The 144,179-nt window shown below is 38.7% G+C and overlaps 7 protein-coding genes across 8 annotated transcripts; all 7 read left to right on the top strand.

The window, feature by feature from the left end:
* Positions 1-31,554: 31,554 nt before the first annotated feature.
* On the top strand, positions 31,555-46,435 carry LOC111608416 (adhesion G-protein coupled receptor G2-like). Its single transcript, XM_023332394.1, has 16 exons — positions 31,555-31,627; positions 33,863-33,957; positions 34,716-34,787; positions 38,413-38,517; positions 39,999-40,086; positions 40,204-40,345; positions 40,466-40,579; positions 41,495-41,620; positions 42,432-42,477; positions 42,808-42,902; positions 43,424-43,572; positions 43,878-44,146; positions 44,220-44,316; positions 44,525-44,654; positions 45,910-46,066; positions 46,189-46,435. Exons 1-16 carry the CDS (start codon positions 31,620-31,622, stop codon positions 46,269-46,271), a joined length of 1,776 nt encoding a protein of 591 aa, XP_023188162.1. The 5' UTR covers positions 31,555-31,619; the 3' UTR covers positions 46,272-46,435.
* A 3,843-nt stretch (positions 46,436-50,278) lies between these two features.
* LOC111608415 (adhesion G-protein coupled receptor G5-like) lies at positions 50,279-57,614 on the top strand. The gene is made up of 14 exons (XM_023332393.1): positions 50,279-50,322; positions 51,396-51,547; positions 51,635-51,719; positions 51,825-51,966; positions 52,317-52,430; positions 53,165-53,290; positions 53,403-53,448; positions 53,631-53,719; positions 54,595-54,710; positions 54,918-55,186; positions 55,261-55,357; positions 55,850-55,979; positions 56,498-56,654; positions 56,827-57,614. Exons 1-14 carry the CDS (start codon positions 50,279-50,281, stop codon positions 56,919-56,921), a joined length of 1,662 nt encoding a protein of 553 aa, XP_023188161.1. The 3' UTR covers positions 56,922-57,614.
* A 2,001-nt stretch (positions 57,615-59,615) lies between these two features.
* LOC111608331 (adhesion G-protein coupled receptor G2-like) lies at positions 59,616-83,874 on the top strand. Its single transcript, XM_023331716.1, has 15 exons — positions 59,616-59,634; positions 59,797-59,888; positions 75,843-75,958; positions 76,083-76,146; positions 76,254-76,395; positions 76,517-76,630; positions 78,185-78,307; positions 78,418-78,463; positions 78,533-78,624; positions 79,829-79,944; positions 80,165-80,433; positions 80,507-80,597; positions 80,853-80,982; positions 81,868-82,024; positions 82,490-83,874. The coding sequence occupies exons 3-15, from the start codon at positions 75,883-75,885 to the stop codon at positions 82,588-82,590; spliced, it is 1,521 nt and encodes a 506-aa protein (XP_023187484.1). The 5' UTR covers positions 59,616-59,634; positions 59,797-59,888; positions 75,843-75,882; the 3' UTR covers positions 82,591-83,874.
* Positions 63,703-72,073, top strand: LOC111608332 (adhesion G-protein coupled receptor G2-like). The gene is made up of 12 exons (XM_023331717.1): positions 63,703-63,741; positions 63,836-63,980; positions 65,381-65,494; positions 67,240-67,365; positions 67,499-67,544; positions 67,654-67,745; positions 68,604-68,719; positions 68,985-69,253; positions 69,327-69,423; positions 69,617-69,746; positions 70,737-70,893; positions 71,108-72,073. The coding sequence occupies exons 2-12, from the start codon at positions 63,912-63,914 to the stop codon at positions 71,200-71,202; spliced, it is 1,311 nt and encodes a 436-aa protein (XP_023187485.1). The 5' UTR covers positions 63,703-63,741; positions 63,836-63,911; the 3' UTR covers positions 71,203-72,073.
* A 935-nt stretch (positions 83,875-84,809) lies between the features above and the next one.
* On the top strand, positions 84,810-98,635 carry LOC111608361 (adhesion G protein-coupled receptor G3-like). Of its 2 annotated transcripts, none has more exons than XM_023332046.1 (14): positions 84,810-84,935; positions 85,639-85,700; positions 85,863-86,084; positions 86,348-86,525; positions 87,687-87,846; positions 90,787-90,909; positions 91,024-91,140; positions 91,218-91,260; positions 92,252-92,346; positions 92,547-92,662; positions 94,950-95,218; positions 95,551-95,656; positions 96,154-96,482; positions 97,602-98,635. In XM_023332046.1, the coding sequence occupies exons 1-14, from the start codon at positions 84,931-84,933 to the stop codon at positions 97,712-97,714; spliced, it is 1,938 nt and encodes a 645-aa protein (XP_023187814.1). In that variant the 5' UTR covers positions 84,810-84,930; the 3' UTR covers positions 97,715-98,635. The 2 variants fall into 2 exon arrangements, with proteins under 2 accessions (XP_023187814.1, XP_023187813.1); XM_023332045.1 differs by having other exon boundaries at positions 91,218-91,275.
* A 3,447-nt stretch (positions 98,636-102,082) lies between these two features.
* Positions 102,083-115,219, top strand: LOC106700047 (adhesion G protein-coupled receptor G3-like). Its single transcript, XM_023332655.1, has 12 exons — positions 102,083-102,206; positions 102,379-102,439; positions 103,242-103,326; positions 106,770-106,898; positions 107,127-107,285; positions 107,363-107,405; positions 107,492-107,580; positions 108,298-108,416; positions 112,347-112,627; positions 113,553-113,649; positions 113,742-114,061; positions 114,149-115,219. Exons 1-12 carry the CDS (start codon positions 102,152-102,154, stop codon positions 114,262-114,264), a joined length of 1,554 nt encoding a protein of 517 aa, XP_023188423.1. The 5' UTR covers positions 102,083-102,151; the 3' UTR covers positions 114,265-115,219.
* A 4,189-nt stretch (positions 115,220-119,408) lies between these two features.
* On the top strand, positions 119,409-136,742 carry LOC106700412 (adhesion G protein-coupled receptor G3-like). Its single transcript, XM_023332656.1, has 12 exons — positions 119,409-119,544; positions 119,774-119,831; positions 120,127-120,211; positions 122,006-122,134; positions 122,979-123,110; positions 123,188-123,230; positions 123,318-123,406; positions 123,819-123,937; positions 135,151-135,431; positions 135,579-135,675; positions 135,768-136,087; positions 136,175-136,742. The coding sequence occupies exons 1-12, from the start codon at positions 119,490-119,492 to the stop codon at positions 136,288-136,290; spliced, it is 1,524 nt and encodes a 507-aa protein (XP_023188424.1). The 5' UTR covers positions 119,409-119,489; the 3' UTR covers positions 136,291-136,742.
* The last annotated feature ends 7,437 nt before the right edge of the window (positions 136,743-144,179 follow it).

Below are 144,179 nucleotides of genomic sequence, written 5' to 3'. Positions count from 1 at the left end.
TTGTGCCAGTAAGGAAGAGCAATTGCTTCCGGTTGATGTGTCTCTTCTTGTGGAGTTGTTTGAGTAGGTAATTAATTTGGATCTGTGTTTCAGGATAAGTGGGGTCTTTTAGTGGTTTATAAAATACCTTATCATGCAGTTGCCTCACGGTTTCCAATGCATAATCCATTTTGTCCATAATAACAATAGTGGAGCCTTTATCTGCCGGTTTAATAATAATAGAATGGAGATTTTGGATTTCTTTAAGTGCGCTTTCCTCCCCTGGAGTAAGGTTGGTCTTTTCAGGCTCTATTGGTATTTTTCTGCTGGCTCGTTTGTCCTGTTGGATGAGTTCCAGGATCTGGGGGTGGACCTTGTCTATTGGTGGTTCCCATTGTGAGGGAGGTAAAAAGAGGGGTGGTTCTTTGTTATTCATGAAAAGTAGGCTAATTTGATTCTCCGGTAGTATCGTTGTATCTGGATGTTCAGAAGTCAGATATTATGGGTCTACCTTTTGGAATTTGTGCTGGTTTTGCCCATTCTGTTGGGCCTTTGTGTATTTTTGGGAGTAGATAAAAATATCTATAGATCTGGGTGGATTGGAGACCATCAGAAAGATGAGTTGTTTCCGATTAATATATTTTCCTTTGTGAAGTTGTTTTAATAAGTGACCGATTTTCATATGTGTCGGGCATATGGGACCGTCCAGGGATTTGTAATAATTCTCATCTTCCAATTGCCTCATGGCTTCCCAGGCGTAATCTACTTTGTCCATACTAACTATAGTTGAGCCTTTGTCTGCTGGTGTTATAATTATGGAGTGAAGATTTTGGATTTCCTTTATAGCATTATCTTGCCTTTGTGAAAGATTATTTATTTCCGGCTCTATGGGGGTCTTTCTGGTAGTTCTCTTATCTTGTGCCATGAGTTCCGTAATGAGGGGATGTATTTTCTCCATTGGTGGTTCCCATTGGGAAGGAGGTAGAAAAGGAAGTGTTTTCGTGTTGTTATCATTTTTGGAGAAAATAAGCTAGTTTAAGTTTATGATGGTACTGTTTTATTTGAAAATTGAGAAGTTCCCTGACATTTGGGATCCTGGTGGTGGTTGGGACGAAAGTAAGACCTTTTGTTAAAAGTTTAATATGATCATCTTGTTACATTTGTCTTAAAGCAGAACTTACAATACACACAAGGGAGATCTGTCCCAGGAATCAGGTTAGGGCCACGGTCCATAGGGTAAGGGATAGGGTTAGGGTAAGGGTTAGGGTATCGCTCCGCAGTGAACCAGACACCGCCGTGAGCCCGTTCCAGAACCCATTTCACATCTCACTGTTTGCAATAAAAATCGTTTTACTGATTTCAGTCTCTCCTGTGGTCGTTCTGCATGTGGGTAAAGAATTAAAATAAAATGTAAAAAAAAAAAATGTACTGGTAACCAGTGTAAGGAAGCTAAAATAGGGGAAATATGGTCAAATTTTCGTGTACCTGTTAAAAGATGTGAAGCAGCATTTTGTACCCTCTGAAGCTGGGAAATATATAAATCATTGACTCATGTATAAAGTGCATTACAGTAATCCAGCAGTGTGGTCACAAATGCATGGATCACTGTTTCGAAGTGCTGTCTGGAAAGAATAGGTTTTACTTTGGCCTTAAGTGGAAAAAGCTGGATTTTACCACGGCTCTAATGTGTGCTTCCAGCTTAAGACCAGCATCCATCTTGACCCCTAAATTTATAATAACCGGCTTGACATACTGGGCCAAAGAGCAAAGATTGGTGGCAAAGACAGTGGATCTGCCAAAAATCACTAGCTCTGTCTTATCTCCAGGACCTAGCACTATGATGGCAGCAGTAAGTGAAACACCTCTTACCTCATATATTGATGGGATCTTAGAGGGGACTGACACACACATTATGTTGGATTCAGGCTCCCACATTTAATTTATAAATAAAAAAAACAGAATGACTATTCCTGCACTAGCTTGAAAAAAAACTTTGTCTTATCAAAAGCAGTGACGGGCCACAGTTTAGACACGTTAGGCACCATTGAAGTGACTCTTAAGATGGGCTCACATACCTTACACCATGATGTGCAGGTGATGAGGAATGTCAGTGAAGGCACTCTCCTTGGCATGGACTTTCTACAACTCCATAATGCAGTTCTGGATTTTGGTTGGGGAATCTGCAATTTATATGGAGCAGATATTCCTCTAATCAGAAAAACCAGTTGGCTCCCTTGAACTGTTTAACAGAATGTATGATGGTTCCACCACATTGTGAAGTCAACTGTGAAATGTCATGAAGCTCCCCGACGGTAACTGTGGACATTCCTGATATCTATGATGGCTGCCTTGAGCCTTACCAGTTGGACTTGGATGGAATTTCTGTGGCAGGTACTCTATCCACAGCTAAAAATGGTTTTGCTATTGTTTGTCTTCTGAAGCCAACCAATGGACCTGTTAGGTTACAACCTGGGATGGAACTAGGCCAGTTTTTCCCTGTCTTTAAAGAGGATGTTGTTCTGGACTGTACTCCATTTCAGCCAAACCTTATATGTTGCGTAGACATGGACCAAACTCGCATAACCACCAACTCAAGTCAATTCAATCAACAGGTCCAAGTGCCATTTGATCTGACTGAGGAACACTTGTCTCCTGTGGAAAAGTCTCAACTTAATGACCTTTTGTCATGTAATGACCTTATATATGTATATATATATATATATATAACTTATAAGTTGTGTGAGGCCTTTTAATTTTAATTGTCATAATTAAAAGGCCTCACTTTTAATTATGACATTAAAAGTGTCATCATAATGACACTTTTAATGTCATCATTACACACACACACACACACACACATATATATATATATATATATGTATATATATATATTCAATTCAATACAGTTCTGTTCTGTCTTTTAATGTCATTATTATGATATTAAAAATATCATAAAAATGACACTTTTAATGCAAAGTTGCTCTAAATCTCTCCATCCATCCATCCTGTTTGTTGAGACCTGCAAAGAATTTATGTTTAAAGTAGAATTATTTAACTAATAGACAAAATTACAGACAATATCTATCTGTCTGTCTGTCATTTGTGTTTGTAGAAAAACCGGAGAAAACTTTAGTTTAAAGAAAGATTAGTTGATTTTATTAAGAGAGCAAATTACAATGTCTGTCTGTCACTTCTGTTTTTAGAGAAACTGGAGCACCCAGAGAAAACTTGTATTTGATTAAGTAGGATTACTTAATTTTACTAATAAAGAAAATTACAGACAAAATCTATCTATCTATCTATCTATCTATCTATCTATCTATCTATCTATCTATCTATCTATCTATCTATCTATCTATCTATCTATCTATCTATCTATCTATCTATTTTTGTAGGGAAACTGGAGCACCCAGAGAAAACCTTTTGTTCAAATGACTTACAATGACTTAAACTTACTAATACCCTATATGCTACCTTCAAAGCTAAGGCCTCATATGTCTGACGTAGCTAACGGACAATCTTACAAAGATGTTATGTAAACGATAAGTGAAAGCTGCTGTTTTCACAGACAGGCAGAAGAGAAAAGGAAAGACTGGTTTGAAGAGCCATCCATCCATCCAGCCGTCCATCCATCCATCCAGCGGTCCATCCATCCATCCATCCATCCATCCATCCAGGTCGTGGGGGCAGCAGCCTAAGTATGGAGGCCCAGACTTCCCTCTCCTCAGCCACTTGGTTCAGATCCTCCAGGGGAATCCCATCACATTCCTTGGCCAACTGAGAAACAAATTCTTCATTTGGGCCTGGGAATGGATGGGAGTTTTACATTTTTGTGTTGGCAATTCTCAGGGAGGTGCGCTGAGTCGGAGTTCAGAGAGGGAAGTTTGACAGGTTTGGTACTGATAACTTTCTGTCGACTCAATAAAGGTCTGTTAGCACTGCTAGGTTTTGCATCATGTTTATCAGCAGTTTCCACACAGGACTTGGAGCTACTTCTCCCTGGTTCTGCTGCTGGCAGAGTCGTCCAAACTTCATGATAAATCGGCTGTTTTATATCAAGCTGGATTCTTTTATTATTTTCACCTCCACACACTCTATCCAATTCGATTAAGGAAAGCATGTCTTTCCTTTCAAAGTCACAAAGTTTCTTTTTCTCCAGCTGTTTGCGCTGTATCTGTGAATCCCATGAATCAGTCATAGACTTGGTAGCTGCAGCTTTTTTATCTTTCTCCAGTTTTTCACGCTTTATCTCTGCAGCTTCCCGATGTTTAATGTCTTTCATTAGCTTATCTTCCATTAAAGTCCTTTTAGTATCTTCTTCCTTCTTTTTTAATGACAGTTGGTCGTACACTATTTTTTTACGGATTTCACGAATTCTGTCTTTAACAGGAACGTTGCAGTCAATCTCATGATCTTGAACGACCGATTTATATGGAACAGCTCTTCTTTGTTCACTAATGTTGTCCTGTGTCTTCAGGATCTGCTGAGCCTCCTTCTTTTCTCTCCTGGCTCCAACTTCCTCAGCTCTATATCCAGGAAGCACCGCTTGCCTTTCAGTCCCGTACATTTCCATTTCCATACATTTCCTGTATGTCTCTTTCTTCCGTCTCCTCATCTCAATTTCCTCAATTTGTTGCCGTCTGTCTGACTCCATTATGGCAGCCATTTGTTGCCTTTCAATTTCAGCCTTTTCCTTCTTCTTCTGTTGTTTTTCTTGAATCTGAGCATCCCATGTGTCAGCCAGAGACTTTTTCAAATCAGCTTTATTTTTCCTCTCCTGTTCCTCTCGTATCTGTTGGCCTAGCTGCTGCTTAGCCCTCTCTTTGCATCGCTTTTCCTCTAAGACAATGTAGCTGGCAGCTTCTTTTTTCTTTATATTGTCCAGATTATCATAAACATTCTTCTTACAATCCTCCATTCGATGTAACCTTTCTGATTTGGTCAGGGAATAATATCCTTGCTTTCTAACCTTATCCATTCCCATCTTCTGCTGTTTATATTCAACTTGATTATCCCATGCTGCAGTCAAAGACTTTTGCATTTCAATTTTCTTTTCCTTCTCCTGTTTGTCAAGTAATTTTTGGGCAAACTCCCTCTTGGCCATTTCTTTATGATACTTTTCCTCCTCTAAGGCGTCTTTGGCAGCTTCTCTTCTCTTTATCTCCTCCAGATTTACATAGGCCATCGTCTTACGCCTGTGTTCAAATTGATCCTTTCCAGGAACTTTTTTCTCCCTCTCTTGATGCACATATTCCGAATCATTGCCTTCACTAACCATCTCCCTTTCGTAAGCAGTTCGTTTTCTTGTGCTCGGTCTCTTCTTCTGTGATTTTCGAATGATAGCTTGATATCTCTGCTCCTCCTCCTGTGCATGTCGAAGTTCTGAATCCTGAGCAATTACTTCCACATCTTGAGTAAATTTAGGTGCATTTGACAGGAAGGTATCTAAAGGTACATCCTGTTCTTGTAGTCGGTTCAAATCTTTACTTGGTCCGGTCTTCTTTGTCCTAAACACAGGAATAATCCTCTTCAGTAATCGACTGGAATCCATATTTCGTTTCTGTCTCACGATGAAAAGTTTACAACTCACTATAAATTCGCTGGCTTCTGCAGGTTTGACTTTAGAACACAAGTAAACTATTCAAGAGGTTTCAGAGCTGATGTCATACGATCTATGACACAATAGTGATCCTAGTGACATCATCAGTCAGAAGTGTAACATTAGTTGCTATTGCTATGGCAACCAGGAAAAGCTCTGAAGTGATTCACACCTTCTAGTAAAGGAGATGTTTCAAACCATCAAAACATTTCCAAATAAATTCATTCATATTAAGACAAATGAAACTTTTCCTAACAATTTAGACCAGCTTCAGCCAATGTGGCTGTAATTTAAATAGGCTTAACAATGTGCAAAACACAATCACCTGGTTTCCCATTAAATCTGCTCAACACTGTTTTCCTCATCAAAACGTGTTTGAGGAACTCAGGTTAAACTGTGGCCATTTGTCATCTAGACATCTATAGTGCTTTTTTCCTTTATCTCATTTTATTTTGTATAACATATGACTTCCAGTTTTTGATTTGATGTTATTTTATTTTTATTTTGCTCTATATATGTTGTAGAATGGCAGCTTAACGACAGAAAGGAACAGAAGACAAGTTACAACAACGTGTTAAAATGTGTCTTGTTATTAACGGCCCCCTTAATAGAAGCACAAGGTATGTTTCTTTTGTAAATAAGGATGGTTCTAATTTTTTAATTGATTGAAATTGTGAATTTGTTGTATATAAACACTAGGGCATAGTTTTGAATTAGAGTTGATATTTTTAGAGGTGAACATTATTTTTAGTTGAAACATTCTGGTTGTAAGAGTGTGTTTTTGTAGCTTACACTGTGCTTTTTGTGTGTGTGTGTTTACTTCAGGGTTTACTTCCAATAAACCTCACTGTTCATCAGTAAAGCCACAATCCTTCATTTGGGGCTGGGGGTGTTATACACTTTTTTATCTTTAAGCCTGTGTTGGTGTTCATGCTAGTATATATGTGTGGCCCAGTGTAGACAAATGAGCCAAACACATTCAACTGAAAAACGTAAGTGGGTTTTATTCCCGACTGTCCTCAGATGGAACAGTATTAATTTTGGTTTGATTTGTATTGAAGCGCATTATAAATAATTTGAGTGCTATCACGTTATAGCGTGATACTTAGATGTAAGATAAGTACGTCTTACGTCTAAGACGTACTTATCGTACTTATCACGTCTTAGACGTAATAAGTACGTCTATTACGTCTTATTAGGCGTACTTAACAAGTACGTCTAATAAGACGTATTATTACGTCGTATTAGACGTACGTGATACGTTTAATAAGACGTATTAAACTTATCACGTTTAATCACGTACAATTAAACGTGATACGTTTCAATTAAATACATACGATACAATTAAACGTGATACGTTTAATTGTATCACGTACAATTAAACGTGATAATTGTATGTCCAGGAAGTGGCGGTTTAATGCTAGACTAGTACAGTGGCTAACTGTTCTAGTTTCCCTTGGTCAAGTTTCCCTTCATGTTTGGTCTAAAACATGCAGAGATACAGATGCTGCTTTGCACTGTGGATTAAACCATTAATAGCATGCGCACTCTGAGCAGGATCCTAAATAGAACAGGACTGCACAGAAGGAAACGTCAGTCTAGTCCTCTAGCTGTGGCGGCGATCCTAACTGACCGTCTGGATCGAAGCTGAAGTTGGCTTACGATTGTAGCTTCTGATTCAGGAAATGGCCAAAGGGCGATTATGATGGAGGCAAAGATGTATTTGCTGAACGTTTTATTGCTCAGAATTTTATTGTACTTTTCTTTCTTTAGATTTTTAGTACTCTAAATGCATTTTTCTTTTAAGTGTATTAACAGAAAAGAGCAGGAAAAGTTTCAGCCCATTATGTCTAAAGGTTTTTGAAATTTTGGGGCGTAGATGTACCTTGCCACAAACCCACCTTTGAGTATAAAAATATGGGGTTTTTGAAAGCTGATTACTTAAAAAAGAAATTAATTTGATACTTATTAGTAATGACATTCTTTAAAAATATGTAAATAATATTGCAAAACATGAAAATGCACGGTATAAATAGCTTACTTTTAAAATTAAGTTTCTTTAAAAAAATGTTATTTTGAAAAATAAAACAAATTTCAATATTGACCCTAACAGCAGACATGGCATTTTTGGGATTCCATATTAAAATATATATGTTGAAACCATGACCCAAAAACTATTTTTTCCAGTTAACTATGTGATCTTAACAAACTCAATTTTTTGTAGGGGTGTGGGACTGTTTAATAAAGATTTATTAGGCCACAAAAATGCTACCAAAGCTAATTTGACCGACGGAAAAAAATTCAAAAGTTGAGTATTTTTTGACCGCTCCTCAAATTTGTATCTATCATCAGATTTAAACAAAACGTCTCTACTAAAGATAAATTAGGCTGCTGAATAACATAAAGGCATCCATTTTGGCCATCTTTAATAGTTTCCTTGATATTGGTGGTAAGAAATAGGGATTTATTGTTTGTTTTTTAAAATATCTAATTTTAGGGAATTTTTGACTTGCACCAAAATATTTATTTTTTAATGCATTTCACTGAAACTTCCTTCTTAGATGTCAATTAAGCTGCTTCATCAGATAAACACATTCACTTATGGCTATGTTTAGTAGTTTTTTTATTTTGCTGACTGAAAATAGAGATCGTTTTTTAGATTTCTTTTTTCATGGAGAATTTCCTACTACCCACCCACCATCTGAAAAAGTGCCAAAGAAAGTGCAGTTTTTCATAAAAGGTGTCCAGAATATATTATTTCAGTATAGATACAGTCACTTCATCCTGCCGCCGCCCACATGATGATGCCCTGGGCGGTTGTCCATGCCGTTCATATCGAAAACCGAGCAAATCTGCTAACGCGAATCATGTGCCTAAACCACACATATACAGGTCGTTATGCATAATTCCCATGGCCCATAAAAACAACGAACCTAATCCGCTTTTTAAAAATTATTATACTAAATAATGTCAGGGAAGCAAAGCATACCAGTGTGATCCACAGGAGGAGGAGGATGGACAACCCCATGTTCAGGTGAGGAGGTGAAGCGACCTTGTTTGCTTAATTTCTCCTCTTTTGTAAAAGTTTCGACTACATTTAACTGTTTAACTCTCCTGCAGTCTTAGCGCGGGGTTCAGGAGAAGCGCGGTAGATGTCATGTTCAGCCAGCGGGATGATCCGTCCGCTTTTCAGTTTGGAAAATCTCAAACAATCTGTTAAACCGGCGTCCTCGCTAGAACCGTGCACACGGTAAAAAGCTCAGCAGGGCGTCACTCCACCGCTTTTAGAACCGCGGGAGGCTTAAAACTCCGGTTATTCATTTTTAGCTAGCTTCACTACGTAGCCACATTTAGCTTACAGAAGCTAGAAGGGGCGACTCGGGCAGGTCCGTGCGTGTGTTGATATGCGTGGGGCGTCACGCACACTGATTCTACAGGTTTGGTACCAATATAATATTAAAGCTCACAAATTAATCTTTATTTTCATACCTAATTTGTCAGGTTTGTTTTGTATAATTCATTCGCTATTTGACAATCTGTTCGGAGGTTTTGGTACTTTTATGATTTACAAAAATAAAATAAAAAACCTTTGACAAAACCGGGTATGTCTAGAAAGCATATGATGTAAGGTTTAATATGATATCACTGTTGGCTCATTTGGTCATTTGTTGGTGACGCCCGAACCGATTTTCTTGGACAATGTTTCAGTGCGGTGTCAGGAGGGACGTTGGAATTAGCATAAATAATGTGTTGGAATTAGCATAAATAATGCGTTTTAATCAGGCTTTTCAAAAAATTTATGAAAACTAATGGGAAAATGTAAGTGTTTTATTTGCGCCAATATACATAAAATGGGTATCATTGGAAAGGAAAATTAATCAACTTTAACCCAGTAATGTTGCTTTTGGGAAAAAAATTATTCTAAAAAGGACTTTTGATGATGGGAAGTTAGACTATTTTCTGTGATCAGCATGCGTTCTCCTACAATACAATAGCTGAATAACGGCAACGGCTGTTCGCAACCAAGCAACCAAAATCAACGGAAGGCCAGTTAGTGCCAAAAGACAAAAACTGGATCCTGTTAAGTGTTCTTCAAAATAAAATACTTCCTCTTTCCAAAATAAATTATTCTTTGCACTTAATTATGATTCACGTCACCTTTTTGTAATTACAATCAAGTTAAATTTGGTGAATAATAATAAACATGTAAATTATGCTTACCATATGACTGTAAATAAGTAACTAATTATGGAATTTATATTTAATATATAAGTGTTAAGAAATGATCTGTTCTGCTTTAAAAACAAACATACATCGACACTTCAAATCTGGACTAGGTTATTCTATGCCAATAGCAGAATATTTCAAACCTAGTGTGTGATTTGTGAAACCTTTATTTGAATTGTGAAACTTCAGTCATGAGAGATTTAAAAATCTTTTTGCATCTGGAATGCATTAGAACAGCGTTTCCCAATTCCGGTCCTCAGGCCTCCCTGCCCTGCATGTTTAAGGTGTTTCCCTTCTGCTACACACCTGGATTGAATATATGGGTGATCAACAGGTTTCTGCAGTACTTGATGGTCATGCAATCATGTGAATCAGCTGCTCTGGAATAGAAGCACATCTAAAACATGCAGAGCAGGGGGGCCTGAGGACCGGAATTGGGAAACGCTGCATTAGAAATTTATCTCCTCGTTAGTATAGTGGTGAGTGTCCCCGCCTGTCACGCGGGAAACCGGGGTTTGATTCCCCGATGGGGAGTGAAGTTTGTTTCAGGTCCGTCTTGAAAATGAGATCTAGATCTCAATGGGGTTTACCTGATTAAATAAAGGAAAAATACATTTAAAGAAATGAACCGCAATATTTGCTATTATTTTAACCTTCTGTTTTCTTTCATTTTTTGTTCTTAAGCGCCTGACTTTCTGTTTGACTGTCGTGGCTTATGTAACCCAGGTTGAAATAGCCTCTTCATAAAAATAATAGTAAATTAGATAAATAGGAAATAAATAAATAGGAGAACAAATAGGGAATTAATTGATCTTAAAATTGTAAAGAGAGAGAGAGAGAGCAACAATTAGAGACATTAAAATTGCTGTATTTTGATTTTTTGATATTTTAATTGATTCGAGAAACTGTATAAACCAGTTTTGCTGTGTCAGCGAACTCTCTTATTCTGAAGGGTTACATTTATGTATAATCCATGTGACTAGTTTCAGCCAATCGGGTTGCTGCGTTCTCTGACGTGAGAGAGAAGAAGCAGAGAGCACAGAAGGAAACGGGATAGACCCTTTTCACAGTGACGTCAGACAATGGCCGCCATAACTCAAAACTGGGTATCTTTACTTCCGGTGTGATTTTGCCTTGGGAACCAAGCTGAAAACTTCCCGCATTCTCATAATCTTAAGGATATAATAAAAGGTAAGTTTAATAATAACAGCATTTAAGTGTTAGATAGCTGTTACTAATCATTGTAAATTCACCATTCTCTATCTGTGTATAAAATAAACAGCCTCCGATCGGAGAGTAAACCACCTAGCAGCAGCTTTAGCCACATTTAGGAAAAATATACTCTCTGTCAGCGCTGTAATGTTTAGAGGTTCACTTTCTGTGTTTTATAAAACAGTGTTTACGTGCTAGATAACCGTTATAAGTCATTGTCAATTTACCATTCTCCAACTGTATTCAAAGGAACCAGCCTCTGATCCTGAGTAAACCAGCTAGCAGCAGCTTTAGCCACAGTTAGGAAAGATATACACGGCCGCCTGTCAGCGCTGTAACGTTAGAGGTTCACTCTCTGTATTTTATAAAACGGTGTTTACGTGTTGGATAACCGTTATCAGTCATTGTCAATTTACCATTCTCCAACTGTATTCAAAGGAACCAGCTTCCGATCATGAGTAAACCAGCTAGCAGCAGCTTTAGCCACAGTTAGGAAACATATACACCGCCGCCTGTCAGTGATGTAACGTTTAGAGGTTCATTTTCTGTATTAATGGAAAATAAAGGGCAGCTTCCAACAACGTTGTTTAGAATAGTATTTTAAATATTGACTTAAAAGATTTACATGCATCATTCACATATTCTGATGTGATTCATAATTTCTCTTTTTGTTTTGTTGTATTTTTCCATCTTTCTCAGCAACGACCCATCTATCAAACAAGCATGGCACAATCATCAAACCGTTGCTATTGTAGTGTGCCATGCTGTTCAAATAACAAACAAAAACAACCCTATTTGAGCTTCCATGACTTTCCTGTGGATGTGGAAAAACGTGCCCGCTGGGTAAGAGCAATCAGGAGAGATGAAGGAAAAATGTTTCAAATCCTCAGAGGGAGCACCTTTGTCTGCAGCCAGCACTTTACCCCAGAGGATATAAGTACAACAGCCAGTGGAAGAAAACGGATTAGTCAAGGAGCTGTGCCTTCTAGATTTCACTGGAATGATTGGGGTAAATGAAGGAGAACATTGTTGAACAGTTTTTAAAAATATAAACAAAAATGTATTATGATCATGAAGTGACTCAACATATTTTTCACATCTAGGGAGAAGTTCACAAGCTCATGAGTCTGTTTACAGGCGAACCAAAAAGTCTCTCAGTGCTGCTGTTCAGGATGACTCACATAAGATTGCTGACCCTGAGGACTCCTCAAAGGAAAAATTGCCTGCAGGTCCAATGGCAAAAGACCATGACTATGCCTGTCATTCTTTTCCGGGTTAGTATTACATAAAGTGTCTTGTAGAAAAATTATATGGCAATGAATCACATTGTAACCGTCTAGAAAATATAGTGTTTTTTGAGTTTAACACAAAAAATGCATATATACGTACACACACGCACACGTGTATCCTGTAATGAGGACAGTGAAAAATTATAGATGTTTGTGTGAAGTCTATTAACATTTATTTTTCTTCCCCTTAGGTGAACTACACGGTGCCATACAGAGAATTAAAGAGTTGGAGTTCCAAGTGTTATCACTTGAAATGGAAATCCAGGAGCTAACTCTTCAAAAGAAGCAGCCAGTGATTTTCAGGTTTTGTTTGACAGATGAAGATTTCCGTTATTACACCAAATTCACCTCAAAAGAGGTCTTCAATGTGTTTTGGGAGTCAGTTTACCCTTCTGCTTCAAGGCTAGTGTATTGGTCCAAGGCACAGCGGACTGCAGAAGAAATACCTAGTCCACAGCGAAAACTTCCACTCATTGATGAACTGTTTATGTTTCTTTGCCGTGTTGCAGCTGGACTTCAGGAGAAGACTTTGTCGACCATCTTTGAGGTCAGTTTGTCTACAGTTAGCCGCACCATTTTAACATGGACTAGTTACCTTTACCTGGTTCTTGGTTCGCTGTCATTGTGGATGACAAGAGAGCAAGTTCAGCGCACCATGCCTGACAAATTTAAACAGTACTGCCCTCACGTGCGTGTGATTATAGACTGCACTGAGATCCGTTGTGAAACTGCATCCTCACTCACACTACAGTCAGAAACCTTTTCAAACTACAAAAACCACACCACCTTTAAAGGTCTGATTGGCATTGCTCCTTGTGGGATTATAACATTTGTATCCAGACTGTACACAGGCTCCATCTCCGACATAGAAATAACTCGAAAATCACAGATATTAACGTTACTTCAGCCTGGAGATGGGGTTATGGCCGACAAGGGTTTCCAGATAGAGAAGATTCTGTCAGAGGTGGGAGCAACGCTTATCATTCCTCCACTTAAAAAATCCACCCAACTCAGCATGGAGGACACCCAGAAGACCCAGGCTATTGCTCGGCTGAGGATTTTAGTTGAAAGAGCCATACGAAGGGTGAAAGAGTACCATATCTGGGATGGTCTTGTTCCTCTTTCTATGGTAGGCTCAGTCAATCAGCTGTGGGTCATCTGCTGTCTACTTTCAAACTATCAGGGACCTCTGGATCTAAAAGGCGACAAACCTGTGTAGAGCCTCTTCTCCTGCAAGTCACAGCCCTTGGATGAGCATTAATGTAAACAGTTGTGTTATAAACAAAATCTCTCCATATATATGACCTGTATTTGTTTTTATTATTGAATAAATGAATAGATGTGTACAGTTCTATCAAATCTATTGTAAATAGCTTATCTTGAGGAAGCTACATATGTACAACCTTTACATTTAAATTGCACTTTCTTGTACATTTTACACATCTGTCAATGAAGTATTTGAATGAGAGAAAATGTTCAAATTAACGTTTTTATTGTGGAACAAAGAAGATTTGTGGCCATCAATTGCAAACATTAATAGAATAATTATATTACAAAATGAACATGGAGCATACACAAATGGCCTCAAGTTCACAACTTTAGCCCATTTGTGATAGGGAGAGTATTTACAAAAGGCCTATCAATTTTATAACAATCATTTTCTCAAGGTTTACCATTTAAGAAAACATCCATGTAGATGTCATGATAGAAATGATCAAGCCTCTGTCTCATTGAGAGGATAAGCTCCTCATCCCTAAATATTCTCTCAACTGTGAAGTCAGTGTGGGTATCTGTAATAAAATCACACCACTGAAGTCCGCTTACAGCCAATTGGCCCTGAACCTGATAATAGTATTTATGACTCTTCTTAAGGCAAGCCTGGCCTTTAATTGTAACTAGGTGATTAACTTGTGCCACATTGTCAACATTGCAACTCTTTACCTCAGCTAACCCAAATGGAGGCATTTCCTTAGGGTTGAAGACTTTAGCATCAGGGCTAGCTCCAAGGTGAGGTGCGTCAGGATGAATGATAAACCCACATTGCATCACAGAGACATCAAACAAATCAGAATATTGCTTCAGTATTTCAGGTTCCAGATCCAACCCTCTTTTCATAGCAGCTGTCTGGGGAGTTCTTCTGAGAATACGAGTTGCCAAGGCCTTGGCAGAAGACTGACCACGCACATGGCATACTTCACGGAACCTGCTGGCTGTAAGTCGGGGTTTGCGTACCTCTGTCCACAGCTGGCATTCTGATTGCTGTCTGGTTTCTGCTTCAATAGCAGCACAGATCTTACGTGATATCTTAAGGCTCTCTAAATGGCAAAGTTGCCTATAATTAGGCTCAAAATCTAGTGGAAACCTAAAGCTGTAGCCGTCAACAGGTAATTGAGGGAACTCAGGGGCATCTGGATGTTTGATTATGTCTCTGCTCATTTCAGGAGGACACTGATATGAGAGCACAGAACCAAATGGCACAGGACCAAATTTAGAGTCCACTAAAGTAAGGTTTTGCAGTCCATAAAGCAACTTGCATATTCCTGGTTGTGGACGGATTTCTTTTAGTTTCTCCCCGCTGGCTTCAATATGAGGATCTGGAAGAGGACCTGGCAAGTGAGAGACGTAAATTTTTATGTAGACTTAATTATGTCATGTGACCTTTCACACCATAATGAAAAAGCTGTTACAAATGTTAATAATAAAATGTTAATAATTATGTAAGCTAATATGAAATACAAAGCAATACATGCTATTCATTCTTATCTATGTTAGGAAGGCATTACCACCTTTGAATAGCAGGGGACTCATTCCCTCACCTGCATACGCTCTGTACAGTGTGCACTTCACGCTAGTCCTAATCCTGGTTTTTTCCCTTGCCACAGGTTTACACACTGTCATATCATTTGTAGCCTCTGGTGCAACTCCCTATAATCACAAATGATTTATTTAAAAATAAATCAATACAAGTGATTAGCCTAAAACCTAAAAAGTTAAAGAAATATTAATATCTGACCTTTGTCCTTGGACGGTGCCAGGTCTGCAGTGAACTGGTGCACGACAGAGGCAATGGTACGGTCTTGTAGCCCATTGTACTGTAGTGAGCAGTTTAAAACAGAAGACCCACCATGTGATTGCACAGGGCTTTCCCAGCTGTGCAAGAACATGACATGTACTTCAGTTCCACAGGCACCACAAAAGAATCAAGTGTAACCTGCCAATAGGGACATAAAAATTATTAATCCTGTTATGCTGTCATCAATTTTCTACTGCCAAGTGTGCAACTGCAGCAAAACAAAATAAAATAAAACTTAACCCTAATCAAAACATCTGATAATTATTCATCTGAGAAACCTGAAGGTAATGAGCTTCCTCCTTTTTCTTCATTGACCTGTGACATCGTCCTCTCACTGACACCTCTCCCTCAACTGCAGTCGAGACTGTTCCAACAGTGTTTGGGAAAAACATTTCATTAACACTACTCTCTCTTCTCTTGCTCAAATTTTTGTAGTTAACAGCAGAAAGGTGGTTGCACAAATAAGTTATAGTCTTTACTGGAGTTGCCACTTTCCAGATATACTCTCATGGTATGAGGACCCCACATTACATTGAGCTTTGCCAATACTTACTAATTGCTAGTTATTTTATAATCATAACATCAACAATCTATGTCCACTTATAAGTAAGTAAGTAAAGTTTATTTATAAAGCGCTTTTAACATGGAATCACAAAGGTTGAACTGAGGAGGAGATTGGTTTAAGATGATGGACAGGGAGAGTTTGACTGAAACTAAATAGATAGACATATTCTGGGGCTGATTATGTATCTCTGCTCATTTCCAAGCTCAAATGAGCAACTTCACGTTCAAACACAAGTCCCCCAAAAAACGCAACCGGTGAATCATTATTTTTTATAAGTTTAGAAAAAACAAGACAAAAGCCACAAATAACAGTTGGGCTTGACGATATTTCTGTTTTTCCAGCAACAAAATGCGCATCTCCATGCACTGTTCATGTTTCTGTCACTGCTAACTGTCACAGAGTCTCTCCCAAAGACGCAAAGAAGGAATAAAAATAAATACACAAGAAAATATTAATGTGCAATGATTTGGATAAATAACTTTAATCTGATTACTGGATTTGAAATACGAACTCGTTAGATTATTCGTTACCGAAAAAGTGGTCCGATTAAAGGCATTACAAAGCAGCGGCGGCACCGGACATCTCTGCTTATAACAAACAAATCCCTATTTTATGGGATGAGTGGCAACTCCAGTCTATAATTTAATAATCTGATCAAGATTAGAGCCTAAAACGTTATAGTTCAAAAACAGTAAAAAGTTCTGGTTAAGGAACAGTTATGTCACGTAGTTAGCTAGCTAACAAAATTCACTAATGCTAAGCTAACGGTTACGCAAAACAAAAATACCTACCTTCATAGTCAAACAGGTATTGTTCGGTGAAGAATTTGTAGCCTTTGTCTAATTTAGATTTTTTTGTCAGAGAGAACTGGTTTGCAAATCGTGATATATCTTCAAATCTTATTTTAGGCAAATGTTTTAGAGATTGTGTAAACTCCATGCTCCGGTGATCTGTCTGATCAACATATGCTGTCAGATTTATACATCTCTCTCTCTCTCTCTCTCTCTATATATATATATATATATATATATATATATATATGAAATAGACAACTTTATCATTACTTACTATGTACACCGGAACTAAGGATACACAGCTTCGAGCCAAAACGGAAGTTGTGTGACGTCATGTGAAAAGGGCCTATTGTGCTTGGAAAAAAAAAGAGGGACAGATAAGAGAAATTGACCACTGGTAGCTGACTTGCTGTCTAAGACGAGTTTTTGTTTTGGTTTGTCTTATTTCTTGAGAAGGAGCTTTTCACATTATTTTGTTTCCTCACCCTGACTGTGTTCGGGATCATCTTTTGTGTGTTGTGGAACTGGACTTGGTGAGTTGAAAGTGTATTTTGTTCTTTTGTTTGTTTTTTTTTTTGATAATGTATTTGCTAAACATTTATTTAATTTAAATGGAAAGCTGAAGCGGAGGCTGATCAGCGTTGGCTGCTGCTCTTGGTGCTAACAGCAAGCCAACTGAAAGTCAGCAGGAGTAACAGCTGATCCGCTGAAGCTAACAGAAATTTAACGGCTTATCAGCAGAGGAGCTAACTGTTGCTAACTGTCGCTCTTTGTTGGCAACAGGCTTTTTTTTGTTGTTGTTGTTTTGTTTTTTTTTATTTTCTTACGTTCGGCTGGGATTTGGACTAAGGAGTCTCGGATCATCACTGAATTGGATCTTCCTAAGGAGAACGAGATGGCGAGCCAACCCGGGAGCTTAATGACCATCCAGTAGGAGCTACACCTTCTGCTGGACATTGCCAACCCCGCAACTTGGTATGACCTGCCTATGTTGTTGTGCGCATTAGCAGTGGGTCACTGAAACAGAATTAACTGTTGGATCATCGGAGGAAACAAGACATCAATCTGAAGCACAGTTTGACCTGTCCTTGCTGAATTGTTCTGCTGTGTTGTTGTTTTGCTGTTATTGTTTTTTTTTTTAACCCCTTAAGAGAAACACCAAAGAACTAAAATAGATTAAACAGATTAGAACAAACTGTAAATTAAAACAGATAAATAGTATTAAATAGAACTATAACCTAGGTAAAATAAATAGTATCCTTAATTTAGATTTATAAAATATTCTGAAAGAAACTGGAAACTATTTTTTTCTGGAATTTGTGTCATTTTGTGTTAATTGTGTAACATTGTTGTTGTTTATTCTTTTATAGTTCTTTCTAAAAATAATAAGCCGGCTGTTTTTTTAACTTAATTTTTTTGGGTCTGTGGTCATTAATTCAAAATACACTTCTCACTACTCCAGTAGCCGAACCTAGCTCTGGTTTTATTACGAGTTCATTAACTGTAAACACATAGTGAGTGTTGCACTTACAGGGATGCATCAGCTAAGATAATAATGCCAACAACTTTTCATATTCAGATTTATCGTCATGCAACATAGCATCAGAGATGAATAATCTATTCCAGGTCAGAATGTCTGTTAGCTTTTATAGATTAAAGATGCTACCCATGTCCTTAATTGGTCGCATCAATATTATAAAAATCACAATGAGAAGGTTACCTGCAAAGAAAGAAAAGTTTAACAGTAAGGCAGAAAAATCTGTACAAGGCAACTTAAGTTTTAGCTTCAGTCAATTAGGGAACAAGGTAACGGCGATTAAAGTTTAAGTATTTTAATTCTGCTTAATTAATGAATCATGGAAGGAATTGTATCAATGTAATGAGCCATGCATTTCATAAGATTATTTTCAGATGCTTAGTCGACTATTGACAGCATAATTCAGATTATTATATTACATTTCTGCCAACAGATGATGATAACCTTAGGATAACGGTACCATCTACATTATGCTTGCTGAGGATGTTGATTTCAGTCTGGCCCACAAATGAGTTCATTAAAAAAATAAATAAAATCAGTAAGATGTAACTATTAAGCTTCAGGTGACCAGCAGCATTGAACAGCCTTTCTTACTACCACATTTCTTTTAACCCAGATGTACCACAAAGGAAGTTAACAACTGTAATACCCATCAGACTAAGGCAGTGGTCTCAAACTGCATTCCTCAAAGGCCAGAGTCCTGCAACTTTTACATGTGTCCCTTGTTCTACACACCTAAATTCATTGGCTAAACTACCTTACCAGCATGCAGTCTTATTAGCAGAGCAGTCTTGGTGCAACATTGGAACTTGCACATTTTTGAACTCTTCAGCCTGTTTATAAGTCAGGAACAGACGGGTAGCTTGCATGTCAGTGGTGCTGGGGGGTCCTCGTATATAGTCTAAAATATGGAGAATTTCATAGCAAGATAGCTAGCTAGGTATTAGACTGTTAGACAGTTATTCTCTGTGTTTTTGAATTCATCGGTTTTTCTACATTGTCCCTTATTTTTCTGCACTGAAGACGCTGTAGTTTCTGAAAGTTCAATAAACGACCAAAACATGGACTGCCTTGTTCATTCACAGAACGTTGCAATATTCACAAAAGCCAACATAAAATATATATTTTATAAACTATCTCCTACAGCAGCTATTATGTAAAATAAAATAATTGTCCAATATAAAAAGTAAGTTTGCTTAGTCCTTTCTTGCATCTTGACAGTACTGATAGCAACCAAACTGCTTAAATTTAGAGGTCGAATACATATTTCATTAAGGTATCAGACTTTTGTGACAGATTCCTGCGTAAAGCATAGAAAAAAATTGAAAACCCTCGACTTAAATGACTGTGCACCACCTCAGCCTTTGCTGTTTAGCTAACCAAAGCGTGCATTCGTGGATCTTTAAGATCATGCGGTCCTGATTGCGATACCGCACATGGTCCACTCAATGTCCCCCACGACCTCCGGAAGGTGTTTAAAGTTCTGCCAGAGATGGGTGTTAAAGCTCCGTCTCACAGACGTTCCCAGCAGACCCTCACAACACGTTTGGGCCTGCCAGGTCTGACCGGGCACTCTCCAGTATCCCCTCCAAGGACTCCAAGAAGGCTGGGTATTCTGGGTAAACCCCAACATATAGGCGGCGAGATGGGGGACAACAAGTATGCCCACTCATGCCTGGCACCTCTCACCGTGGGCAACTCCAGAGTGGAAGTATTTGGGAGGCAGGTAGTAAAAGGTCGGTCCGTCCGTTCGTACGTAGTAAAAGATCAGAATACATTGTTCTTCCCACACTAGACTTGGAGCAACTTCTCCCTGGTCTCGCTGCTGGCAGAGTCTCCTGAACTTCACTCTAAACAGGCTGTTTGTGTTTCTCAAGGTGGATTCTTTTACTACTTTCACCTCCACACACTCTATCCAATTCGATTGAGGACAGCATGTCTTTCCTTTCAATGTCATGAAGGTCCTTTTTCTCCTGCTGTTTGCGATATATCTGGGAATCCCACGAATCAGTCAGAGGGAGGAAGGGGCTCAGCAGAACAGCTGATTTTGCTTACATGCGCTCCCGCCCTCTGCTGGTCGATCAGAATATTGCGACTTGAGTAGGTGCAATCTGACAAATATATATACAAAAATATAACAATAATTATACAGAAAACAACAGGAAAAGAACAGTATTTACAATATTCACAAAAATTACAATATTTACAATTTTTTACAATAAAAACGGCTGTGAGTGGCTTTTACAATAAAAATACAGTGCTTAAAATATATATATACATATGTTATTTACCAATATATTCCAGTGATGCACAGTGTTAAAAATGTTTTCTTAATTATTAGGAAAATTAAGGATCAGGTAAAATTTCAGAGGTTTTCACTCTTTGGAGTATCCAGCGACAACCACGACCGGTTACAGCCCATATAGGTCTGGTGCATTTCTTGCACCAGATCACGTAAATCAAGTTTTCATGTTTGTTCGTGATTCCTGGAGAGACGGGCCAATGTTTGTTAGTGGACGTGCTCCAAATGTATGTTTTTTTATGGTGTGTTTGTACGTGTTTGTGTTTGTGAGCAAGAGGTCTTGAAGATTCGGGTTCTTTTGACAAGCCGAGAGGATCCTCTAGTTTTGGCTGATTGGTAATTCTTTTTGGAGTTGTTTGAAGTTGTGTCTGATTATTATGTGGTTTTTAAGTGTGAAGTGCGAGTATGGACCTATGAGTGGAATTATCTGTGTCTTTGTGTCCATGTCTTTGTTTGTGTTGGTGTTAGCTGGGTGGAAAATTTCTCTCCTAACTTTGTTTAATAAGGATCTGGTGTATCCTCGGCTCTTAAGGGCCTGGAACAGTGTGTGTGTGGCTTCATCTCCTTCTGCAATGTTGGAGCAAATCCTTTTAAATCTGATGAGTTGTGATTTAAGAATCCCCTCAAGGTGTGTTTGGGATGGAAACTATTTATGTGTAAGAGATGGTGCGTACATTTTAAAGTACATTTTACTGTCTAATTTTCCTAGTTTTTGGAAGTTTTTCCCTTTGAAAATAATGGTGTCCAAGAATGTTACTTGTGTTAGATCAATAGTTAGATCAATTTTTATGGATGGGTGGTGATTGTTCGGCGTGTGTATGAATATGTCCAAATCCTCTCGACTATTGTTCCAAACTCCCCAGATATCATCCAGATACCTATAATAAGCCTCCGTTTTTTTCGGGTTTTTTGGAATGCCTCTCTTTCCCACTTTACCATATAAATATTGGCGTATGATGGTGAGAATCCTTTCCCCATGGTCGTCCCTTTAGTTTGTAAATACCAATTATCATCAAATATGAAATCATTCCTTCCAGATTAGTCTTCAATAACTCCAATAGGATGTCATCCGGGCGGGTGGAATCCGGGTTATCTTGGAAACATTCTCGGATGGCCTCTAACCCTTTCTCTGTTTCGATATTAGTGTATAGACTTTCCACGTCCATGGTAAACAGGAGGCTTTGTTCAGTGATGTTGTGTGCAGTTATTTTTTGTAGGAAGTCAAATGTGTCTCTAATATAACTGGGATGTTTTTTGGACAGGGGGTTCAAATAATAGTCCAGTAATAGTGCTGAGCCATAATATTCGCTATAACAGTCAGATATTATGGGTCTACCGTTTGGAATTTGTGCTGGTTTTGCCCATTCTGTTGGGTCTTTGTGTATTTTTGGGAGTAGATAAAAATATCTATAGATCTGGGTGGATTGGAGACCATCAGAAAGATGAGTTGTTTCCGATTAATATATTTTCCTTTGTGAAGTTGTTTTAATAAGTGACCGATTTTCATTTGTGTCGGGTATATGGGACCGTCCAAGGATTTGTAATAATTCTCATCTTCCAATTGCCTCATGGCTTCCCAGGCGTAATCTACTTTGTCCATACTAACTATAGTAGAGCCTTTGTTTGCTGGCTTTATAATTATGGAGTGAAGATTTTGGATTTCCTTTATAGCATTATCTTGCCTTTGTGAAAGATTATTTATTTCCGGCTCTATGGGGGTCTTTCTGGTAGTTCTCTTATCTTGTGCCATGAGTTCCGTAATGAGGGGATGTATTTTCTCCATTGGTGGTTCCCATTGGGAAGGAGGTAGAAAAGGAAGTGTTTTCGTGTTGTTATCATTTTTGGAAAAAATAAGCTAGTTTAAGTTTACGATGGTACCGTTTTATTTGAAGATTGAGAAGTTCCCTGACATTTGGGATCCTGGTGGTGGTTGGGACGAAAGTAAGACCTTTTGTTAAAAGTTTAATATGATCATCTTTTAGGTGGAAAGTAGTGGAGAGGTTTAGGATTCCCTTTTCAGTGGTAAGTGAGTTGGTTTTTGTCAAGTAATTATTCGTTTTTCCAATGTTGTCATTATGTGTTTCTGGGTTGGACTTACCTGTCTGCCTCCACCGCTGAATCCACGCCTGGGTTCGAGTCGCTCCTCTACCATCTCTTTAGGAGCTGGATTTCTGTAATGGACCCACGCTAAGTGACCTAAGCCCCCGAACCTGTGAAATCACCCCTCCCGGACGGACAAAGCTTCTTCAACAAGTAAGAGCGTTTATTATTATCTTTGCAGTTCCGCTCTCCGACTGCCCTCAAACTCACCACCTCCTCTATCGCTCCGCAGTGAACCAGACACCGCCGTGAGCCCGTTCCAGAACCCATTTCACATCTCACTGTTTGCAATAAAAATCATTTTACTGATTTCAGTCTCTCCTGTGGTCGTTCTGCATGTGGGTAAAGAAATTGGCCAACATGACAGACAGGACCAAAGTGCTATACACAACCATAAAATACAATGCAATTATAAAATAGAAAAGATTGAATAAAAAATACATATTAATATACAGACACAATAAAACATAGTGAAACCTCTCAGATTGTGCCAAAAGCCAAAGAAAAAAGATGGGTCTTGAGAAGGGACTTAAAAACAGCGAGTGAAGAGGCCTGTCTTATGCCCAAAGGAAGATTATTCCATAGCTTGGGAGCTGCCACAGAAAAAGCTCTGTCCCCTCTGAGCTTACACTTTGTCTTTGGTACCTTTAGAGGCAGCCGATCAGCTGACCGGAGGGACCGGCAGATAGGGAGGGGCAAGGCCATTAAGAGCTTTAAATACAACTAGAAGGATTTTAAAATGAATCCTAAAATGTACTGGTAACCAGTGTAAGGAAGCTAAAATAGGGGAAATATGGTCAAATTTTCGTGTACCTGTTAAAAGATGTGAAGCAGCATTTTGTACCCTCTGAAGCTGGGAAATGTATAATTCATTGACTCATGTATAAAGTGCATTACAGTAATCCAGGCCAGTTTTTCCCTGTCTTTAAAGAGGATGTTGTTCTGGACTGTACTCCATTTCAGCCAAATCTTATATGTCGTGTAGACATGGACCAAACTTGCATAACCACCAACTCAAGTCAATTCAATCAACAGGTCCAAGTGTCATTTGATCTGACTGAGGAACACTTGTCTCCTGTGGAAAAGTCTCAACTTAATGACCTTTTGTCATGTAATGACCTTATATATATATATATATATATATATATATATATATATATATATATATATAACTTATAAGTTGTGTGAGGCCTTTTAATTTTAATTGTCATAATTAAAAGGCCTCACTTTTAATTATGACATTAAAAGTGTCATAATAATGACACTTTTAATGTCATCATTACACACACACACATACACACACACACACACACACACACACACATATATATATATATATACATATATATATATATATTGAATTCAATACAGTTCTGTTCTGTCTTTTAATGTCATTATTATGACATAAAAATATCATAATAATGACACTTTTAATGCAAAGTTGCTCTAAATCTCTCCATCCATCCATCCTGTTTGTTGAGACCTGCAAAGAATTTATGTTTAAAGTAGAATTATTTAACTAATAGACAAAATTACAGACAATATCTATCTGTCTGTCTGTCATTTGTGTTTGTAGAAAAACCGGAGAAAACTTTAGTTTAAAGCAAGATTAGTTGATTTTATTAAGAGAGCAAATTACAATGTCTGTCTGTCATTTGTGTTTGTAGAGAAACTGGAGCACCCAGAGAAAACTTGTATTTGATTAAGTAGGATTACTTAATTTTACTAATAAAGAAAATTACAGACAATGTCTATCTATCTATCTATCTATCTATCTATCTATCTATCTATCTATCTATCTATCTATCTATCTATCTATCTATCTATCTATCTATCTATCTATCTATTTTTGTAGGGAAACTGGAGCACCCAGAGAAAACCTTTTGTTCAAATCACTTACAATGACTTAAACTTACTAATACCCTGTATGCTACCTTCAAAGCTAAGGCCTCATATGTCTGACGTAGCTAACAGACAATCTTACAAAGATGTTATGTAAACGATAAGTGAAAGCTGCTGTTTTCACAGACAGGCAGAAGAGAAAAGGAAAGACTGGTTTGAAGAGCCATCCATCCGTCCATCCATCCATCCATCCATCCATCCATCCATCCAGGTCGTGGGGGCAGCAGCCTAAGTATGGAGGCCCAGACTTCCCTCTCCTCAGCCACTTGGTTCAGATCCTCCAGGGGAATCCCATCACATTCCTTGGCCAACTGAGAAACAAATTCTTCATTTGGGCCTGGGAATGGATGGGAGTTTTACATTTTTGTGTTGGCAATTCTCAGGGAGGTGCGCTGAGTCGGACTTCAGAGAGGGAAGTTTGACAGGTTTGGTACTGATAACTTTCTGTCGACTCAGTAAAGGTCTGTAAGCACTGCTAGGTTTTGCATCATGTTTGTCGGCAGTTTCCACACAGGACTTGGAGCTACTTCTCCCTGGTTCTGCTGCTGGCAGAGTCGTCCAAACTTCATGATAAATCGGCTGTTTTATATCAAGCTGGATTCTTTTATTATTTTCACCTCCACACACTCTATCCAATTCAATTAAGGAAAGCATGTCTTTCCTTTCAAAGTCACAAAGTTTCTTTTTCTCCAGCTGTTTGCGCTGTATCTGAGAATCCCATGAATCAGTCATAGACTTGGTAGCTGCAGCTTTTTTATCTTTCTCCAGTTTTTCACGCTTTATCTCTGCAGCTTCCCGATGTTTAATGTCTTTCATTAACTTATCTTCCATTAAAGTCCTTTTGGTATCTTCTTCCTTCTTTTTTAATGACATTTGGTCGTACACTATTTTTTTACGGATCTCACGAATTCTGTCCTTAACAGGAACGTTGCAGTCAATGTCCTGATCTTGAACGACCGATTTATATGGAACAGCTCTTCTTTGTTCACTAATGTTGTCCTGTGTCTTCAGGATCTGCTGATCCTCCTTCTTTTCTCTCCTGGCTCCAACTTCCTCAGCTCTATATCCAGGAAGCACCGCTTGCCTTTCAGTCCCGTACATTTCCATTTCCATACATTTCCTGTATGTCTCTTTCTTCCGTCTCCTCATCTCAATTTCCTCAATTTGATGCCGTCGGTCTGACTCCATTATGGCAGCCATTTGTTGCCTTTCAATTTCAGCCTTTTCCTTCTTCTTCTGTTGTTTATCTTGAATCTGAGCATCCCATGTGTCAGCCAGAGACTTTTTCAAATCAGCTTTCTTTTTCCTCTCCTGTTCCTCTCGTATCTGTTGCCCTAGCTGCTGCTTAGCCCTCTCTTTGCATCGCTTTTCCTCTAAAGCAATGTAGCTGGCAGCTTCTTTTCTCTTGATATTATCCAGATTATCGTAAACATTCTTCTTACAATCCTCCATTTGATGTAACCTTTCTGATTTGGTCAAGGAATAAGACCCTTGCTTTCTAACCTTATCCATTCCCATCATCCTCTGCTGTTTATATTTAACTTGACCATCCCATGCTGCAGTCAAAGACTTTTGCATTTCAACTTTCTTTTCCTTCTCCTGTTTATCAAGTAATTTTTGGGCAAACTCCCTCTTGGCCATTTCTTTATGATACTTTTCCTCCTCTAAGGCGTCTTTGGCAGCTTCTCTTCTCTTTATCTCCTCCAGATTTACATAGGCCATCGTCTTACGCCTGTCTTCAAATTGATCCTTTCCAGGAACTTTTTTCTCCCTCTCTGGATGTATATATTCCGAATCATTGCCTTCACTAACCATCTCCCTTTCGTAAGCAGTTCGTTTTCTTGTGCTCGGTCTCTTCTTCTGTGATTTTCGAATGATAGCTTGATATCTCTGCTCCTCCTCCTGTGCATGTCGAAGTTCTGAATCCTGAGCAATTACTTCCACATCTTGAGTAAATTTAGGTGCATTTGACAGGAAGGTATCTAAAGGTACATCCTGTTCTTGTAGTCGGTTCAAATCTTTACTTGGTCCGGTCTTCTTTGTCCTAAACACAGGAATAATCCTCTTCAGTAATCGACTGGAATCCATCTTTCGTTTGTGTCTCACGATGAAAAGTTTACAACTCACTATAAATTCGCTGGCTTCTGCAGGTCTGACTTTAGAACACAAGTAAACTATTCAAGAGGTTTCAGAGCTGATGTCATAGGATCTATGACACAGTAGTGATCCTAGTGACATCACCAGTCAAAAGTGTAACATTAGTTGCTATTGCTATGGCAACCAGGAAAAGCTCTGAAGTGATTCACACCTTCTAGTAAAGGAGATGTAGACATCTATAGTGCTTTTTTCCTTTATCTAATTTTATTTTGTAAAACATATGACTTCCAGTTTTTGATTTGATGTTATTTTATTTTTATTTTGCTCTATATATGTTGTAGAATGGCAGCTTAACGACAGAAAGGAACAGAAGACAAGTTACAACAACGTGTTAAAATGTGTCTTGTTATTAACAGCCCCCTTGATAGAAGCACAAGGTATGTTTCTTTTGTAAATAAGGATGGTTCTAATTTTTTAATTGATTGAAATTGTGAATTTGTTGTATATAAACACTAGGGCATAGTTTTGAATTAGAGTTGATATTTTTAGAGGTGAACATTATTTTTAGTTGAAACATTCTGGTTGTAAGAGTGTGTTTTTGTAGCTTACACTGTGCTTTTTGTGTGTGTGTGTTTACTTCAGGGTTTACTTCCAATAAACCTCACTGTTCATCAGTAAAGCCACAATCCTTCATTTGGGGCTGGGGGTGTTATACACTTTTTTATCTTTAAGCCTGTGTTGGTGTTCATGCTAGTATATATGTGTGGCCCAGTGTAGACAAATGAGCCAAACACATTCAACTGAAAAACGTAAGTGGGTTTTATTCCCGACTGTCCTCAGATGGAACAGTATTAATTTTGGTTTGATTTGTATTGAAGCACATTATAAATAATTTGAGTGGTATCACGTTATAGCGTGATACTTAGATGTAAGATAAGTACGTCTTACGTCTAAGACGTACTTATCGTACTTATCACGTCTTAGACGTAATAAGTACGTCTATTACGTCTTATTAGGCGTACTTAACAAGTACGTCTAATAAGACGTATTATTACGTCGTATTAGACGTACGTGATACGTTTAATAAGACGTATTAAACTTATCACGTTTAATCACGTACAATTAAACGTGATACGTTTCAATTAAATACATACGATACAATTAAACGTGATACGTTTAATTGTATCACGTACAATTAAACGTGATAATTGTATGTCCAGGAAGTGGCGGTTTAATGCTAGACTAGTACAGTGGCTAACTGTTCTAGTTTCCCTTGGTCAAGTTTCCCTTCATGTTTGGTCTAAAACATGCAGAGATACAGATGCTGCTTTGCACTGTGGATTAAACCATTAATAGCATGCGCACTCTGAGCAGGATCCTAAACAGAACAGGACTGCACAGAAGGAAACGTCAGTCTAGTCCTCTAGCTGTGGCGGCGATCCTAACTGACCGTCTGGATCGAAGCTGAAGTTGGCTTACGATTGTAGCTTCTGATTCAGGAAATGGCCAAAGGGCGATTATGATGGAGGCAAAGATGTATTTGCTGAACGTTTTTTTGCTCAGAATTTTATTGTACTTTTCTTTCTTTAGATTTTTAGTACTCTAAATGCATTTTTCTTTTAAGTGTATTAACAGAAAAGAGCAGGAAAAGTTTCAGCCCATTATGTCTAAAGGTTTTTGAAATTTTGGGGCGTAGATGTACCTTGCCACAAACCCACCTTTGAGTATAAAAATATGGGGTTTTTGAAAGCTGATTACTTAAAAAAGAAATTAATTTGATACTTATTAGTAATGACATTCTTTAAAAATATGTAAATAATATTGCAAAACATGAAAATGCACGGTATAAATAGCTTACTTTTAAAATTAAGTTTCTTTAAAAAAATGTTATTTTGAAAAATAAAACAAATTTCAATATTGACCCTAACAGCAGACATGGCATTTTTGGGATTCCATATTAAAATATATATGTTGAAACCATGACCCAAAAACTATTTTTTCCAGTTAACTATGTGATCTTAACAAACTCAATTTTTTGTAGGGGTGTGGGACTGTTTAATAAAGATTTATTAGGCCACAAAAATGCTACCAAAGCTAATTTGACCGACAGAAAAAAATTCAAAAGTTGAGTATTTTTTGACCGCTCCTCAAATTTGTATCTATCATCAGATTTAAACAAAACGTCTCTACTAAAGATAAATTAGGCTGCTGAATAACATAAAGGCATCCATTTTGGCCATCTTTAATAGTTTCCTTGATATTGGTGGTAAGAAATAGGGATTTATTGTTTGTTTTTTAAAATATCTAATTTTAGGGAATTTTTGACTTGCACCAAAATGTTTATTTTTTAATGCATTTCATTGAAACTTCCTTCTTAGATGTCAATTAAGCTGCTTCATCAGATAAACACATTCACTTATGGCTATGTTTAGTAGTTTTTTTTATTTTGCTGACTGAAAATAGAGATCGTTTTTTAGATTTCTTTTTTCATGGAGAATTTCCTACTACCCACCCACCATCTGAAAAAGTGCCAAAGAAAGTGCAGTTTTTCATAAAAGGTGTCTAGAATATATTATTTCAGTATAGATACAGTCACTTCATCCTGCCGCCGCCCACATGATGATGCCCTGGGCGGTTGTCCATGCCGTTCATATCGAAAACCGAGCAAATCTGCTAACGCGAATCATGTGCCTAAACCACACATATACAGGTCGTTATGCATAATTCCCATGGCCCATAAAAACAACGAATCTAATCCGCTTTTTAAAAATTATTATACTAAATAATGTCAGGGAAGCAAAGCATACCAGTGTGATCCACAGGAGGAGGAGGATGGACAACCCCATGTTCAGGTGAGGAGGTGAAGCGACCTTGTTTGCTTAATTTCTCCTCTTTTGTAAAAGTTTCGACTACATTTAACTGTTTAACTCTCCTGCAGTCTTAGCGCGGGGTTCAGGAGAAGCGCGGTAGATGTCATGTTCAGCCAGCGGGATGATCCGTCCGCTTTTCAGTTTGGAAAATCTCAAACAATCTGTTAAACCGGCGTCCTCGCTAGAACCGTGCACACGGTAAAAAGCTCAGCAGGGCGTCACTCCACCGCTTTTAGAACCGCGGGAGGCTTAAAACTCCGGTTATTCATTTTTAGCTAGCTTCACTACGTAGCCACATTTAGCTTACAGAAGCTAGAAGGGGCGACTCGGGCAGGTCCGTGCGTGTGTTGATATGCGTGGGGCGTCACGCACACTGATTCTACAGGTTTGGTACCAATATAATATTAAAGCTCACAAATTAATCTTTATTTTCATACCTAATTTGTCAGGTTTGTTTTGTATAATTCATTCGCTATTTGACAATCTGTTCGGAGGTTTTGGTACTTTTATGATTTACAAAAATAAAATAAAAAACCTTTGACAAAACCGGGTATGTCTAGAAAGCATATGATGTAAGGTTTAATATGATATCACTGTTGGCTCATTTGGTCATTTGTTGGTGACGCCCGAACCGATTTTCTTGGACAATGTTTCAGTGCGGCGTCAGGAGGGACGTTGGAATTAGCATAAATAATGTGTTGGAATTAGCATAAATAATGCGTTTTAATAGACAGATCTCTACTAATAAGAGCTGGCAGCACATCTGCTGAGTCTTTGAAGCTTAAAAATGTAAAAGCTGTCACCCTTAAAGAGACAGCATTATGTATTTTCCTGTCACACAGAATCATTTTGTAGAACAATCTAGTAACTATGTTAAATTCAGTTGCTTTAAAATGCTGTTTATGTCAAATATGACTTCAATAAAAATTTGACTTTGTAATTTAGGACCTTAAAATTGGGCCTCTGTCTCTTTAAGAAACTTCTGCTCTTTCTGAAACTCCGCCTTCATGAAGTCATCACAACATGGCTCCTCTTTTAACCACTTAATGTTTTTGCCAGCACTTCACTGGGGAGCAGCTGCTATGATGAGCTCAGCAGATGCACAATTCCACCAAGTGTTTGCCAATTGCTGCTGGCTAGTCTGAAGGAGCTGAGCAGGGAGTTAGATCCACCCAGATGTTTTGCACAGCTGAATGGTTGTCATGGGAGAGTAACACATTTCTAAAACATGCATGAAAGAATCAAAGCAACACTGCACGTCTGCTTTTGATGAGGGAATAACATTATAACATGATGTGAAGCTCAAATCGTCTTTTGTTCACTTTTCTTCCTGATAAACCTTCTGCTCTGACCTTTAGTGCTGAAGATGTATTGACCCTTGGGCAGAAAGTCCACCTGTATGTTCTGCTAGTCAGTCAGCTGATGGATAAAGCATGAAACACACTGACACTGCAAGGCTCTCACTTGGCTGTAATATACAGCTGGGTGCATAAACACATCATTCAAAAAACTGGCTGAAGAAATCTGCTCCTCTCAGACCAGTTTAATTTATAAAACAGGTCAAGTAGTTTTTCATCATTTTAAGCTCAGCTGATGGGAAAATCAATCACAGTTTGAGGATTTTTCATATCAATACAGACAATCCTGTTAATTCAGTAATTTAATATGACAACTTGCAAGTGATGATTGTCTGGTTCAGCTGCCCAAAATGTCATACTAACACTATCACTCTTTCAAAGCAGACTAAGCATGCCTGTTCGTGCGTTGCTTTTCTGACATTGTGAACAAAGTTTGAGCTTGTCTCAACAGTTTCATTCATTTGAAGATGGTCATTTAAGTATCATGACTCCAGGGAACTCAAAAGGCAAATGGCTATCTGAGCACTTCCTCTTTTTCCTCATACACTATGTAAATAAAGCTTTTGAACTCAGACTTATCTCATTATTTTTTGTCCTCCTGCTGTCACACAACCGTTCTGCCAGCTTCAGCTTTCAAAGCACAACAGGCACCTGGAGGTTTCCGTCACATCAGCCGTTCTCTTCCCAGACAAACTCGCTACAAGAACTCGGCGACATGAGAAGGTAGGTTATGGTACTTTATATGCACAACAACAAGACTTCATCTGTTTGATGTCAGTATCAGAATTGAGTAATACTATTGCTTACTTTGACTAAGCGGGGACAAAATTATTGGTTATGTATTTCCAGCCAAGTGCAGGGCATCTTGGCTGGAAGATGCATCTCCCAGCATCTTGGAAGACAAAAAACAGCCGTTTTGCCTGTTCGATCAGATGAACGTTTGCAAAATAAAGTGACAAAAACAAGCGACACTCTTCGCACATGATCCTGTACGACGGGCTGTAGGGCCTGACTATGATATCCTTTTTTTGAAATTATGATAATAGATTCATAACACAAGCAGATGGATAATCTCACACTACGCAATGCATGTGCTTCACTCACTTCAGCATGCTGGCTGCTTGGAAGTGAAAATTGCAGCATCAGTAACTGGTTAATTTAGCTGATTATATGTCCAGTTTAGAGCACTGTAAATAATAGGTTGATCCTTAAAAAAAACAAATAGAAAAAAAAGCAATGGTGATGTCAAAGAAATGTAATGTACCAGGTCATGATGCAGCAGAACACAAGAGAACTTCAATCCATTGATCTCACAATAAACACTATTCAAAATGCATGCATTAAAGATAATGCATGATAAACACATTTCTATTTCTCATTTTCATACACATGTAACATAAGTTCTTAAATACACCAGAATATGTGGCAGAATAGGAAACCAGTGGGAAACAACTTAATAAGCTAAAACAAGACAGGATGTGTTTCACCACACTGGAAACCTGGACTGAGCAAAGGTTAAAGAGATGTTGCAGAATCTTACATGTGGGCCAACTGTCTCAGGGTCCTGGGTATGGCAGCATATAGACATAGAACCGTGTTCCAGCTGGCTTCTTGAGACATAGAGTAGAAGAGGAAGGGAATGCCAAAGGCAGCCAGCTTCGGTTGTTGACGGCAGTCTTGGGGAACCTGCAACTACAAAGTTCCTTCTGCAGAATTCTAAACAAACCAGGATCAAGATTTATTCCTTATCTCAATCAATGTAATGAGGTCAACTTAATTTCCCAATCCAATGCTCCTGGAGTTTCAGGAGAGGATCTTGTCGCCACCTGCAGGAAAATGGAGTAGTGGACTTAGAAAGCACAGTGTCCATCCTGGAAAGGCCAGAAGTTGTGTCTTTTGTTATAAACAGCAATTTTCTCAGCTTTAATTTAAGCCATGTTTATAGAGATTGGGTAAGAAATAAAGGTGCTGCGATCATTTTTGTGATTCCTGCTCATCCCGCATTGGAACAGCCTGTTATGGTGGACAGACCCACCGCGTAGTAACGGCGCCTGCAGGAGCGGCGCTAGCGTTAGTGGCTAACAGGCGATGTCCAAACCAGTAATGTATATCAATGAAGAAATCCTACAATCACTAAAATCTGACACTGATCCGTTTTTGTTGACTTTTTGTGAAGAAGAAAGTTGCGCTGATCTTCTTCAGAGGTTTTGTGTCGATTCCTTCAGTAGGTCTTGGTGCAGCGCCCCCACAGGCAATGGGGGGAACAGGTTAGTTTTAGTCGTTTGACACAGTGCAGTGTGAATGCAAACTACAGTTCTGAAAATGTAACAAATGTTACAATTTTAGTCTCCAGTCGAACCGAGTCTACCAGACTATCTGGTCTGAATACACACTAAATCACAGTATTTGTGTCCAAACTTTCACCATCTCCACTGTATGAATATCCAGGGGTTTCTCTTCCTGTTAGTTTTCCTGCTTGTTCTTTGTTTTTGGTTTGTAAAAAAATCTAGATAGTTCATCTTTATTTCGGCATATTTAAATAGTGTTGCTAAGGATTCATTCACACAGTGTTAAAGGAAATGACATATACAGTGATAATATTAATTGGTGCCATATTTGTGTATATTATTAGTCAAAGAGTAATAGCAGTAAACTCCAAGAAATACAACTAATGAAAAGAAAACACTATAGTGTCTATGTTAAATAATATCTAAGCAAGAATAATAGTTGATCCAAATGTTATTAAACTTTAGACTCAGGCTCAATTTCATTAATATATTATAAATATAGTATGAAATATATGTAAAGCTCTGCATACATTCTACAGTCTATGTTTGGTTTGGTGATGTAGCTTGTTATTCTGTTTCTAGATAAGGTGGTTTAACATGTTTCTCCTAATGACTAAATCCAAAAACATGCAGAAGGTTTTTTTCTTTGCAAACTGTCTCTATTTTACAGGATAATTTGCTGGGGCCTGTGGTGGATAATCTTCCAACCCATGCTTTCACTGAGAGGAGAAAAAAATACACATAATAACCATACACCACCAACAGGTATGTTCCAGTGTTTGACAGGCACTATATAGTGTATGCATTCACATATCAAAATTTCAGTATTTTATTGTCACACATTTCAGAAAGGGAAACTCATGTAGTAGAGATTCACTTAAATGCAGTGATGCAGTTCAAGCCTTTTGTCGTTGCAACTTTGATTATTATTGCATACAGAAAACAACTTGCTTGTTTAACATGTTGAGTGAGACCAAAGCTTTTAAGAATATCACAAAGCTTTCTCACCCTTCTCTCTTCAAGCTTGACAACCTGGGTGTTGAAATCTTCCACAATTATTAAGCAGTCATGGTCATTGCATTAAAGCTCATTAAAGTCAGTGAAGGAATGTTCCACATATTTTGGGGTTTTGTGTAGAGTTAGTATCAGAGCTTGCTCATGGGGGTTCACCTCAATTCCTAGATATTCAAAAGAGTCAAATTGGCCTGAAAAGACCTTACAGTTTAGTGAATCCTGACATATTGTGTAGAAACCCCTCCTCCTCTTTTATGTTTTCTATCCTCACTTAAATTGTAATTAGGAGGCTCTGATTCAATTAGTACAGGTGATTTATTGTCATCCAGCCATATTTCTGTCAGGAAAATAACCTGAGTGATGAATTCATTAACCAGCAGTCCTTTTGTTGATAGTGATCTTAGCAGAGCCAGTTTAAGTGACTTTGTTTCAGATAGTTCATAAATTAGAGGTTGCTTTAGACAGGGGCTGCATGTAGTTTTTTCTGTTTTTTGTGAATTTTCTTTCAGTGATCCAGACAGAGAAGTATTCTAGAGGAGGACATAATGCGTCTGCTACAACCCACCCCAAGGGCACCAAGGGTAAATTCTAGCACTGGGTGTAACACACAAAAAAGTATCCTAAACAGTTGGTGTCAGTAGCAAAATATAGTTTAATTTACAATTCAAGTAAAAACTCAGTCACAGTAGACAACAAGCACAGGGAAGCTTTTAAGCTTCAGGGTCTCCAAGGCCAAAACGAACAAGCAAACAAAACATCCCCCTTTTAATTATAAAATAAAAACACTTTCTACAAGAGAACTGAAAAGGAAGTACAATACCTGAACTCCCCGACTAACCAATAAATAGTTAAACAAAATGGCAGAGAACCCCTACCAGCTTCCACTGTGAATAGAAACAAAACTTTATGTGACCAGCAGGGGGTGGTCTTTTTAAACAAGATGCACCAGAACACGGAATAGTCCACAATATTTTATTTAAACAATTTCATTAAAACATTTCTCTTTTTTAAAAAAAACATGGCTTCAGGCCTACTACTGGGTCCCTGGAAAAGAAAGGGATCATATGAAATTAGGACACTTTAAATTATTCAAAAAAAAAATAAAATGAACAAACAAAACATGCAATGCAAAGGAAAACAAATTAGAAATCAAAACAAAAGAAAGCAAACTCATTAGTAATTGCAATGATAAGCAAAAAAACTGTGAAAGAAAAAACACAAACACTTCAAACGGTGGAACAAATTGTTGTTGTCCAATTTCAATGCCTCTCGATGGGGCCAGAGGAGTCCTGTCCGGCTCGCTCAGCCTGTCCAAGCAGCAACAGGTTTCCTTCAGAGCGGCCCAAACCAACACCGGCAAGACAAGACAGCAGAGCGTCCAAGCGCTGCAACTCCAAAACAATCTTAAACCAAAAACACTCATTAGAAAACCCGTGGATTCAGGTAAAGTAAATTAAAATCTAAACAGGTAGCTTACCCAGGAGTGGAAGCACAGGCCACTCAGGAAGGGAGCGGATCAGCAGGCGAGGGCTAGATGGAAGCCGCAACAACCTCCAGCTGCAGCCGAGCAACGCTGCAGAAACGCACGGCAGGTATAGCACCAAAACCCAACCACAATCCCAGCCACAGATGGTACAAATGGCACTTACGATTCAGATGAGCGGATCAAGCACACCAGCCACTTGGGCAGCCGACATGTAGTAGGGAAACAGACACACACACACACCTCTTCTTCTTCTTCTTCTTGTTTTTTTTATGGTGGTTCGCAAAACCGCCATCTCTAATTAACACCTCCCTTTCCTGAACATACTTACTACATTCTAAAAAAATATGTTGTATTGTTTCTAATTTTCCACAATAACTACAAAAACCTGTACTATGTTTATTACTTTAAGAGTACTGTTTAAACCTGCATGTAAAAACCTTAATCTAGATATAGCATCCTCTTCTTTTTTATTCCTGCTACATTTCCTAAATTCTCCAACTTTTTTTGGATGCTATAATAAAATCTTGCATTGTTTCCTCTATCCCACTGTTCCTGCCATTTTTCCTTAATATACATTTTACTAATAATTTTTAACCTCATTCTTGCTTATTTTAATATTTAAATCAACAATACACTTTTTTTGCTGCATTCTTAGCAAAATTATCTGCCAGCTCATTAACCTGTTACTCCACTGTGGGCAGGAATCCAAACTAATTTAACCCGAGACCCATCATTTTTAATCCTAAAAATTGAATGATTAATATCCAATATTATATCTTGTCTTGATTCTGAATTTAGTTCTAAAATACTTATTAATGCAATACTTGAATCTGAACAAATTATAACCTCCCTCTCTCTCGTTTCCTCAATCCATTCTAAAGCCATTAAAATAGCCATTAATTCACCTGTATACACTGTCAACTTTCTCATCATATCTAAATCCAGAATTATAAATGCTATTCCTATATTGTCATTAGACATTTTGGAAGCATCTGTATATATTTGTATATACTCTGCATATTCTTTTCCTATATAACTTTCCAACTCTTTCTTTTCTAGTTGTCTTCCTCTTTTCAATAAACTTAAATCAACTTCAGCTTGTCCAATTATCCATGGTGGGATAGCAGGAATAACAATCACAGGACTAATTAAACTATGATTTATTCCTACATCTCTTATTTCATTTTTTATAATCCATCCAAAACTATTTATTTGCTTTATTTCTTTTTCTTGACAAGGTTGTAGCATGACATATGGAGGATAACTTTCTTTATGCCCTTTAATATTTGCCCAGTAATTTATGGCTAGTTGTTTTCCTCTGAGCTCCAGTGGCATCTCATCACTTGTAGAGCTGAAACTGGGGTAGTTTTCATCGCTCCGCAACAAAGTCTTAATGTCTGATATTGTATTCTATCTATTTTGTTTAGTAAACTACCTGAAGCTGAATTATATAAAATACATCCACAATCAAAAATTGATCTGATTAATCCAGTGTAAATTGTTTTTAAAGCTTTTCTATCAGCTCCCCATTCTTTTCCTCTGAAACATCTCATTATATTTAAGATTTTTTTTTTACTTTTTTCAATTATTTTACTAACATGAATTTTCCATGCAAGTTTTTTATCAAACCAGATTCCTAAATACTTTATTTGATCTATCCTTTCTATAACATTCTCAAATAATTTGAGATTTGCAGTAACATTTAATTTTCTATTAGTAAAAATAACTTTAGATTTGGATATTGAGATTCTAAAGCCCAAGCTTCTACATTGTGTAACGCCTCTTGTAGTTTCCTATTTACAAATTCTATGTTTTTCCCCCTCTTCCAAATAAGACCATCATCTGCAAATAATGAAACACCAAAAGATTTATCTATATTATTAAAAATAGCATTAATCATTATAATAAATAGCATAGGACATTTTCGACTTGATGTTTTGCACTTAATTCGCCACCTACTTATACTTTTATATTTCTTTCAGTTAAAATTTTTTTAATCCATCTGTATATTTTACCCCTTACCCCTATTTGTTTTATTTTAATTAACAACCCTTCTTTCCATAACACATCATAAGCTTTTTCTACATCTAAAAAAAATTGCTATTAATCTGAGCCCGTCTAATTTCATATTCCAGATATAATGCAGGATCTATTGTACTTCTACCTTTTCTAAACCCAAATTGATAATTGATACACACGCACCTCGCAGCGGCCTGCTCAGCTATAAAGCCATCCGCCCCGCCCACCAATCAACTGCGCGCTTCTTGCTACACCTGGTGCACATAGTCGGGAGGGCGGAACACCATCCCACCATATTTAGTTGTACACTTGATGCGTCACAAAAATGCTCACAGCAAAACCATCCAAAGTCTCCACAAGCAATCCGCTCACAGACAAGATCACATCAGATCAAGGCCCAGAGAAAAAAGAAGGGACCTGACATGTCTGGTTGTAGCTCTTTATGGTGGCTGACGAGCTCCAACACATTGCACCTCTCATGAAGAGAGCCCCCTAGAGGTCAGTGACCGTAACAGCGTCTGATCGCAAAGGTGCAACTTCAGTGTTCTACTTTTATGTAATATTGAAATGTTTTAAATTGGCATCTTTTTACCAGTCATGTTGTGTGAAACCTAAATAGGAATTTAAGTTCTACTAACGGTATTCTAGACAGCTATTTTTATAGGCATTTGTTATTTTAATGTGTTGTTTTTAATTTGTAGTCAATCCTTCAGAAGACTACAATGACTGCAACGGAACAACCTGGTTAGACCACATAAATGCAGAACTGAAAGCGTTTTGTTCCCCACCTCCTTGTCAAGCTTCAAGTGAGTAACTAATTTCAGTGTAGAGTGACCTACTGTACGTAAGGTAAACATGTACAGTTCATATCCCTTCAACTTATCCATATTGTCACATGACAACCGCAAATATAAATATAGTTCATTGGAATTCTATGCTAAATACTACTTTGTGCTATACCACAAAGTAGTATACCACTTGTGAAGTAGAAAGAAATTGATAAATGATGCAAAATATTTATAAATTTATTTTGTATTTTTTTCAAATAAACTGAAAAACATATTGCGCAAAAGTATTCAGCCCCGTTTTCTCTGAGTGCAACAATGTGTAATCTAATCTCAGTACAAATCCAGCTGCTGTGACGCCTCAGAGGTTCAGGGAATATTTTAGGAGCAAACAGCATCATGAAGTCCAAGGGCTTAGGCTATAAAAAGATTTGTCAGATGTTGAACATCTCACTGTTTCCATCAGGAAATGGAAAGAGCATGACCCAACTAGAAACATACCAAGACCAGGCCGTCCACCTACACTTCCAGCCTGACCAAGGAGAGCTCTGATCAGAGATACAGCGAACAGGTTCATGGTGACTCTGGACCAGATGCAGAGATCCACTGCTCCACTACTAGTCATGCACTGCTCAAATGTGGTCTTTATGGAGGAGTGGCAAGAAAAATGGGACAGAAAAGATGGTCAGAGTTTATGGGAAGATGGATGGAGATAAAAACGGGACGATGTGGGGAAAAAAAAACATCTGTTGGAGTCAAGACTGGAGACTGAGAAGTTCAGCTTCCAGTAGGACAGCCACCCTAATTATTTAATTTCCCTTTGGGATCAATAAAGTATTTTTGAATTGAATTAAACAGAAAGCCAGGCCAGGTTCTGAAAACTTCTGTTCACAAACTCTCTCCATGTAATCTGACTGAGCTTGAGCTGCTTTGCAAAGAATGGTCAAACATTTCAGTCACTGGATGTGAGAAGCTGGTAGAGACGAACCCTAGAGACTAGCAGCTGGAACTGCAGCAAAAGGCAGATTAACCAAGTATTGACTCAGGGGGGCTGAATACTTTTGCACACTGCACTTTTCAGTGTTTCATTTGTAAAAAAGCTTTTTGAATCGTGCATAATTTTCTTTGCGTTCGGTCTTTTAAGTGACAATAAAATATATTTATGTTTGTAGTTGTAATGTGACAAAATATGGAAAAGTTGAAGGGATATGAATACTTTTGCAAGCCAATATATATAAAGCTCAGTGTCTGCCTATGTTTCTTTCTCCGGTGTAGCGGTACAGGAAACAATGATGCTACCAAAAAGCTTTAATGAGTTTAATGATAATAACTTATCATTAAGTTATTATCGTAATTAATAAGTTATTATTAATGATAATAACTTATCATTAAACTCATTAATGATAAGTCTCTCATTTGTATCTTGAAAGTTGTGCAACTGAAAGTTGCATTGACGACTTTCTGTAGCTCTTTATGTAATAACATGTCATTTTACTCTGTAGACAGGGTTTCTAAAAATACTACCTCATGTTTCATGAGAAATTACACCCAGGATTTGAAGATGCAACGTAAAAATGATGAAGATGTGAAGTAAATATTTATATATATATACTTATATATATATATATTTCAGCTTACACAGATATTCTGTCCCTTTCTTTGACGACTGGGTGTTTTACTCTGTGTGTGCTCTTGTTTTTCCACGAGAACATTTCAATTCATGGAGAATGTTTTGGAGGAAACAGAGGTGACTAACGAGACACATATCCATGAGGAAAATATTATGGCTTTCCTACATAAACCCGCCAGTCCTTTCAAAGGTCTTAACATTTCTGCCAATGACAATGAGGTAACACTTAATTTTATACTTATTCTGATCAAAGATACATGAGCAGAGAATCTTGAACTATGTTTTTTATGGCTCTTCTTCAATCTTCCTATTCCTATGTCTGGCTGTGATCTACACCAGGTGACATCAGGTGTGATCATGCCAAACAGATCGGTGTTGGTTCATCTGCCTCAAGAGTTGAATCTTGGCGAGGAAAATACAGTTGTGTTCTCCATGATTCAGCTTCCCAAAGAGGTCAGAGGATGCGTTGAAATTTAGGATGTAAATTCTTTGGTTTTTGACTGTTAAACAATTACAAATCATTGCTCAGCTCTTCTTCGAACAGCGTTACCCTGATAAAACGCTCATACTTGTGCTGCGTTTGTGATTTCCAAGAGATTCGAAACAGTTTAAGCCAACATAAATCTTCTAGAAATGTTCTCTGTAGATGGTGTACATATTTCATAGATAACGACATAGAACGAAATTAAGCAACAAAAGGTTTGAAATGACTGAGCTGGTAATGTCAGGTGATTTTGATCAGCTTATTTTGGTTTGGTCACTTTAAACCAGTGTTTCACAATTCCAGTTCTCAGGGACCACTGTCATTCATATTTTAGGTATTTATTATTATTATTATTATTATTATTATTATTATTATTATTATTATTATTATTATTTAGGTATCCGGAAACAATGTACTGAGATCCCTGAGTAAGTTTTTCTTATGCTAGTTGTCCGTGAATATAAACTTTTAGTCTCTGTTTGGTGGACGTCTCTTACAGAGAATGGGAGGGTAGTTGAGCTGCATTTCCAGCAGTGTTCCCTACAAACTGTAAATCATTATTAAAAAGTATCGCAGGACAACACAGAGACAGACAGGACAAACCACCACGCACACATAAGGAGAATTTAGAGAGACCAATCAACCTAACAGTCATGTATTTGGACTGTGGGAGGAAGTCAGAGTACCCAGAGAGAACTCACACATGCACAGGGAGAACATGCAAACTGCATGCAGAAAGACCCCCACAATGAGCAAAGTAAAACGTAATAAAATAACCCTTGGATTTGAGATGTGCAACTAATATATACATTTGTTAGTCCAATGTTGGCTAATGACAAATGTTTAGCACCTTTCAGATATACTGACTGCATTTTCTTTTGTAGGCTGCTTTGGAGCGCTCAGATGAACTGTATGATCGTCGGCTGCTTGGCCTGAGCGTGCGTGGCAAGAACATTTCAGGACTTCAGGAACGAGTCAACATCACCATAAATTTTACAACAAGCATAAATGTAACAGTTTTATTGTTAAACTCAAGCTTAAAACTTGTGTCGGTTTTTGAAAGCTGCCTGACCCACATCCCAACACTTAGGAGTTTTAAGTTCTTTACAAAATTTTTTTTATCTTTGTCTGGAGTGTTTCTGGATGAGAGGGGATTTGGGAACAGTGGAAGGGAAGATGAGTCTAAACAGGGACATGATGATGGGGTCGGAGCTTACTGCAGGGTTGGTGATCGTCCACCATGGAGAGGCAGTCCATGGCGGAGCGGTCTGAGCAGAGATGGTTCCAGGAAACAAGTGAGATTGAGGTCAGAGGTTATGAGAATGGAACCTCAGCGCAATGAATATTTGCAAAGGCGATCATGTTTCACAGGGATTGATGAAGGAAAGAGTTGTCTTTGAGAAACCAGCCGCGGTAGAAATCCAGGTCTTCACCGAGACCTTGGAGATGATCACAGAGAGCTGGAGAGTCATGGAGGAGTCGATCCAGTTTGTTGATGGGGAAACTTTTAAAGGGCACAAAAAGAGGTAAGGAATCGCACAAGGAAACCTCAGAGCAGAACTGAGGGGCCTGATGTTACCACAGTAGGTTAACACCCAGGCACTGAAGGGATGGATTCAGGCTCCTCTAAAGCTCCTCTTGATGACGGTAGATAAGCTGTGACAGCATTCTAGGAGGATGACTGCTGGGACTAGAAACAGACTAAAAACAGCCCAGATCCCAGCATGTTGTTTCAGAATGTAGGTGACCTGGTTTAGTAAAGATACATGAAAATATCATCCGATATTGACCTCTACTAAACAATTTATTTTTGCGTTTTAGGAAAACCTGAGGCCAGTGTGTGTGTTCTTAAATACTACGACACAAAGTAAGCATCAAAAGTTATATAAATCTCGCGCAGCAACATAAAAGATGCTTATTTGTTGGATAAGATACAGACAGACTTTCTTATAGAGTTGTTATGTGCTGGTGAACATGTGACATGAGCTGCATGGCCGTTACAAATGTGTGCAAATCGCAAATCTTGGTCGCCATTCTGATCATGTCCAAAAACCACAATTAAATTGAATTGAATTTGTTTGAACTAAATAAGGAAGGCAATTAAAATAACATATGATTTCATAATTCCAATTAGCACAAGGTCAATAGAAATGCAGCTATAGTCTTTAACAAAACTGTTCCCTCTCTGATTTACCAGATTTTAGCGTGGATGGCTGCGTTACCCTGTGGGATCGTAGTCAGAGTCATGTCACCTGTTCCTGTGACCATCTCACATACTTTGGCGTGCTTTTGGTAGGACAAACCTTTCTGTTATTACATATCTGTGAGGGCTGTCCTCTGCACGCTAAAATCATAAGCAGAGTACATCATAACAAACATAAACTCTACAAATCTTCCCAGTTGATATCTATTACAGCAAAGGAACAGTGTTCAGAGGTGATCTGGGATTCAAACCACACTTATGGTAACTTTAAACTACCTTGAGAAAAAAAAAATAGTTTAAGATATTAGTAATGCCAGAATGTCGCCTGGCTTGACAAGGTCCATGTCAGATGTCGGAAAACTTCTCTGACGAGAAGCAATCGGAACAAGAGACATACTGTATGATTACCAGCAGAAAAGCTTGAACTTCTGGAATTCTCTCATACCGGCTAATTGCACAAAATAGGCAAAAAGTGGATTAACTATTTCTATTCTGTTCTATTTTATGATTAGTAAAATATTGTAATTTAAGAGCTAATAAATGGCTATGTACATATCACAATAAAAAGGTTGCTACATAGAACAGAAACATGATTTCATCTTCACCACAGGTGTCTCATACATTTACGTCTAATGGAAGTGTCTCATACGGAAGCATCTCCTCTAGAGACGCTGAGATCTTGTCCTACATCACCTACATCGGCTGTGGCATCTCTCTGTTTGCTCTAGTCATCACGGTTTTAATGTTCACGGTCAACAGGTAAAGTGTTATTTCATAGATTTGGATTATTTCATAGATTTGGAGTTTTTCCATTACTCAAATGACTATTTCATTTCCCCTAAATCAGCACCTTCCTCTAATATTTCTATTTTTTTCTTTGTTTGCCTATTTGCCACCCTTCCCAGCATGTATAGTTGCTGCCTTGACTTTTAGTTTTAACCATATTTCAAGCACCTCATCCACACTTCCTTTCATGTTACACTATATGATTTTTGAAACAACATGAGAATACAATCTGCTAAAAGTTGTCGCCTACAGCTGTTCTTATCTTCTGTGTCTGACAGGAAACTCAGAGCAGACGATTCCAAGAAGATCCACATCAGCCTGGCAGTCGCTCTGATCCTCCTCAACGTTCACTTCCTCCCCAGCCAGGCGGCGGCAGCGTCGTCCTCCACTGAGCTTTGTCTCTATGTGGCTCTTCTTCTTCACTACTCCCTGCTGGCCTCTTTCACCTGGATGGCCTTGGAGGGCTTCCACCTCTACCTCCTCCTGGTCAAAGTCTTCAACGTCTATGTGAGGCGATACCTGCTGAAACTCAGCGTGGTGGGATGGGGTGAGTGGCGTCGGCTGAGTCTGGAAGTTAATGTCTGCAGCCTTAAGCTAAGGTACCAGTTCATGTGTTTCAGGTCTTCCAGCGGTCATTGTGTCAGTGGTGGCGATCATAAACAAAGACATATATGGTCGTACATCTGTGGACCTGTCCAACCCAAACGGAACAGCATTGTAAAGACAAAACACTCAAAAAAGTTTATTGTGCGCAACATTGATAATTATTGAAGTTTAAATTATGAGTTATTTTAAATATACTTTGGATTCTGGGTAAATGTGAATGTTAAAGCATAACCACTGCGTATAAGAGTTTATTTCTTCCTGGGTTTTTTTTTCTGCTATATGACAAAAATGATTGTCTTTCCTTTTTGTCTACATATAGATGCTACATAACTGAAGACAAAGTGAAGATGGGAACCACAGTTGGACTGTTCAGTTTGATGTTCCTGTTCAATCTGATAATGTTTGGAATCACAGTGAAATGGTTTGTGGGCTCCCACGATAGCAAAGAGGTAATTGTCATTATAAGGTAATCATAAGGTTTGTCACCTTCTGTTCTAGCCTTGTTATTGATTCGTTAACAAGAACACAGTTTCTACCTCTCCACCTTCGCTCGCTGCGTTCTCGGCATGAGGGACTGATGTAAAATCAGTGACACAACACAAGTGATTGTCTACTGTCTCTCCGTCCATGAGGCATCAATGCTGCAAGTCACTGACTCTATGCAATCTGCTGGGGTTCCTTGGATATAAAACTTTTTGAACTAATTTGAATAATAATCTGAGCTCAATGCACTGTTTGATAAATACAGTCAACAGGAATGTAAGTGTGAAATGACGTTTTTGTAAAGGATCCCGGGTTGTTTGAGTTGATTTTCGACTGTATTCCTTAGTTTCCTTTTCTTCGATTAGATCAGCCATCTTTCTGTTTAACTTTGGTTCAGTCCTTTCTTAGTTATTATGTGTCTTATGTTTAGCTGGGGTGGCCAAGTCTACTCCTTAAGAGCCAAAGTCCTGCACGGTTTGGTTGTGTTCCTGCTCTAACACAGACACTTCACTGGGTGAATTTCCTCCTCGGTTTGTCAACAAGTTTTGTAAAGGCCCAGATGCGTTGGGGACAAGACAGAGACTTGCTGAAGTTGGCCAGACATTCTTTGTGCCATAGTTTTAGCCACCATCAAAGTGGTTTAGAAAAAGACAGTCTTTAGGGGGTTACACAGTTGGTAGAAAAAGACTCTCTTTGGACTTGTCTTCAACTGTCTTTAAATGCTCAGCCAGATAATTTTGTTTCCACCTCCCCGCAAGTTCACTTGAGCCTTGATTTACTCTGATTTGTCAGTTGCACTCATCTCCCGACTGCATCACTGCTGGTCTTTTATTTTAGTTGCATTAAATTGCATTTCAATTGGGCATGCGTACGTTTAATTAAACCGCTGTGAGAAAACATTTTCCTGAGATTTCCATGGAATAAAATGAATTAAACCAAAGCCCCGTTTACATTTGTTTCTGTAGCATCCATCACAGAGGCATGAAATACTCCACATGTGCAGAATGTTTGACTGCACTGCCAGACAACAACAACAACAACAATGGCTGTCTAAATGTGGAACTTCTTCCCAATCATCCAAAAATACACCCAGTTTCTAAGCAGCAGTTTTGTGCAAATATAGAGTGACAGAGCATGTCGTAATGTCTTGATGATTTTTTTTCTTTTTTGGATCAGCTATCATTTTTGTCCATGTGTTTCCCTTCATGTTTGGTGAATCAGCGCAAGTGGAGCGGCCTCAAAAACACCAAGCGAGAAATTGTCACCCTGCTGTTGCTTCTGGTCCTGCTGGGCCTCACCTGGGGCGTGATCTTCTTCTCGTTTGGTGACCTGACCACTCCTGCGCTCTACGCCTTCTGCATCCTGAACCCTCTGCAAGGTCAGGAGAGCTCGTCACAACGTGACTGAATTTGGTGTGTTGTGGCACCTGGTGCAAAAACCGATAGATTGTCAGTGCTCCAGTATTACTCACTGGCATTTTCTTCACTTTCTGTTTCGCAGGTTTCTTCATCTTCATTTATTTTGTGCTGTCTTTAAAGAAGACCAAAGACACAAGCTCTGAAACACATACCACTCAAACCTGAAGTCAACCAACTGTCTGGATGATTTATTTATTATTGTGATATGATCAGTTGAATAATGTGTATTTTACAAAGTTAATTTAAAGTTACTTATTTCTTCATCCGTAGTGTAGCCTGCTTTTATACCTTCTATCCCCTTTTAAAGTTATTTTGTAGATTGAGACAGAAAATACAGCATAAGGAAGAGATTCATATTGCACTGAATGATTTCCTAGTTCAGTAAGCTTACTGTGAACGTTTTCTTAGATTGTCAAATATATTAGCCACACATTTACCTTTGTGCTGTGACTCAGATTAAACTGATTTCTTTCTGGCCTTTTTATTCATATTCTCTGATGGCCAAACCCCTGACCACACCTGGTGACCCTCCCCCTAGTCCATTGTTGTTGTTTTTTTACATTTATAGCATTCATTATTGCAAATACAATAATGCTCTTTAATTTGGAACGAATTGTTTTTACACTTGTTCTAATTTTCAGCGTGCTCACAGTCATTTTCAATAAATTAGAATACGGATCCCAAAAAGAAAACAACCATAAAGCAGCTATTAAACATACTTTTCATTACGCTCACATTTCTGTATTTAAAAAGTTTTTTTTTTTTAATCTAATGTAATTTTCTAATTTTAAATGTCATATTTACAACAGCTGCAAGTAGGAAATCATCATAATTAACAGAAATAAAGTCTTTCAAACATCCATGTTTGCAAATAATCTATATGATGAGTTCAACTTGGTGAGAAAGTTCATAAAATAAATGGGATTTTCAATAATTTTCTAATTTATTGAGTTGGACTGTATTATATATATTTTTAACTGTCTTATTTCTCATCTTCAGTTTATGATTATGACTCATTTTTGTATCTGCCATCAGTAGTTTGTTTAGTCAAATGACCAGGATCTAAATACCTGGAGGTGATGATTCCTCTGCACCACTAATGTACAGGCAGATCTTGTATTTTATACAGTCACTCTAGCATTTGGTATTTAGCTCAGTGTTTGTATTTAAAGTTTAATATTGCTTTCCTTTTTAATGTGTTTAGTTTACCAATAAATGTGTCTGTACCGTGTTCCTTTTTTTATTTAGTAATTGTGTCATGCTTAGCTACCCTAGTGTGATGTAATGGTCTGATCAGCTATTATATATATATATATATATACCCTTGTCAGTTATGTTTTATTTTGCAGTCAAAATGCCCTTTTATCTCACCATTCATGTTTTTGTAAATAGAATTTTCTGGTTTTAGATTAAAAAAAACAAACAAAACATATTTATAATAATTCCTGTGACTCCTCCTGCTTGTTTACTCCATTGCATTTTCCAATTTTAAGTTTCGAGTTTTTGTGTTTGAACACAGTATGTGATTCTTGTTCTTTAATTAATAGTTTTGAATAAATATGAATTATCACTCTATTGCTTGATTTTGACATTGTTTTGGTTTCAGCAGCTCCATATTATTAGGGTTTTTTTAAATTTAGTTCCACATGTTTCCCCCTGATATCAAACATGCTATTTTTCCTCCTTTTTTTTTTTTTTTTTTTTTACATCAGGTGTGAATTTTATGTCAAAAGATTTAGTGTTTGAACTAAATGTTTGAACATTTGTGCATTATAGCAAAGACTAAAGTTACTTAACACAAAAATAGAAAAATAAATTAACACACTGGTTGAATGTCCAACCAACACTGAGTCACTTAAAGCTATTTATCTCCAAATACATTTTATATGAAGACCTTCATGCCAGCCTTTTATGCATGTTTCTTTAATAAGTTGGCCAACCATTAACTATCCCTGTAGCAGGTACTTCTTTCTTTTTACCATTAGGGGGCAGCAAACCACTTTATTCCAGCAGGTCTGTGCAGCCCGAACAATCTGTTTATGTAGAAGTTTCACTTCTGTCATTTTCTATGTTTGTGTGTTTTAGTGGTGCAGTGGAGACATACCACAATGTTACATAGCAATGGTCGTCTTTTGAGTCAGAAAATAACTTTCTGCGGCTGATTGAATATTATATACAATTTTTAAAAATTAAATTTGCAACTTTTATTTTGTCAGTACGACAAAGAAGTTATGGGTAAGAATAAATTCGACAATCCTTACATTGTGGGGAAGACAGATATTTCTAAAATATAAGGCTAAAAAAAAAACAAAAAAAACCCACCGGACTTCCATCAGGGCTGATGCATCGTCAGCAGTATCACCATTGTATTTATGTACTTACAGCCTGATTTCTCCACAGCTGATTAGTTTTTAGATAATAAGTGGTACACATCACCCTGGCGACCACCTGGGCGGAGGGATGTGATGGTGATAAAACCTTGAAATGTTGTGTGGACTGTGATTTAAGGTTTAAGTTGGCTCATAGGGATTATTTTTATTTGAATAGTCATTCTAATAGAATAGAAGTTCTATACTTCTGCTACGGCTCAGTGGAAGTATAAAAAACTGCTGCTTTGAATGCTTATGAGAAAGTGGATCCATGACCAAAGTTTGATTATGGAGTCAAATTAGATGTCTGAGAGGAATCAGGATGCAGTGTGGCTTCCCTTCCACCCCCTCATCATCTGCGTTCCCATGTTCCTCTGTCTCCACAGTGAGTGTACTGTGGGTCATGAGGGACAAACTTTCTCCTGTAAAGTTTGGTTTTTCATATACACATTTAGATTCCCCGCTGTTTTTCCGTCACCTTGCTTTATGATCTGCTACACTTCATATTTAATAAGGTGCATGCTCATTTGTCCAAGGCAGTGAGTAGATACAGAAATGTTAATAACAAAATGATTAAACAAGGACAAAAAAGAAATAGAACACACAGAGCAAGAGCAGAAACAAACAGGGACTAGAATACATGCGGTAATGGGAGAAACGAGGAGTGAATGATGAAGGGTGGTTAAATACTGGGAGTTTAACACTGGAATTATGGACTGGTGTTAATTAGAAAACAAGGTGCAGCTGTGGGGGTAAAGGAGAAGGCAGACTGAGGGAGAGAAATAACACAAAGGAGTAAGAAGAAGCAACAGAGAATAAACAGGAGAACCAGGCTGACCTAAAGTAAAACAGAAACCAGGCTGAAAACAGAGAACGAAGGCAAACCACAAATAACAAATGAAGAAAACTACAAACCTAGATATAAAAAAACAACAACCCTAAAACAGCCCAACGGCCTGACAGTCTTCTGTGTGTGCAGGTCTCGACTAAAACCTTTCTGTTGTGGTTATTAATTCTTTCTCTGTCACTGGTTGGATCAGAACTGACGCCGGCCGTTCATCCAGCTGAGTTCAGAGACACTGCTTTGAATCCATTTACTATCTACAGCATTCTCAGTACTCTGCTGGACCAGCATGATGCGTAGACTAGTAAAAAAAAACAACAACAAACAAACAGGTTAGTTCGGTTTTCATGCTATTTGAATAAAACAAATCACCTTATTGGTAGAAGCACAGACACAGCTTTGTTCTCACTGCGTATCTCATTTAAGCGATCACTCATCCCTCTTCAATGGGTTTTTGTCCCATTTGCTCCAAAGAAACAGTCTGGAAATTAATACATGTCTGTGCTTTTAAAAAGTATTACAGCAGTGTGCATTTTAAATCCATAAAAACCATGACATCGTACGTTTACATTTTGCATTGAAGTTTTTCTTTCTGAGCTTTAGATTTCTCAGAGGTTGTTAATGAGCTGATTCTGTCTCCAGAGCTGCACATGTGCTGGCAAACCTTTCAGACACCGGATCAGTCTGTGAACCAGACCAACAAAAAGCTGCTCAAAATAATGAGGTTAAATAAATGTGCAAAGCTGTCAACATTGTAGTATCAGATAGTCTTTGGTGCAAACGATTATCTTTACACGCACATTTTACTTTACTGCAACAATTCAGAACAGACACAGATCTGTTCTGAATTGTTTTCTCAGAATCTCATTTACATATTATTTTTAACTGGTTTCCTGTGAAGGTTAGTTTTTCGCCTGGTGTCACATCAGAGGTTTTCTCCAGTTGTACCTTCATGTCCCATGAATCAGCCACACCTCGTAATCAAGCAGACGGTTTACTGCAGGTAGGCTATGATGTTCTTCACATTTCTTATTTAAGCTGGTTGCATTGAAGTCAGACCGAGGCAGAACCTGTGCTTTACTTAACAAGATGCACAGAAATAAAAACCGTATAGGAGCTCAAACTAATTCACTGAAAAAGAAGATTTCATTAAAATAAAAAAAAATGTTTTATTCAATTTTCATTTTGTGTTTGGCGATGCTGGTTAAGGTTTAACCATGAGATTTAAGATATTTTTTAACAATTTATATTTAGAAAATGATCATGTTGGCCAGTTTGGATCCTGAAACGCTGCTGACCTTCCTCATCCCAGAAACAGGTGGAGCTTCCAACAGCAGCGTAAACTTTAAGTAAATTCTAATTAAAACAATATAAACTATGTTGTTTTAATCGGCCGGATTGAAAGTGAACTCAAGTTTACCTTGCTGTGTTTTATTGTTGGCAGCCTTAATAAAGACTAAATTAAAGTCAAACCAATGAGTTGGAATATTCCAAAGTTTCCTTATTTCATTGACTCAGTTCACTGAGTAAAGCTCATTATATAGAATAATTACACAGCATGATGGCTTTAAGTCTTATTTTCTGATATTATTTTTCTTTTGCTTACAGCTGTCTGTGCCTGTTTACATTGTTGCTTGAATATATCACCATTTGTTGGACTGAGGAATATGTATGAACCCATGTAGCACATCACCCAACCTTATTTCCGACATATCCTATTTCTCCTTACTGAGCCATTTAGCAAATAGAATCATTTTGGTATTTCTGACAAGTTTGGTCTGATTTAGCTTCCGGCTGTGAGAAAAAGACTGTTTTTGTCTTTTTAGACGGTGTATGTAAACTTCTGGTTGCTACTGCATAATTACATCAATATTTGTAACTAATTTAAAAAAAAAAAATAAAGACACAGTAATGTTTAGTTTGGTGTAAGGACTTGTGCAGACTTAATACAATCAAAACAAAATAAATGCAAATTTTAGGTTCGGTTTCCTTAAAGGACTTTAAATGTTTGTTCTCTCCATTAACACAGTGACTCTGTAACCACAAGCAGCTGTTGTGTTTCTCTCTGTTTCACAGAATGAGACGTTGGACTCTCTGCTGGCTGACCTTGTCTTTCACGTTTCATCACAATGTGGAAACAAATGACAGACCTGCGCAAAAAAATCTCGCATCTCCAGGTTGTTGTAAAGCGTTAGACAAATTAAATTGCAAAATGCCTTCTGATCCAGGTACGTGAACATCGGCAGGTACTAGAAGGAATATTATGTCCCGTTTTCCATTTTCTCATAAATAATATGTATGAGTTAAATCTGCAGAGCAGAAAGACGCTGATCATGCAAGCTGCTGCATGGAAACCTTCCCGTTACTACTGCATAACATTCCCCATGACGACACTGTCAAGTGAATATTCTAGTCTTTTTTATCATACAGATCATCTCGATTTGTGTATTAATAACAAGGCGTTGATCAGGTTGGTCAATTTATTCGTCTTTGCTTTTCCACCAGAGCCCTCGGAGTCCTACAGAAAGTTCTGGAGGAAACCGAGACGACTAATTCTACAGCCTTATACCAGGACAACATGGTGGCTTTACTGTACAGACCCACTGGTGACTTTAAAGGTCTTCAGATTGCAGCCAGTGACAAACAGGTGGCAGCCTGTTACATGTTTTTGAATGGTGGTCAAATTACATTTTTTATTTTTTATATGTAATTTTTTTTGCAATAAAAAAATAGAGACTAAGATTTGGCCCTTAGCAGATGTTTTAGTCTGACTTTAGTTGTGCTTCGAATAGTGAATTGCATACTGTATGCAGACCTCTGTATGCAGACCTCTGTATGCAGACCTCTGTATGCAGACCTCACGCTTCACCAGCAGTAAATATTGACTTGATAACTGCTTGCAGATCTAGTTTTTTTTTTTTTTTTTTTTACGGCCTGCAATTCAAACTTTATTTATCTTTCTCTGTTCTGTTCCTTCTCTTTCTGCCTCCTTTGTAGGTAACGATAGATTCAGATGTTCCAAACAGCAAAGTGAGCGTTCAACTTCCAAGTGAGCTCAATGCTGGACAGAATAATACTATCGTGTTCTGCATGATCCAGTTACCTAATGAGGTCAGTGACCCGTCCATCCTGTTTCCATCACTCTGTTCACCTCGATCAGTCGTATCCTGGTTTACGCTCTCGTTCAGTTTTGTGACGGTTGTAGAAGATGACGGTTTTGCTACGAAGTTTCAAATGACAATGCGTGTTTTCGAAAAGTTTACAATTATTATTTTTTTTTTTTTTTAGTTTTTTTAAAAGACTCAACCTAGGTGTCAGAATGCTGTAGTTAAAATAATCTTTCTGGTTATACATTGGGATTGTTACTCACACTTATGAGACTGAACAATGTGTATAACTTAGTAAAAAACTAAAACCAGAGACATGCTCTTTCAATTTATGTTGGCCACAGATCAGTTATTGTAAGCGATGCTCAGACAGGAAGAATGTTAAGATTCTGTAACTCAGAGTGATTCTTTAACTTTTCACCTTTGTTCCATAAATGAATGAATATGGTAAATGTAAATCAGCTGAAATCAAGTGTTTTTTGTTAAACAGGAAATTTGTAGCAGGAAGGGTAAACCAGAACCTAACAACATTACATCTTGATGTTACACAGCACAATTAAAAAGTAGATTTAGTCATACACAATATTATTATGTTTCCATATATAATGTGCTACTGTTTGTGTCATTGACTGCTAAATTGAGACGCTACTGTAAACGAACGTCATTACGAGAAAAAATGTTTTCTAATCCGCTTGCTTGAAAAACGTTGAATTCAGCAGAGTGTGTTTTGCTTGGCAGACGGCTCTGGAGCGCTCAGATGAACTGCATGACCGTCGGCTTGTCGGCCTGAGTGTCGGTGGCAGGAACGTTTCAGGACTCCAGGACCGAGTCAGCATCACCATAAACACAGAAACAAGCATACATGTAACCATGGTTCTAGTCTTAGTTTTCTGTAAGACTGTGGCGTCTGTTTTATGTACAATGGATAGAATTCACCGATTAGATGTTAAATCAAGGAATGTTGTTTTCTCTCTAGAAAACCCTGAAGCCCAAGTGTGTGTTCCTGAACACCACAGAGAAAAGTGAGAATCCAAAGTAACACTTTGATACGCAGAGACATGACAGAAATCTAAAGAACAATACAAACTTCTCTCTCTCTCTCTCTCTCTCTCTCTCTCTCTCTCTCTCTCTCTCTCTCTCTCTCTCTCTCTCTCTCTCTCTCTCTCTCTCTCTCTCTCTCTTTCTCTCTCTCTCTCTCTGTCAGAGTTCAGTACTTCAGGCTGTGAGACAAAGTGGGATCAGAATCAAATCAACTGTTCCTGTGATCATCTCACATACTTTGGTGTGCTGATGGTAGGACCAGCTTTAAGTTGAAACTTCATCTTGTCTTTCTATAACAGCAGGAGAATGTTGTTACTGTGGATAACAAGTCTGCTTTCAGGATCAACACACAACTTCAGTCAGATTTTTTTAATAGCCTTGGGTGCACAAGTCTGAATTTATGGGAAAGCAGATTGGAGGAAGGAGAGAGGCTAAAATATTTATAATGCTATTGGGTGTTTTTATGCGACAGTATCTATCTACTGATGACAAAAATACATTCTTACTTTTGTAATTGAAAACTTGTACATTTTTACATACAAATTTCTCTCTGTGTCTCTCTCTCAGTGTATTTGGGACGGTTTCCTGAACCAAAAGCAGCAAAGATCAGTGATTGATTAGTCTGGTCTGCCTCTGCCATGTACTCATTAAGAGGCACAGCTTCAAATCGACTCATATTTCTGCTTCGGGTTGCCAAACGGCTGGAACTAAATTAAGCCTAAACTTATAGAACACCATGTTGAGACCGAAAATATTGTAAAAAAAAAAAAAAGACATTTATGCATCACTATAACTTCTGCATCACATTCTATTGAACTGAGAAAGTGAATAAATCTCAAAATGGACTTTACACAACCAGAAAAAAAGTTGCACATGCCAGCAGGTGGCACCATCCTGCTGTTTCAAAGAAAACAGCAGGCAGGAAAATCATGGCTTCCTAAAGCGTTTGTTTATCTTCACAGTAGGATACAACATAAAAGACATGCTTACAACAAAAAGTAATCACAATTCTAGTTTTATAGTGCTTTAAGTACACAGTTTGTAAAGACAATTTCATTTTTTAAAATTTTGTCGTGATATTGCCACAATAACACCAGATTGTAAATCAATGCTCTAATTCTCCACAGGTGTCTGCAGAGATCTCCCCTAAAGACGAGGCCATCCTGTCCTACATTTCCTACATCGGCTGTGGCATCTCTCTGACCGCTCTGGTCATCGCCGTTTTACTCTTCATCACATACAGGTGGTGGAGTTCCTCTATTTGCCCACATCGACTCTCTGTCTTATTTACCTTTCCTTCTAATTTTATTATTTTTTCTCTGGTCTCTCGTCCACTCCGCCGGCCCCCGCTCCTTTTCATGACACCTAGATTTTCTGTGACACGGTGTGAACACAGAATCTGAGCTAAACGTTGTCGCCCATATCTGACCCCGTCTTCTGTGTCTGACAGGAAACTCAGAGCAGACGATTCCAAGAAGATCCACATCAGCCTGGCAGTCGCTCTGATCCTCCTCAACGTTCACTTCCTCCCCAGCCAGGCGGCGGCAGCGTCGTCCTCCACCGCACTTTGCCGTTATGTGGCTCTTCTTCTTCACTACTCCCTGCTGGCCTCTTTCACCTGGATGGCCTTGGAGGGCTTCCACCTCTACCTTGTCTTGGTCAAAGTCTTCAACGTCTATGTGAGGCGATACCTGCTGAAACTCAGCGTAGTGGGATGGGGTGAGTGGCATCGGCTGAGTCTGGACGTTAAATGTCTTCAGGTTTAGGTGAAGGTGTCATCTGGTGTGTTTCAGGTCTTCCAGCGGTCATTGTGACAGTGGTGTTGATCGTTGACCACAACATGTACGGTCGAGCCTCACTGGACCAGTCTAGGCCTAATGAGACCGCAGTGTAAGGACAACACAGACACACGAGCACATCTAGACCACTTCCTGTTCTGCACGCAATGAAAGAGGATTAGGGCCACTGCAAAAAAAATAAAATTAAAAAAATAATAATCACACTTCTTTTTCACATTTCTGACATTAATCTTAGAATTATGACTTGATGCCTGAAATTTGAGGGAAAAAAAGTCAAAATCCTGATTTTTTTTCTCAGAAGTCTGACTTTTGATCTTAAGAGATTGCAGTCAAAACTCTGACATCAAATTTTTAGTAAAAAAAAAGTCGGGATTTGAGAAAAAATGTAGAATTTTATTTTCCTCAGTGGCCTTAATCCTCTTCTGTGTAACTCTCACCTTATGTGTTTTGCAATATTTCATAAAGACGTACAGTTGACTTGGCTAAAGCATATTCAAAGCCCATTACAGATGTTTTCAGTCCCGTTTCTGTTGCAGATTTTATTTCCTTTCCGTAACACGATGAACTGCTGCCTGTGCTTTAGATGCTACATCACTGATGACAAGGTGAAGATGGGAACCACACTGGGACTGTTCGGCATGGTGTTCGTCGTTAATGCCGTCATGTTTGGAGGGATTGTGAAATGGCTAATGTGTGACAAACTTAACAAACAGGTATAATCACACTTTTTTCAGATTTTCTAAAAATATTAGCAGAAAATATTGGCAAAATATTTTAAGGCAGTGTCAGAACAGATCATATCGGACACGTTTTTGCTGCAGTTACCAGGTAGCAGTCGTTTCTCGTTTTCTTTGAAGTAAACTTCGCTGGCTTGAAGAAAACTTTAGCATAACGTATCATACGCAACATGTGATTCATTTTCCTTTTACTTTGCACTTAATTTGCGAATCCTTCAACCCTAAAACTCCTGCCGTCTTTGCATTTGCTGATGTTTATTGCACAGTAACGTATATTTACTGCTAACTGCTGAAAAATCAAATTTGGGATTGAAAGCAAAATCTGACCATAGAATTTCTACAGTTAAAAAAAACAACAACTTAAAGCTGCTTCCAAATGTTAGGTCTGTATTGGATTTGAATTCAGCGGGCTTGTGAGTTTACTCTGGCTGTTTTCGGATAATGGATAAGCGGTGACCTCCAGCCTGTGTTTCATTTCATGTTTGTCGAAGCAGACTGCGCCGAGTAAGACAAGCAAAGCTAAGCGAGAACTTTTCACCCTGCTGGTTCTGATGGTCCTGCTGGGACTCACCTGGGGCCTGATCTTCTTCTCATTCGGCCAGCTGACCACTGCTGGCCTCTACGTATTCTGCATTATCAACTCCCTGCAAGGTCTGGAGAACTTACTGCAACGTGATGAGAAGAAAAAAAAAATCTAGCAAAATGAAGCTTTTATCTTCTTCATTTGTAACCCTTTTCACACAATTCAGTAGAAAAAAGTCATTGTCAAAGCAGAGATTTGTTCTGTTTGTTAATTTTCTACGTTTGGTTTTTGTCTCTGCAGGTTTCTTCATCCTCATTTATTTTGTCTTGTCGATGAAGAAGATCAAAGCGTCATCCTTCAAGCCGAGCTCGGAAACGTTCAGCACTAAATCCTGAAGACACCCAGGAAATGTTTGCATTATTTGTATGACAGTAATATCTCAGATTGTGTTTTTAAAGAAAATAATGTGCCATTGAAATAAGCTTTGCACACGATGATATTTTCAAAAAGATCCAAAAAAAATCCTCAAAACCTTCATTTAATAATACATCACAGTGTTTTGCACAGAAGTACCTTCATTTTTTAAAGTCTTCATATAAATAAATCGTAATCAGGCTTTATTACTTTCCAGAAAATAGATTAGAAATTTTAAAACACGAGGTTTTCTGTCAACGAGTTTGGCTGTTGAGGGTCCAGCCAGCTCTCCAGTGACTACATGAGGAGAGATGAGGTAGAATCAGGACCACCAGAAAGGGCGGCCATGTTTTTAAATGCTCTGAATGAACCACACACACACACACACCTACACACACATCCCCCCCCCACACACACACGCCGGGAATTCTGTGTGTCAGCTGCTGGGTCTGTGTGCTGACACACTTTCGGGGTGAAAGCAGAAAACATTAACAACAGAATCAGGTAGCAGCTCCATTTACATGAGTACATTTTTGGACAAAAGTTTACTTTTAGGGGTATTTTTACTACGCTGCACTTTTTACTTTTACTCAAGTCATTTTATTTTAAAGCATCTTTACTCTTTCTAGAGTGAAATGTCTGGATTCTCTACCCAGAGTGAGTAACTTCACTGATTGAAGAACAAACATGTTTTAACCTCAAATTCACCAGACACAACCCTGCGGTTTCTGTTAGTTTTTTTGTTTTCCTTTTTTAAATTGATTTGGAAAAATATATATTTTGCCTGATTTTGTTATTTTGTGATTATATTATTGATATGAATTATTTCCATTTTGGTCTTTATAGTACCCAAATTTCCACATAACTTTATATTTTGGTCTGTCTGATGATGTAATTTTTATATACTGAATGGTTAATTTTTCTTTATCAGTTAATACTTTTTCACTCGAGTAATTTTTGAACGGCTACCTTTACCTTTTACTAGGGTTAAAATATGTTGAAGTAGTTGCTACTCTTACTTAATAAAGTATTTGGGCACTCTGCCACCTCTGCACTTGATCAACCGGAACTACATGGAAATATGTTAGCAGTTAAATACATCAGGAGTTACTAAACTAGCCCTGGCCTACACCTCCAGTCCTTTTTGTAAAGATTTAGTCGCCCTCGTGGCCGTTAGTCTTTAGCAGCTGAGTGGGAAGAGGAGCAGGAATCACAGCTAGGAAAGCTGCATATCCTGCTCCTGCTCCACCACTGAATCATTTCAAGCCTCTTTTTTAAAAGCTTTAGTGGGAAGAGGAACATAAAACATGCTAAATATCAAGATTAACATAACAAAGAAGAGGAAGCAGAGAAAGCAAAGCGGTTGGGAGGATTACAGCTTTAATACAAATATTTCCATGACTTGGCACAAAACCAGAGGATTAGGTTACTGAAATAGAGTTTTTGCTGAAGCTGTTTAGAATTGAGAAAATAAAAAGTTTTACATACAAAACGAATCCAGTGAAGTTCGCAGGGTAAGCCGAACACAAACACACTTTTCCAGCAAAGATTAAAATTGGGTGAAATATCTATTTTTGTATAAATACAATAAACTTCGTCTACAACATGGAGACATAAACTCTTCATTTCCAAAGGAGAAAAGAGACTCTGGGAGAAGCGGACCTGTCATTCAGAGACTTGTAACAGCAACAGGATGTGAATCAGGAACATGTCTGCCACAGACCACACAGAGACTCTGAACAGCAACGTGCTGTAAATCATAAACTAAGTTAAACATTGTGATTTTCTGTTCTCTGCCTTGGTCCTCATGGTTGCTTGTCCTTCCAAAGAAAGAAAAACGATTGTTTTGTATGTTTATACACTGCAAAAAGTAAAGGTGCCACTTCTTGTGGTTCTCTGATAACAATAGACTTTGACTGTCTGAAGGAATTGGTCAGTGGGATACAGTGTGTGTAAAATGTTGAGATTAATTTCTTCTACTTTATTTATTTAAGACCTTAGCATTTAAGACCAGGGTGAACAAGTTGTCTCTGGAAGACAGATGGTCCATATTGTCCAGTTCTTCTTCCAAGAGAATGACAAAAAAAAAAAAAAAAAACACGTTCTGCTCATTTTATGGGGGATGCTTTTTATCTAACCTGAAAAACAGTTCATTATTAAACTGCTTTAATAATAATTAAGCTGCTTTTCAGTTTAATATTAGCTGCTCTTGACATTCAAAACAGTATTGCAGTTTGTAACAACAGCACAAATGTGCACAAAAGAACTGCAGCAACCAGAACATCCAGAGTTTGTTTTTTCATTTCCATATCTGTCATTTGTCCTGGCCTCTGTCGTCTCTGTCCAATGGGAGCAATGGTTGTCACCACTATGGCTTTGTTTATGAATTGTAGTCCGCTTGCAAAGAAGCAAAATTTGAATGCAAACCGCACCAAGCAAAAAACAACACAGTCCGCTACTGGTTCAGACCAAACAAACGGACCAGAAGACCTTCCTGAATTAGCTGTTGCCAGCGCTCTTTAGTTCCACAGAAGAATCTCAGATCTTAGCAGCATCAGAGTTTCATGTGATGCTTCGTTCCATAAAGTCTGCAGCCTCATGGCTTCATCTAATATTTAAATCAGAGCTGCAGTCATGCCTCACATAGGTTTATTTGTTCTGGCCCAATAATTTGAAAGACAGCTTCCCAGGAAGGTGATTTGCCTTCAATAAAAAAAAAATCTTTTGTTTGTAATTTGTTATGAATGCGTGTCAGTAGATTTCATGACGGATGAGCAGAGAACACAAGCATCTGTTTGTCTGCTTCCTCTTTCTCCTAAAAGAAGAATAAAATCCATGTTATTTAACTTCCTTCAGAGCTACCGCGTTTCACCTGCCGTTGGTGTCGTTACATCAGATTCGCTCTGGATTCTTTTCACGAATCACAAAGGACTCCACAACATCCAGAGGTAGGCTACTATTAGATTTTTCTCCAGATCTCTTGGTATACGCCAGTAACAGAACTAAACAAATATTTATTCTGCTTTTACTGGTACAATAAATACACTCAACATTATGCTTCAGAGATTGTTGGACCAGAAATGCAGACCGGTCGAGGCAGGAAGTTGGTGATAAAAAAGTTTAGTAACAAAAAAGATAAGAGCTAGCTAACAATCATTTGAGGAAAAAAAACCATGAATAATGACAAAATCCATGAAGTAATGAGTGAAGGAGAGGTGGTTAACTACTGGGAGCTTGAACACTACACCATGGGTTGGTACTAGTTAGGAAGCAGGGTGCAGCTGTGAGGAGAGTCCAGAGAACAGGGGGAGAAAGAGAGAGATGGCACAGAGGTGAAGGGAAGAACTGAAATCTAAATGGAATAAAGAACAACTAAGAATAGACTCGTCCAAAGTATCCTGGTTAAAAACCAGCCAACTATTCTACACCTTGCTTCATTCAGAGCGTCTGGAGAAATGATAACTTGCTGCAGGCGTGGGCTTTGTTGAAGTTTGAACTGATTAGATCATAGTGGGAAGAGCAGGTGCCATACGGAGGCTTTAGTCCTCGGTGGTCCTGGGATCAAGTCCTGAGTTTGGTACCTTTACCACATACTGTATCTCCAACAATTAGACGATTATTCTTTGCCCTGCAAAGACCTTTTACATGCCTGGTCGACCAGTCGCAATCAAGAAAAAGTGGTTGCACATCAGCTTAAAGTTTTGACATTAAAAAGTTTGAAATGATGATCTTGGAATGTGGAGTTGTTTAGAAATTGCTCCAAAATTTACACAAATTGTGTAAATCTCCATCTCTCTTGCACACTGAGTTTTCTGCGCTGGACTTTCCTCTTAATTTTGTAATAATTAATCTGGTGTCTGCCATCAATCAAGCAATTTGTTGTGCTGTCAAAGAAAAGTTATTAAGCTAGTTATGCCACTTTACCATTCCTTAAAACTGCTTATTAATTAGAAGGTACACATACACCAAGACATGAGTCTAGGAATTCCAGCTTGTTTTCACGACCAGATTATCCAGTTTGGAAACTGGACCGAAACTTTGAGACCACACCGCCACACCAACACATGCTCAGCCAAAGTCACACTTCTTTCAGACCAAAACTGCACAAGCTGCTCAAATGAAGTTGGTCTGTCAGCAAAACCTCCTCCAGCTAGTTTTGCAACGTGAATGTGTTTCTTGCCGTGGTAACTCTTCAACCAGCTCCAACCAGTTCCAACCAGCTCCAACCAGCTCCAACCCCAGCTCACCTCCACCTGCTCCTCATCAACAGAGTCCAGTGCAAAACAGCCGCCACCTCCAAACATTGTCTTGCTTTCTACATACCCAGCATGTGTCAATGAGCTGGTCCCTACTCTGCTTCAATAGACTCTCATCCTCTGACAAAGGCTGTTGTCTGGAATGACCACGGACAGTAAAACAGACTCAATTTGGTTTATGTATGGCAATGATGTATATTTGTCTCCATTTTGATGTTTTAAAAAGTTCTTGACATTCCGTTTTTTATTTCAGGACTCCCCTTGAATTTCTGATCAATGTTTCAATGTTTCAGCTGACTTTCGAATCTTTATACCTGATTACATTCAACCTGTATGGTAAACAGAACAGAGTAAAGCGGACTCTATGGACTTTGCTGACGATTTCAGCTTGTTCTGCAACTGTGGCAGTTCTTTAGATTCCAAAAGCTAATTTGAGGTGCCGTCCTGTTCATCACATGCCTACATATTTGCATTCCTATGTGTTACCAGGAACTCCTCTTTGTTTTCACTTTAACCTGAAGCTTCCTCTGGAACTAGATACTTCCCCTGCTGTTTTTATGTTGGTACCATCATCAGATATTTACTGTTTAATAAGGCAGTACTTCTAAAAAAAGTGGGGCAAAATGTCAGGGCGTGGTGCGAGAAGCAGGACTTTATAACTGTCTTTATTCACTCCGGTCACTAGGTGGCAGGAGTGTTCAAACTAATCAACAGGCTGCCTGGTCAAGCCAGTGGAAGTAGCCACACAGCCGCGTTGTAAACGGAGCGAAGGATACAAGCGCGGATGTTTTGAAAACATTTTTGACCAGTAGGGGGGACATGACGGAAAATAATTGAGAAACACTGGTTTAAGGACATTTGTTACTCTAATGGGCTCCATGTACACACGATAAATTCATAAGGACAATTTAAGACAACCTTTAACAAGGTAAGTGTTTCTCTAAATTAAGGGTTTCAAACTCATTTTCATTTTGGGCCGTATAACAAACCTGAATGTTCTTAAAGGGCCGGTTGTGCCAGAATATATTGATAAAACCAATACATTGTTAAAATATCAATAAATACTGTAGTTGTTTGTCCATGATTTTGTGATTGTTTTAGTGGGTGTTTTTTTTTTTCAATCAATATTGCAGATTTTGTGGTGCCAATTTAGAAATTAAGAAGGAGTTATGAATAGAGAATTTTGATGATATTTGCCCTATTGTATGATGCTAAATGGGACTTTTTATTACTTGTCGTATTAATTACAGACTATAACTTTACATCAAGTGAGGTTGCAGTCACTTAAACTCAATGTTTTTAACCCATTTTGAGAACATTTTTGCCAGTAAAATAAAAAATGAAAAAAGTAGATATTTGTGGATTTTGTATGAATTTCACAGACTTCTGAAAACATGAAAGAACTTGGAGTCTGGAGTCTAAAGAAGCACACAAAAAGCTACGGCGGGTCAGATTTGACACCCGGGCCTTGAGTTTGACACATAAGCCTAAATAATTGGTGAAATCTGTCTTTGTTCAATGTGATTTTACTTTCAAATATAAATTAAGTATCTCACTGAACATTTCTTCCTCGGTTTTGCCTGACTGAATACTGATGGATTTAGCCAGTTTGTCTGAAAGCTTTGTTATTGCATTTTAGGCAATAAATATTTATTTTCTTCTGCAAAAGAAGGAATTGAAGTTTTTGGGAGAGGGGTGGGGTTTGCATTTTAATATGTTTCAAATATTGATATACTGTATGGGCTAAATGACAAATATGCACCATGGTCCATTTTTTTTAGTCAATTAATCATCAGAATAATCAATTACTGATATAGTTGCAATGCTAGTTAATAGAGGAGGTCCTATTTATTGTTGTTTCTACACTGTCCCATCATCCAATATAAAAGCTGTTACCTCCTTGTCTGATGATGGTTTGAATGTGTCCGATATATTATATTTTCTCTGCTGCTGGCTTCTACACGTCTCTCAATTACTGGCTTGTTTTTAATGTCAAATAAAGACATCTACAGTAACTGACTTCTACAATGTTTGGAAAGCTTTTGTCTAATATGTAATAGAAGTGGGAGGTTGTGGGATGTGGAAATTTCTGAAACCCAGCTTTTTACTTTTTATCTTCACTTTACAGGATGAAGTTCTGGCTCTCTTGGTGGGGAATATTTTGTTTCACGTTCCATTATACTGCAAGTGCTGAAAAATGTGCTAAAGATTACTGTGACGAAAATGCATGTAACACGACTGCTTCAGGAAAGTTGCATTATGTTGCTTAAATTAATTTGAATATGTTTTATCCAAAAAAGTAATATGTGATCATTTACTCTGCAGAATTTAGCAGGAATAAATGCTGCTTGGGATATGTAAGGAAATGTCTGGGGAATGGAAAAGAAAATGAAAATGGAAAAGAAAATGAAAATGGAAAAGAAAATGAAAATGGAAAACAAAATGGAAAAGAAAATGAAAATGGAAAAGAAAATGAAAATGGAAAAGAAAATGAAAATGGAAAAGAAAATGGAAAAGAAAATGGGAATGGATGCAACAAATTCCAGTAAGCTCTGTGTTCCATATCAGATCATTCAAATGTTCTTGTCTACTGTATCAGTAATGCTGTAAGATAAATATTCTTTTTTTTTTTCTCAAAGAGCAATTAAGACCTTGGAGAAATTTTTTCTGGAAACAGAAGTAAACCAAACATTATGCGTCACTGCAGGCCGTTCTATGGCCGTCCTATATAGACCATCCAGATCTGATGACAACGACTTAAACATTTACCTCAGTGACACTGAGGTAAGGCAAATTCTCTGAATCTGTCATTATGGGAGGGGTTGGGTTGACTGATACTAAAACACATTTATCTTTCAAATCATAAAACATGCTTTAAACACACAATATCTTTCAAACACACAAGCCCTAGAGTGAAATTTGTAACATGTTTACCAGTTCTGCTTGTTCTGTATGTGTGACAGTTTTTGCCCAAATGTTTCAATCAGGTCAATAGATGGTTTGTTTTAAAACACAAAAGCTTCTACACACGAGTTTTTCCAAAAGAACCTAAAGTTTTAGCACATTAGAGTGTTTCAGTGAATGAATACACACGTTCAGGCATTTTTAAGGGAGAAGCTCCAGGTTCTACAAGACCAAGGCCTCTTGAATTTGGATTTGAGATCCTTATTAGCCCAGACAGTGGGAGTCCAGAGAACTTAGGGAAGACCTTAGCAACAGAGTTGTATATTATGCTGATTTAACAATTATTAAATAGATTATGCTGATTTAATAATTGTTGTTGATTTGACAGTTATTATTTCTAACCCTGGAAAGGTCTGCAACACGACTAAGACTAACTATTTACAGAAAACTGGTAGAAATATTCAAGAATAACTCAAACACAATTGAAGCTCAAAACTGTCATGAACAAAAAACTGTTGGAACACCAGTATCATGTTCCTTCCACAGTGAAACCAGTTTAAATGAAACCATTCACATGCCAAGCTGCCCACGTGGACAGGAAAAATGGCTCATGAAGAACTTTTTTATGTGTGTGTAGATTTTGGACCAAAAGTGTTTGGAAATGATATGATGAGGCAATTTAAAGCTACAAACTTTAAATTGTAATGTTTGAGTCTGGATATCAAACATCTGGCTCAAACATCCAGATCAGTCAAATCTGGATGTTTGAGCAGCAGAAAAGATTTGTGTGTGTGTGTGTGTGTGTGTGTGTGTGTGTGTGTGTGTGTGTGTGTGTGTGTGTGTGTGTGTGTGTGTGTGTGTGTGTGTGTGTGTGTGTGTGTGTGTGTTTCACTGTCACTTCTGCTCTTACTGTAGAAAAACAATAAATGCAAAATTACAAAAGAAAGAATACCTCCGAATTCTTCAACTAATTTTAGTCAGTAGGAATTATGTTAGAACTTGAACACAACTGTGCATTTAACACCTATTTTAGCCCCTTTGTCCAGAGGAGTGGACATGTCGCAGTGGATCAGTATTAGAAGCTTGTTTATTGCGACAGACAGCAGAGAGAGAAGATGCAACCTGACAGGGTTGAATTAATCAGCCACTGTGTAAAATGAGGATATTGTGTTGTGATATTGTGATTTAAAAAAAAATTACATAATTACAAATAATAATTTTAGTCATTAAAGTTCATTATGATGTCATTGTAACCATTTCCATGTTCTGCATCGGTGCAGGGTTCTGTAGATGAGGATCTGCCCGGCCGGAAATTGCGAGCTTACCTGCCTAAAGAGCTGAAACTTGGATCGGATCATACTGTCGCATTCTGGTCGGTTCAGCTTCCAGTTGAGGTCAGAGACATTCCACCTGACATAGCAGTTCCCCAAGACCAACTAAACACAACAGCAACAGCTGTTGTGGGTAATGAAAGGTTTTGCATGGAAGATCTTATGAATATGATCTCTGTAGTTGGTATAGTTGTAGACCTAAACATTTCAGTTTTACAAGGGATTTTTACACTTTGAATACTTAAAAGAATATATTTTGAAATTTGATCAACAAATGTTTTATTAATCTGTGTAAAAAATGTAATCTCCTCTGGCTCCTCCCAGCGGTCCTTCAGCCATGTGCAGAAATGTCAGAAACAACCAATCAGAGCCAGGAGGGTCAGTAACACTTTGTTGAAGGGGTGTGCATAAAATACTGTGACATATGACATAACACCTGTCAAAATGACACTTTTAATGCATTTTTCATAGAACTTTGAGTTGAAAGGGTCATAATTGACCGAATGACACTTCATGACGACAGTTGTAAACATTCACAAAGATTCCTTCATATTCATTACAGATATTAAACAGATATTATGATATTATGTCTATAACATGACATAATGTCTATAACATTATGTCATGTCTATAACAGTGTCATGACAGTCGGATGCACATCCCTTCCATTAAAGTGTCACCAAAGGACATTGGCGCTGCAGAAAGAGTGGAGAAAAGAAACTTCTGAAGTCAGTGTGAAGTTTTCACAGTTAGTGATGATGAAATGGTGGAACAGGCTCATCAGTATGTCGGATCACAGATTAACTAAACACATTACCTGTTGGGACTTGTCCTATAGATATATTTGAGGAGGCTGATTTTCTGTATCTCTATAGAAATAAGTTGAGATGTAATATTGAACAAATTAAATTATTTTATTTTGAAGCTCATAAGTATAAATGGGCTAGCGACATTTTACATAAACCACTTGTAAACTTATATCTTAATAAAGGATGTTTATGGCCCAGAGCTTTATGTTATATGGAACTTAACTAAAAATCAGAGGTCATCCTGCGGGCTGATGAGTTTTGGTACTTTGGCTCTATCATTGGAAAACGGATGATTTGGTTCAGTTCCAGAAGAGAATCCAAAATGTTTTCTGTGGGATTTAAATGAAATTGAAAATGAAATGCACTTTTTGTTTGCTTGTTCTTTGTATATGACTCTCAGAAACAAACTGTTTGATAAAGTCATTTTGTTTGTATGGGTGATAAACCACAGTATTTTTTTCAGAACTATGTGCTTCAGTTAGCTCAATATGTTTCAAACGCTTGGCAAAAGAGGAAGAGGATGCTTTATGTGTGAAAGGCTTGATATTGTCTCTCTCTGCGTCTTTGAAAATGTTTGTGTGTCCACAAACGAAATAAAATGGAGTAAACTATAACAAACTGTCATAACTAACTCATGTAGTAGTAATAGTTGATACCGAGCAATGTAAAAGGACTACCGCTTGTGCTGTTAGTGTATTGGTAGCAGCTTAAAAATAGATTAAGGGGGTGTGCCATGGTGGCGTAGTGGTTAGCGCGACCCGTATTTGGAGGCCTTCAGTCCTCGACGCGGCCGTTGCGGGTTCGACTCCCGGACCCGACCACATTTACCGCATGTCTTCCCTCCTCTCCTTCCCTGTTTCCTGTCAGCCCACTGTCATATAAGGGACACTAGAGCCCACAAAAAGACCCCCTGGTGGGGTAAAAAAAAAGATTAAAATAGAGATTAAGTATCAGTATCGGTCCTGGACATCCGTTAATTAAGTGTAATTTGTGTTACAGGATGTTTGGAAAGGCTTAGAGAACCTGTATGAGCACAGACTCATTGGCCTGAGTGTCCGTGGAATGGACGTTTCTGGACTTACGGAATCAGTCAAGATCACAATCAGAATCACTACAAACATAAGTGTAACTGTGCTTTCTCTTTGACTGAATTGTAGCTATTGGAAGCTGATATAGTTACCATATAACGCTTAAACAGAAAAGATCTTGAATGTTGTGACAACAAGGGACCATCTAAAACAGACATGTTGTATTATAGGAACCCTTGAACGTCACATGTGTGTACCTAAACACCACAGGAAATGGTGAGTAGCAGCATAAAAGATTATTAATTATTTACTTAGTAACTGACTGAGGTCTTGATGAGCCGTAATCACAGACCTAACAGCTCTTTCTTTGTCTCTGATCTACCAGATACCACTCCAAGACAATGTGACAGTATGGACTATAACGGGACTCACGTCACCTGTTTCTCCAGTCATCTCACGTACTTTGGTGTGCTTCTGGTAAGAATGGGGTTTCTGTTCTAAGGATTTCTTCAGCATGATGAAAATAAAATTAGAATTTATCCTAGTTTTCTGAAGACAACCAAGATTTTATTTCTGCACTACACTTCAACAAAGGGCAGGGTATACAATTTACTGGTTCAGTGGGACATAAATCTGGGTACCATCAGTGTAAAAATGGAAAGCAATGCCAAGAATGGGACCCAGAGGGGCCAGGTAGAGTGAAAAGAGAAGAGGTCCAAGAATAGATCGTTGAGGTACTCCACACATGAGAGGTCTGGAGAAGACTCAGCAGATCCAACATGGACTGACCTGAACCACTCCAAAGCTCTCCCATATATTCTAGCCCAAATTTTCTGGCCAGAAAGGAAAATCTGATGGTCCACTGTATCGAAGGCAGCTGATAGGTTCAACAGAACCAAAACAACACAGTGACCACAGTCTGTTGCTAAGAATATATCATTTAAGACACTTAAGAGTGCTGACTCGGTACGGTAAGGGTTCTTAACACCAGACTGGAACATTTCATGTTTTCATCTCATGATATAAGTTACCACTGCATGAAGACAATTAGCTCTGAACACAACAAAAAATATCTACGTATATCAAAGACACAAATATTAAAATTTTAGTTCTGTGGTTTGTTTAAGCAATTTATTTTGATTGAAACATTGTGGTATTGTTACCAAGAGCAAGAACCACTTCAATCTCTTCAAATGCATTTCTTACAGTCTTTAAAGCTGTAAAAAAAAGGAAGATAATAAAGCAGTGGGTTAACTTTATGTTGTCAGGAAGCAGACTTATGCCTGAAAAAACAAAAATGCTGTAAATGAATGTAATAGATTTTTTTTCCCACAGGTGTCTGCAGACCTCTCACCTAAAGACGCTGAGATCTTGTTCTACATCACCTACATCGGCTGTAGTATCTCTCTGTTTGGTCTGGTCGTCACTGTTTTGTTCTTCATCTCTAAAAGGTACAGTGTTCCTAAATGATTAGTTACATTCCTACCAGCATTCACGTCAGACACTTCATTTCCCCTTTTTGACTTGTTGCAGATGTCATTTCATACAACCAGTTATTTGTTGTTTTACTTTCCATTTACTTCAATCACAATTCAAATTCTATTTTAGTCATCGCTTCTTCTTCTTTTCATTCTCCACTTTATGTGACCACACACCATGACAAGGAAACTGATTCAGAATTTCTCACTTTCTGAGAATATGCTCTGTGTCTGACAGGAAACTCAGAGCAGACGATTCCAAGAAGATCCACATCAGCCTGGCAGTCGCTCTGATCCTCCTCAACGTTCACTTCCTCTCCAGCCAGGCGGCGGCAGCGTCGTCCTCCACTGAGCTTTGTCTCTATGTGGCTCTTCTTCTTCACTACTCCCTGCTGGCCTCTTTCACCTGGATGGCCTTGGAGGGCTTCCACCTCTACCTCCTCCTGGTCAAAGTCTTCAACATCTACGTGAGGCGATACCTGCTGAAACTCAGCGTGGTGGGATGGGGTGAGTGGCGTCGGCTGAGTCTGGAAGTTAACGTCTGCAGCCTTAAGCTAAGGTACCAGTTCATGTGTTTCAGGTCTTCCAGCGGTCATTGTGTCAGTGGTGGCGATCGTCGACAAGAACTTTTATGGCCGTACCCCTGTGATGTCATCCAGACCCAATGAAACTGAAATGTAAAGTAAACGTCTGAACCTTTGCAGTAAAATCTAGTCCAGCAGGAAATTTGTTTGAAAAATTATTTGCATGTACCTTTAACTTAAAATATGCATTTTATCCATCAACATATTACTGCATTTTTTCCATCCACTTGATGTTCATATTTACAGAATTTAATTTCTTCTGTGACTGTGATTCTTTTCTGTGCAGATGCTATATAACCGATGACAGAGTGAAGCTGGGGACCACGCTGGGACTGTTCAGCATTATGTTCCTCTTTAATGTGATCATGTTTGGAGTGACAATCAAATGGTTTGTGAACACCCACTTTACCAAACAGGTAATTGTTACATAGAGCAGAATTTATAAAACATATATATATTTTAAATACCAACACAAGGGAGGCTCTTATCATTACTCAACAGTTTGTCTGCAGTGAGATGTGCCAGCCTGCTGTGTTCTGATGCAGTTGCAGCAGAGGACAGTGGCTTTACTGTAGTCAATACCAGCTAATCTAAGACCAAGTCAGAACCAAGACCGGAGCGCCACACTACATGACACAAAAACATGTGAAACATGATCAATATGAGAAGCACCCTTCTCAATAAATTAACCACATTAGTTCATGTTAGCTTGTGCACCAAGCTAGGCAAACAACTAACAATTATCAGAAGCTTTTGCCATAAAATATACAGTATATACTCTATACTGTACACTGGTAGCTAACTTTATGTACACTATATACAGCTCTGGAAAAAATGAAGAGACCACTACAAAATTATCACTTTCTCTGATTTTACTTTTTATAGGCATATGTTTGAGTAAAATGAACTTCTTGTTTTGTTCTTCTGTTCTATGAATTACTGACAACATGCCCACGAAATTCCAAGCAAAAATTTTAGTATTTATTTGCAGAAAATGAGAAATGGTCAAAATAACAAAAAAAGATGCAGTGCTTTTTGATGCAGACCTCGAATAATGCAAAGAAAACATATTCATTTAGAAACAACAATACTAATGTTTGAACTCAGGAAGAGTTCAGAAATCAATATTTGGTAGAAAAACCATGAGACTTTCAATGAGGTTCAGTACAGCGGGGATGTTTTGTTTTTTTTTTCATCTTGTGCCCAGTTCAATATGCCGACTATAAACTCAGCAACTTGGGATGGTCTGGTGAGCTCTACATCGAACCATTTTAGCCAGGAATAAATAAATAGACGGACAGATGGATGGGTGGATTTATTGATTGATTGATTGATTGATTGTTACTCATCTTTTGACCTAGTATAATAAACAGCTACATTTGTTTGCTCAACATTCGGTCAACCAGCATGGACAGAGAGAGCGCCGTGTGGCCCTGAAAGAAATCGTGACCCTGCTGGTTCTCATGGTTCTGCTGGGCCTGTCCTGGGGGCTGATCTTCTTCTCTTTGGGTCAGCTTCCTGCTCCCGGCCTCTACGCCTTCTGCATCCTGAACTCTCTGCAAGGTTTGACCTTGTTATTACAACGGCTTTACTCTGTTATGGCCAACACAAAGCAGCACATAGTGAACTTCCAATAAAATAGTCTTCAATGACTGTATGACACTCAGAGTGCATACCTTTTATATCCGAGTGAATAACATGGATTTGTAGTTGAGGCATTTTCAGAGTAAAAAGTATTTAATTCAGTAACTTTTTTTTACTCATTTTTGTTTTGCAGGTTTCTTCATCTTCATTTACTTTATGTTGCATTTGAAGAATTCAGGAAACCAATCTGCCACTCCAAGCCCTGCAACGCAGGCTGAAAGCTCCTGACCTCCAGTGGGATCTTACTCAGAGAGACATTCACCTGCCTGATTCACTGGTCTTTTGTTTGCCTTAAGGAAATGTGTCAGAACGTCAAACAGATCTACACATCAGACAAACTTAACACATAAATACAAAATGCAGCATTTCAATCAAAGAGTTTCTTCCATCCATCCATTTTCTTCTGCTCATTCCAAGATGGAGTGGTTGTTAGGGCCACTGAAACAGATCCTCACAACACCAAGTCCAAATTACAGACCAGCAGCTCCGGTCAGCCTGCTGTGAATATTTCCCCTTCATAATACGCACTTTCATTTTGTGTTTACTTGTCTTATCTTTGTCTAATATTTACATTTGTTTGACCATCTAAAAAATAAGGAATCGTGGAGGAGTGAGATTTGTTTTTCCACCACTTCTTCAAGTTTTGAAGATTTACACATGAAGAATAATTCAAGTCTTGACATCTTGACAGAATGTTACATAAAAACGAGCAGACTAGTTAATATAATTCATTTTTTCCTGCAGTTTTCAAATACTGTCCTTAAACTCTTAAAAGAAAATGATGCTTTAGTGAGTGTTTATCCATCCTCAGTTGATTTTTTACTACAATTCAATTTTTTTATGCTTTTTACTCTTTCTAGGCTTTTAAACATATGGATGTAGTGCAGGTTATTATTTTTGCTTACTGCCTTTGCCTACTAACTGTGCCATTAGTTTAACTGACAGTTTGACATTTTTAGAATATTTGCACGAAAAATCTTCAGCATCTTTTGTGATTGAAATCCGTGGTGAATTGTTTACAATTTTCTTCATGCTGTATATTGATGTAATGTGCATGCATTTGTATTTCTCAACTATTCTAAATACATCATTGAATGAATCTGCCTCTTGTCACTTGACTCTAAAAGTGTTTTGGCTTCAGAGACTTTGTAAAATATGGAGAGCCATTTCAGATAAAGTTAAATAGCAAAATAAAAACGGAAAATAAATCAGAAATTGACTTTGTTATTCCTATTTACATTTATTCATTTATACATTCGCTTATTTATTTATTTATTTATTCCCCCATTTATTGCTGTCTGTCCTCTTTTCATTTCCTTACTTTCCTTATTCATTTGTACTTTTATGTTTTCCTTGGGAATAAATAAATAGTGCGACAGACTGGCGACCTGTCCAGGGTGACCCCGCCTCTCGCCTGAAACGTTCGCTGGAGGTTGGGACCATCACCCCACTAGGGACAAGGGTGTTAGAAAATGGATGAATGGAATAAATAAATAGTAATAAAGAAGCTAATTACTTATTTATTTCCCTATTTATTTGTTTAATTTTGGCTGAAAAGGCTCTCCATAGAAATGTGTCTCCACAGTGTTGTACAGACAAGAATAAAACCATTTGCACCTGGAATTAAAAAGCAAAGAGAAGCAGAGGATTTCCACAGAAAGAACTGTTCTTGGATCTGTACTTAATATATCTGGGACATAATGTCATATTTTGGTTTCCTCTTTGTCACCCATTCAAATGTTTCTGGGGGTTTCTGTGTTTTTCCCTAAAATAACTTCCTACAGAAGTGTTAATTACGCCTACCTTCTGCTCTGCTCTGCTTCCTGCCGTCACATTGGTTGCTCTCTGGTATCATTTCACATAAAACTGTAACAATATCTCAGCGACATGCAGAGGTAAGGCTATGATGTTTCTTAATGTTCAGCTTTTGGGTGTATTGATGCAGAAATCTGACTTGATCTGTGCTTGTTGTTCATTAATCTGCACAGGAAATGTCTGTGGTGATGCAGAGGCTTTAATTTGAAGTGTGAAAACTCGCAGTTATTTCTGTTGGAAGGCCATGAAACTATTTTGAGATGATTCTCTTACTTTTAGCAGAGAAACTCAAAAGCGTTTTGAATTGTAAGTTTAGGAGATCTAGCTGGTGGTATTTAGTAAATTGATGGAGCTTATTGAAAACAGAGAAATCAATCAGGTTTACACTTGGCTGAGAGGGGTGTGTGTGTGTGTGTGTGTGTGCGTGTGTGTTTTGTTTGTTAAATTAAACCTCGACTTACTGATATTTAATCAGAAATCATTTCCAAAATCTCTATTTTTACCACCTTGGTCATTGATTCTGCTACGTATTTTAATGCAAACAGTGACATCATAACACTGAAAAGGTTTTTTCAATAAGTACAACAAACCACCACAGCAGCGTGGTGTTACATTTCATCTCTCTGTAAATCTGTAACATGTTTGGTCATTTGAATGAACTCTTGGCGTCAATATCACAGCAGGTGTATCTCCTGATTGGTTGAGGTGTCTTGTTTTAGCAGCAGCAGATGAACAGATCTCACAGCAGGAAAGAAACAGATTTCTTGTGAACAACGCCTTTCCAGTACGGTCAATTCCCAGCAATCAACAGCTGATCACACACTGTTAGTTTTTCTCAGGGCCAGAAACTAAATTGCACTCTTGTTTTTCTGTGATTTTATAGTTTTGACTATTACTTTGGCATATAACAGAAATTCTGTGGCACAAAAATTTAATTCACAAACCAATAAATTAAATATGATTTTACAGTGATAAAAAATGAACTTTGTTCAGTGGAATAGTCCTTTACTACCCTGACAATCCAGAAGTTGACTTTAGCGTTGATGAATAGTGGCGCATACTCATAAAACCCAAGTTGAGGTTTGTACTAAAATACCCAGAATGTTATTTAAAAAACAAAAAAGAAACAGACAAATCTAAGAATTTGAACTTCTGAAAGCAGAGAATCCTAAAATTGGAAACATGTAGGAATCCTGACTGCTAATTACCAATAGGACAGATAAAGTCTGCATGTCTTCTTTGTTGGTTTACGTTTCTTTTTTGATCTTTTGGATTCAGTTTTTAGTTCAATCTCTAAGGAGAAATTTAAGGAGGAATTTTGGGAGTGAAACTCAACACATATGGAATTTTTGTTCAAGATTTTCTGTTTCTCTGTATTTCGGACAGAACCTGCTCAGTGTCCAGCACACACAGCTCTTGATTTGTCAATGTCAGATTTATTCATATAGCACTTTAAAAACAAATGTAAAACTGACAATAAAAACGGAGTATCAAAACGCCACTTCAAATAAATGCCAAAGAATAAAAATGAGTTTTGAGAAGTGATTTAAAATGATCCAGGCTGTGGGCAGATCAAATTTGGAAAGGATGACTGTTCCATAGAAGAGGAGCAACAACAGAAAAAGCCCGATCTCTTTTTCTCCTAAGTCGGGTCAGAGGAACTGTCAGTAAAAGCTGATTATTTGATCGTAGAGTTCTGGACACAGACTGAAATTTTAAAAGGTCCTGAAGATAAAGGGGAGCTAATCCATTTAACACTTTCTAAGTTAATAAAAGAATCTTAAAATCTATTCGATAAAAGACGGGCAGCCAGTGTAAAGAGGCCAGTATGGGCCATATATGGTCACGCTTCCTGGTTCCTGTAAGAAGTCGTGCTGCTCCGTTCTGCGATTTATCCATGCCGCTATATAATGAAATGCAATAATCCAAACGAGATGTAATGAAGGCAAAGATAAGTCCTTCAAAGTCCTTAAAACAAAAACAAGATTTAACTTTTGCTAAAATCCGCAGGTGATAAAAACTTGATTTAACCACAGAGCTAACTTGTTTATCTAGCTTTAAACAGCTATCAAAAGTAAAACCAAGATTCCTAGCAGAGGTCTGACAAACCGAGCTAAAGAACCAAGAATCACATCTGGATTTGTAGTGTGAAGACTCTGACCAAATAATATAACTTGAGTTTTACTTTGATTGAGGAGAAGAAAGTTTTGTTCCATCCGAGATTTGACTTCAGCTAAACTATCAATAGCTGAAGAGATTCATTTTATAGTTTAAGGGGCATATAAATCTGGACGTCATCCGCAAAGCAATGAAAGGAAACGTTAAATTTATGGCCACTCTAACCACAGCATGTTTAAGAATTGATGGGACACAACCTGACTGCAATGAGGCATTTATTACCATTAAGATAAATGTCTTTTTTCAGACAAGTAGGAAGACAAGCCACAGGACAATCTGATGGCTGCAGATGCTTAATAACTGAGGTCAGTTCATCTAAAGAAACTGGCTGAAAATGCTCCAGAATAGCTGTGCATTGTGGCATTTCTTGGGAATCTAAATCTACCAGGGTATTCAAGCCTCTAAGAGCTACAATGTTTTCTGTGAAAAACTTAGAGAAAGCCTGCTATGAAACGAAGACACCATCCAAGTCGAGGAGAGCCGGCGAAGAAATGCCAAATACGTAGGCTTTAATCCTCACCGCCAGTCCTCCACGTTTACCACGTCTTCCACGGAAAAGCCTTTCTGGAATCAGATGTGGACTCAGCAGCTCAGTAGGGATGTCAGTGAGGAACTGGAAGCCTCGGTTTCTCGGACCCAGACCATATACAACATGTAGACCTACCAGAGTTTTAATGTCCAGAAGTGCTTGACGGTCGTAAACAATTAAGGCACTAGAGCCTAAATGTACAAATAGAGCAAAAAGAGCAAAAATAAAGTAGAGAGAGTGAGTCGGACAGCGTGCCGAATACACTGGCGCCATCTTCAACTTGAATCTTTTTTCTTTATTTATTTTTTTAACCAGATTTAAACCAGAACATCTGTGTTTTTGACAGAAGGACTTTCTGGCTCGTCCTGCTGGTGGGATTTTATACCATGGATAGTGAGACTCAAGTAAACTGTAAACACACTGATTGTTGGGGTAACTGCACCAACTTTCCACCTCGATCAGGTAAAGTTGCTTCATTTGCAACATCGAATTGTTCCAAATGATTACTTTGACTGGGCCACTTGTTATCTGTGGCTATTTATGTCCACACTTTATTTCATGCATCTTACAATTATCAACTTTACAGTTGCGAAAACTGAATGCTGCATGAGAAGGTACAGCCAGTGGATAACGAAGTGGAACATTTTCAAGTAAGTATTTTCATTCTTTATCATGAACAGAGTCAGTGGGTGTGTGTGGATCAGATAGTTTATTTCTGAGCTGTCTATCTTTATATCCTCTCTTCCTTTTCAACCAGGGCAACTCAAACACTCGAAAGTATTCTGGAGGAAACGGAAGTGGACCAGATCACAAATATTTCTGTTCCGGGTTTAGTGGCCCTCTTACAGAAGCCGCCTAACGACTCCAGGAGTATTGAGATATACGCCAACAGCACTCAGGTGAACGTGTCTGTGTGTCTGTTCTTAACGGACAGATTCACGGACAGCGGCATGGACGCGGACTGCTGGCGTACTGAGCCTTCAGTGTTTCTCTTGTTGTTGTTTCTGCTTCTGGTTGCAGGCGACATCAGACGTAGACGTGTCCAACAGAGTGGTGAGAGTTCAGCTGCCGGCAGAGCTGCCTGCTGGACTGAACAGTAACATTGTGTTCTGCATGATCCAGATGCCAGACAATGTGAGACTTTTATGTCACTGACAAAGCATGCATAAATGCATTTTTGCATTTATGGTGTTTTTGCCAAAAAATTGGATGTTGCTAAAATTGCAACATTTGCAACATCTGCATGTTATAGATGTTCCCCTGCTTCAACACGCTCCATTCAGATGATTGCAATTCAGCAAAACCCTGTTAATCAGCCATCAGTTGAAATCATGTGTGCTGAAGCAGGGGATTGCCTAAAACATGCAGGGCAGTGTGCCTCGAGGACCACGGTTGAAAAAACATTGAACTAACCAAACCCTTTAAAAAATTGTTCCCCCCGTCACCTGTGGGGTCGCTGCACCAAAAACCACTGAAGGAAACGACACAGAAACCTCTAAAGATGCTGAGCGCAACTTCCTTCTTCCAAAAATGTAAACGAAAACAGAACAGCATGAGATTTTAGCGGTTGTAGGATTTCTCTTTTGTTTTTGGTAAAACACCACGAGCCATTTCTCCTGCTAGCCTAGCATGTTTGCTTTGGCTGAATTTACCCAGAATGCCATGCGCTGTAGTCCACTTACTGCTTATTTAGCACTCTTCGGTTTGCTTGGCTTTCACATATGCATCACCAGAGTTCACTTCAACTAAAGCAGGATCTAGGTTTGCAGCATTTAACATCATACATTAGTGCAAATATTGTAAAAATGTCTTTCATTTCTAAATTGGCACCAAAAGAATCTTAGATTCTGCTTGCGAAAAACCACTAAAGCAATCACACAGTCCTGGAAGAACAGCTATTTATTGATGTTTTAACAGTTTAATTAGTTTTATCAATATATTTTGGCACAACTGGCTCTTTAGGAACATTCATGTTTTTGATACGTCCCCAAAATGAAAACTGTGAAAATGAATGTGACACCTCTGCTCTACATGATCCATCTTTCTAAAAATGTTATTCAAGAAAACTTGTTTTATTAAACCGGACAAGAACCTGCAGCAAAGCTGGTGACCAGCTGATGCATGTATGTCGGGCACTGAGTGATTTTGTATAAAGCAAACAAATATGGAGAACAAAAAACAACAACTGTTTCTTAATGTGAGATTTTTTTCAACTTCAAATTGTTGCTTCTCAAGATGGCGAATGTATCTTTACTGCATTTTTAATAGTGGTTAAAGATTTGGTGAAACTGAGGAATATTTCTGTTCATGCACCCTCTCAAGAAAAAAAAACTGAGCTCAGGCTGAATTTTCTTTCTTTCTTTTTTTAGCTTAGATAAATATAAAGTAGGACTGCACACAGTGGTGCAGGGCTCTGGTTTGACGTTCAGGAAGTCGGTGTGCATTTGCTTAGGGGAAGGGAGACGTGTCAGTTTCCTTCGAATTATATCCTCCACTAAGTTTTCACATCATAATAATCTGTTGCTACAGACAGAATCTATCTCTGGTAACCAGAATTCTGACCAAAACCCAACAATTACAAATTTCACCTGCAAATGATGCAAAATGACACACTGTAAATGACCATTTAACGTACATCATTATTTTTGACGATAACAATTTAAAACCAAAGTTTATTTTACTTTGCAGATTTCCCTGCCAGGCTTGCCGAACCTGTCCGACAACAGGCTCGCCGGAGTCAGCGTCGGCAGGACTGTCGCCGGACTCAAGCCACGCGTCAACATCACTATGAGCATTGCATCAAGCATAAACGTAAGTGATTTTATTCCCCTGCCCTTATCATAAAGCTGCAGGTTATGTGGCAAGATGTTGCAGGAAGGAAGATAATGATACCATCTAAAGCAGAAATAATGTTGTTTCAGGAAAGCCTGAAACCCCAGTGTGTGTTCTTAAACACGACATCTGGTGGTGAGTAGCCAGCAGTCATCGTCGAGTTCAGCTCTGATGTCGTCAGAGTGACAGGTTTCTCTCTCTCAGATGTTAGCACACAGGGCTGTGAAATGGTGGAATATAACCAGACGTACATCACCTGTTCCTGTGACCATCTCACATACTTTGGCGTGCTCCTGGTAGGAAATGCTTTTTGTGTTTTTAATTTCATGAACACAGGTTGTGCAGACCACAAACGGTCCAGTTGAAACATCGCACCATCACCTCACCGCTTTGCCTTAACAAAGGCGTCGTTTGACAGAGGTTCAACAGAGAGGAGGCCAGAGCTGGACTCCTCTCACTGACATAGTAACAATGACCTTATGACCCTTTGCCATGAAATCCTTAACAAGACTTGGCGCTATAAGTTGTACAGCTCCACAATCAGAGTTGAATTTTTCACTCATTTCAGACATATATTCTTAGATATTTTACATGTTGCTGGTTTCTGAACCTGGTGACTGTATGATGTTTTCTTATTCTTGTGTTTTCATGATGTAAAGCACTTTGAGCTGCCTTGTTGCTGAAATGGGCAACACAAATAAAATGGATTGATTGATTGTATATCATTGAGAGTACAGATATTTATTTATTCATCTTCAACAAGCCATTCTGTCTGAAAAATATGAACTATTGAGTGGAGTTAAGATCTTTTATATAAATAAAGAATTGCACATACTCCAATATACCAGTAGGGAGAGCTATTTCGCATCAACCGAGTGATTGTTAACGGGACTTGAAAGCAGGAAGAGGAAGAGATGGTCTCAGTAAATGATCAACATAAAGACAACAGTACCCATGATTCCTTGCACAGACGTCTGATTCATGCTGCTGTTTCAATTTATTTTAAATACATTTCAATTTAATTATGCAAACCCAGATGATTTTATCTGGATGAATGCAGAATGGCGGTTCATCATTATTTCTTATATAGTGCTTGTATGATGAAACAAAAAAAATAAAATGCGAAGATGGGTTGAAATGATTCAGAACTAAAACCAGAGGAGTTTAGATTTTATCAATGTAAAGCTTATACTTTCGACTTTAATAGAGTATTTATGTTTTTTTTTTAATTGTTTTTTGGTTTCTCCATTGTAATGTTTCCATAAATACTATGTAATTTAAATGAATACCTCCTTATAACAGACAAAGGTAGGAAAGCAAATTGTCACTGGGATGTTAGAAACTCAGACTATAAAAAATAATGAAATAAGATCCTGTATTTTAATGTCAATAATCGTTGTGACCAATTTGTAAAGTTTATGTCAGCTAAAAATGCTAAAGTGCACCTACCATACATAAAATGATCAACAGCAAAATGACAGAGTTTGTTTTTACCCACAGGTGTCTGCAGACCTCTCACCTAAAGACGCTGAGATCTTGTTCTACATCACCTACATTGGCTGTAGTATCTCTCTGTTTGCTCTGGTCGTCACTGTTGTTCTCTTCATCACAAAAAGGTAATGTGTTCTTTAAAACAGCCTTCAGTCTTTTTGTCAGTTATTGTTTCATGAATACCTGCTTGGTGAGGTGTGGCATTATTAGTGTTGTCAGTCGATTCATTTGTTCTCTGTAGACGGCAAAGACCCTCAATTTAGCAATTATTTGTGTCCTGATTTTTGTACTACTCGGTATGGCGATGAAATCTGTTCAGCTGTTCTTGTCTTCTGTGTCTGACAGGAAACTCAGAGCAGACGATTCCAAGAAGATCCACATCAGCCTGGCAGTCGCTCTGATCCTCCTCAACGTTCACTTCCTCTCCAGCCAGGCGGCGGCAGCGTCGTCCTCCACTGAGCTTTGTCTCTATGTGGCTCTTCTTCTTCACTACTCCCTGCTGGCCTCTTTCACCTGGATGGCCTTGGAGGGCTTCCACCTCTACCTCCTCCTGGTCAAAGTCTTCAACGTCTATGTGAGGCGATACCTGCTGAAACTCAGCGTGGTGGGATGGGGTGAGTGGCGTCGGCTGAGTCTGGAAGTTAATGTCTGCAGCCTTAAGCTAAGGTACCAGTTCATGTGTTTCAGGTCTTCCAGCGGTCATTGTGTCAGTGGTGGCGATCATAAACAAAGACATATATGGTCGTACATCTGTGGACTCGTCCAATAGGACTGAAGTGTAAGAAAACACATGCTAACTGTTTTGCAGCTACTTTTTGTTGTGTTTGCACGTTTCAACACGATCAGTGAGTAAAACCACGGGGTAAACATGAGGCTACCCAAACTCTACTTGATATTTTCCTTAAACTGATGAACTTGGGTCGTCTTTTTGTTACACTTTCAGTCTCCTCAATAGATGTGATTACAGTCTGTATTTTTATTTTGTATATGAAATAACTTTAAAAAAAACTTTCTTTGCTCCCTTTGTGTGTAGCTGCTATATAACCGATGACAATGTGAAGATGGTGACCACGGTGGGAGTGTTTGTCTTGGTGTTCATCTTTAATGTGATCATGCTTGGAGTGGTAATCAAATGGTTCATGGGGCTGTACATTCGCAAACAGGTAATTGTCACGTAGCTGCATTGCATATACAACCAACAGATTGCTTTACAGGTGTTGCCAGTGAAAGTTGTCATCCAACTGTCATCAACATATGATTTTGTCCGATGAAGTATGATGTAAATAATTATGTTCCCTGAGTATAAAGGTATGGTAAGCTCAAGGTTCTGCCAAAACTCTTATTTTGAAGTTGTTGAGTTGCCCTGTCCTGCTGACAGAGGCAACATTCAATAAGCCTACGGCCTAGTCCATACACAGCCACATATCTGAGAAAGCAAATACATTTTTATGCGCGTTGGCCTTGGCAAAAACTGAATTTATAGATGGAGATGATCAAGGTGGTGAAATGTGATACAGGTTCGACCACACATCATGGATCCAAAGCATTTTCCATCCTCACTGCCAAGTCTGAACAATCACAGCTTGTTGACATGTAAATGTGTTTTGAAGGGAAATCCAGAAAGTTGGGTAAATTTGGTTCGTATTCAGCGTTGTATTTGTGATAAACAGAAAACTGCTACCAAAAGACGTGCGGCATTGTGGTGGAGCCGGCTGTCTGGTAAATAAACGTCTTGAACAGTTTTAGTCTTAAATCTTCTGTCTGTAGCTGCTGTTTTGTAATCAGAAAGGGGAATCTTAATAACAAATATCCAGAGGAGCTGTGAAATATAAATGTGACCAATCATCTAGGTGGATTTGGAACGGTGGCCTGTTATTGGTTCCTGATTTAAACCAGATTATCCGACTCAGAGACCCAAGGTGATTCCCTCAGTACCAATCTAGCACAAAGTTACAGGTTGTTATGTTAAGGTCTCTTCTATTTTTTGCATTGTCTTTAAACTGCTGTGTTTTTTCTCTCTCTCTCCCTGTTCACTTTTGGTGAATCAGCGCAGTCAGAGTGAACGAAATGCAACCAAGAATAAAATTTGCACGTTGCTGGTTCTCATGGTTCTGCTTGGCCTGACCTGGGGTCTGATCTTCTTCTCACTGGGCCAAGTGAACACTCCTGTCCTCTACATCTTCTGCATTGTGAACTGTCTTCAAGGTCAGCATGGTGAAACCTGATCGCTTTACTGCTGGAACGCTCCAGCAAATACATCTCAGTATGAATTAGGGGTGTACACATACGTTAAGGTAACAGATCATCTTTTTGGGGGGTCAGAAGTCACAGTGGCCATAATGTAAAACCACATACAAATACTTGGTTGCTTATTTCTACTTTTTTTTCTTGAAATTGCCCTTCCAGAAGCAGGAAGTTAACACCAATGCTGGTTCTTGGGGTGATAAGTGTTCCAAAGTGAACAAAAACACGTTCTGTGACCTTCTACCATTTATGGAAACATTCATGAGCTTTACTGTACTTCTACTGCTCCATAGTTCATTTTTATGTGTTAATTCTGACACAATTGGCTGGTTTCTTACTGACCTTTGCATGAGCCTGACCTCCTGCTCACTGTGGACAATCTGAGCTTATTTTTCCTTTGTTTTCCTCTCCTTTGTGTTTTTCTAGGTTTCTTCATCTTCTTTTACTTTGTGTTGACTCTGAAAAACACCAAAGACTCAGCTACCATGCCAAGCACTGACATACAGAGTCACTGCCCCAAAACCTGAACCAAGAGGAGGAATTTATGTTTGGGGAATTTTCACCCTAATGCTACTTCAGATCTTGTTCTTAAAGCGACACTGTCATGTAAAATTGACTTGTTTTTGTTTGTTTTTTTAGCTTTAGATCATGTTATAATGTTATTTCTTCATCAAAAATGTACATAGAGTGTTTCTTTCATGCATGTTTGAGAAATCATTTAATCTCCATGGCAACCATTCATGGAGTGCAAAACACTTGGAGGGACCTTTCCTCAGAGCTGCAGTTTCCAAGCTTCCGCCTCAAAGAGCATCCCTCCTCTGTGACTCCTCCATCAGCTCCTTCAGACTAGCCAGCAGCAATTAGCCAACACCTGGTGGAGCTGCACGTCTGCAGAGATCATTATAATAACCCTGGTAAAAACGCTGTTTAACGGTTAATAGAGGAGCCGTGTTGTAATGACTTCTTGAAGATAGAATGTTGGAAAGAGCAGGACTTTGTTAAAGAGACAGGAGCCCAATTTCAAGGTGTCAACTTACAAAGTCAAATTTCTTTGAAGTCATATTAGACATGTACAGCATTTTCATAACAACTGAAGGCAACATACTTATTTAATTTTGCTATGAAATGGTTAAATGGCTAGAAAACACAAAATACTGCCCCTTTAATGTAACATATTGCACAATAGAAAGCAATCCTTCTCCTAACTTATATTACATTTTCTTTTTAGGCTTGTGGTAAGTCCTGCCATGGATTTCTCCCTTTGAAAAGAGAAACCTATTATTACCAAAGGAAAACTTCATATGCCATTCCACCCAGTACAGGTTGTAGTGTTTATCTCATGCAAATCCCACATAAACACTCTTCATTGTAACAGAATAACAGCTGAAAGTTTTATGATCAATATGAGGAACAAACATCTACAGTATTGCAATACAGGTGTTATAATGTAATGTAATATGTTAAATATTTGTTGTAAAACTGCATCAAAAAAGATGATTGTGTAGTAAAGAAATATTTCTTTTTGGAAAAGGCAACGAGTTTAAAGTTTTACATAAAAGCCTGTCTATAGCTCATTTCATACCTGCATACTGTAGACAAATATCCCATTAGTTATTCTTTTTTATGGTGGCATAGAATTATTAGTATTTTAGGTTTTTGTATATATCTGATGTAGCTGCAGTCTTTACAAGATTTATACATTATCTCTTAATAGGCTGTTACATTTTAGACTTTAGTGGTAGAAAACTGCTTTAAGCATAAAGACATAACACAGACCACGGGTGTGTAAAAATATTGTTTACACTTTTAAATAAAGTATTACTGGTTCTGCAGCAGGTCTTTGGATTTTGGTGTGTGAAGTGGAACAAATCTGATATACAGTTTAATACCTGTGAGAGAGGATGAGGGTTAATTACTGAACTAACTCACATTGTGAGCTAAAAGCTTTCATGTGAAGATTTCTCGATTCCTCCACAGACAGAATCAGAGCAGCACTCTGAACCTCTGAACCAGTCAGAATATTTTTGCTGTCACCCCAAACAATATTTAGTTTTTTCTAATATATCACACAGAGAAAAGCAGTGGAGGTCCATTTTTCAGTCAGATTTTTCACCATAGTGATTCATACATTCAAAAATGTAATAGTTTTGAGCTAAATATTCAGTTTGCAAACTAAATATTTAGTACCCAACTAAACATGAGTCTGAGCTAAATATTTAGTTTATAAACTATTTAGTTCCAAATTAAACATTTCATTTCCAAACTAAACATTTCATTTTCAAACTAAATAATTATTTTCCAAATTAAATATTTTACTCTGAGCCGATTAGTTAGCCTGCTAAGTAAGTATTCCACAAGCAAGTCAAATATTTAGCTTACTTGCGAACTAAACATTTAGGTTGCTCGCTAAATATTTAAAGCTAAAGATTATTATTATTAGTCAATCACACTGTACATTATTTTTTTTTTTAATCCAATGTAAAACCTGGGGTGTTTTCATTGTTGTTTAAGAATCTGAATCTTCCCCACGTCTACATTAACTCATCGTGTTTTCAGTGATGGCCTTGTTCTGCTAACTGGTGCACCTGCAGTCAGTGGGACCGAAAAAACCCTTCAGATTCAAACCTGGTCATTTTCACATCATGTCATCATGTTGGATCATGTTCCTAGTTGATATTAGCACAGAGCTGCACTGCGAACGTTACTCATTCATGGAGCTGAGGTGGCGCCGTAAAGATTATTTGCATGAAACAGAGAAGCACAGCAGCATCTTCGAGCGCCTTGTCGGAACGTTTGGTCTTGCGTCGGCCTCCTCTTCCCTTCATTCTGTTAACTTTAGAGGAAAAAGCAGTTCTGGCATCTGAAGGATGAGGTAAGTCTTTGTTTTTATTCTGTTGGATTTCTATAAATACATGTAACATTGTAAAAGTAAAAAGATATTTGAACCTACATTGTGTCAAATAAAACATTTAAGTCATGTTGCCTGTTTCTAGCATTTTGCTCTGCAATGTTTGATCTACTTTATCTTACAACCAACTCAAAAATGTTTCAGACATTTATTCAATAAGATTTTCTTTTCTCGGAGCTGCAGCAATCAAACCTTTTAATTGTTAGCCAGTTTTTGTATGTTTTCACTAGTATTTACTATTTATTTTTGGCGATGACCTCCTTGATGTGACCCTAATCTTTTCAGATCAGAACTTTGGCTAGGCCACTTTGAGATGTTGGCTTTACTTCTAGTCCGAAAAAAGATGCAATAAAAAAAGCAAGTTTCAAATGACACATAACAGGTGTATGAAACAAAAAAACCCTCATATTACACATGCATGTAGCAACAGTGGAGAGGGGAAAAAAAAACCTTTAACAGGAAGAAACCTCCAGCAGAACCAGAACCATGTGCCACGACAGACTGGAGGTTCATTTAAACACAAGAACACACACTGGTTTTTATTGGCCAGGCCTTGTATGTAGAGAGAGAGATCTACTGTATATAGTAAGAATTTTACATAAATGTGTTAAGTAAAGGAAAATGTTCCTTTACCTTTCTTGTGTGTATTTTTATTCCATACACACAGAGAAAAAACCATAATTCCAGTTCTGGTTTCACTGCTGCTCCACCAGTCGAGGGCTGATCAAGGTATGAGTGCCAGATTTTTATTTTTGTTTTCATTACTTGTTTAGAAAAAGGATCTGAGAACTCAGTTTCTCTAGAAGTGCAACATCAGTAACAAGGTAAAAATAGAGTAATTTTTTATTGTTCTTTATACAATAAATGAGTTTTTTTGCCTTCTGTCCTCAGTGTGTGTCAACATCTCTGAGTACAATCTGAACGTCACGGTGCCTTATGGCCACATGACTGAGAAGAGGACTGGTGAAGGTGCTGAATGTGAGAACGATGAAGAAGAATGTTTCTTTCAATGCGTACCAACCAATGAGACGTGGTTCCATGGATCATTTGGCTGCTTAAACTGTTCAGTGACAAATGGAAGTTATAACATCACTGTGTATACCATCCATGGAAGTAAGCAGGAGAATCTTTCTTGGGAAATGTGTTATGTTTTTCCAGTTTAACCCGGAGTTAAGAGGTGGTTCATAATGTGTGCACAGCGCCTGTGTAAAAGACTCTGTTTACACCTGCATGCTAATTTGCACCAGTCTTGGTAAATAATTGATTTATATTGAAACTTTTACTTTTACCCTTCTATGCGATTTCACCAACCCACACTGTGTAAAATGCATATAATTTTTCATGGTGTTTTCTGTTTGATCTGTCTTTCCTGTCAGACATCTTGAACACCGTCTGCTACCACGCTCACTGCAGGGAAGACTCCATCCTGCCACTAATTCACAGATTGAAAGAAATTGACGACGCCCAGAAGGAACTGGGGGAACTCCTGTACATAAGGGATTCATGTCCGAGTCTCTTCAGAACCAGTTATGATATTAAGAAGGTGTATGTAATGTAAGTGCCAGTCTTTTGTTTTCTTTTTCTTTTCTTTTTTTTTTTGGTAAGCAGAGTAGCCACTATAACATTGCCATTAAGACACTGACTTTCTTGTAGGCTCTTAAATTGACTGTGTGTGTACTGAACAGTGCCTTGCAAATGCATTTTTCCCCTTTATGACATTTTATCACACGAGAGCCACTAACGTGAAGTATTTTATTGTGATTTTATGAAACTGAACGACACAAAGTCACACGTAATTGGCAAAGAGAAAATTATTTGTGGTTTCTTTTTAAATGACAGTTTAGGCCAAATTGATTCGTATTTTGCTGATAGGTAAGGGTGTGGAGAATACATATAAATAAATGTACACGATCAAAAACATAAACAGAAAGAGTGCCTTCTGCTCTCTCATCTCACACCTGCAACCCGTTAGTGAATCAGCCCAGGTCCTCTGTTCCAGCATTCACTCTCCCATTACTTATACCCCTCTTCTCCTCTCACTCCTCTCTAGTTCCTCACGTTTGATCCAGTTACGTTCCTGTTTCTCTCTACTGGCAGTTTGTTCCTGGTTTTTGTTTTTTGTCCTACTCTGGCTCCCTGAGCTCCATGTCATTTTTCTATATTTTAGCTTGTCATTTTAATTAAAACTTCACATCTGCTCACCGTCTCTGCCTTGCTTCATGCCTCGTCATGTCAGTTCAATATTGTGATTAGTGAAAGAAATCCAAAGGTACTCCAATTGGTCATATACAATGTAAGAGACATTGAACATGTGGAGCAAGGTAATCTGGTCAGACGAGACAAAAGCTGAACTTTTTTTTTTATGTGTTAAAAAACTGACACTACACATTACCCTGAACACACCATTCCCTACTGTGAAACATGGTAGTGGCAGCATCATTTCATGGGGATTTAAATCAAACTTTATTCCAGTGGTGAAATAGCCCAGCCAAAGCCCAGACCACATTCTAAAGTGAAATCTGTCCTAACACTTTAAAAATGTTCATAAAAATGTTCATAAAGATTTTTGACTTTGAGCTCTAGTACAAAGAAGATCGAACATCTGTCTCTATGCGCTACGCCATGTTATGTTACAGAGGGGTGCATGCAAGGCACTGTATTCAATCATTGCTTGTTTCTATAAAGCAGACACGTTTTGTTTTGTCCCTTCTATAGACTGGAGAAGCAAATAATTCATGAAATTATGAATATGACTGAGTTTGAGGGTGGCAGCTCCAAGACCTACAACCTGAAGTACTTGTCTGTGAATGTTTCCAAAATCAGTGACGCAGTCCTCAACGTTTCAGAAGACATGATCCCAATGAAAGCTCCTCAGGTATGAAAGGTGTATTCATGGTGTAATCTGCAGAGGAAGTACATTATTGTACTTCTCCATACCTCCGAACACTTTGAGAAATACTGTAAGCATACAGTACCTCTCCAAGTATCAACAAGCCTGTTTTCTGTTTTTGTTTTTTTTGTAGCAAATTTACTCATGATTCTATTTAATGAAAGTCATAATGAAAGTCACCCTGGCTGAATGAAATGCTTGAGAGTCTTGTATTAGTGATCCTGATCGATTTTCCCTGAGGCCTCTCAAACGATATGAATAGATTAGACAAATATTCCTGGTCCATTCAACCGTATTAAGTTACAAGTGTCATATAATGTCAGTTTAGTCAATTTTAATTGAACTCTTGTTCATTTGCTTAGAAGGTTCGCTTGGTTTGCTTGGGGAGATGTGAAAGTGTAATCAAACTCTGATGCAGACCAAGAATCAAAGTCTAAAACCTTAGGTGTTAGTTTGGTTGAAGGGACTTCTGGTGCGATCCAAATCCTGAATGTGAATGCCAATAGGATTGGAGGCCCCTCCAAAAGCAGGAAGTGAACTATGGCGCATGGCAACATAAATGTGTGAGTCTAGCACTAGAGGGAGGAATGGCTTGTGGTCTTTTGCCAAAGACAAAAGATAAATCCTACAACTACTAAAATCTGAGGCCACTCCATTTTTGTTTACATTTTGTGAAGAAGGAAGTTGCGCTCAGCGTCTTCTTCACAAGGTTTCATATTGTTCCTTTCAGTGGTTCTTGGTGCAGCACCTCCACCAAGAACCACTGGTGCAGCGAGGGTTTGAACAGTTTCATCAAAGGGCTTCATGGTTTGACATTGTGCAGTGTGAAAGTGAACCACATCATCTGAAAATGTAACCTGTTGCACCTTTGATACCCCGATCTAACCACATCTACCAGACTGCAAGTTATGAAAACAGCCGTAGTTGTGGTATACAGAAGGTTCTCAGGTCGCCTGCTGGAGTTTTACAGCACAACAGATAACAAAGTAAACACAGCAAACTTACTTTATGGCTTGGAGTGTCTATGATTTGCATGTTTTCCATTGCTCTGTTGCTTATATCTGACATCATGGTTGCTATGTTGTAGTACAATGGCACCATAGTCCTAAGTTTATATCCTCAATCCTATTATCCTTCAGAAGACCGCTTATAGTTCAGTAAGTTAAATCCTGAGTGTTGAAGCAGGGAAATATAAAGATTCCTTCATGGGCCTGGAACACTGGAAACATGGATGACTCCCCTGGTTCTGTTTGCCTTCTTTCCGCTCAGTTCACCTTCCCACAATGCATTCGAGCTTCTGTGAGGTCCAAACTCTTTCCACATGACACAGCTAAGACATACATTTTTGTTTCTTTTTGATGGTCTCTGTGCTTAAAGACTTCTGAGATGCAGTGACTTGAGAAGTGGGAGAAGCTCTGAGCCTACACTTCAATCCAACATTCACAATTTTGATCAAAAGTAGTTTTTCTTAAATTAGCCTATCATCTGTGATACTTTCACCTTTTACCATCCTAAAAGTCTTCAGAAAAAAATCCAGGTAGTCAGCCTATCAGCCAGTATCTTCAGAGTAAACACACATTCAGGGCTTTTTAGGTTTTCTGTGAAGAAACATTTTGTCGTGTTGGGTGGTTAGACAGCTGGGAGTAGGAGACAGAAAATAGTCACATCTTTTCCCAAGCAGATTACCAAGATAAAATCAAGGAGAAAGGGAAAGAAAATTATTTTTACTTAGAAAAACAATAGCTCAGAGAGCTTGAGCAAATACAGCAAAACCTACAAACCGGATGGCATATGGATGAAAAGAAAATACCACTTAATGAGAATGAGCAGGATGTGGCTGCAGTGGTTTAGATAGTTGTCTCCATCTGGTGTTGCTACAAGCTTGATGCTTTCAAGTAGAGTCAGACAAACAATTTCTATTTATTGCTTTCATAGAGACAGAAGTACAAGTATGTTCAACACTTCTGCACAGCAACGAGGCATTCCTGGGGTGCCAGGAGCGCCTGGTATTTGTGGGTTATGTAGGAATATGAGTCCACTGCAAAATACCTTAAGATGGAGATGAATATGCTGTTTCCTTCCCTGAGTCAAACGTTTAAGCCGGTTCTACTTCCAGCAAAACAGGTAGAACTCATTTGTCTGTGATGTCGACCAGGTTTAAGCCTCAGAGAAACTGTGTTCAGGATCTTTATTATTCAATATTCTTCCCATCCCAACCTGCATTTATCTCTGGTATTACAATCATTTTGGGTTCTGATGATTCTCGTTTCCATTTATTTAATGTATTTCTTCCAAATACATATTTTAAACCTCCAACTTGTCTTTTGGATTGAATTGAATTTGTATTCAGAGGTTCCACTGTACCATCAGATGTTTCCTCTACCCTTTATTTCCACAACATAGAAAAAGTACATGATAAATAAAAGTCACCTGCAGCTTATCTGGGCTGAAATGAATCGCGCAACATTTATATCTTGAGGTGAGATCAAGTTTAGATGATCCTCTGTGTATGTTGCCTCTATGTGGCGCATCCTGCCAGCAACAAGGAGAGATGAAGGTGAGGAAGAGGAATGGAAGAAATGAAAGTTTATCTGCAGGTGTTGGATCTCTGAGGTCAGAAGAGGAAGAGGTTAAGAAACATTGACAATCCAATGTTTTCTTTTATACAGAGGTTAAACTAAGGTTATGTTTATTTATTTTTATACTATGAGGTGAATATTATGAAATATTATGGTGTAATGGAACAGGAAGTTGTACTTTTGCTACTTCCCTTTCGTTTCTGCCTGCTTGTCTACCATAAAAATACATTTTAATGAGAAAGGTTGTTTTTTTTTTAAATCAGCTGCTTTTAGTTTATAAAAAATGTTAAATATGTTTGGGTATCTACTTTAAAGTGACATTATTTTGTGGTTTTATTATTACCAGCTATGGCCCAACAACGACTTGTCTGTCCCTGAGGTTTGGATCCCAGTGAACGCACTGAAACACATCCCACAAGAGCAGCGAGTTATCGGCCTGGTCAGCTACATGGACCCCAGCCAGTTCCAGGTGCGGCCCTAACCGTCTGATTTTTATTGAACACCTTCTTCGAACAGTTTCCCGCGATAAATAAACGATGTGTGCAGAGTGTCACGTGTTCTCCTGTTTTGTCTCCCGACTCAGTTTAGCACGGAGGATTTCCGCTCCATGGTTCTCAGGATAGAGACGTTAGGCGAGTCTCGCCTTCAGAATCTCAAGCCGCCAATCCAAATGATTTTCAGGGTTGTGAAACCAGAAGGGGTAAGACGCTTGGCTCACATTCACCGAGTCAAGAAAATGTGAGAGAAGGTGACTCTGAGTTGTTTGTGTTTTCACAGAATGTCTCCCAGTTACTGTGTCGCTACTTTGATGAAGACAACGGTAGGCATGTAAAAGGTTTGACCAACTTTTGACAAGCTGGTGTTCCAGATACATTCTAACAACAGCTACTGGTTAATTAACAAAAGAATAATCTTTAGTAATAACCACTTACAGTCGGTGGAAAACAGGAGTATCTAAAAAAAAACTTAAGCTAAAACAGAGAGAAAACAATCTGTTTAGAGCCTGAGCTTCTTTATTCGACTGCAAAATGTTGAATCTTACCAAGTATTTCTGGTTTAGTTTCTAGTCAAAATATCTTAGCACACATTAACTAAGACAGAACTAACTTACAAGTAACTTTTCAGCAAGACATTTATGTCAATAATTCCTTAATAGTGGTGAAAAACTACTAATTTCATTGGCAGATTATTTCACTTATAAAATGGGAAAAATGTCTTTTTATACGTAAAATAATCTATCAATGGAACTAAAAGTTTTTCATCACTATTAAGGAATTACTGACTTAAAACAAGCTCATATGTCTTACTGAAAAGTTACTTGGAAGTTAATTTGTCTAATTTCAAGTATTCTAAGAAATTTACACAGGAAAGAAGATATGAATTACTTGGTAAGATTTTATGTTGTTTTTTTTTGTCAGTGTACTGAATGCCATTCTTGTTGGACAGCATATATATAATCCACACTGGCAGCCAACACCAGCTGGGTTCTGGTGCTGCTGTCACCAGAACAGCTAACATTTGATTCTAAGGTGGGGCTTGTTTCTGGAACGGTGGGGTCAGAGACTTTAATCCATTCATTTCATTTCATTAATCTCAGAGATTTTAATGTATTAAAGCAATTTTTTTTTAGAGTTGCTGAAGTTAAGTATACTAGAGCATGTCTTACTTTTCAAACACAACGTTTGAAAAGCAACTTAAAATATCTTGATTACAAATGTGCCGCGTTCTCCACCAGTAACTCTGGTTACTGGTGGAGAACCAGTAACCAGGTTCTCCACCAGTAACTCAAAAACACTGAATGTTGTTTGAAGGTTTTGCCTGGAAAGAAGATGGATGTGAAACTGAAATTGACCCAGATCAAGTTACCTGCAATTGCAGCCATGCAACACCCTTTGCCGTCCTTCTGGTAACAATAAATAAAACTATAAGAAATTAGAGTAAAAGAGTATATTGATTTCATTAATCAGATGAGAAAAATGATGGTGATTTGCACTTTTAACTTGTTTTCAAGAGTTTCTGAAAGTGAACCAGTAAGATTCAGAATCCCTGCTGGTATTTTCACTGTTTTTATTTATTTATTTATTTATTTTTTTTACTATTTTGTAGATAAGAACACCAATAGATGGAGCCCATTGGAAAATACTGTCTTACATCAGTTACATAGGCTGTGGGATTTCTCTTTTCTTCGGCGCTTCGTCTCTCGTTGTATATGTGTTTAACAGGTAAGCATCCACCTTTCAGGAAACAGCAGAATCTTACAAAATACTGAACATGTTTTTAACATGTTATGTATAGTTCAATAAAACTAATTCAGTTTTCCTTACTACAACACATGTGGTGATAAATTAAAAGTCTAAAGCAACCCATTGCTGCTAATTAGACCGAATAGTCTGGCTGCAGAAATATCCATTATCATCCAAAAGTGATGATGACATCGAACTACAGGGTAAAACAGCCAGTAATTAAAAAAGAAACCCATGTAAAACAAAATATAACAAAAATACACATTTAAAAGCACCAGACTACAGAGTTGGATTTCCAATCATCTACTTCTAAATGTACATGAAGAAACGTTTAAAGTTTAATGTTCCATGTTAGGCCAAAGTCATGGTGGCAGGATGGAGCAGCTCAGAACCAGGGCAGCTTGCAGTTATCACATCAAATATGAACTTTTCTGTACAACTATGAAGAGTTAAATGTTCCGAAGCACTAATGAAAACCTGGATAAAAATGAGATATTGAACATGACAAAACAAAACAAAACAAAAAATACTAAAAAAAACAAGAGATCTAACAATCCGTCCTGTAGCCTGCAAGTGAAGGGCGTTCAGAGCAGCAAGACGCCCAGGTGAATTCACACCAGGACAGGTCACCCTGAGGACAGACCGAAGGATGTTTTAAGAAGTCCCCAAATGTCACCATGGCAACTACTGTGGGCTGCTTCTGATGGGAAAGTACACGGCTGTGCAGTCAGAAAGACGGTCGATGGAGTTGAGCAAAGAAATTAGTTGAACTAATGGAGGCAACACTTTCAATAATGAGGTCATGGCTTCATTTCCTCCTGCTAGAAACTCATTCTAAAGTGCTGCTAAGTGTCTTTATTTTCTGGAGAAAAAGAAAGTAGCTCTAATTGGACCTTGATATGTGAACATTTTGAAATACAGAACCAAATGTTTATTGGTTTTCTCATCAGTCTCATCAGATTCTCGCCCTTTTTTTTAGTTTTTCCATCTCCTCTGCCTTTGTTTTCCAGCTCAGAGTTACATTTAGCAGAAATCCACTTCAGTCTCCTGACTGAAGAGCAGGATTTGTTTCTTTGTTTTTTTTCACTTGCATTGTAACTTCATTTTGACCAAGCAGTAAACTGGGACAGCCTGTGGAAATCATGAACCCAGAAGTGAAATCCTGGTTTTTGTCCACTGCTTGTGCACCAGTTTCATTTGAAACCGTCTGTCCACATCTTGTTTAATTCATCCTTGCAACATCTAAACACTCTGTGAAAGTCACTCTGCTTTCAACATCTGGTATAAAACAGAAAGTGATCTGGCTTTCACAGAAACTCATTAAAATGTATAGAAAACAGTTTAGCAGAAAACTGTTGCAACCTAAAGAGACGTTTAAATCACTGACACTCATCTTTTTTGCTTTGCTTTTTATTTATGTGGTTTTTAGTTTGATGTATTGCTTTTTATTCTGATCATATTTATTGGGACATTGTAGTCAATGGCAAAGACTTAGTTAAACCACTGAAGGGGTTTTTACTATGAATATTTCCTCAACATCTGGCCTTGTTAATCAGATCAGAGTTTTTAATTTGTTACAAGTTACAGGAACTTATTGAGGACAGAGAGAGAAGATAGAAATGGCCTTTTTGTCCCACAAACAGGAAATTCGAAAAATGATCCTCCTTCTCATCTGTCTAATTGGCTTGTCGTCAAATCTATCAACCGTGAAATGGAAAAGTTTCTGACAAGAAAAAGGAGCCGTCCGTCAGCCCATACGAACTGTGGAGATGAAATTAAATTTGACATATGATTGATAATAATATTTATAATATTTTCTTATAATCAAAAGAAGATATCCTTTTTCTGGTATAAAATATTATTATCAGGTATGATATAATGATCAGATTGATGAATTCATAATATATTATCTACAAAACTCATTGGCAACTAAAATCAGAAGGTGTGAGGCACGACTGCTGAACAAACGTAATAATTAATGAACAGTGAATAAAAGTGAGAAATAAAAGTCTGTTCATTATATTAACATTGTTTATGGATTTGCAAAGTGGATCAGAAGCTAATAGTTTTTGGGGCTGCGGCTCGGAAAAGCTTGTTAACTCTGGATCACGTTACAGATGTGATTTGGGTTTGTAGAAGTTTGACAAATCCCAGCTGTACTCCAAGTAAAGTTCAGTAAATTCTGTGTTTTATTAAAAAGCTGAAAAAAATCCCTCGTTTATAACCGCTCGTCGCATCCTCATGGATCTGGTCTTTCATCCTTCAGGAGCCACAAAATGGACACTTCCATGTCCATCCACGTGTCTCTGAGCGGCGCCTTGTTTCTCCTTAACTCCACCTTCCTGCTGACTGAGTGGGGGCCCACGGTGGAGCCGGACTGGGTCTGTGAGTTTATAGCTGCGCTCATGCATTACTCGCTGCTCTGCTGTCTCACCTGGATGGCCATCGAGGCCCTGCACCTCTACCTGCTGCTGATAAAGGTCTACAACACCTACTACAAATGCTACCTGCTCAAACTGTCTCTCGTCGGATGGGGTGAGTGTTAAGACATCGCTGAGTTACGGTTTGATGCAGGGTGAGAAAAAAAAGCTTCAGGTTTTCAGGAAGGCAAATCAAAATTTGGTTTACTTGGAAGAATATCTTCCTTTTTTTGACACTGAAAAAATTCATAGACAACACCATTTTTTTTCTCCCTGTACTTTAGCTTGAGTATGAGCACCAAAACAATAGAGCTGAAAAAAAAAAAGAAGTTTGGGATTAATTTTAGAACGTCTCAAAAAGTGATATTATTCAAAGTTTAATACTGAGTTCATGTGAGCCCTGAGTTTGTGTTAACGCCACTGAATGCCTAATTTTCTGTTTTCTAGGGATTCCTGCGATAATTGTGTCACTATCTTTGTCTGTGAAGAACGTTAAACAGTTTTACGGAGTTACAGAGTTGACCATGTCAGACACCAATCAAACCAACAGCATGTAAGTACAATATAACTTTACTTTCATTTTACGCTTTTTCTTTATTTTTCGCTCTCAAACTCGGAACATTTATGTTTAGTTGTGATTATTTGTGACTATGCAACATTTTGACGATACTTTAATTGGCTGTAGGTGAATAGGGATCCTAATTTAATGTATAAAGCAGCACTAAATATAATATAACGGCTGACATTTTTCCCATTAATATATCTGACGTGGTAAAAAACTCCATAAGATGTAAATTTTTAACAGATTGATTGTCATCAGCCTGTCTGATGATAATGTCAACATTATCCCAGTGGCTTCCTTGATCTTTCTTACAACAACAAAGTAGTTTCTGGGAAGTGAATGTGCTTTTAAAAAATCCCAAATGGAAACGTATCACTTCAACATTTGGTGAAGTGATACAATGTGAGTGCAAAACACTCCGTCTTCTTCCTGTTACATTCAGAGACCAGCTGCTGTTAACTGCCTGTTATTATCCGTCCGACTCACAGCTGCTGGATCACAGATGACACCTACTTCTACTCGCTGAACCTTGTGTATTTCACCCTGATATTCATCTTTAACTCTGGCATTCTGATGGCAGTGGCCTCAAGCATCTGCAAGATGAAGAAAAAGTTAAAGACTAACTCAAAGCTTCAAGCTAGCGCCAGCAGAAAGTCAAAGGGAGTCCCACAGAGGTTCAGCGCGTCCTGCCAGAGCGGCCTGACTCTGCTGGGCCTCACCTGCCTGATGGGGACCACCTGGGGTCTGGCCTTCCTGGGTTCTGGTTATGTCAACTACGCAGTGCTCTATCTTTTCTGCATCCTCAATTCCCTACAAGGTAACAACTATCCGTTGCGTCTGTCAGAGTGTTATCGTGCTGGTTAGCAGGGCTGGTTCTTGGTTTAGGCCTTTTAGGCGGTCGCCTAGGTCACCAACAGTAAGCGTGGGGGATGGTAGAGGAGAAATACAAACAAAAGCTAATCAAACAATAAAGAAAATGGTGTAAAACATCAACTGCTTAGTGTCTAACAAAAAGTTCATGAAATATAAACATCAGTGACGCCTCTGTGCTCTTGTTTCACTCAATAGGTCTCCTTCTGCTCTGAAAGAAAATCTGCTGAAAACTAAATGTCCCTGTGGCTGTGTCCCAGTCAGTTGACAAATAAAGAGATATTTAAATGAATTTACTTTTAGCTTTACCATTCAGAGTCTGTTAACTATATTTTACAGATTCTACCTGACAGTCTAACTCACCAGCATTAGCATGCCGGTTCTCTGAAGTTAATGTTAATGGTGGGAGTCCATTCCTGTTTTAATCAAGTTAAGGGATTCATTTCTTTGCAATTAATTACATTTTATTCAAAAACTACATATTGAACAAGGTTTCCTGTTTTAGCAGATTCAAGTTTTCTGCTAAATTACTGAACAAATAGATTCATGAGCTCAACTACAAAGATATTTATTGTTTTTAATCTATTTGGTTATTTAACCATCAGACTGGTGCAAAGTTCTATTCTACCCATTGAGATTTTAACTTCTTTAGAGATATGAACTGTGAACGCTAATGTTAGCATTGGGGGCGTGGATGCCGCTGCTACATGTTTAGCATTGAGATGCTATCTCAGGCTAGACTAGCTTAGCTCTTTGGTTAGCTCCTTTTAGCACAACTTGAACACAGCAATCATCTTTTCCAGCATCCAATCAGATCGTTTAATGAAACAAAACGAATCCGCAGTTGGAAGCGGTTCAGTAAATTGTTTAGTAAATTGTTTAGGAAACTGTCACATTCTGTTTTCTGACTGTTCAAAAGCAAAAGCTGGAATAGGATCATAGTTTATTCTGTTGTTGGGGGAAATCATAATCTTGCGTAGGGAAGAGAATTGGCTGAGATCATCTCTTCTTGTTTGAGAACAGTTCAAATTCAGACTTACCAATTTTCGCTTTCCTCTTTGTGAAGGTTTCTTTATTTTTGTGTGGATCTGTCTGTCGGCCAAGAAGCAGCGGAGGAAAGAAATGGAGCAGAAAGTGTCTTTGATCACTGCGGTGCATTCAGACACAAAAATGGACTAGATCTCTTCTGCCTCTGCATGGATCCCAGTAGATCCTCTTACAGAAATGCATCCGCATGTATGGGAAAAAAACTGCAAAAAGCCTTAAAATTAATTCCTTTTTTATCGCAATTGCATATTTTTTACACAGCCTCACAGTTAGAAGCACTTCTATAAGATCCTACAAAATAAATGTTAGCCATTTAATACTTAATGTTTCCCTGAGGTATACAGATTCTTTCAGTCACTGTTCATAAGTGGGAAACACAGGAATCGTCTAAAGCAAGAACTCGGGCGCCAGAAGTTGCCCATGTCTACAGAAGGAGAAATAATTCAAAAGTTTAAAACAACTCAGAGCGTCACAGACGTGGCTGGAAGTGAACGGCACCAAACACAGACAGCAGGAAGGTAAGAAAAGTGGAAAAAGAAAATTAAAATCTCTCTGTCAATGAAGTTCTTCCTGGTTTTCAGTGAGTTCAGCGATAAAAGGCACAATTATTTTCACACATTTTTAACGTGTAATGCTGAGAAGTGTATAAGTATTTATATTACATTACATTTTGCCACAAACACCAGCGCATTCATCTTTCTTATTTTCAAATACACACAAACACACAACTCTTCAGTGCGGTGTGTGTACTCAGCTTTCAAGAATCAGGAAACCTTGTGAAACTGCTTTTCATTGCAATTTCTGCTGCAACTCTTTTCACATGCAGTATATACCAGCTTTGCACATTTTTACCCAACGTTCCTTGCAAAGAGCTGTAGTTTAGTCCGACTGGGCGGAGTGTATCTGTGAATGTGCATCTGAAAATGCATGCCACATTTTCAGATTTTGAGTTGTAAAACATTTTCATAAAACTTGTAACATCTTTGTTCCTCTTTACATTACTTTGTGTTGGTCTGTTCCATAAAATCTCAATAAAATGTGTGGAAGTTTGTGTATTTTCTATGACACGATTATGGAAACGTTTTTATGGGTAATAATACTTAGACAAGACACTGCACATTTAGAATCCACACATCATATTAGATTGAAAAATGTTTTTTTTTTTTTTTTTTTTAATTGGGATCCTGTTGATTAGTTATGTGTGGGGGGGTGGGGGGGGGGGGCGTGTTTCTATACTATTTAACTAAGTCTTTGCCATTGACTACAATGTCCCAATAAATATGATCAGAATAAAAAGCAATACATCAAACTAAAAACCACACAAATAAAAAGCAAAGCAAAAAAGATGAGTGTCAGTGATTTAAACGTCTCTTTAGGTTGCAACAGTTTTCTGCTAAACTGTTTTCTATACATTTTAATGAGTTTCTGTGAAAGCCAGATCACTTTCTGTTTTATACCAGATGTTGAAAGCAGAGTGACTTTCACAGAGTGTTTAGATGTTGCAAGGATGAATTAAACAAGATGTGGACAGACGGTTTAAAATGAAACTGGTGCACAAGCAGTGGACAAAAACCAGGATTTCACTTCTGGGTTCATGATTTCCACAGGCTGTCCCAGTTTACTGCTTGGTCAAAATGAAGTTACAATGCAAGTGAAAAAAAACAAAGAAACAAATCCTGCTCTTCAGTCAGGAGACTGAAGTGGATTTCTGCTAAATGTAACTCTGAGCTGGAAAACAAAGGCAGAGGAGATGGAAAAACTAAAAAAAAGGGCGAGAATCTGATGAGACTGACGAGAAAACCAATAAACATTTGGTTCTGTATTCCAAAATGTTCACATATCAAGGTCCAATTAGAGCTACTTTCTTTTTCTCCAGAAAATAAAGACACTTAGCAGCACTTTAGAATGAGTTTCTAGCAGGAGGAAATGAAGCCATGACCTCATTATTGAAAGTGTTGCCTCCATTAGTTCAACTAATTTCTTTGCTCAACTCCATCGACTGTCTTTCTGACTGCACAGCCGTGTACTTTCCCATCAGAAGCAGCCCACAGTGTGTGTGTGTGTGTGTGTGTGTGTGTGTGTGTGTGTGTGTGTGTGTGTGTGTGTGTGATCCTGTAATGTGATTATTATTAATGAAGCTCCTGTCTTGTTTTGCATTTAGTTTCAATGTTGTGTTTAAAATAAAGGAAAGTTTTGTCTTGTGTGTCACAGACCAACAGACATTTGCATGTCGTTCTGCGTGTGTCTGGGTTTTCTCCAGAAACTTCCACTTCCTCCTTCCAACCAAAACCTATCCATGCACAGCTGGCTGATGATTGTGAAACGCTGCATGGTTCGGTGTGACGGTAAATGATCATGGGTTTGTCTTGTGCCCTCAAGCCGTCCGTCATAAACAGTCTCCATAGAGACCAACCCTCATAGTCAGGGTGGTGAATCTTGCAAAGTTGCGTTTTAAAATGCAACTTGTAAAAAATGTGATTCATTTTGCCTCACAGATGAAGAGCCCCGCCCCCCGAATGGCAGGAAAATTGTTCTTGAATGTCCAGCTTGTCTTTTAAATCCAATAGTTTCTTTGTAGAAGCAAACGTCTGAGTTAAGTTTTCATAATCTTGACTCTTACATCTGAAACGCTGTCTTGCTGTTTGTGACTGCCGGCTGAGACTTTGTGTAGGCTTGTGGTGCAATGCTCTGCAAAGTTACCTACTGATTCTTATCCAACTCACAGCCACTGACCACCTGTACTCTCTCCTGAGAAATATCATCAAACAGTAAATTGTTGAGCAGAAACAGTAAAGACAAAGTGAGTCTTTAACAATTCAGTTGTTTACCAGTTTTCTTTGAGTTGCAGCAAGTATGAAGTAATTCCTCATTTCCATGTAAAATTGTGAGACGTACAAGCAGGCAGAGTGAGGGGGAGGCGTGCTGCTGCTGCTGCTGCTGCTGCTGCTGCTGCTGCTGCTGCTGCTGCACCATTTCCTCTAGGGGTGCCGCTGATTTCTGATCTTATCTTGCTGAACAAAGATCTAAAACTCAACCACTGTCCTCTTCTGCTCTGCAGTGAGAGGTTTGACTGACAGAGCGGCCCACCAGGTCATGTCTGCGCCTTTGCAGTTACCAATATTCACCCCCCTGTTGCCAACACAGCGACTTTCTTCCTACATTTAGCGACATTTCAGACAAAACTAAAATGGTGTCGGCCGAATCGGAATCGGCATGTCAGGAGTTTTAAAAGTATGTAATGAGCGATCGGCCAGAAAACCGCAATCGGTGCACCTCTAATTTTGATGTTGTTTTATCTACCTTTACTTTATACTAGGCACTACTTTCACTCCATAGTTCCCGTCTCTGCAGATTGTCAACCCGTCAAACGGAGGACATCATGATTCACTTCTCTATATGATCAGACGGGATGACATCTTACCGTCTAGCAGCCCTGGTCAGTTTGGGGGAAGTGTTTGTCTGGGCAGAGGTCACATGAACTTTTTTCAGACTCCACAGGAAGCTGCTGATGTCGCTCATTTTCCGCGCTGCGATTACAGAATATGTTACGGGTGACGATGTTTTCTTAGAAACCACAGGATGCCTTACTGAAGAATTCCAAGTTACAGCCAACCTCAACAACGATAATGAAATCCCTTTTGAAATTTTATGTAGCAAATAAACTGATATCTAACTTGTAAAGTTTGTGGTAAATATTTATTCATCTTTAAACAACTAGAGTCTTAAAACCCACAGAGCTTCACAGGAACATCTTTAAATAGTCATGGTGTTTTTTTAGACAGAGTCCACTGGCTGGGCTCCAACCTTCATTTGTGAAGGGTTAAAAAAAAAGCGATCCAAAACAGCATATGTTAAAAATGAATCATTTTTACATTTTTTCATATTTTCTCTCTTCCAGACAAATTCCAAACTAAAGGTAGAATCATTTTCATATCACTTGTTGTTTTGTTACATCACAAAAACCTGATAGTTCAGCAGCTGAGTGTAACCTTTGGTAACATCAGTTACACTTTAATATTGGCTATTAAAGTGTATAACTCAATATATTTTTTAACTTCAAGTGTTTTCGCTCCCTGTTTACACAAGCAAAACCACTAAATTTAAACTCTGTTATCCATCCCACGTCTCAGTTTTGCTTCTTCTCAGCATTTCCTCACCAGCATGACTTGGTTCTTGCTTCTGGCAACATTTGCATAATCTTTGGCTTTTTTTTCCTTTTTCTTTTCCTATAAATAAACTAAGCTTGGGGATTTCATCAGAATTAAAATTGTATCATTTCTCTGAAAATTTATTTGATCAATCTCAGAGCTCCTTGGCAAACCACTGCTTTGTTTTTGTCGTTATGTTAATAAAAAGAACGAATACTTCTCCTTCTTCTAACTACATTATTAGTTTACTCAAAGAACATGACTATTACGAATCACTTCCTCCTCTCCGCCACCTCTCTCTCTCTCAGCATGTGATCAAACCAGATGTGAAACTCTCTGTTTGCTGCAACAAGCAACCCTCAACCACCAGAGCAACGCGGCGCCTCGGTCTGTGATCAGTATCTGTTTGAGAAAGTCCAACATGAAGTGGATTATTCTTTATCTCCTAACACTTTGCTTCCCTACAACCACAGCAGGTGAGTATTCTGGGGTTTTGTAGTTTGAACATCAATTCAGTTGTTAATGTATCCATCCAGGCTGTATTCAAATTGCTAGTCAGGTTTTTCTCGTACTTCTGGCTTATTCAGTTGTCATTTTTGTTTGCCACGAACAGTTCTGACTTCTTCATGTTCTGTGTCCATTTTACAGGCTGTAATCCTCTGGATGTTATTAAAAAGTGCCAAGACGAAGAACCTGAAAGGTGGACCAGGTAAATGATGCTGCTGATGCCTTGCTTATGGGGTTGATTTTAAGCTCCTGTTCTTGCTTCCTAACAGTTTCTTCCTTTTGTCTTTAGTAAATTAAATGGGGGATGTTATGTATTTTCCATTTCATAGCCTAATCAAGTAACTATGTTACCTTTAGTTATAAAATGTTGTACACATCAAACATAACTTAAAAACAAAATTACTTGGCAATTTGATGCCTTGAAATTGCGCTCTGTCTCTTTAAAGAGTAGTATTATGTATTTTCCAGCCACATAGAATAATGTTATAGCACAGTCAAGTAACCATGCTACCTTCAGTTGTTATAAAATGCTTAATACATCAAATATGACTTAAAAGAAATTTTTATTTGTAATTTAGTGCCTTGAATTTGGGCTTCTGTCTCTTTAAGAAAATCCAGCTCTTTCCAACACTCCGCCTTCAGGAAGTCATCACATAGTTCCACTATTTTTTACCATTGTTTCACTGAGAAGTAGCTCTTATACTGAGCTCAGCAGATGTGCATTTCCACCGGGTGTTTGCTAATTGTTGCTACGGCTAGTCTGATGGAGCTGTTTGGGGGAGGGGCTGAGTTTTAGGTAAAGAGGCTGTGTGTTGTATGAGCAGGTGTTCAGGCAACCCCAAATGGTTTGAACATGCATGAAATAATTAAGGTATATATTTTTGATTAGGGAAATAACATTATAACATGATGTAGAGCTCAAAAAAGTCACATTTGCAAAACATCTCCCGTATTCCTTCAATATTGTTGTAAATATGTGCCTTTTTTGAAACGTCTCCTGGTAGGTGCTATGACGATAATATTACGGAGTGCAGACCACTGCGTCGAGCCTCTGGGTTTGTAAATGTCGACCTGAACCCATCAGTTCAGGTGAGGTGATCTGAGGTAAAACTTTTTATCTGGGAAGCATCAACACGAGAACTGATTGGTGTTTCTTGTTTGTTTTGTTTTTTTAAGAAAGTGACACATTGTAAGCATTTATTTCAGTTCATTTTGATGATTAGGGCTTACAACTAACAAACCCCCCCCCAGTGTTTCAGATAACTCAAACCAATAAAAAAGTTATTTTTATTGGCTTTTATTGGTTGGTTTGATTATTGGTTTTACTGGTGGCCAACCTCAGAGTATGTGATTGTACCATACAGTATATACACCTACTATAGGTTGAGTTCCAAGCATTACATGGAAGTGATCAACCTCTGGTTCTGCTGAGGTGTTAAGGAAGCCCATGTTGTTTTCAACTCATCTTCATTATTGGGTCCAGAGTCTCATCGTCCTCTTGACAGAACCCCTTACACTCTCCATGGGGCTCTGGTAAGGCCAGCATTCTGGTCACCATAATGGTTCTTTGGTACAGTTGGTAGTCCTGCTGAAAAAGGAAATCAGTATCTCCATTCACCTTGTCAGCACAGAGAAGCAAGGAATGCTCTAAAATTTCCTGGCAGACGACTTTGAACTTGATCAGAGTCAGTGGACCACCACCATCAGACGACGAAGACGCCACACCCCTATTTGTGACAGTCATCCCAGATTTCCTCATAGAAAACTTTACTTTCACATGAAAAGAGGAGTTTGGACCACCGAGCAACAGTCCAGTTCTTTGTTCTTCTCATCAGAGGTATAAATGTTGTCTCTAGCCCAGGTGTTTAACAAACTGAATGTTGTAGCAAATGTCTTGGATAAATCAGTGTGTGAGGTGACTTCTAAACTCCTGACTCCAGCATCACTCAATGTTTTGTGAGTCTTTGCCAAACTCCTGTTTCCTTCTTTCCTTGTGAACCTTTTTTTCTTTTCCATTAACATGGAAGGAGACAGAGCTTGTTCAGCTGTGGCCTTTTGTCTTTGTGGTTGGTGTCAGTGACCGTCTACTCAAAGTGTCCAGTCTGAGGTCTTCCTCATGATTATGAAGGCCACAACATTTCTGCAAATGTCTGATGTTCTGAGAAACTGAACGATGGGTTTCCATGAGATGTAAGTCATAATCATCAACATGAACAGAATATGCATGAAAAAAACAACATACAGCTGAAACCAGAATTTTACATACACCAAATAAAAAGACACATACTAGTATATCTAAATAAAATTAAAATGTTGTGTAAAAGTGCAATATTTCATGCCAGTTACCTCAAAAATTCAACTCACATATTATATAAAATAATCACACGCAGTGATGTATTCAATGTCTTTTTTACTTGTGATTTTGATCATTATTCAGATTAAGATTAACTTTATCTTGGTAAATAAACATTGCAAATAAGAAAAAAACAAAACAAAATTCTGCTTTACAAACCACTAATTTACCAAAAAAGGAATACCTTAGGCTCACAACCCTAAAATCCAGACAGACAGACAGACAGCCTTCACAAGGAAGGGAAGTCACAAAAGGTTATTGCTGAAGAAGTTGATTATTCAGAGTTTTTTAGCCAAGAATACTAACAGAAAAATGAGTGGAACAAAAAAGCATGGTATAAAAAAACTACACCAACAACAGGGAGGGCCGCAGCCTTGAGAGAATTGTCAAGTGAAATTCAGAAGAGCCATCACACAGACAAATACTAAACATGGACTGAAAATGTCCCATTCATTGCGTCAAGCCTCAATGAATGGGCTTGACACGTTCAGCTCCTTTCCTCTTCAACCTGGGCTGAGGAGAAAAGGAGCTGGACAGTTGAGCAACGGGTCAGAGTTCTGTTTTCAGATGAAAGTAAATTCTGCATTTCATTTGGTCTCAGAGACTGGAGGAAACCTGAAGAGGCAGAGAATCCATGTTACCATGTCATTTCTGGATTTGAGTCCACAGTCAATGCAGTCATGTACCAGGAAGTGTTCGAGCTTTTCATGCTTCCTTCTGCTGACAATCCGGATGGAGATGCCGATTTTATCTTCCAGCAGGACTTGGCTCCTGCCCACACTGCCAAATGTACCTAAAGTTGGTTCAGTAACCATGGTGTTTCTGTTCTTCATTGGTCAGCAAACTCCCCTGACCTTTGACCCTATAGAAAATCTATTGGCAGAAGGGGAATAGGAGACACTAAACCCAACAAGGCAGATGACCTGAAAGCATCATACCAGCCTGCAGAAAGCCACAGGTTGATCGCCTCTATGCCAAGGCACATTGATGCAGTAATTCATGCAACCAAGTAATGAGAGCATAGAAACACATTTTTTATTTTAAATAAATAAAAGCTTGAAATATGTTACTCTGTGTACACGATTTCTATAAAATGACCTTTTCACTGCAGTAGAGACCAGACATTTACATACACTAAAAAAAGCCATGTAGACATTTTCGTCTCTCTGTCTGAAGTTAACTCAAGTCACTCCTTGATTCTTTTGTTTTAGGTCAGTTAGAAAGCAAAATTATTTCCATGTCCTAAAAACCCCTATGAGAATTATGTCAGGGAATTATTTTTTAACTTCTTTAAAATAAAAACTATTCATTCATTTCCTCAACGCTCACTTGTTTAACGTTAATTGTTCAAGTTAAGGTTTGCAGATCAATTTGTTTTTTCTCTGAGTGAAAATAAAACCAAGATTTAAGTGCTGAAGTCCTTAAACATTACAATTTAGTAACTTGTTAATATTGAGTATAGTCTGAGTCTACTGTAATTTAAACTGTCTGCAGAGTAGTCTAATCTCTTATATAGTCAATGTTTGATATTAAAGCTCTGTTGGAGAGAATGTAGTAAAAGATACGACAGATTTGGATGTTATGAATATGTTTATTTGAAGACACTGGAATGCATGAACATTTTAAAGAATTCATTTTTCAGTTATTAGAGGCTGAAGTATAGAAAATGGAGCTCAGGGAAATGTGTGTATAAAATAACCTTAAAATAAAGAGATGCAAATTGGACACAGACACAGATCACCATCACACCAACACCCCCAACCGCCAGCAAGGGAGGCGGGGGGGTCACAGAACAGGTGGTTCGCTCAGGGCACCAAACAGGCTAGGACCGCCTCTGGCTATATAATTTTGGTAATTCTGACTGACCTAAAACAAGAGTGTTAGCATTGGACAGAGTTCACAGACAAAAATGTGTATCTTTTTATTCGGTGTAAATCATTTGGTTTCAACTGTATAACCGTGTTGACTCTTTAAAATATAGTTTCTCTCGTTGAATTGAATTAATAAACTAAATTAATCTTTTGACATTTACAGGATTAATGTGTGTCCTGTGTTTATGTTTATAAAGTGTGTTCACAGTTTAATTGAACTAGATCATAGTAAATCATTAGATTATATTCAGAGGACATGTTGTGAAACATAACTGGTTTTAACTGAGTAAAATCCTTCTGGTTTGAAGGCTGAGTTAGGCCCCACATCCAATCACGAAGTCCGAATCCCATCGTCAGCTCTTCAGAGAATCAGAAGAACGCCGTCGGAGGAAACCGTCCAGGTGGTTGCCTCGGTGATCAACAGCACATTATTTCAGGTGTGATTCTCTGAACAAACAAGCGTAACGCCCTTTATTCATTTAGCTGGACTTCCAGCTTAAGCTAGCGTGTCATTGTGAATGTATCAGATGGTTCTTCCCTTCGGGCTCATTTGCATTAATTTCCATTATGAATTTTTTTATAGTACACAATGGAGACAGTAGAGGATGTGTTTCTAGAAGAACACTAGTTTTAAAAGAGAGGCCAATTCTGTCTCCTCATTGCAGCGAACTCCTCGGAGCAGAGGAAGAAGCATAATTCCCCAGCCGACTGTCAGAGTAGAGGGAACTGTTTTAAGAGGGCTGGTCCTGTTTGTGAAAGCTGGAAGCCAGCCAGTCAGCAATCTTATTGAGCCCATCCAGTTAATCTTCAAACACAATGAGAAGGTAACTAAATAAATACAATGATAAACACTTAAAAAACAAGAATTATCCTTCATTTTGATTCCCTTCCTATGTTTCAGGAGAACAGTGGAACATGTGTGTTTTGGAAGGAGGATGAAACAGGTGTGATATGGATGAAAACACTTTAACTATTCTTAAATGAAAGCATCAAGTCAGGATTTACATGTTTGTTTTTCTTCTTTCATTAGAGTGGAACAGTGAAGGCTGTTCTACCACTAAAACCGAAGATGAATTTATCTGCAGCTGCAACCATCTGAGCTTTTTTGCTGTGCTTGTGGTAAATCGTGTTTTTCTGCCCCATAATCTAGTCCATCCATTCATTTTCTAACACTCTGGTCTCTAGTGGGGCTGGGAGGGGTGCTGGTGCCCATCTCCAGCTATCGTTCCGAGCGAGAGGCGAGGTCACCCCACTAGGTCGCCAGTCTGTCGCAGGGCAACACACACTCACTCCTAGGGAGAATTTAGAGAGACCAATTAACCTAACAGTCATGGTTTTGGACTGTGGGAACCCACACATGCACAGGGAGAACATGCAAACTTCGTGCAGAAAGACCCCAGGTCGGGAATTCAACCCAGGACCTTTTTGCTGCAAGGCAACAGCTCTACCAACTGCGCCACTGTGCAGCCTCTAGTCCATAATCTAGTCCATGTAGCATTTTGTCATGTTAACCTAAAACTTAAATATTTTGGGGGAATTCTTTCACACCAGGCCAAAACACAAAATAGTGCATAATTGTTGCGTGGCAGGAATATCATAGATGGTTTTCAAATTGTTAACAAACACATATTTGGAAAAATCCCTTTGCATTTACATTCTGCCCCAAATCTATGAGAAACATTTGCTGTAGTTTCTACATTAGTTACACACACTGATCAGATTTGGCTGTGAATAGCTTAGCATCTCAGAGGTGAAAGACATAAACAGCAAACAAAATGTCTCCTGATGATTGATATAAAATGCATTTCAGTTAAACCTTATTTTTTCCCTGTATAGAATCCAGATTTGAAGGTGGATGAAGATCATGTTAAGGCTCTCAGCTTCATCACCTACGTTGGATCGGCGCTCTCTGCCTTCTTTGCTTTCATCAGCCTGTTCATCTATGTTGGTCTGCAGTAAGTTTTCACTTTAACTTGAACCTTTTTTTATTAATGGGATTGACATAGTTTGTATTTTAAGGCTAATAATAATGAAATATTCAGTTGCATTTCACTTTCAATGGGTTTCTTTATTCAACAAACTGAACAGAGAATCCAAATCAAGCAGATGAAGACATGTAGATTCTTTTCCACAGTGACAACCAGCTGTGGCCCCAGTAACTGCATATGAACAATGAAATTAAAGGATTAAATTATGAATGATTCCCCTGCTGTGACCTGAACACACACCAACCTAAATTTTGTACCTGCTTATGTGTAATCAAGCGTATAAATGTTTTGATGTTGATCTGAAGCTGAAGTCCTGCTCTGCTGCCGCACTGAAGACTAGAATTACAAGGGCCACTTTAGCCAAAGTTTTCAAATCGGAGAATAATTTCTCCAACTAAAGACATCAGAAGACAAAAAGATTCTGAACAAGGAGTTTTAGTTATTCTGAAATCCCTCACTTCAGCAGAACCTCCTGCACCAGACAAAGTCATGTCTACAAATCTTCAAAGGTCAGCTCCCGGATGGCGAGATGCATTTAGTTAAGTGTCCAGGTCAGAGAAGATACTCAGAAATTTTTTTTTATTATTGATTTATTTAGTCACCTACACAATGTAAACTGTACGTAAAGTTGAAAATGTTGATGCATCTGCACCAAGTGGTCAGGTATGTAATAAAATGACAGATGACCTTCAGGTTTTTTCTGTCAGCATTAAAAAGAACAAGGATGGAGAATATTCCATTAACACAACCCCTGCTTCATATATATTTACAAAGAAACACCGTATTACCTTTCTTATATTTAATATTTAAAGTGTCTAAATTGAGAGTAATGTGGAACCGAGGTCAAATTCTTTGTGTTGCACAAACTGGGTAATAATAAGGCTGACTCTGAGAATTGTGAACAAGTGGTTTTTCATGGGTAGAAGTGTCACATACCACAACCGTTTATGCACAAGTATAAATGTCATGAAGTCCCTCTGTCATCATAGTGTTCTGTTATGAATCCTGTGACCCAGATAGGATAGGATAGGATGGAACAGGGTAGGGTTGTGGTGTGAGTGTTCAACTCAACCACAAAACAAGCAAGGTGTAGAGCAGGGGTCCCCAAACTTTCTCCTGTGAGGGCCACATAACTTGTCCCTTCTCTGATGGGGGGCCGGGGTCAATTTGTAACAGAAAAAGTGTGACGATTGTAAGAGTGCTAAACATAAAAATGTATTGTTTTTCAGAAAGCACAATCAAATAACCTTTTCTGGATTCTTCAGAGAACAAAAGTCAGGAAATAACTCTATTTATGAAATAAATAATAACCAAATAACACTGGGTTCTCTACATAAAAAAAAGGGTTAGGGTCAATTATATGCATGTATAAAATAGTTACTAACTAGTAGTTAATAATAAATAAAGTTCATTACTAAGGAACATTTATTTTATTGCAAAAGTCCAACTTATCAAACAAAAATGCACATATATGAAAATACTCTGGTATCGTTCAGGGGGCCGGACCAAATGTGGAGGCGGGCCGCATCTGGCCCGCGGGCCGTAGTTTGGGGACCACTGGTGTAGAGACTGGTTGAAGATCATAGCGTTGGCACCCAGAGAGACACATATCCTGTGCTGAAAAAAGCTGCAAGGCCACATTGCAAAATAGAAGCCATTACTCAAAAAATATATAAAAAAATACTCAGACAGGCAGATTACAGTTTGCAAATACTCTGACTGAACTTTCCGAAGTGTGGAATCACAAAAACATTCTGTGGAAATATTGAAGCAAGGTCTCAGAAACTCAAAGTCTAGGCACATATGGGTTTTTTAAATGGACAGTGTCCCTGAACACACCACCAAAATAGTTACGAAGATTCTGAAGGACATATTCACACTTGTTGTGTCCTTGGGGAAGACACTTCATCTGCTTTTCTGCTGCTGTTGGTCATTCAGTCTCTTGTGGTGCCAACGGAACATTATTCTGTAATAGGGCAGCTATTGCACACTTATTAGTGTGAACACTGTTTCCCACTAAGGAGTTTCCTGTGTGACACAGAGCATGCGAATGTGGTTGCGTTTGTGATTTTCCTTTGCACTTCCATGCCTGGTGGATGTCTGTATTGAATTTGCCTGAAGTAAGCATTGACCTCTGCAGAGTGAAATGCACCTGGGTATGTGGGGGCATTTAACCAGGTATTTCACAAATGGTATGGAGAGCTTGGGGGGAAAAGCCATGGTTTGAAGAAATGGTATGTTTGGGATTTGCTACAAACCATTTCGGGGACTTAGCAAACACATGGAGGACGATGCTCTGATCAAATGAACTTTTAGTATTACCCATCAGTGGCTGAAAAATACTATGATAGTAACTAAAGACAAATCTAAGAAAACCTGCTTCTTCTTTATCTCTAAAGATTTTTTTGGGAAATAAATGATAAATAATCAGTTCTACACCTTCCAATATCAGAAAAAAAGCTTCTGCTGAACTATCTGAAAAAGCACACGCATTTGATCAGGTATGTGATCGTTATACAATTTTATGTTGTTCAGATCAATGTAAGCTAGGGAAATCGTTCAACTAGCAGCAATGGATGAGAAACCACATGTCTTACGATATGTTCTTTCAGCTTAGAAAAACAAACACTAAGCACAGATTGTAACACCCATTGCAACATCTGTTGTGTAGAGGCAGTTATTAATGTATTATATAAGAAGTTTGTCACACACAATGATGAGGTTCTGACTGAGTTTTTCTCATATCTTTATGGAGTCTTTGAATCATAAGAGGGATCTCACACTTGAAGAAAGACACAGTAGACCTAATGTGACACCGTTACAGGATTTGACTGATAGAAGAGTTAGGCAGTGTAAAAATCAAAAAAATATACTTAAATTTAAACTGTCTAATATTTTTGGACCTTACCTGTCAGTGGGTCATTCTCACAGCACCGAAGTAATTTACACTCTGTTCTCAAAACCTATTTCTCACAGGAAGATGAGTCATATTGAACAGTTTCCTTTCACAATTTCCTTGGTAAATAATAATCATCTTATTTGGAACTGAGCACCAAATGTCAACATCACACCAGTTTAACAAGTCAAAGTAACATTCACACAAACCTAATGTTTTGAGATTGCTTTAGCCCTGGTATTTGTTGAATTACCTGTTAGCCTCAGCCTCCAGGTCCATAAAGACTTGGACTAACTAAAGGCACCAAGAGAAAAATCTACTGTAGATAAACTAATAATAGTTCAAAAGAAAATTACTAAAGAACTCTAGAACTATTTCTTTAAATCACCACAGAAGCAGCCACCTACAGCTGGAACAAAACAAAAACTCCTCAAATGACTCTGGTCTCATTTTTTGTTTAGTTTGAGTGGCAACAGAAATATGGCAGGAGTTCAGAGAAACTGAGGGAGTCATGGAGACTCACAAGAAGATTCACAACATCTTTGGGTCCAAAACAGTGGAATACATGGAAAATAAGTAATCAGTTCTGACCCAGCCAATTGCTGCAGGTTACTGTGGTGTTTGGTTCAGAAAACTCTTCAAAGGATGTTCTAAATTAAACTTTAAAGGTTTACTGCCTGAATTGTGCGATGGACCAACTCCAATCATTTGATTTGTTGCATTGCACAGCAAGACATCGAGGTGAACTGTAGTCATGTAGGAAATGTCAGAGTCAGCAAAAATTTTGCATCTGCATTATAAAACTAACAACACATCTCTGGGTGCACAGATAAAGCCTCCATGTATGGAGGCCTCAGTCACAGCCATCACAGGCTGCATGTCTTACCCCTTTATCACAACCCACTTTTCTGTTTAGTCATTAGCAAATAAAGGCCACTAGAGCCAAAAATATCCTTTAAAATTAAAAAGCAAACAATTCATTTCTGTCTTGTCTCCTTTAGTCGACGACGTTCGGAAAAGGCCCTCAGCATCCACATGCAGCTAACAGGGGCGTTGTTGTGCCTCCACCTCGGCTTCCTGAGTGGCAGTTTCTGGTCTTTTCTGCCAGATGAGAACAAGTACAGCTGGGTTTGTGGAGGTCTGGGCCTCTTCCTGCACTGGTCTCTGCTGGCCACCTTCACCTGGGTGGCTGTGGAAGGATTCCACCTTTACCTTCTCCTCATCCGAGTCTTTAACATCTACGTCAGAAGATACCTGCTCAAACTCTGCCTGGTGGGATGGGGTGAGTTTGGGACTCTGGTTGGGAGCAAGAAGCTAATTGCTCCAAACAATTAACAAATTTGTGTAGTCACTGTTTGCATAAATCTCTAAACAGTGACTATTGTTACGTCCCGCTACCCTCACCCTGGCTCGTTCTTATTTTTTTATACCGATTACGGGAGAGAAGGGGCTGCAACAATAAGTGCGATAATGATTTACACAAAAAGGAACAAAGTAAAGAGAAACAAAACTGGGCACCTGACGGAACACACACTGTGGCGGGGGCTTACCTTAGATGTCCGATCAGTAGATCATATTCCTTGACTAGCTGGCATCCATTGAGAAGGGCGATTTGCAGTTTATTCATTCCCTCATTCATCAGCCGCTCCGTTTAATAGTTTTTTTTTCTTTATCTTTAAATATATAGTTTTTTCTCTTTTCCTAAAAAACGCACCTCTGGTGATTTCGTCGGTGGTTGATCTTGGCAGGCGTGTAACTCCCCGGTGCTAAAATTCTTTAGCGTCCAGCCGGTTTTCCCAAAACAAATCCAAACAAACAAAAACAAACTTCATCCTGGTCAAAACTTCCGACGCTCCCCTCTGGGTGGATCCGTCCTGAGGTGAAGGTACTCCTTTTCCATCCACAGCCTTCCCGCACCGTATTTTTAATCAATTTTTCTTAGCCTAAAACTCCGCTGCTGCGGCAGCTTCTTACAGGCCACCATCACTCATCCCCCTCAGGTGCGCCACCAGCCCAGCTAAAACACCTTGGCTGACTGTGCCCCACCCCCACCAGTGAACCGTCAAAGGTGCCAACAATAAAAACAAAAATAAACAATCAGGAGGTGGAATCAAAGTGTGAGCATGTAACACTATGTTTGGTTTTGTTTTTGATCTTGATTCTAATGATATAGCTGCGGTTTGTCCTTCCTCTTGCTTTCTCCTCAGGTTTTCCTACCCTTGTTGTATCAATTTGTGGGCCTTTACATGTCTATGGCAGATACACTCTGAAATCGAGGGATTCCAACGACCAAACATCAGAAATGTAAGACATTTCCATGAGTTCACATGTGCAGCTGAGTCAGTCAATGAAACTCCCAAACGACAAAAGTCTCTGTTTTGTTACTTCTTGAACAGATGCTGGATGAACAGTGACATCCCACAGACAAAGTTGGTCACGTACATCACTGTGGCTTTTCTTTGCCTGGTGGTTCTGTATAATTCCTGCATGCTGTTGCTGGTGGTGTTTAAAATGCGGGAGTTACGACGTGGCAGAGGAGACCGCGAGTCCAGCGACTGGAAGAAGATGAGCAAGGAGAAAGAGTCCAGGTTATGGAAGGACGGCGCCACAGTTCTCGGCCTCAGCTGTGTACTGGGGTTACCATGGGGACTAGCCATCCTCACCTATGTTAACTTACCTGGAATCTACTTGTTCACCATCTTTAACTCTCTGCAAGGTCAGTCAGTATATGCGACACTAAATGTTGGTATCCACTGACAGGTTGATTCACCTGAATGATTTACTGGTTCTTTTGTCTGTTCAGGTCTATTTATCTTCCTGTGGTCAGTGGCTTTATCATGCAAGTCTCGATCAGAAAACAACTCTTCAGTCCGAGATCCTTCCACCCAGAAAATGATGACAACCAGCTTCAATAACTGAATCACTGATTTTTGCTGTATGAACAAACAGTGCCTATATTAGGTGTTGACGGACTAGTGGATTCCTTTTATATGCATTATAATATTGCATACAATGACTCTTTTTGCTAATGTTAGACTTTTCTATAAGATTTCTTTAAAAAGACAGTGCTCCAGAAATATGATGTTCTTTGCATGTATTTATTGTTCAGTTTTTATGTTTATTAAATATATCAGGAAAACCTGATATTCACCTGATTGGATGGACATCTGTGTCCATCCAAAGTTTTTCAGTTTAACTAATAGATGGTTTTACCCAACCAAACTGTTGGACAGCTGAGGTTTGGCTTCTGGGTGGGTGTTTGTTCAGTTCCTACAGCCATCCACCAGAGGGAGCCAGGAGGTCGCTGCTTCACGGAGAACCTGCTGAGCTAATTACATGCACCTGCAAATTCTCTGCTGAATCAGCCAGAGCTGAAAAGGAGCCAAATTGCCAGTCCTCTGATGCCTGAGTCTTAGCTTTACATCTGGGCCTCTCAGTGTTTGGTCTTTTTATGTTCCCTGAGCTTTTTGGATTTTTTTGTGACTTAATCTATGATCTCCTATAAAGGCGTTCTATGCAGCGCTCTGGATTCTAGTGATGGTGAGATGAAGCTTCCTGAAGCCCTGAGGCATTCCAGCCAATTGTTGGACTCATGATCTGGTGCATCACGGTGCTTCATTTGATCTGCTGCGACATCAAGTGGACAATATATGTAAAATAGGCAAAGTGAAAACAACTTGAAGCCTTACAATAATAAGTAAATGATGTTTATTTTTCTGATACATAAATTCTGATTATAGTCTTAATCTGTTCAGATGAAAGAAAACTGGAAACAAATGGGGGAGATAGTTGTGATTGACTTGTTACTCTTACCAAACTATGTCACTAGGGACAAATTTACATTATTTACTTAAAAATAAAAAATTCAACTTTGCTTGGATTTATGTGATTTCTCTGTTATGAGATGATTCTGTCTGCTACAGAAAATACTCATGCTGACAGAGCAAGGATGAAGCAAGAAACACATGGCTGGCTTATAGAAGTTGGGCTAAAACAGGGGTGCCCAAAGTGGGTCCTGCAGGGCCGGCATCCTGCATGTTTTAGTCTCTCCCTGGTTTAACGCACCTGGATCAAATGATGGCTCATTAGAAGGCCTAAGAAGAACGCTGACTTGCTGAAAAGGTTGTTACTACCAGCAGGGAGAGAATTAAAACGTGCAGGATGCTGGCCCTCAAGTACCAACTTTTTGCACCCCTCGGCTAAAACATTTAGTGACTTTCCAAATATTCCAGTGACTGTTTTCTGTCTCACCTTGGCATCCAAAAATGACTTGGCTGAACTTGGCTGACCTGGTTAGTGCCTTTCTGTAGAGCTCAATAATGCATCAGCACAGGTGAGGATTTATATCATTAAAGTTCATTTGGACACGATACTTATACTTTTAAAAAATGTGAAAGTAGAACACAGGATTTTTTAACCAACACAGTGGATGCTGGTGATGGTTTAATATTGCTGTGGGAAACTATTTGCTGTGTGAAACAAAATGTTGCCAGACAAGGGAAAATTCCAATAATTTGTAATATTTTGTGACGCATCTTTTTTCCATCAGAAAAATTGCACAATCAATAAAATCTTAAAACAAGGAAATGTGACGAGTGAAACATCAGTGTTTTCCCTTTTATTTCGATCCGCAAGCAAACTGACGATGAATCAGTTCCTGGATCAGTCACGTGGTACGGCCCACTTCCGTGACTTCAAACGTCACAAGCTGCTCCATCATTACATGCCTCGATACACGCTTCATAAAAATCCTCCTGGATTACTCGACCCACGCTCTGAAGCCTCAGCACTTCTCATCACTACTGAATTTTTCTTCCTGTGCTGCCTTGGTTTCTCCTCGTGTTCTAAAGACAATTAGTATATAGAACTCGGATGTTCTCTGGTTCAAATGTTATGAACGTCTTGTTCCTCTTCCAACAAGTCTGTGCTGAGTAACCTGCCCGCCCTCCAACAGTATTACCATACAGCAGCCTCCACCAGACAGCTCCACAGATCTCTGGCTCCCAGCTTTACACAACTCTGGATCAACACCAACTCAAACTCTGGAACCCAATCACTCCCTACCCCACCCTTCTCCGGCAGACTATTGTTCTTCGTCTCCATCAGTTTGGGCTCCGTTCCACATTAATCATCAGTGACTCTGCACGTGGGCCAAATGCATAGTAGAAACCAATTTACGGACTAGTTATTTAAAATAAAATGATGCACTTTTAAAAAAAAAATTGAAGCAACAAAGATGGAGCTGTTATATTCTCCGTTGCCCATATGAACATCTGGAATTTCTCCAGGAGGGAAAAGGCAAAGTCAGATCAAATGAAGTGTATTTGTACAGCACATTTCAGCAACAAGGTAGTTCAAAATGCTTTACACCGCAAAAACAAAGAACAGTAACGAGTTACGAAACAGTAAACATAAAATTTTGTTAAATGGCATCAAAATCAAATATATATGAAATATATTCATATATATTGAAAGGTTATTAATCAAAGGCAACTCTAAACAGATGGGGCTTTTAGCCTTGATTTAAAGGAGCTCAGTGTTTTTGCTGGGAAGCTGGGGCTTGAGTTCTGTGTGGGTATTGTGCAGTTCTCACAGTCAACCACCAGAGGGAGTAACGAGGTTAGTGTTCACCCGAGGTGGACCTGAGGAGCCGCTACACACACCTGCAAATCATCTGCCTCATCAGCAATAGCTTAAGCAGCCTGCAGGGCCCGAGTCTTCTTAGCTTTACATGGTACATTTTGCTAGACATTGTCAAACATTGAGATGTTTCTTGTCAAACACACTGTTTTGAAGCCAAAAGCCTCCGAAATATATGGGGACACGTCGAAAATCAACTCATTTAAAGTTAGTTACACAAATACAAAGACGCTAACATAAATGTACCTTAACATAACTGGACTGGTTAAGGTCGCTATTAAGCTAACTTTCCATCAACAGCTCCATAAATCTTTTTGATAAACATTACATTACCCAGACGCATGCAAACATACCTTGATCTTGTCTCTTCTATTCTTCCTCTTCCTCTTCTCTCTGTCCCTGAAGGATAAGTCCTCTTTTGTTGTTTTGTTTACTTCTCCTCCACCGGTGCTTCGGGCGCGCGCGCTGCACATTGCAGGGCAGCTCGTGACCTACCCCGGCCACCAGGCGGACCCCAAGAGCAAATTGTTGTTTTTTTCTTTTTGCCCATATAAAGAATGATTTCTATATGATCAAAAATATATTATTGCAAAATAAAATGTAACTACTTTATAATTAAATGGGGTGTTTTGTTAATATAATCACATAGAAATCATTACTAAAAACAAAGAAAACAACAGAAATATATCAGTTCCACTTAGGGGGCTCGTTGCCCCAGAGCCCAAAGCAGACGAGACCATCAAAAAGTGTTCTGAATACCAGGACCGCTCTCAAGTACTACAACACAGGATGTTGGTGACAAACTTCTCATTCAGTGTGATAAAAACTCTGCCTCTACACAGCAGATGTTGCAATGGGTCTCTGTGGTTAGAGGTTTTTTTTTTTTTAAGTTGAAAGAACAAGCCATGAGACACATTCGGATTCTTATTTATAGCTGCTTATCAAACTATTTACTTTGCTGATCACAAACACATTATATAAAGATCACTTATCGGTTCAAATGCATCTGCTTCTTCGGGTGTTTCGGAAGAAGCTTTTTTTTCCAAGAGTGGAAGATGTGGAACGGATTATTTATGATTCATTTTCCCCCTGAGAACCTTAGAGAGAAATAACAAAGCTGCATGTTCTACAACAGCAGTCTTCATCTCAGCATCCAGTCAGGCTCTGCAGGGTCCTGCTAATGACCTCATTATTTGACTCAGGTGTGTTGAAGCAGAGACGCATCTAAAAGCTACAGGGAACCGGACCTCCTGGTCTGGATTTGAAGATCAGTGTTCTGGTGTAATGGTTGATGTACAAACAAGCAGAAACGAACATAACTTGATACTTCCTGAAGGGGAGGTGAAGGGTGTATACACACACACACACACACAGACACACACACACATATATATATATATATATATATATATATATATATATATATATATATATAGTATTTTGTCTGCAAAAAGTGGGAAGAAAAGTGGAGAGGATCATTGGGACTCCACTCCCCCCTACCCAGAACATTGCACACAGACGCTGCTTAGCCAGAGTAAACCAGATCCTCTCTGATTCCACCCGTCCTCTCCAGTGGCCAAAGCGATGTGTCTTTGTGCAACGACAATAAAATAAGTCTAATCTGTAACTGCAGCAAATTAATACAAGAGGTTGGAATGAAAATACTGTACATGGAGCCCTTTTGAGAGGTTCATTAAAAACCATGTATTATATCCGTTCATGATAACGCAGCACAGTGTGTTGCTCTGTTATACAAAACCCTTGGTTACTGCTAAAATTGAGTGTGGATATCTTTAGAAAACTGTTTTTTACTGGTGACAGAGAAACATAACTTACCACAAGCACAGGAAAAGGCCGAGGCGATGGCAGCTGCAGATAAATTCATCTTCAGTTGTAGTGGTAGAACAGCCTTCACTGCTCCACTCTAATGAAAGCAGAAAAACAAAACCTGACTTGATGCTTTCATTTAAGAGTAGTAAAGTTGTCTGCATCCATATCACACCTGTTTCATCCTCCTTCCAAAACACACATGTTCCACTGTTCTCCTGAAACATAGGAAAGGAATCATTATTATTGTGGTAAAAGATTAACTGGATCGGCTCATTCAGACTTCTGACTGGCTGGTTTCCAGCTTTCACAAACAGGACCTGGTCTCCTAAAACTCTGACAATCACAGGGCCGTGCAGAGACCAGGAAGGGTCTTAAAGTTAAAAAGGGGCACATTGATCTTAAAACACTGAACAATTCTGTCCATCTCTGTCGTTGTGTCCTTGGACAAGACACTTCACCCCCTTCCCTGCTGCTGGTGGTGGTGCTTCTGTCAGTGGTGGTCTTTAATTTAGAAATGTGTTACTTTTAACTATATTACTTATCCACTTAATCACTTCCTCCTCTCTGCCACCTCTCTCTCAGCATGCGATCAAACCAGAAGTAAAGCAACCCTCAACCACCAGAGCAACACGGCGCCTCAGTCTGTGATCAGTATCTGTTTGAGAAAGTCCAACATGAAGTGGATTATTCTTTATCTCCTAACACTTTGCTTCCCTACAACCAGAGCTGGTGAGTATTCTGGGGTTTTGTAGTTTGAACATCACTTTAGTTGTTAATATATTCATCCAGGCTTAGTGCTGCTCATTGTTGTTATCTTCCATCTGAATGTGTGATATTCAAATGGTTAGTCAGGTTTATATATAAACCTGACTAACCAGGTACCTCTGGTTATTTCTGTTGTCATTTTTGTTTGCTATGAACAGTTCTGACTTTTTCATATTCTGTGTCCATTTTACAGGCTGTAACTCTCAAGTTATCATTGAGTGTATAAGACAGGTTAATGTAATGGGGATTGAGTAAGTAATCGTTCCGATGTCATGCTTATGGTTGAAGTTAAACTTCTGTTCTTACTCTTTAATGGCATCTTCCTTTTTCCATTAATAAATTCTAATTGTTGCAAGTTTTTTGTTTTCCTTTAAACTTGGTTTGCATTCAAATCAGCTTTTGGAAACAGCTATGTTGGCCAAAGAGGAGTACACAGTTCCTCCATTATGTTTTTGCTCTTGTGTTTGCTTACTGTGAAATTTGTGCTGAACCTGTTCTTGTGCTGCACCTTTATTTAAATGATTGATGTGAAACATTTCCTGATAGGTGCTATGAAAATGACAATTCAACCTGCAGACCAAGGAGTCAATTACATGACACTGTTAAGGTCAATGTGAGCGCATCAGTCCAGGTGAGGTGATCAGAGGTTAAAACTTTATCTGTAACGCAAAAACACATGAGAAATTGTTGTTTTTCATGAAGTGAGACATTTCAAGCATTTGTTTCTGTGAATGTTTGAAAATTATGACTTACAGATAAACCCAAAATTAATTTTTCAGATAATCAAAAATGAAAAATAGCTCTTAACACAGAGGTGGTGTCCAAACTCTCTCTATATATATACAGTATATATACTGTATGTATGTATATATATATATGTATATACAGTACAGACCAAAAGTTTGGACACACCTTCTCATTGAATTCAATTAGAAAGTGTGTCCAAACTTTAGCTCTGTACTGTATATATACAGTACATATATACTGGAGAGGGCCTGGAAGGTGAAGACCACAGTGGTGCCTGTGGTCATCGGGGCCCTCGGGGCAGTCACCCCCAAACTGGACCAATGGCTACAACAGATCCCAGGAACAACATCAGACATCTCAGTCCAGAAATGTGCAGTCCTTGGCACAGCCAAGATACTGCGCAGAACCCTCAAGCTCCCAGGCCTCTGGTAGAGGACCTGAGCTCAGAGGATAAGAACCACCCGCGGTGGGTGAGAAGGGAATTTATATATATATATATATATATATATATATATATATATATATGTATTACAAAACTGTAATATATTGTGCAACATATGCATCTAGGTCCATGCCATGGTGTGGCATGGAAGTGATCAACTTCTGGTTCTGCTGAGGTGTTAAGGAAGCCCATGTTGCTTTCAACTTGTCTTCACTGTTGGGGTCCAGAGTCTCATCGTCCTCTTGACAGAACCCCATAGACTCCATGGGGCTCTGGTAAGGCCAGTATTCTGGTCACCATAATGGTTCTTTGGTACATTTGGTAGTGTGAAGAGGTGATCAATCCTGCTGAAAAATGAAATCAGCATCTCCTTAAACCTTGTCAGCACAGAGAAGCAAGGAATGCTCTAAAGCTTCCTGCCAGATGAGTCTGGACTCGGTGAAAAGCGGTGAACATGTTTTGTATGGGCCCATCCTAACCTGACCTCTTCAAGGAAACATAACACATCACCTTCAACTACTGACTCCAACATCAGTCTATGTGTTGTGAGCCTGTAAAACTCAGGAATAGTGTTTTCTTCCATCCTCTGAAGGTTATGATGTTGAGCACCTTTTTTATTTCCCCAACAACCTCCAATTAACATCAGTCTGAATCTTCTTCAGCTGTGACCTTTTCTCCTTTCAGCGAGTGTCAGAAACCGTCTACTGAAGCTGTCCTGTAAACATAATGACATTTCTCTAAAATTCTGATTTTCTGAGAAACTGAATGGTGGATTTCAATGAGGTGTAAGCTATAATCATTAGAATGAAAAAAATATATTCAGCTGAAACCAGATATCAAATATAAAGACACATACAGCAGTTTTTTACTCTCATTGTGTGAAATTAAATCAGACCAAACTTCTCTGGTTTTAGATCACCAAGATTATTTCTATTTAGTAATTGCCTCAACACTGAGAGGGAAAATATGTCTGAGGTTTATTTATTCAAATTCAGAAGCTGACGTCCTTTGCACTGCATGACTTGAGTCGAACATTTTGGGTTTTCTTCTACAATCTTTTCACTATAGCTTGCTGGAGTTCTGGTGTTTATGTTTATAAACTGTGTTCAAAGTTTGATGAAATGTTCATAAATGTTTTTAGGACGTAGTAAACCAGTAGACCGTATTTACAGGGCATGTTCTGAAACAAAACTGATTTTCTCTGAATAAAATCCTAATTAATGTCCCGGTATTAAGGTGGAAATACGCCCCACGTCCAATCACGAGGTCCGAATCCCATTGTCAGCTCTTTGGGAACAGAAAAGAACACGGTCGATGGAAACCGCCCAGGTGGTTGCCTCGGTGATCAACATCACAGTATTTCAGGTGTGATTCTCTGATCAGGCAAGCGTAACATCCTTTACACATTTAGCTGGACTTCTAGCTGAAGTTGGTTGCCATTGTGAACACACCAGGTGGTTCTTTCCTTCAGGCTCATTTGCATTCATTTCCATTGTGATTTTTATTTTTATTTTTTGTTTTATAGTACAAAATGGAGGCTTTAGAGCAGGGGTGTCGAACTCATTTTCGTTTTGGGCCAAATCAAGATCATGACTGCTCTTGAAGGGCCGCTTGTGCTAGAAGGTATTGATAAAACCCATCCACAAACTGTTAAAATATCAATGAATTCTTAATAGAAAATATTATTGAATGTCTTTCATTCCCTCCAGGATTTTGAGATTCTTTTTGTGATTTTCTGCACAAAAAAAAATCAAAGTCTTTGTGGTACTAATTTGGAAATATTTGCGATGTTTACGCTTATTTATGATGGTAAATGCGACTTTTTATTACTCACTGCCTAGATTGTGGACTATATTCTGACATCAATTAAGGCTGAGCTGGGTGTTTCGTACAATTAAGAAAGTTTTTGACAATTTTTGAGAAAAAACTGCAATAAACTTCCAATTGTTGGCGCAATTTGTTAATTTTTTGTGTATTTCCATAATAAGAAACTGGAGGGACTGATTGGAGCAGGAGCAAACAGATAGAAACTGATAGACACTTAATGTTTAGTCTAGAATCTAGAGGGCCACATAAAAAGTTATGGCGGGCTGGATTTGGCCCACAGGCCTTGAGTTTGACACCTGTGCTGTAGAGTCTATCCTTCTAGAGGAATACTAGTTTTAAAAGAGAGGATAATTCTGTCTCCTCATCGCATCAAACTCCTCAGAACAACTCCGGTACGCAGCCGACTATAGAGGGAACTGTTTTAGGAGGACAGGTCCTGTGTGTGAAGGTTGGAAACCAGCGAATCAGCAATCTTGCTGAGCCGGTCCAGTTAATCTTCTACCACAATAAAACGGTAATTGAATAAATACAATGATAAACACTTAAAAAACAAGAATTTTCCTTCATTTTGATTCCCTTCCTATGTTTCAGGAGAACAGTGGAACATGTGTGTTTTGGAAGGAGGATGAAACAGGTGTGATATGGATGAAAACACTTTGACTATTCTTAAATGAAAGCATCAAGTCAGGATTTACATGTTTTGTTTTTCTGCTTTCATTAGAGTGGAGCAGTGAAGGCTGTTCTACCACTAAAACCGAAGATGAATTTATCTGCAGCTGCAACCATCTGAGGTTTTTCGCTGTGCTTGTGGTAAATCGTGTTTTTCTGTCACCAAGAATCAACAGTTTTACATTTCCATATAGTGACATCTAAAAGTATTGGCATATTGTCACTTTCACCTAAAACTTAATTATTGTTGGAAGATTTTCCGAAACAGGCCAAAACACAAAATAGTGCATAATTGTTGCGTGGCAGGAATATCATAGATGGTTTTCAAATTGTTAACAAACACATATTTGGAAAAATCCCTTTGCATTTACATTCTGCCCCAAATCTATGAGAAACATTTGCTGTAGTTTCTACATTAGTTACACACACTGATCAGATTTGGCTGTGAATAGCTTAGCATCTCAGAGGTGAAAGACATAAACAGCAAACAAAATGTCTCCTGATGATTGATATAAAATGCATTTCAGTTAAACCTTATTTTTTCCCTGTATAGAATCCAGATTTGAAGGTGGATGAAGATCATGTTAAGGCTCTCAGCTTCATCACCTACGTTGGATCGGCGCTCTCTGCCTTCTTTGCTTTCATCAGCCTGTTCATCTATGTTGGTCTGCAGTAAGTTTTCACTTTAACTTGAACCTTTTTTTTATTAATGTTGTTTCCACATATCATCTCCGATGTCCGCTGGACTTCGGGATGCGCCGTGTCAGCTGTTTGGGATTCCCCGACGTAATTTCCCCTCAGAAAGCACCGAGTAGAATCCACTCTTTCTGATTGGCTACCTGTCACATTCAACAGGCTGAGTTAAAGCTCCCAGTCGGTGAAAACCCCTGATTTAGATCGGAGCGGCTACGACGATCTACCGCAGGGTGCTCAAACTTTTCTAGACCAAGATCTACTTTTTCTCTCACCAGCCGGCTGAGATCTACCTCTCATGACAGGAAGACATAAAAATTGTAAATTAAACTTTATTGACTTATTTTATATGCGAATATACATCAGTTATAGCAGAAATAATAAAGTGGTAGAAAACCTAATGCAGTATATTTCTTCCTCAGTGAGATTCTCCTACCGTTTTACACACTCTCTCTCTTTTGTCGTTAAGCACGCCCGTTGCCGTGGCAACCGCCTGCGCCCCGCAAGCGGAGCTACGACGTTAAAAACGTAACATTCAGTCCGTTACGATGTCAAGTTTCCAGGCTTGATATTTATTTCTCGATTATTGGTTGATTAGCTAATGTAAACTCCTGCTCTGCTAGTCAGTCGGTCTTTGAGTCGCTTTTTTTTTTTTTTTTGCTAATGGAACTGAAACGCACTGAATTGCGCAACACGTTGTTGAAACAATAATTACTGAGAATATAAATTTTAACAGGTTTTGTTGATTATTATTTGTTGATATAATTCTTTAATGAAGCTACAAACGTTTAGGACCTTAGTGAATATTTTGATAAACGTGTCAGAAGAGGAAGTTCTGGTCTCATCGTTCAGTTTGTCACCAACTGTCGAGATCAACTCAAAACCTTCCAGTGATCGACGTATTGAGCCCCCTGATCTACCGTAACACACCAAACACTACAGGATGATCGGTTACGAAATCGTAAGCGACAATGTTAGAATGGCCGGCGTTCTAACATTGTCTTAAGGGGAAAAATAGGGGCAAAAAAACCTTGTAGTGTGAACTATTGCATCAGGTAGTCAATGTGCCCATTTTCTCTATTTAAATCTAATTATTACTGAAGGGCAACATAGTATACAGACTTCATAATCTGCACTCTTTTGGTTGAATGCAGTATTTATTTCCACTTTGGCTTTATGTTGTTTAGTTTTTTTTTCAAGTAAATTTTTTGTTAATGGAGACTGAGAATCCATTTTATTTTTGTTTTTGGTTGTTTTGTTTATTTTGTTGATCAGTTCCAGTGTTTAGTGTTCTTTTGAAATTAAAGTGTATCTATCTTTGGCAGGAAATCGCATGCATTATTACGTCATTTCCATTACATCAGTGTAAAAAGGTCTTCAAACAATATTATCGTTTATCGCAATAATTTCTGAGACAATTAATCGTTGAGCAAAATTTGTTATTGTGACAGGCCTAGGAATACCAAAGAATGACACGTGCCAGCTATGCTAACACTGATGTTTGAAAGCAGCCTAAAATGAACAGTAAAGCTCCTGTATCTGCGATGATAATAATGCTCCATACTCTAAAGTTCAACATTGAATTTCCGCCACTTCCTGGACACACAATTATCACGTTTAAACAAGATACGTATCACGTCTAAGACAAGTATCACGCTATTGCGTGATAGCATTCAAAATATTTTTTTTTCTGTGTGATAGCAATGCGTTGCCATACAAATCAAACCAAAATTAATACTGTTCCATCTGAGGACAGTCAGGAATAAAACCCACTTCCGTTTTTCAGTTGAATGTGTTTGGCTCATTTGTCTACACTGGGCCACACATATATACTAGCATGAACAGCAGCACACGCCTAATAGGATTAAAGATAAAAAAAAAGTGTGCAACACCCCCAGCCCCAAATGAAGGATTGTTTATTGGAAGTAAACCCTGAGTTTCACTGTAATAGCTGTATGCACAAACACAAACACACACACACACACACAAAAAGGACAGTGTAAGCTACAAAAACACTCTTACAACCAGAATGTTTCAACTAAAAATAATGTTCACCTCTAAAAAGATCAACTCTAATTCAAAACTATGCCCTAGTGTTTATATACAACAAATTCACAATTTCAATCGATTAAAAAATTAGAACCATCCTTATTTACAAAATAAACATACCTTGTGCCTCTTATCAATAGGGCCGCTAATCTTCTGTTCCTTTCTGTCGTTAAGCTGCCATTCTACAACATATATAGAGCAAAATAAAAATAAAATAACATCAAATCAAAAACTGGAAGTCATATGTTTTACAAAATAAAATGAGATAAAGGAAAAAAGCACTATAGATGTCTAAATGAGAGACAGTTTAACCTGAGTGAGTTCATCCAACACTTTTCCTCATCAAAAATGTCTTTTGATGAGGAAAACAGTGTTGAGCAGATTTAATGGGAAACCAGGTGATTGTGTTTTGCATTGTTAAGCCTATTTAAATTACAGCCACATTGGCAGAAACTAGTCTAAATTGTTGGGAAAAGTTTCATTTGTCTTAATATGAATGAATTTATTTGGAAATGTTTTAATGGTTTGAAATATCTGCTTTACTAGAAGGTGTGAATCACTTCAGAGCTTTTCCTGGTTACCATAGCAATAGCAACTAATGTTACACTTCTACCTAACTGATGATGTCATTAGGATCAGATGCTTTGTGTCATAGGTCTATGACATCAGCTCTGAAACCTCTTAAATAGTTTGTCACTTGTGTTCTAGAGCCAGACTTGCAGAACCCAGCGGATTTATTGTGAATTGTTCTCTTTGCACCGTGAGACAGAAACGGAAGATGGACTCCCCTCGTTTACCCAAGATTATTATTCCTATGGTAAGGACAAAGAAGATACAACCAAATGAAGAACTGTACCAAGCTTTACGACTTCGAGAGCAGGAAGAATCTTCAAACACTGTTGTTTCATACTGGAAGATATATACAAAAAATGCAGAACATGAGCGAAAAATGAGACAAAGAGCTGTGTCCACAGCTAATTGCAATGAGGTTATTGGGAAAGACAAACATGACAAACAGTTTAAGAAGCCTTTGTCATGTAAAAAGGAACAGAAACCCATCATACAGGACCTGAAGAAAAAAGAAGTTGCAAAAGACACTTTAGAGGAGAACATGTTTTCTAAAGAAATGGCTATGCGGGAGACAAAGGAAGACTTTCCTTCTTTATCTGTGTTTCAAAACCAGCGTGAGATGAGGCTTCCTGAAAAGGTTCTTTCTCAACAAGATTGTAAGAAGATTGTTTACGACAATCTAGACGAAATAAAGAGGAAAGAAGCTGCCAAATACATTCTTCTGGAGAACAAGCGTTGTGCAGAGAGGGCCAATCAGCAGTTACTCCAGAAGTTGCAAGAGGAAAGAGAAAGGAAGCAGAAAGATGAAATAAAACAGTCTCTGACTGATACCTGGGATGCTCAAATTCTATATAAACAACAGAAGGAGGAGAAACAAGCTAAACTTGAAAGGCAATACAGGGCTGCCATGATTGAGTCAGATAGACTCCATCAAACTGAGGAAATTGAGACGAGGAGACGGAAGAAAGAGCAATGCCGGAAATTTTTGAGACAGAATGAGACTCTGCGTACCAAAGAAAAAAAGAAATCTAGTGATTACAGTTTAGAGGATGTACTGAAGAAATGTGATGTTCTTTTACAGGAAAAGCATTGTGACATGTTTTACGAGGATGAGACTGCCACATTGTCACATAAAATACAGCAGCAACAGAAAACTCCAAAGCAAAACCCTCTGGCTGATGAATTGGCTGCCAGACATAAACGCAAAGAGAAAAAGAAGAGGGAAATGGACAGGGCTGAAAGGCAAGGGGTTCTTCCTGGATATCGAGGTGAGGAAAGTAGACAGAAGAAGGCGGCTCAGCAGAACCTGAAGACACAGAACAACGTTACTGAGCCAGAAAGAGCTGTTCATCATCAATCGGTCGTTCTAGATCGTGACAGTCACTGTGACATTGCTGATAACAACACAAGTCTTGAAATACGTAAAAAAATCGTGTACGACCAACTTTCACTTATAAAGAAAAAAGAAGATATGAAAAGGACTTCTATGGAGGAAAAGTTAATGGAAGACTTTAAACATCGGGAAGCTGCAGAGCAGAAGGTTGAAAAACTGGAGAAGGAGAAAAAAGCTGCAGCTAACATGTGTCTGATTGATTCGTGGGGTTCCCAGATACGACGCAAACAGCAGGAGAAAAAGGAACTTCGTGAGGCTGAGAGGAGAGACATGCTGTCCTTAATTGAGCTGGACAGAGTGTGTGGAGGTGAAAGTAGAAAAATCAGCCATCAGAAATGCAAACAGCCTGTTCAGGGGACTCTGCCAGCAGCAAGACCAGGGAGAAGCAGCTCCAAGTCCTGTGCGGGAAAAACCAGCAATGCTTGCAGATCTTCACCGAGTCGTCAGAAGGTTAGCAGTACCACGCCTGTCAGACTTCCCTCACTGGACTCTAGCTCTGTACACCTCCCTGAGGATTGCCAAGAGACTGAGAATGACATTGTAAAACTCCCATCCATTCCCATACAAAATGAATAATTGTTTCTCAGCTGGCCAAGGAATGCGAGGGGATTCCCCTGGAGCTGAGGAGAGGGAAGTCTGGGCCTCCATACTTAGGCTTCCGCCCCCACGACCCGACAAGCAGAAGACAATGGATGGATGGATGGATGGCTCTTTAAACCAGTCTTTCCTTTTGTCTTCTGCCTGTCTGTGAAAACAGCGGCTATCACATTTCGTTTACATTACATCTTTGTAAGATTGTTAGCTACGTCAGACATATGAGGCCTTATCTTTGAAGGTAGCATACAGGGTATTAGTAAGTTTAAGTTATTGTTAGTCATTTTAACAAAAGGTTTTCTCTGGGTGCTCCAGTTTTCCTACAAAAACGATAGACAGACCAATAGATAGACCGATAGATAGATAGATAGATAGATAGATAGATAGATAGATAGATAGATAGATAGATAGATAGATAGATAGATAGATAGATAGATAGATAGATAGATAGATAGATAGATAGATAGATAGATAGATAGATAGATAGATAGATAGATAGATAGATAGATAGATAGATAGATAGATAGATAATTGTCTTTATTAGTAAAATTAAGTAATCCTACTTCAAATATAAGTTTTCTCTGGGTGCTCCAGTTTCTCTAAAAACACAAGTCACAGACAGACATTGTAATTTGCTCTCTTAGTAAAATCAAATAATCTTGCTTTAATGGGATTGACAGTTTGTATTTTAAGGCTGTCCATTTTTTTGACTTGACGGGATAAAAAAAACTAAATCTTGTCATAATCTGTCTTTACTCATTAACTTTTAAACTAATAATAATGAAATATTCAGTTGCATTTCACTTTCAATGGGTTTCTTTATTCAACAAACTGAACAGAGAATCCAAATCAAGCAGATGAAGACATGTAGATTCTTTTCCACAGTGACAACCAGCTGTGGCCCCAGTAACTGCATATGAACAATGAAATTAAAGGATTAAATTATGAATGATTCCCCTGCTGTGACCTGAACACACACCAACCTAAATTTTGTACCTGCCTATGTGTAATCAAGCGTATAAATGTTTTGATGTTGATCTGAAGCTGAAGTCCTGCTCTGCTGCCGCACTGAAGACTAGAATTACTAGCACCACTTTAGATAAAGTTTTGAAATCAGAGAATAATTTCTCCAACAGAAGCGATCAGAAGACAAAAATATTCTGAACAAGGAGTTTTAGTTATTCTGAAATCCCTCACTTCAGCAGAACCTCCTGCACCAGACAAAGTCATGTCTACAAATCTTCAAAGGTCAGCTCCCGGATAGTGAGATGCATTTAGTTAAGTGTCCAGGTCAGAGAAGATACTCAGATTAGATGCTTTTTTATTATTATTGATTTATTTAGTCACCTACACAATGTGTTCTGTACGTAAAGTTGAAAATATTTACGCATCTGCTGCACCAAGTGGTCAGGTGTGTAAATTCTGATCTGGCAAAATGACAGATGGACTTCATATTTTTTTCTGTCAGCATTACAGAGAACAAAGACTGAGAGTATTCAAATAAGGCAATCCCTGCTTCATATTTACAAAAGAAACTTAGTTTTCCTTCTTAAGTGTAATATTTAAAATGTCTAAATTGAGAGTAATGTGGAACCAAAGTCAAACTCTTTGTGTTGCACAAACTGGGTAATAATAAGGCTGATTCTGAGAATTGTGAACAAGTGGTTTTTCATGGGTCGAAGTGTCACATACCACAACCATTTATGCACAAGTATAAATGTCATGAAGTCCCTCTGTCATCATAGTGTTCTGTTATGAATCCTGTGCCCTGGCTATAAAAGGGTTATGGTGCGAGTGTGCAAACCAACCACCAAACCAAAACAAGCAAGGTGTAGAAACTGGCTGGTACCCAATGCTATCATATCCTGTGACGTATATCCTGTGGTGAAAGAAGCTGCAATGCCACACAACAAGAAAGAAGCCAGTACTAAAAAAAAAATCAATAAAAATAACACAAAAAGCCAGAATCTTGTGTCAGTCAGAGTTTGCAAATACTCTGACTGAACTTCCCCAAAATGTGGCATCACAAAAACATTCTGTGGAAATATTGAAACATTGAAAGCAGCCATCTCAATATGCGGTTCGGTTTTACCCCAGGTAGTGAGCTTCTCCATTAAACTGTCTGTTCCTCACTATGGAGGGTGGGCTGTGAGTGCTGAGCAGGTTTGGTCAACTCTCCACTGATGTTTGCAGTGATACTCAGCAATGGAGAACGTCCAGGTTCTGGTTCTGATAGACTGAAACCCAGATGTTTAGGCCCACGCAGTGAACAGTTGCGAAAGCCTATTGTAATCGCAGGATTTCTTATTATTTTTCCCACAAAGTATGCAGCCTTTTGGAGGCTTTAACATATGCAAAAACTCACCAAACTTCACCCAAAATTGGCCCCAAAGTAAAATTTTTAGTTTCTAGTGTCAAGTCCTACAGGGCCGCAGTCCTGCAACTTTTAGATGTGCCTCTGCTGCACCACACCTGAATAGAATAATTAGATCATTAAGGCTCTGGAGAACTGATCTACACAAAGAGGAGTTAATTAAGACATTTCATTCCAGTGTTTTGTACCTGTGGCACATCTAAAAACTGCAGGACAGTGGCCCTTGAGGACTGGAGTTTGACACCTGTGATCTAGTGGAATCGCAAGTGGGCGTGGCTAAACTGCTCTACAGCGCCCCCTAAAGTGAGATGGGACAAACAGTAGATAGTAGAGATCTGAAATTTGGTATGTATGTAGATCTCCCAAAATTAAGACAAAAGTCTCTTGGATTTACCCCCTAAAATGTACAGGGAGGCAGCCATTTTTGATAAGAGGGCAAATTTTGGCCATTTTTCACTTCTACTCACCTCAGACTTTAACAAACTCCAGGGGATTTCAAGCTATCGACTTATTTTTAGGTCAGGGTGAAATTAAGGGGTGGGACTTTGAAAGTTATCAAAAAATCTGAGTTTTCATATATGTTCAGTGGGCGTGGCCAAGCGGCAAACTTGGTATTCTCGCCAAAGCAAACAAAACGCTATAACTTTCACATGAAAAGGTCAGTTGGCACCAAACGTAGCATGACTGATTCAGGCTGGATGCCTGACAATCCTGTATCATCACAGTATGACATCATCTAAGCTCCACCCCTCAGAACAGGAAGAGACTTTTTTTCTTAAATAGCTCCATCTCTGACCCCCTTGCCCTGATCAAGAAAATGTTGTGTACAAAGACAGATGACTAGTTGGTCTCACGTGCTTTAAAGCTCAAAGAGGTTTCGGTGGGGTGTGGCAGTGGCAGCCCTGCAAAGTCACAGGTGACACTGTTAACGTACGTTTTGCTCTAAATTCCACATACTTAAGACGACCTGCACCACACTCACCTTGATCAATCCTTAGGCATTGTAAAATTCAAGAAAATATACTTAAATTTAAACTGACTAATAATTCTAGACCTTACCTGTCAGTGGGTCATTCTCACACCACCGAAATAATTTACACTCTGTTCTCAAAACCTATTTCTCACAGGAAGATGAGTCAGATTGAACAGTTTCCTTTCACAATTTCTTTGGTAAATAATAATCATCTTATTTGGAACTGAGCACCAAATGTCAACATCACATCAGTTTAACAAGTCAAAGTAACATTCACACAAACCTGATGTTTTGAGATTGCTTTAGCCCTGGCATTTGTTGAATTAGCTGATAGCTTAAGCCAGGCATGTCCAAAGTCCGGCCCGGGGGCCAATCACGGCCCGCGGTCAGATTTCATACGGCCCGCAGCTTCGGTCTTATAATGTATTATTTATGGCCCGCCTGCACCGTGAAACAGAATAAATAAATCATAAAACTTGAAACTGTAATTCCTCCTTTCACCAAATGGTGGCAGCACCACTTTAATACTATCAGTCTCTGCCTCCGTGCAGCGAACCGCTCTCCACTCATTTCTGTACGGTGGCCGACAGGTGCAAATGCGCAGCAAAAGAGAAAACATGCAAACAAAAAAGAAGACACCCCCGAATGAAATGCAGCAAACAAAAAGTGTTGAAAACGGAAGTGCTCCAGACCACTAGGGGGAGTCAAAGAAAATAGTATTCATTTCTATGGGACCAGATGCAAGATTCAGAGAAAGAAATTTGAAAGAAAGTAAAGGTATCTCTCTGAATCTTGCATCTGGAAAGTGTGATTATTGTGAGAAGTCTGAAACAATAGAGCATGTTATTTTAGAGTGTTGTAAGTATGAAGAAGAGAGAAGATGCATGCTGAGAGAGTGTGTAGGTATTAAAGAAAGGTTTAATTTAATAGAATTTTTGAGGAGAGATTTCGGGAGTAGACATATTCAAATAATTATTCGGTATCTTAAAAAAACAAAGCTATTTCATAGGATATGAGTAGAGCAAGTTGGGTGTGAGTGTGTAAAGAATATCAAAGAGGGGTATATAAAGTTATAAGCAAGTTGGATAATATAAGCAGGTGTGTATGTGTGGGGGTATGTTTAATCAGGAGTTAATGGAGGGAAAAGGTAGAAAGTGAAAGTTTATAGACCATCTCGAACCACACTCCATACTGGTAAGTGGCGGTAATGCTACTGTAAGTTTGTTGCCAACCGCCAATAAATACCAAGAAGAAGAAGAAGAAGAATCTTGCATCTGGTCCCATAGAAATGAATACTATTTTCTTTGACTCCCCCTAGTGGTCTGGAGCACTTCCGTTTTCAACACTTTTTGTTTGCTGCATTTCATTCGGGGGTGTCTTCTTTTTTGTTTGCATGTTTTCTCTTTTGCTGCGCATTTGCACCTGTCGGCCACCGTATTTCTGCCATGGCCACTGCAAAGAAAACGAGGAAAGTTTACAGTGAGGGCCGCCGCTTTCAAGAGAGATGGGAATTATAATACTTCTTCACTGAAAATCAAGGCAATTGTGCTTGTCTAATTTGTGAGACGGTTGCCTTGTTTAAGGATTTCAATGTAAAGAGACACTACCAGACTAAACATGCTAACACATACAACAAGCTAACAGGAAGTGACCACAAGTGACCGTGCTGAAAAAGTGAAGCAGCGATTCTTCACGCGGGCCTGTGAGTCAAAAGAAAATACCACGAAAGCAAGCTACGATGTTAATGTTAGTAGCTAAACATGGCAAACCTTTTACTGAAGATACATTTATCAAAACTGTGTTATGAAAATGGTGGAGAACATTTTGCCCTGAGAAGAAGCAAGAATTTGAGAAAAATGTTTGCCTGGCAGTAACAGTGTGGCACTGAGAGTTGAGGACATGAAACTGAGTATTTTGAACGGCAACGTCTGTCACTATCAGCAGTGAAAAGCCAAAAGAACATTTATGCACCTGGATTTATGGCACTTATTTTTATTAAACTCTTGAGTAAGATTTGGTTATGAACCTGTAGATATTGTAAATGACGAGCAAAATTCACTTGTTTTAAGATTTAATAATAACAGACAACTTTGCATTACTTATAACTCCTGTTTAAAATGTTCTTGAGGCAAAGATATTTTTAAACTCATGTAAATTTAAGGTATTTCATACAGTTTGTTCAATGTTATCTGACTCTCCAGATATGAAAGAAAGGCAGAATTTGTGTTTTTAGAGTTATTCTCATCTGCCTGAGTGGCTTATATTTGGTTATTTTGTCATTTGAAAAATAAAGATAATTGTGACAATGAAAATTGTTTTATAACAGTGTGTATTTGCATTAAACTTTTGTAGTTAAAAAATGTACGAACAAACTATTGGCCCCCGGGCATCTTCACTTGATCAAATCTGGCCCTCTGCAAAAAGTTTGGACACCCCTGGCTTAAGCTAATTCAACAGTTAGCTTAAGCTTATTCAACTAAGCCTTTAGTTAGTGTAAAACCATGAGGATTTACACTAACTAAAGGCACCATGAGAAAAATAAACTAAAAAAATAATAAACTACTGTGGATAAACTAATAATCTTTGAAAAGAAAATTACTAAAGAACTCTAGAACTATTTCTTTAAATCACCACAGAAGCAGCCACCTACAGCTGGAACAAAACAAAATCTCCTCAAATGACTCTGGTCTCATTTTCTGTTTAGTTTGAGTGGCAACAGAAATATGGCAGGAGTTCAGAGAAACTGAGGGAGTCATGGAGACTCACAAGAAGATTCACAACATCTTTGGGTCCAAAACAGTGGAATACATGGAAAATAAGTAATCAGTTCTGACCCAGTCAATTGCTGCAGGTTACTGTGGTGTTTGGTTCAGAAAACTCTTCAGAGGATGTTCTAAATAAAACTTTAAAGGTTTACTGCCTGAATCGTGTGATTGACCAACTCCAATCATTTGATTTGTTGCATTGCACAGCAAGACTTCAAGGTGAACTGTAGTCGTGTAGGAAATGTCAGAGTCAGCAAAAATTTGCATCTGCATTATAAAACTAACAACACATCTCTGGGTGCACAGATAAAGCCTCCATGTATGGAGGCCTCAGTCACAGCCATCACAGGCTGCATGTCTTACCCCTTTATCACAACCCACTTTTCTGTTTAGTCATTAGCAAATAAAGGCCACTAGAGCCAAAAATATCCTTTAAAATTAAAAAGCAAACAATTTCTGTCTTGTCTCCTTTAGTCGACGACGTTCGGAAAAGGCCCTCAGCATCCACATGCAGCTAACAACGGCGTTGTTGTGCCTCCACCTCGGCTTCCTGAGTGGCAGTTTCTGGTCTTTTCTGCCAGATGAGAACAAGTACAGCTGGGTTTGTGGAGGTCTGGGCCTCTTCCTGCACTGGTCTCTGCTGGCCACCTTCACCTGGGTGGCTGTGGAAGGATTCCACCTTTACCTTCTCCTCATCCGAGTCTTTAACATCTACATCAGAAGATACCTGCTCAAACTCTGCCTGGTGGGATGGGGTGAGTTTGGGACTCTGGTTGGGAGCAAGAAGCTAATTGCTCCAAACAATTAATTGATTTTTGCTGCAGAAACAAATAGTGGCTAGATTAAGCTTTGTTTTTGACCTTGATAGCTGCGGTTTGTCCTTCCTCTTGCTTTCTCCTCAGGTTTTCCTACCCTTGTTGTGGCAATTTGTGGGCCTTTACATGTCTATGGCAGAAACACTCTGAAATGGAGGGATTCCAACAACCAAACATCAGAAATGTAAGACATTTCCATGAGTTCACATGTGCAACCGAGTCAGTCAATGAAACTCCCAAACGACAAAAGTCTCTGTTTTGTTACTTCTTGAACAGATGCTGGATGAACAGTGACATCCCACAGACAAAGTTGGTCACGTACATCACTGTGGCTTTTCTTTGCCTGGTGGTTCTGTATAATTCCTGCATGCTGTTGCTGGTGGTGTTTAAAATGCGGGAGTTACGACGTGGCAGAGGAGACCGCGAGTCCAGCGACTGGAAGAAGATGAGCAAGGAGAAAGAGTCCAGGTTATGGAAGGACGGCGTCACAGTTCTCGGCCTCAGTTGTGTACTGGGGTTACCATGGGGACTAGCCATCCTCACCTATGTTAACTTACCTGGAATCTACTTGTTCACCATCTTTAACTCTCTGCAAGGTCAGTCAGTATATGCGGCGCTAAATGTTGGTATCCACTGACAGGTTGATTCACCTGAATGATTTACTGGTTCTTTTGTCTGTTCAGGTCTATTTATCTTCCTGTGGTCAGTGGCTTTATCATGCAAGTCTCGATCAGAAAACAACTCTTCAGTCCGAGATCCTTCCACCCAGAAAATGATGACAACCAGCTCCAATAACTGAATCACTGATTTTTGCTGTATAAACAAAAAAGTGCCTATATTAGGTGTTGACTGACTAGTGGATTCCTTTTATATGCATTATAATATTGCATACAATGACTCTTTTTGCTAATGTTAGACTTTTCTATAAGATTTGTTTAAAAAGAAACACCGGAAAGTCACAAAAGACCACTGGTCTCACTACTATCAAACAGAACACAAAATGACATAATATAATAATACCCTATTCCCCCCTACATAGAAAATCCTTAGTCGTAAAACTGTTTTGTTTGTGTTAGTTCCTGGGGTCTCCTAATCTTATCAACACCAGCCCCCTTGCTTTTGTTTTGTGTTAATAAAAGGCAAGCTCTACTGCAGAGTTTCAGAACATATGGTGAACTGTTCAGAGGAGCAGTTCGCTGTGTCTTCTCCTTCTGCAGAAGCTTGGCTGAAAGCTCATAAACGTCGTCTGTGGTTCTTTCTTTGTATTTAGGTAAACAAAAAATACCTATCATTTTGGTGCCGTGACCCGGATCTCAGCATACCCGTTCGCTGACAGACTTAGAACGACGCGATGAACCGTGCACGGCCAGAGTCAACAGGACTTGGAAACAAAGTCCCGGGAAGTAACTTCTTCGCTGGGCCAGCCCCTAGGTCTGACTTTGTTTGTCAGCAGCGGATTGAAGAGATTCGACCGGATAAGACGAACCGACAGAAACGTGAGTTGAAACTATCTAAAGTTTCTTTCTTTAGACAGAAAGAAACTTTGGATAGTGGGTGTTTTTTCTCTTTTTTCGCCTTTAAGTAAAGAAAGATAGTGGTGTTTTTACTCTTTTTTCTCACCTAAAGAAAGAAAGTAACTATCCAAGGGAAAAACGGGTATAGTCCCCTTCCTTTTGTGGATGAGGTCCCCATAAGGACGAACCTTGAGCCGGCAGAGTATGTTTTGAATTTGTGTGAGTGTGTCCCGTCCTGGATGAGATCCACATTTTTGTAGGAATGCGAATGTGAAGTGTCACTGGTGCTGAATTCCCTGAAAGTACAACTTATTGTCCTCAGAATCAGAATCCTAGGTGGGGAACCGGACCAAAACATAGTTTTGGCTTCCTGCTCTCCAGTGGACAATAGGTGCTCATGTGGGGCACTTTCTGCGACGAAGCACAAAATACCTATCACACAGAACAAGTGTCCTTTGTGGTCAGGTATGTGCACAACATTGCAGATTAAGGAGCGATTTATCCAGGTGTGCAACATTCAGTCCACAAGCAGAGAAGCCCTTGAAAATCTGGCTCTGGACGTACTTAAGGAAAACGACCTAAAAATGGATAACATCAGCGGCCAGGGATACGATGGAGCAGCAAACATGAGAGGACACTACAAGAGACTTCAGGCAAGAATTCCCAGGCACAATCCCAAGGCTCTGTATGTCCACTGTCAGGCACACTGTCTTAATTTGGTGTTAGTTGAAAGTGCCAAGTCAAATATATGTTTTGTCACATTTTTCAACTTGGTTGAAAAACTTTACACATTCATTGGAAACTCATCAAAAAGACATGCTGCATTTGTTGACGTTCAGAAAGGAATGTAACCACATCAGCGCCCAGTTGAACTGCAAAAGTTGTCTGACACTCGATGGGCCTGCCGAGAAAAAGCCCTGAAGTCTCTCAGGAAAGTTCTTCCAGCTGTTATGAAACTCTTAGAGAATGTGACTCAGCAAAACCCCCCTGATTAATCAGCAGGTGACTCAGCAATCCTTTTGAAGAACATCAATTTTAAATTTTTCTTATGTCTGGAAATTATTTGCCCCATCTTCCAAGTAACTGCAGTTGCACCAGATGTGTTACAGCAGAAAGATATGGACCTGGCTGCAGCCTACAAAACTGTTGAAGGGGTTCTGCAGACACTGGAGTGTTGCAGATCAGAAGAAGAATTTGAGGAAATGTATAGGAAAGCCACAGAAAAGAGGCTGCATCTGTGGGGCTCAAACGCCCTGAAGAAGTCAGTGGACACAGAAGGAAGAGGAGAGTGCCAGCATAGTTTTCCGCGGTTGGTACAGGTGCTTCTGATGACCATGTCTTCTGTACCTTGAAGGAGTCCCACCGTGCACAGGTATATTATGTTTTTGTTGACTCCATTACACAAGAGCTTCAGAAACGTTTTAAGGGAGGAGGTAATGCTCCCTGGAAAATATTAAATGCCCTCCACTGCCTTCCTGTCCCAGAAAACTATTAGACATACTTATACACATCTAATTGTGATGTTCACATTGTACTGTTTTCTGTTTGAGCCAATCCTAGTCACGTCCCTCGTTTCCGTTATTCCTCGCACCTGCGTTGCTTCCTGATTGTCTCCCTTCTTAAGCCTCTCTCAGTCGCAACCACACTGCCAGATTATTGAACGCTTTCAGCAAGTAGTTTTCCAGCACTTTTACCTCGCCCTCATAGCCACGACCACGCTTTGTTCCTCGGACCTGCCCCTTTTGCCTTGCCCTTGTCGGACTGTTACTATCGCCCTTCTGGATCTCGACCCACGCCTGTTTCAGTTACACCGCTCTCGCCCACTCCCACGGATTCTACCCTTAGCCCCGATCGTGCATGACCTCGGCCCGTCTGACTAAGGATTCGGATCTGGATTTGGTTCTTCTGCTGCCTAACTAGTTTGTACGCTGCCCTGCATCAGCGCTTCCCTCCCCAGGCACTTCCTGCCGAGCGGATGCTGCGTCAGCGCAGCATCCGCGCTCCTCCTGGTTCCTCAGCCGATCACTTCAGTTACTGATCGCCAAGCCAGGTTAGTATTCCCTTCACACACACGCAGTAACAGATCCTTTTGTTGCTATTTGTCCAGTCACCGATCTCTCCTCTCCGCCCCCCTTCGCAGTGCTGCAGCGGACGATCCTGCGTGCCCGGTTTAAGCTGCCTTTTAATAAATATCAGAGTTTTCTGCTCACTCCTGTGTCGTGGCTGATTTTCTGGGTCCCTCTAGTGAACCATTACAGTAATAAGATGTAATAGACGTACTTATTACGTCTAAGACGTGATAAGTACGTCTTAGAGGTAAGACTTACTTATCTTACATGTAAGTATCACGCTATAACGTGATAGCACTCAAAATATTTATAATGTGCTTCAGTACAAATCAAACCAAAATTAATACTGTTCCATCTGAGGACAGTCGGGAATAAAACCCACTTACGTTTTTCAGTTGAATGTGTTTGGCTCATTTGTCTACACTGGGCCACACATATATACTAGCATGAACACCAACACAGGCTTAAAGATAAAAAAGTGTATAACACCCCCAGCCCCAAATGAAGGATTGTGGCTTTACTGATGAACAGTGAGGTTTATTGGAAGTAAACCCTGAAGTAAACACACACACACAAAAAGCACAGTGTAAGCTACAAAAACACTCTTACAACCAGAATGTTTCAACTAAAAATAATGTTCACCTCTAAAAATATCAACTCTAATTCAAAACTATGCCCTAGTGTTTATATACAACAAATTCACAATTTCAATCGATTAAAAAATTAGAACCATCCTTATTTACAAAAGAAACATACCTTGTGCTTCTATCAAGGGGGCCGTTAATAACAAGACACATTTTAACACGTTGTTGTAACTTGTCTTCTGTTCCTTTCTGTCGTTAAGCTGCCATTCTACAACATATATAGAGCAAAATAAAAATAAAATAACATCAAATCAAAAACTGGAAGTCATATGTTATACAAAATAAAATGAGATAAAGGAAAAAAGCGCTATAGATGTCTAAATGACAAATGGCCACAGTTTAACCTGAGTTCCTCAAACACGTTTTGATGAGGAAAACAGTGTTGAGCAGATTTAATGGGAAACCAGGTGATTGTGTTTTGCACATTGTTAAGCCTATTTAAATTACAGCCACATTGGCTGAAGCTGGTCTAAATTGTTGGGAAAAGTTTCATTTGTCTTAATATGAATGAATTTATTTGGAAATGTTTTGATGGTTTGAAACATCTCCTTTACTAGAAGGTGTGAATCACTTCAGAGCTTTTCCTGGTTGCCATAGCAATAGCAACTAATGTTACACTTCTGACTGATGATGTCACTAGGATCACTATTGTGTCATAGATCCTATGACATCAGCTCTGAAACCTCTTGAATAGTTTACTTGTGTTCTAAAGTCAAACCTGCAGAAGCCAGCGAATTTATAGTGAGTTGTAAACTTTTCATCGTGAGACAGAAACGAAAGATGGATTCCAGTCGATTACTGAAGAGGATTATTCCTGTGTTTAGGACAAAGAAGACCGGACCAAGTAAAGATTTGAACCGACTACAAGAACAGGATGAACCTTTAGATACCTTCCTGTCAAATGCACCTAAATTTACTCAAGATGTGGAAGTAATTGCTCAGGATTCAGAACTTCGATTTGCACAGGAGGAGGAGCAGAGATATCAAGCTATCATTCGGAAATCACAGAAGAAGAGACCGAGCACAAGAAAACGAACTGCTTACGAAAGGGAGATGGTTAGTGAAGGCAATGATTCGGAATATATACATCCAGAGAGGGAGAAAAAAGTTCCTGGAAAGGATCAATTTGAAGACAGGCGTAAGACGATGGCTTATGTAAATCTGGAGGAGATAAAGAAAAGAGAAGCTGCCAAAGACGCCTTAGAGGAGGAAAAGTATCATAAAGAAATGGCCAAGAGGGAGTTTGCCCAAAAATTACTTGACAAACAGGAGAAGGAAAAGAAAATTGAAATGCAAAAGTCTTTGACTGCAGCATGGGATGGTCAAGTTAAATATAAACAGCAGAGGATGATGGGAATGGACCAGGTTAGAAAGCAAGGATATTATTCCTTGACCAAATCAGAAAGGTTACATCGAATGGAGGATTGTAAGAAGAATGTTTATGATAATCTGGACAATATAAAGAAAAAAGAAGCTGCCAGCTACATTGCTTTAGAGGAAAAGCGATGCAAAGAGAGGGCTAAGCAGCAGCTAGGGCAACAGATACGAGAGGAACAGGAGAGGAAAAACAAAGCTGATTTGAAAAAGTCTCTGGCTGACACATGGGATGCTCAGATTCAAGAAAAACAACAGAAGAAGAAGGAAAAGGCTGAAATTGAAAGGCAACAAATGGCTGCCATAATGGAGTCAGACAGACGGCAACAAATTGAGGAAATTGAGATGAGGAGACGGAAGAAAGAGACATACAGGAAATGTATGGAAATGGAAATGTACGGGACTGAAAGGCAAGCGGTGCTTCCTGGATATAGAGCTGAGGAAGTTGGAGCCAGGAGAGAAAAGAAGGAGGATCAGCAGATCCTGAAGACACAGGACAACATTAGTGAACAAAGAAGAGCTGTTCCATATAAATCGGTCGTTCAAGATCATGACATTGACTGCAACGTTCCTGTTAAGGACAGAATTCGTGAGATCCGTAAAAAAATAGTGTATGACCAACTGTCATTAAAAAAGAAGGAAGAAGATACCAAAAGGACTTTAATGGAGGATAAGTTAATGAAAGACATTAAACATCGGGAAGCTGCAGAGATAAAGCGTGAAAAACTGGAGAAAGATAAAAAAGCTGCAGCTACCAAGTCTATGACTGATTCGTGGGATTCACAGATACAGCGCAAACAGCTGGAGAAAAAGAAGCTTTGTGACTTTGAAAGGAAAGACATGCTTTCCTTAATCGAATTGGATAGAGTGTGTGGAGGTGAAAATAATAAAAGAATCCAGCTTGAGAAACTAAAACAGCCGATTTATCATGAAGTTTGGACGACTCTGCCAGCAGCAGAACCAGGGAGAAGTAGCTCCAAGTCCTGTGTGGGAACTGCCGACAAACATGACACAAAACCTAGCAGTGCTTACAGACCTTTACTGAGTCGACAGAAAGTTATCAGTACCAAACCTGTCAAACTTCCCTCTCTGAACTCCGACTCAGCGCACCTCCCTGAGAATTGCCAACACAAAAATGTAAAACTCCCATCCATTCCCAGGCCCAAATGAAGAATTTGTTTCTCAGTTGGCCAAAGAATGTGATGGGATTCCCCTGGAGGATCTGAACCAAGTGGCTGAGGAGAGGGAAGTCTGGGCCTCCATACTTAGGCTGCTGCCCCCACGACCTGGATGGATGGACGGACGGACGGACGGACGGACGGACGGACGGACGGACGGACGGACGGATGGATGGACGGATGGCTCTTCAAACCAGTCTTTCCTTTTCTCTTCTGCCTGTCTGTGAAAACAGCAGCTTTCACTTATCGTTTACATAACATCTTTGTAAGATTGTCTGTTAGCTACGTCAGACATATGAGGCCTTAGCTTTGAAGGTAGCATAGAGAGTATTAGTAAGTTTAAGTCATTTGAACAAAAGGTTTTCTCTGGGTGCTCCAGTTTCCCTACAAAAATAGATAGATAGATAGATAGATAGATAGATAGATAGATAGATAGATAGATAGATAGATAGATAGATAGATAGATAGATAGATAGATAGATAGATAGATAGATAGATAGATAGATAGATAGATAGATAGATAGATAGATAGATAGATAGATAGATAGATAGATAGATAGATAGATAGATAGATAGATAGATAGATAGATAGATAGATAGATAGATAGATTAAGTAATCCTACTTAATCAAATACAAGTTTTCTCTGGGTGCTCCAGTTTCTATAAAAACACAAATGACAGACATACAGACAGACAGATAGATATTGTCTGTAATTTTGTCTATTAGTTAAATAATTCTACTTTAAACATAAATTCTTTGCAGGTCTCAACAAACAGGATGGATGGATGGAGAGATAAATATTTTCTGCAACCTTCTCTATTATTAAAATTAAGTAAACCTTTGTTTTATAAGTTCTATCCTGGTCTCTACAAACATGATACTACATAGGTTAGCTAGCTATAAATAGATAGGTCTATCAATAGGTAAGCAGGTAGATAGATAGAGCTATCAGTAACACTTTATAACATCATGAGATGACATCTCATGATGTTATGTCGTCATGAGATGTTATGTCATATCATAACATCTCATGTTATGTCATCTCAAGTTATGACATCTCATGACATAACATGAGATGTCCTTCATGTTCATAAAGAACATGTCTTTATGAGTCTTTATGAATGTTTACGACTGTTGTCATGAAGCGTCATTCAGTAAATAATGACACGTTTAATGCAAAGCTGCATTAAAAGTGCCAACTTTGCATTACTTTGAAAATAATGTCACTTTAATGCAAGGTAGGCACTTTTAATGGACTTTCACTGCAACGTTTAGAGCAATTTTGCATTAAAAGTGTCATTATTATGGAGGCGTTGAAAACGAAGGCCTCCATATGTGGGTTGTGCTTTACCTCTGTGCCACTACAATACCCCTCTGTGATTTATCTTTGACTAAAGTTATGTCCTCATATTATGCGAAAACCCTCAGTTATGTGCTCAAACATACCTTAGAGGCACAAGGTGTGTTTCTTTTGTAAATAAGGATGGTTCTAATTTTGATCGATTGAAATTGTGAATTTGTTGTATATATGCACTAGGGCGGCGGTTTTCAAAGTGTGAGGCGCGCCTCTCCTAGGGGGCGCCAGAGCACCTTAGGGGAGGCGCGGTGCGAGGGAAAAAATAAACCGGAAAAGAAGCTTAACGGATTCGCGCATCAAAAGCACAAGCACATTGTTCCCACTAAAACTAAGGTGAGCTGAACAGTAATGTTGCCAATGTGTTGCCATGTTGCCAATGTAGTTAAAATCATAAATAAAATGAGTTACACGTGATTCAGGACCGTGATAGAAAAGGAAAGGGTGTGCATAGCGTGCGTAATTGTTTTTTCCTTTGTATGCCTCCGCTCTTTCATACAGCAGCTCTTTCAGCTCGAGATAAATTGTTTAGATGAGCCACAAAAAGAGCTCCA

This window comes from Xiphophorus maculatus, chromosome 4 (genome assembly GCF_002775205.1).
Source record: "Xiphophorus maculatus strain JP 163 A chromosome 4, X_maculatus-5.0-male, whole genome shotgun sequence".
Taxonomy (NCBI): domain Eukaryota; kingdom Metazoa; phylum Chordata; class Actinopteri; order Cyprinodontiformes; family Poeciliidae; genus Xiphophorus; species Xiphophorus maculatus.
This window is presented reverse-complemented; position numbering and strand designations above follow the sequence as displayed.

Excerpts from the sequence above, each read along its gene's own strand:
- LOC111608416 (XM_023332394.1), top strand. Across the intron at positions 40,087-40,203 it reads AAAAATGATGAAGATGTGAA|AACATTTCAATTCATGGAGA; the intron begins GTAAATATTTAT and ends TTTTTCCACGAG. Across the intron at positions 43,573-43,877 it reads TTAATGTTCACGGTCAACAG|GAAACTCAGAGCAGACGATT; the intron begins GTAAAGTGTTAT and ends TGTGTCTGACAG.
- LOC111608415 (XM_023332393.1), top strand. The coding sequence starts at position 50,279 with ATGAATCAGCCACACCTCGTAATCAAGCAGACGGTTTACTGCAG. Across the intron at positions 51,720-51,824 it reads CCCCATGACGACACTGTCAA|AGCCCTCGGAGTCCTACAGA; the intron begins GTGAATATTCTA and ends CTTTTCCACCAG. Across the intron at positions 53,449-53,630 it reads CCTGAACACCACAGAGAAAA|AGTTCAGTACTTCAGGCTGT; the intron begins GTGAGAATCCAA and ends TCTCTCTGTCAG.
- LOC111608332 (XM_023331717.1), top strand. The coding sequence starts at position 63,912 with ATGGCCGTCCTATATAGACCATCCAGATCTGATGACAACGACTTAAAC. Across the intron at positions 63,981-65,380 it reads TTTACCTCAGTGACACTGAG|GGTTCTGTAGATGAGGATCT; the intron begins GTAAGGCAAATT and ends GCATCGGTGCAG. Across the intron at positions 69,424-69,616 it reads AGACCCAATGAAACTGAAAT|ATGCTATATAACCGATGACA; the intron begins GTAAAGTAAACG and ends TTTTCTGTGCAG.
- LOC111608331 (XM_023331716.1), top strand. The coding sequence starts at position 75,883 with ATGGATAGTGAGACTCAAGTAAACTGTAAACACACTGATTGTTGGGGT. Across the intron at positions 76,147-76,253 it reads ACGAAGTGGAACATTTTCAA|GGCAACTCAAACACTCGAAA; the intron begins GTAAGTATTTTC and ends CTTTTCAACCAG. Across the intron at positions 78,308-78,417 it reads GCATTGCATCAAGCATAAAC|GAAAGCCTGAAACCCCAGTG; the intron begins GTAAGTGATTTT and ends ATGTTGTTTCAG.
- LOC111608361 (XM_023332045.1), top strand. Across the intron at positions 92,347-92,546 it reads CACCCTTTGCCGTCCTTCTG|ATAAGAACACCAATAGATGG; the intron begins GTAACAATAAAT and ends ACTATTTTGTAG. Across the intron at positions 95,657-96,153 it reads ACCAATCAAACCAACAGCAT|CTGCTGGATCACAGATGACA; the intron begins GTAAGTACAATA and ends TCCGACTCACAG.
- LOC106700047 (XM_023332655.1), top strand. The coding sequence starts at position 102,152 with ATGAAGTGGATTATTCTTTATCTCCTAACACTTTGCTTCCCTACAACC. Across the intron at positions 102,207-102,378 it reads CTTCCCTACAACCACAGCAG|GCTGTAATCCTCTGGATGTT; the intron begins GTGAGTATTCTG and ends TCCATTTTACAG. Across the intron at positions 107,581-108,297 it reads GCTTTTTTGCTGTGCTTGTG|AATCCAGATTTGAAGGTGGA; the intron begins GTAAATCGTGTT and ends TTCCCTGTATAG.
- LOC106700412 (XM_023332656.1), top strand. The coding sequence starts at position 119,490 with ATGAAGTGGATTATTCTTTATCTCCTAACACTTTGCTTCCCTACAACC. Across the intron at positions 123,231-123,317 it reads TTGGAAGGAGGATGAAACAG|AGTGGAGCAGTGAAGGCTGT; the intron begins GTGTGATATGGA and ends TGCTTTCATTAG. Across the intron at positions 135,676-135,767 it reads AACAACCAAACATCAGAAAT|ATGCTGGATGAACAGTGACA; the intron begins GTAAGACATTTC and ends CTTCTTGAACAG.